This window comes from Onychomys torridus, chromosome X (genome assembly GCF_903995425.1).
Source record: "Onychomys torridus chromosome X, mOncTor1.1, whole genome shotgun sequence".
Taxonomy (NCBI): Eukaryota; Metazoa; Chordata; class Mammalia; order Rodentia; family Cricetidae; genus Onychomys; species Onychomys torridus.
The window spans coordinates 38441851-38563746 of NC_050466.1; the positions used below are offsets into that span (position 1 = coordinate 38441851).

A 121896-nucleotide genomic window follows, 5' to 3' on the forward strand; every position below is an offset into this window, starting at 1 on the left:
ATGTGACATTTGACTTGTAGAGCATGTTGCTTGGCATCATCTGGCACACAACAAGCCAGCACCATAGCACTTTATTCTTTGCAATCCTGCTGGGAAGAAGACAGGCTCCTGCGGCACTGGGAGACTGCAGGCTACTGCAGAAGCTGCTGGATAGCTCCAATAGGCCACAGGAACTAGGAGTCTAACAACGTGGCGCAGCAATGCAAGCTGGGAAAAACTACAGCTGCTGACAGGCCTGTCTGGGGAAAGCAATCAGAAATCTGGGTGCTTTTATCAAGGTGAGACTTAAGCCATCTAGAAATCTCACTTATGACCGCAAACATCAAGAGTGCTCTGAAAACCTTAGAGGCTGTTGAAGGATTTGTAGCAGGAAAAATATAAGACTGTGGGACACTGGGAACACATTCTTTCCAACCATTCTATATCCATAGATCTGTCTCCTCCTTTCCTCCCACAGTTTCAAGCAGATTGTTTTCAGCCTGTCCTTCAGATGTTTTAGTTAATCACAATTTCTAATGAAGGTAAGAATAGCAGATGCACAAAGAAACAAGTTACTGAATGGGATCAAGGTGTTTTCTCTACACCCCACAGAACATGGCAGAGCTCTTTTGATCTAGCCAGACCATCTCACTGTTTTCCAAGAGCAACCCTTTTGGATGAGTGGTAAGTGTACAAAACCAGGGAAATCCCTGATTCCAAAGACTTGCATTCAAAAAGCTGCTTCAGGGCTTCCAAGAAGGCTCAGTGGATAAAGGCAACTGCTACCCAGAACCAAGATGGTGGAAGGAGAGAACCAATCCCCACAATTTTGACCTCCACACACACCGTGGCATGAAGACACATGTACACAAATACATGCAATTTTCAAGAATTAAAGCTGCTTCCGTGCAATGTGAACTTGAAGTTCCCAATCTATAAACTCTTACCAATCTACTATCAATCTTAAGCTTTTAGAGTGATTGCAGCTCTGTACCTATGACATGGTTTGCTTGCTGAGATCATTAAGATTGAAAAAGACCCACTGGGCGGTGGCGGCGCACGCCTTTAATCCCAGCACTCGGGAGGCACAGCCAGGTGGATCTCTGTGAGTTCAAAGCCAGCCTGGTCGACAGAGTTCCAGGACAGCCAAGGCTGTTACACAAAGAAACCCTGTCTCAAAAAAAGCAAAACAAAAAACAAAAAAAAAACACACATAGTACAAGTTTTAATAAACATTCCTCTGTACATAAAAATATTTTCTTATTGAACTTTATTACAAAAATAAACATGCATTTTTATGAGGTTTGCTACTAAAATTCCTCCCAAGGTCCCAACAACAAGTAAGGTTGGAAACAAAAGTTCACTCAGAGGAACCAATGAGTTTGTGAGGCTTACTTACACAGTAGTGAGTGAGGGGCAGGGTATAAGCAGGAGCTTAGGTGATCTTAAACAGCCACACTGGGGGGGGTCTGCACCCCCAGGGATGATGGCTTCCCCAGGGCTGTGTAGATGGAACCCCTCCTCTCATCCTTCACCACCTAATATCTTCTAGCCCCTCCCCCTAAGATCTTCATACAAAGAATTAATAAAAATATTGCTTAAAAAATACTTGGGAGGCTACTAGACTAGGGTTTCTTCCTCAGTACACTAAAATCTAGTGTGAACAGGGGAAGGAACTAGAGACGTTACCAATCAGAACCATCCACTACCATTTAACTAAGGAAGGAGTTCTGCTGTGTTCCTTTGTTTCAGTTATCAAGGCTCACTGCTCACGCTGCTGCGGAGCTCTCAAATAAATCATGCTGGGACTGAGCAAGACCCCATTCTGCAGTTTGTTCCTTGCTCAAATAAATAGTGTTAAATTGGTTTTTGTCTAAAGTGTTCCTTTTTTAAAGTTCTTTATTTTGGTTTCTGTGTGAGTGTTTTGTCTGCACTGTGTATGTATGCCATATGTGTGCCTGGTGCCTGTGGAGGACAGAAGAGGGCATCAGATCCCCCATACCATAACACTGTCTGCTCCTCAAATTTTACATTTTATAAACCAAGGAAGTAGAGGTTCTAAAGATTTAACACTTTATTGAAGACTTAAAGAAGCCAGTTGTGGTGGCACATGCCAGTAGAATTTGTTGAAGGAGGCAGAGGCAGGAGAACCACAAGTTCGAGACCAGCTGAGCTAAAAAATTATTTGTATTTTATGTATATAGATGCTTTAATTGCATGTATGCTTATGTACCATGTGTATATAGTACATGGCAGACTTCTTTGAAGGCCATAAGAAGGTGTCAGATCTACTGGAACTAGAGTTAAATATGGCTGTGAGGCACTATGTGGTTCTGGGAACTGAATCCAGGTCCTCTAGAAGAACAACCATGCTCTTAACCACTGAGCCATCATTTCCAGCCCCAGGGGTTCTACTAATCTTTATCATCTAGGACTGAAAACAGAGAATACAGAAGAGAGCATAGACATGAAAAGATATAGGAGACCTGCTGGCTGAAATATCCTTGTGTCCAAGAACACAGCTTGTCTGAGATGCTAAATTTCATTATTAGCTCATTTGGGAACATATTCTAGGAAGAATAAAGTTGCAAAGAAAACTGAATCCATACGCATAAGATACAATAACAACAGAGCTGCCCAGTGAAGAGAGGAAGCACTGCTGAGAGATGTCTGTGTAGCTTGAAGATCAAGGAAGCAACGCATGGGCAGCGCCACACAAGAGGCGAGCGCTCTAGCCAGTCCTCTGCCTCTGACAGTTTGTTTCACACTTCTGAAGCATTAGTGATAATATAATCCTTAAGTCCTGTGAAGAGGGGGATAAAGAAAGTTAGCCCCCATATCTATGTCATTTTCTATGGTATAGTGGGGTTTTTTTTTTAATTTTTTAGATTTATTTTATTTTTTTATTTTTCTGGGTTTGTTTTTTTTTGTTTTTGTTTTTGTTTTTTTGGGTTTTTTTTTTTGAGACAGGCTTTGCATCTTTCCTGGAACTCACTTGGTAGCTCAGGCTGGCCTCGAACTCACAGAGATCCGCCTGGCTCTGCCTCCCCAGTGCTGGGATTAAAGGCATATGCCACCACCGCCCAGCAATTTATTTTATTTTATGTAGAGGCCTACATAGATATATTGTCTTGTTTAGGATTTGCTTATTTTATGTATATGAGTGTTTTGGCTTCATGTATGTATACTGTATTTTGCATTGTGCCATGGAGGCAAGAAGTGGACACCGATCCCCTATAATTGGGGTTATGCCCTGTTGTAAGCTGCCATGTGGGTACTGGGAACCAAGCCCAGGTCCTCTGAAAGAGTACCACTTTTCGGGGTTTTTTATTGAAAATAAATATTTTCATACAGTATAGTCTGATCTCAGCCTCCTCTCTTCTCCTCCCAAATGCTCCCCACCCACCAAACTCCATGCCTTTTTTCCCCTCTCTCTTTAGAAAACAAACAGGCAAATACAACACATACACAAACAACAACAACAACAACAAAACATAAAAACATAACATCAGAAGCCATAATATGCATACAAAAGACCAATAAAGTTTAAAAAAAAAAGCCTGATCAAAGCAAATATGAGGCAAAAAATCTACAAAAAAAATACTATTTTAGTTCACTTTGTGCTAGCCATCTACTGCTAGGCATGAGGCCTACACTTAAGTGTGGTTTATATACCCAGTAAGATTCCATTGGAGAAAACTAATTTTTCCTTTGTGAGTGGTTGGCAATTGGAGATAGCTTCTGGGTTATGGATGGGAGCCAGTCCACTTCCCCCTCTCAGCACTGGGGCCCATGTGCATCCAGTATTCTTAACCATCCATCAAGTCCCTGGCATATTTATTGTCTTTTGTGTTCAAGACAAATATATCATTCCTACTTTAGATAATTGGGAATTTTGCACAAGAGCATGGTTAGTAGCCTTGGTTTTCCTTTCCATTTCATATCTAACATTGGTTTATTTATCTAGCAACTGTACACTGAGTTTCTTGGAGTTACTGCATTCTTAGTTTGGACTCTTACTTTTATAGCTGTTTTAACTGTGTAGAGGACTAGCCCCTGAGCCAAACAGCCACCATCTTCAGAAGTTCTACTGGGCCCAGAAACTCAATTATTGCTGTGAATAAGCATTAAGTACATGTTGTAATTTATAATTTTAAAGTACTTCAAGAAGAAAAATGTGAGATCAGAAAGATGGCTCAGCAGTTCAAGCATTTGCTGCTCTTGTAGAGCACGGTTTGGTTCCCAGCACCTGAAAGGCAGTTCACGACCATCTGTGAGTCTAGTTCTGGATGGTTTTCTATGCTTTTCTGGCCTCAGCAGGTGCTGCACACACATCACATGTGATATATATGCTCACAATCAGGCACACACATACACATAAATAAAAATATTTAAAAGGAAGTAGGATGAACCAGGCATGGTAGAACATGCTTTAATCCCAGCACTAGGGAGGCAGAGGCAGGGAGATTTTTGTGAGTTTAAGGCCAGCCTGGGCTATGGAGTAAGATACAGTCAGTGCTGCTCAGTGAGATCATGTCTCAAAATGAAAAAAATTTTAAAAAAGGAGAATGTTCATGAGGTAAAAGTATTAAGTTATCATGGCTTTTAAGAGAGTCTCGGATGACAACTGTTCACACATTCTTTTTTGTTTGTTTGTTTGTTTGTTCGTTTGTTTTCAAGACAGGGTTTCTCTGTGTAGCTTTGGAGCCTGTCCTGGGACTCATTCTGCAGACCAGGCTGGCCTTGAACTCACAGAAATGTGCCTGCCTCTGCCTCCCAAGTGCTAGGATTAAAGGTGTGTGCCACCACCTGGCTCTGTTCACATATTCTTAAGTGAAAGTATTTCTTCCACACTACATAATCACTTATTATAAATCCATGAAGACTTATTTCATGGTAAGTTTCCACTGTTTAAATATATTTGTTCATAGTAATTTGTAGCTATTTATAAAAACTGTAAGAAAGTTCTTGTCTGATTTTCAGTCACATGTAAGATAATAACAACAAAAAAATAAAACCCACAGGGACATATGAAAGGTAAGATTGATGCCATTTCAATCATTAATCATCATGGGAGAAGACATTTTATTTCACTTTCCTTGTACAAAAAAAAAGCAGAATACTTTTCATATGAAAATATTACTGACATAAAAATGTATAGAGAATAACATGAACTCTAGGGTGCTAGTCTCTCTCTCTCTCTCTCTCTCTCTCTCTCTCTCTCTCTCTCTCTCTCTCTCTCTGTCTCTCTCTCTCCTATCCTTGACTTTCTTTTCACTATCTTGAATCATATTGGTTTACCCTAAGTTATGCATTACAAGCTATTAGACAAGGAAACTCAGCCCACCATGTTCTTCTCATGCTTGAAATTGTTCTCTTCTCTTCTTTGTGATTCTGCCCCATGCTGACTCTCCCATCTGCTCTGCAGACTGGCCTCTATTGGCTTATTTGGGGAGTAATGAAATTAGTGAGTTTCCCTCTCAAATATTTAGATAAAATTTATCATGGAAATGCTTTCCATTTTGTTTTGTTCTGCATTTCAGGCATGTTTCAGTTAGCTTAAGGAGCTTATCTTTATAAAGTCCAACCACTGACTGTTCTCAATACGCATCATTAGTCCTAGTCTGTGGAAACAAGCTAAAAATATTTCCTCAGAATTAAATGTGTTTATTTATACATGTGAAAAAAATCAAGTGATCAAGTAGCAGCAGGTAAGCCCTCACAAAATACCAAGGAAACAGGAGATTTGAATAGTCCATGAAATTTAATAAACAAAATGAATTTTGAATTATAAAGGAATAAATTGGGGTTAGAGAGATGGCTCAGTGGTTAAGAGAACTGGCTGTACCTCCAGAGGACCGGGTTCAATTCCCAGCACCCACATGGTAGCTCACAACCGTCTGTAAGTCCAGTTCCAGGGGAACCAACAACCCTCACACAGACACACATGCAGGTAAAACACTAATGCACATAAAAATAAAAAAAAAATCATTTAAAAAAGAAAGAAAGAAATTGTTTTCTTTTTATTTTCCCCCATTGATTTAGAGATTAAACCTAGGTCCTTGCACATGCTAGCTGCATGTCGTACTACTGAGCTACACTCTGAGACCTAAAATGAATTCACATTTTTAAAGAAAAATAAGCCATCAGGTTGTTGGTCAGGTCTATTAACTTACTTTTGGGTAATATAAATAAGTTAAGTTTTGTTCTTAATACTATTTGTTTTCTACATGTTTTATCCCATAAAACTCCTTCCAAGATGACTATCCCAAAACATTGTGCAGAGGGAGAAGCCAGTGGGACATAGTAAAAATAACATGTTTGCTGTGTGATTGCTCACTTGACTGCAGAGGCTGCTGCCCTGCAGAAAAGAGGTCCCTGTATTTTTGTACTTACCAGTAATAGGCACTTTTCTCAGAGGTCCGTGACTGATACTGGATTGATTTCTTCCTAACCCCTGACCAAAATCACAGACCTAATTTTGTTTCAAGTGGAGTATTTCTTCTCACTCACCTTTTCTAAAACACACTCTGAATGTCTTCTCTTCTTAACAGAATATTATAACCCAGATAGTGACTTCTCTAACATCTATATATTCTATACTGTGAGAACAATGCTTTGTTTTGGAAATCTCAACACAGAAATAAAAATTTGAATACACATTTTATTTCTCAGGTAATTATCTGGAGATGAATTAAATATTCATTAACTAGTTCACTGATGGTGCTTCCTTAAGAGCTCAAAATAAAGACAAAAAAAATACTTACCTTGTGATGGATGCACACTAAGTTAACCAAAACAAACCCAATGTTGCAAAAATGGAAAATTCAATCAAGTCCATCCCCCTCTACCTTAAGATATAAATTCTAGCTCCCAGGTGGAATATAACGAGATCATTAGGTCTAGCACTCCCAACTAAGAGACTTTGGGAAAAGCAAGTGATAATTCAAACAACTGTATGTAGCTAGGTGCTTTCCAAGGGCAGTATGGAAGTGAACTTTTTCATGGCTATCTAAGGCCTGAAACTGCTTTAATTGCAATGCAAAGACACTTTTGAGCAAAGCTCTACTTTATCAACTTTTTTTTTAAATTTGGTTCTGATTAGGCCTATTCCCACCCTCTCTGTCACATACATACAATCAGGAAGCAAAATTTAAGATAAAGCTAGGCAGTAGTGGCACACGCCTTTAATCCCAGCACTCATGAGGCAGAGGTAAGCAGATTTCTGTGAGTTTGCGGCCAGCCTGTCTATAGAGCGAGTTCCAGGACAGCCAAGGCACAGAGAAACCCTATCTCAGAAAACAAAACAAAACAAAACAAAAAACCTGAAGATAAACATTTAAGTGAAAATACTTGTAGTTCTGTCTTAGGGTTTCTACTGCTGTGATAGACCACCATAACCAAAGCAACTCGGAGAGGAAAGAGTTTCTTGTATCTTACCACTTCCAGGTCACGTTCCACCAGTGAAGGAAGTCAGTGAAGGAACTCAAGGCAGGAACTGATGCAGAGGCCATGAAAGACTGCTACTTGCTGGTTTGTTCCCTCCTAGCTTTCTTAGAATGCTTTCTTATAGTACCAAGGACCACCTGTTCAGAAGTAGTACCACCCACAATGGGATGTACCTCCCATATCAATCACTAATTAAGAAAGTGCACCACAGACTTGCCTACAGGCCAAGCTTATGGAGGCATTTTCTCAGTTGAGAGTCCCTCTTCCCAAATGACTGTAACTTCTTTCACGTTGACATAATTTAGACAGGACGGTTCCCCTCAGGGAGAAAAAAGGGATTTTTAACTATAAATGATATCATACTAACCTGAAAAAATATTCTAAGAAATTAAGGTTAGACATTTTAATGTAGAATTAATGCAACTACATTTGCATTGTAAGTACATTTACAATGTAATTAAATTTTGAAGACTTCAAGGGAAATTGCTGCTATGTTTTATAGTAACACACATTCATGGCCTAATAAAATTAATATACGGCAGTTACATTTATAAGCAAACTCAAATACAGCATTTTTTACAGTGATTACAACATTTAAGACCATAACTATCTTTGAATCTATAGAACTTGGTATTGTCTTAAATTATTAAAATCTCTACTTTAATACCACTGTATGATATTTTGTGCACAGGAACATATTATTTCAATATTTTAAAGACTTATTTATTTTTATTTTATGTGTATGAGCATTTTACCTAGATGTATGTATGTGTACCATGTGTGTGCCTGGTGCCCTTGGAGGCTACAGGAGAGCTTCGATCTCCTGGGACTGGAGTTGAGATAGTTGTAAGCTCCCCTGTGGTTGCTGGGAACCAAACCTGGGTCCCATGCAAGAGCAGCTGGTGCTCTTAGCCACTGAGCTCTCAACAAGTAATGGATATTTCAATTATGTCTGAAATTAAAAAACAAAACAAAACTGGGGAATGCAAACCAATGAGACCTTATCACCTTCTCTAAGCATGCAGCATTGGGGTAAAATAAATGCTTAGACAGTTTGACATGTAAATCAGTCGTACTGCAGCTCTCTCAAGAGCAGAGCAAAGACTGATGTGATGAAAATGAGCATAATTGTTCTTGGGGAAAAAAACAAAAGAAAAAGAAAAGAAACTAGAAAGTAACATTACTTCTACCCAAAACTTCTGCGTAAACACACATAGTTAGCTCTACGTGCTTCAAAATCAGCACAGGCTCAGAGCAGATGAAGTTGTTGTTTTGCCATCTAGTTGTCAAATGGTTTTAATAAGTCCCTAGTCCACTGGGGTTACAATAATGGAGTCATTTCCAATTAAAGCTAATCAAATATGTAATTTTATATGTCCTTCATTAGTTAGCTAAAAATTAAAGTAATTAATTTTGTCCTGAATTAAATAAGAGGGCAACTATATTTAAAACGATGGCTGTAAGTTATAAAAAAAAAAAAACCCACTATAATAAATCTTCTTAACACTGAATGCAAATATCAACAGTAAATAGAACTCAAGAAGATAAGCTTTGAGATTTTACTTTTGAATTTTGATGGCATGAGCATGGAAAAGTTACAATTTTGTAGCAAATACATTGCATTGCTATTTCTTGACTGCATTGGTTTTTCTAAATTGCTTCTAAAAATCTGATTTTTTTTTTTTACATTTGAAGAATTTCATTCACAAATACTGTACTTACATTTCTGAAACCTCAACTTCCCCTTAACTACACCCATGCTCCCCACACTTCCTCTCAGATTCATGACGTCTTCTTAACTATGATCACATACGCGCACACACACACACACACACACACACACACACACACACACACACACACGGATATATAAATACAAGCTGCTGAGTCCATTTAATGTTGCTCATGTCTGTATGTGTTTAAGGCTGAAAAAACTGATTTATATATTTTAAAAGATGTATTAAACAGCTCTTTAAGGGACTCATGGGTTTTTTCTTATTAACTATTTAAACAAACAAAAACAGCTCACAGCTTGATCAAATGTCTTGTTGCTTTTTCTTTCTTTCTTTCTCTTGAGGTAGTGTTCCGTTATATAGCCCAGACTAGCCTCCTGCCTCATCCTCAGTGCTAAGCTTACAGCAGTGCACTGTCATGCTTGGCTTGCATTTTCAAATTTAAGTCTTCAGTTATGTTAACATGGAATCAGCTACCTTGGGAAAAATGTTATTTGTTAGAAATAATAAATAGATAGATAGATAGATAGATAGATAGATAGATACCTTAGACTTATCCTATTGTAATGCTTAAAAATGGAGTCTATTCAATAGTACTCAATTTCTATGTAATATTTCATTTTGTCTTATAGTCTTTCTTGCCTTATATAAGACACTTATTGCCTTATATAAGAAATTGTTTACTACATAATGCCAAGAACACAGTACCTTGTGTTTACTTTTAGAAGCTTCATCATTCTGGGTTTTATGTTTAGATATATGCTTCAATTCAAATAAACCTGTATGAAATCAGGCATAAAGACGGAGGCTCATTTTTTTCCATGTGAATACCTAGTTGCTGAAGACCATTTGTCAAAATAGACTTCCTTTCACCATTCCATTGCCATGCCATGACACCATGACTAAAAACTTTTTTTGCAGATTCCATGTATGAGTTGATGTAATGTGGCATTGTGTTTCTGTGCCTAATCACCAATATCTGGAGCAGTTTGGATGGAGATGATGTTGGAATAAGTTCAAGAGGGCGGGCTATTATACAACGTGGGGACTATTATTAATAGAAATTGAGTGTATTCAGAGTAAAATACCAAGAAAGTATATGTTAGTGCCTTTCAGACACAATAGGGCTGACACACACATGAGCTCCCAGAGACTATGGCAGCATGCACAGGGCCTGCACAGCTTCAAGCCAGATGGGATCCTTGTGCTGAAAGCCCTATCCCTAAGCCAGAAGCTAGCTATCTCCAATTGATGACTGCTTGCAAAAGAAGACTTAGTTTTCTCTAATGGAGTCTCACTGGGGAAACAAACTACTCTTAATTGTAGGCCCAATGATACATGGTCAACAGAAAATGAACTCAATGATATTTTTGGAGGATTTGGGTTTGGTGTTTTGCTTTTTGTTATTGTTGTTTGTCTCATATTGCTTGGTTTGGGCACTTTCTACCTCACAAGTCTTTTTTGCTTATATACTATGGTTTCTGATTTTGTGTTTTTATTGTGTGTGTGTGTGTGTGTGTGTGTGTGTGTGTTTGAATGTGTTTCTCATGCTTTTTTATTTTTCTCCATGTCTGTAATGTTTTATTTTTTTATTTTTTTAATTTTCTCATTAAAGAGAAAGAAAGAAGGAATGAAGTTCAGTGGGTAAAGAGGTAGGAAGGATCTGAGAGATGACGGAGGGGAACTGTGATCAGAATATATTGTATGAAACAATTATTTTCAATAAAAATAATCTAAAAACAAAAAAAACAAGTGTATGTTAAATGCTCTCACCAAAAGGACACAATAATATGTTTATGCTAATTAGGTAGATTTAGTCATTCTGCAAATTTCAAATTGTGATCTATTTAATGTAATTTTATGTCCATTTAAAATCAAATGAGGTTTTACATTTATTGTATGAAGGATTTCTGAAATCTCTATAATTATGCCATCATTTGAGATGACTATAGTTTATACCATGTAGATGAGTCAGGTCCTCCAATTTTTTCAAAATTCTTCTGTTTTAAAGCTTTGTCTTTTCATACACATTTTAGAGTACAATTTGTCTTTTTTTTTTTCAAAAAATGCCTGATGAGATTTGGATCTTTAAGCTGCATGGAACTGACAGGTAAATTTATTCAAATTTATATGTAATATGGTAAATTAAGACTTCTTGACATTGAGAATGCCTATCTATAAACATGGTCTTCTTTCATTGTTTGAGTCATCTTAAATGTGTGTGAGCAAAGTTGTGTACGTTTCAATGTATAAGCTCACATCTCATTATATGCTTTCCTATTTAACACTTTAGGTTGTTAGAAATATTGCTGTTTCTAACTTTAGGGTTGTTTTTTTTTTTCAATTCTTTGTTGCTAGGAGATAGAATCACAATTTATTCTCGTACAATACTTTTGAGCACTACAGCCTTGTAAAAGTCACCCAGTATTTCTAGTGCATGAATCCCTATAGTCTTGTGCACATATATAATCCAGTAATCATGGCACTCTTACCCTTTATCTCTTCCTGAAGTTACAGCATTGGCTAAGAATTCTAGTATAATGCTTAATGGAAATTGTCAGAGGGGCTATCTGTGACTTGTTTCTAGTCTTGGAAGGAAAGCACCCAGTATTTCCTTGTTATGTATGTTAGCTGGTGGCTTTTCATCAGTGAGTTTTACCAGATTGAAAAAGGTCCTTTTCTTTCCAGTGTTTTATTGTGAATGACTATAGAGTTTTGTCAACTGCTTTTCTGCATCTATTGAACTGATTACATATAATTTTCTCCATTATGTTAACTTGGTGAGTCATATTGATTTTAAGTATGTAATGTAAGCATTTAAAATTGTACATTTCCTTCCTTCTTTAGCTACATCCATGAATTTTGATGTTACATTTTCTTGTTCATACAACTTGAAATCAACCTAATTTCCTCTGTGTTTCCATTTTGATCCTATATGTTGTTTACATGTATACACTTTAAAATTTAAATACTGGTCGCTAACATAATACCTTGAGACTATGTGCTGGCTAGTTTTTATGTCAACTTGACACAAGCTAAAGTCTTGTTGTTATAGGGAACCTCAATTAACATACTTCCCTCCATTTGCTCAGCTATGTTCATATCAGCACTGTTTGTAATAGCCAGAACCTAGAAACAACCTAGATGCCCTTCAACTGAAGAATGGATAAAGAAAATATGGTACATATACACAATGGAGTACTACTCAGCAGAGAAAAACAATGACATCATGAGGTTTGCAGGCAAATGGATGGATCTAGAAAAAAATCATCCTGAGTGAGGTAACCCAGACTCAGAAGGACAAACACGGTATGTACTCACTCATAGGAGGATACTAGATGTAAAACAAAGATGACTAGACTGCTACACAACTCCAGGGAGGCTACCTAGAAAACGGGACCCTAGGAAAGACCCTAGGATCACCCAATGACAGAGAAATGGATGAGATCTACATGAACAACCTGGATAACAGTGGGAGTAATGAAGGGCAAGATTTGAGGGAAAGAAAGCTTAGGGGAGCAGGAGATCCCAGCTGGATCAAGAACAGAAAGGGAGAATGAGGAATAACAGACCATGATAAATGAAGACCACATGAGACCAGGAATAGGCAGAGTGCTCGAGAGGTCCCCAGAAATCCGCAATGATATATCCTCTGTAGTCTGCTGGCAATGGTCGAGAGAAAGCCTGATCTGACCTGGTCTGGTGATCAGATGGCCAAACACCCTAACGGTCGTGATGGAACTCTCATCCAACAACTGATGGAAGTGGATGCAGAGATCCTCAGCCAGGCCCCAGGTGGAGCTCAGGTGTCCAACTGTTGAGAAAGAGGAGGGTCTGCAAGAGCGTGAATTGTTGAATCCAAGATTGCAAAAAGCACAGGGACAAATAGCCAAACGAATGGAAGCACATGAATTATGAACCAAAGGCTGTGGAGCTCCCAGCTGGATCAGGCCCTCTGGATAAGTGAGACCATTGAATAGCTTGATCTGTTTGGGAGGCACCCAGTCTGTGGGACCGGGATCTGTCCTTAGTGCATGAGATGGCTGTTTGGAACCTTGGGCTTACACAGGGACACTTTGCTCAGTCTGGAAGGAGGTGACAGGACCTGTCTGTACTGAATCCACCAGGTTTAAATGAATCCCCAGGGGAGTCTTGGCCCTGGAGGACATGGGAATGGAGGGGAGGGGCTGTGGAGAAGGCGGGGTGGGGGCGGGAGGGGGGAGGACAGGGGAACCCATGGCTGATGTGTAAAATTTCAACACATAATAATAAAGAAAAAAATTATTTATTAAAAAAAAAGGTAAATGCCTCTGCTGGTCCTACACTGCAAGGTTCTTTCAAGCCAAATAAATAAATATATTATTTGTTAAAAACAAAATAATGCCCTCATCAAACTGGCCTGTGTGCAATCCTGTAGGGTATTTTCTTAATTAGTGATTGATGTGGGAGGGCCCAGCTCACTGTGAGTTGTACCTCCCCTGAGGTGGTGGTCTTGGTGCTATAAGAAAGCAAGCTGAGTACACACTATGAAGAGTAAGCCAGTAAGGAGCCTCTGCATCAGCTCCTGCCCTGACTTCCCTGGATGGTGGACTACAGACTGTAAGATGAAATTAATCCTTTCCTCCCTGAGTTGCTTTTGGTCACAGCAACAAAAACCCTAAGACACACTAAACAATTCCAGTCTCTTTAAGATTTATCTCATAAAACAGCGTATTAGTGAATGTTCTTCATAGTCTGAAAAATAATTGTGTGTGGTACAATTGTTGAGAGTAGATTTTAAATATCTAATCATCAGTTCTGACTCTTGGTTTAACAAATTGCTTTGATTCCTAGCCATCTAAATAATTCAATAATTATCTAAGTAATCCAACCATTAGTGCAGCAAGCCTTTCAGAAGTGACACAGCTTGGAGTACTTGCCTTTCCGATGTGACCCAGTATTTCCACTGAGCGCTAGCATCCTCAGTCTTAGTTTCACTTTATACATGACACTTAGAAACCAATAAATTACTCCTAGTCTTTTAGATGTGTATAAAACACATCTAAATTCAATACAAGGTATACAAGGCATAATCCTGCATTCATAGGAATTATATGCGTATCAACATTGTTATCTGTGTGCTGTGTTTTTATAGATAAGTAAATGTCACTAAGGATAAAAATCTATGAGAATACTGTTGTATAAAGAAAATATTCCTTTTAAGGGTAGGGTTAATATAAACATTATGTTATTTCTCATTGCTTCATGCTTTATTCACATTGAAGTCTTGGGTGCAGACACAGGTGTGTGTGTGTGTGTGTGTGTGTGTGTGTGTGTGTGTGTGTGTGTCTGTGTGTGTGTGTGTCTGTGTGTGTGTAAATGTATGTATATGTGCATGCAGGAAGGGAAAGCCTTCAACACAGAAATAACATGTTCCTAAAATTAAATAAAAATATACATTGGTAAAGCATTCTTGGACAGTAGGACTAATATCATAAAAGCATTTGGAAGGATTATTTACTAGATATCACAGGATATGAAATCTCTTAAATCCAGCAACCTTGTAAGAAGGTTAACATGTTTAGAATTTTTGATTCACACACACCAATCTATTGAAGGAAACATTAAATGTTAACAAGCATAGTTTATTTGCAGCTTTATTTCTAATTACAGAAAGATTTTTCAAACCGGTGTAATACTAGGCAAATATTAGGGAATTTTGGCCTTCAAATATTGAACAGTTTAATCGTAATTATATCTGCAAACTCTGCATTCTGAAACCTATGGTTACCCAATGAAAATCTGTAAGCTATCTTCTCAAATAAGACCTTCTTTTCTTCTGTTTAGATTTTTCACCAACCTAACTAATAAATGGATTAGGATCAGAGGATCAAGAGCACATGGCTTACACTCCAGCAAGTTTTCATAGAGCTCTTGCATGGGTTAAAAGGCTTTGATGGCATATTATCAAGTCCTTCAAATAACCTATAGAGGACTTTGGGAAAAAACAGGTTATTACTTTAAAGACTCATAATTAATGACTTATTCATTTTTTTATGTACATGAGCGTTTTTCCTGCATATATATATGTGCATGCATCGCATGTATTCCTGGTGTCCAAAGAGGTCAGAAGAGGGCATTGAATCCCCTGGAACTGGAGTTATGGATGATTGTGAGTCACCATGTTGGTCCTAAGAGTGAACCTGGGTCCTCTGCAAGAATAATAAATTCTCTCAATTACTGAACCATATCTCCAGCTCCAAGCTTCATACATGTGCTCACTCACCTTCAGAGATAGAGTATACAATTAGTGTGGCTTTTAGTTCAAGTTAGTGACATTATGGAGACATAATTTTTTCATTTAATATTTTTTGAAATAATTATGGGGGATTTGTTCAATCTTCTTTCAAGCATTATCTTCCAGCTTTTAGTGCTCTCACAATTCAACAGCATGTGGGCAGAACCATGGTTGCCCAAATGTATAAGAACTGGATGGTAAAGCTCAAATGTCAATATTTAAACTGATAAAGAGAATTATGGCTCTCTTGTAAAGTGTCCAAGCAAAGACCCTGACACTTAGTGTGCATTAGATATGTGATTAATAAATGACTTAAACAACCAAATGGAATGTGGTCTGTCACATTACAAAAGCACAATGACCAACTAAATCACCTGAGCCCTAAGTAAATAGCAAGTCTGCATAGCCTAGAATTCTCTCACAGCGTCTTTCACTCAACAAAAGTTTGCCAGCCTTTTGGTGGGCTCTGTAAGCATGGCTGAAGCAATGAAAATGAAAAAGCATCCCTGTGATCTCTGCTGCTGAAGACTGTGTAACAAAGACACGGACACGGTGGACACTTTGACTCACTACCCATACACACCAGGCCACAGTCCCCATAGCCATTGCAAACACACCTACCTTTGATCCTGAGATTCCTCATGGAGAAGCTACGCCCTCAGAGGTCTTCTGACGCCTTCTTCCTCCAGTCTACTAGGGCCTTATTTCACTCAGACTATGAAGTTGTAATGAAAAATCATGAGTTACAAGCTTGACAACTTGCCTAACTGCTTGCTGACTGCCACAGAAAGAATTCACTTCCTGCTTCCATGACAACTGTAGCAGCGTCAGCCACTCTTCTCTGAAGGAACAAATAAATGGGATCAATTTGTGATGGGAAAAACAAACAAACAAACAAAAACCAGAGTGTGAATTTGTAGAACCCAAAGGTTTCATTTTTATTTAGAAAAGAATTACAGCATGAAATGTACAGAAGATAATAGAGCACAACTAATTTGCTACATGAATTATAAGCATAAATTCAGAAAAAAGAAACAAGCATGAAAATATTACATTTTAAATGCAATTCTTTGTAAACTACTATCAGGAAAAGTTCATCTTGGCACATAGAAAAGGCAATAGCCCTGAAGAGAATTTACTAATGCTCCCCCACCCCTCGGTACTTCTGAACTTTGCATCCTCTTGGCGCAGACTAAAAGGAGTGCTAGGTCTAAAAAGCGTAGTAACTCATAGTGTTGTGCTTCACTTGGCCTTAACTACTCTAGAGCCCTAGGTTTAACTTAATTAATAACAAGCTAAATAACTGAAGGCACGCTGATTGAATTTGGTTACAAAGTAGACAGAGAAGAAACAATTTTCAAGTCAAAAGTGTTCTGAGATGAGACTTTATCCGGCACAATGTCTTACACACTCACTACACAATTTTAGGAATAAAGAGTACTACAAGTAAAATGCTTTTAAGTGAAAGAAAAGAAAGAAGTATATGCTGTTGATTCTTTGCATGTTCCAATATATTAACCTGAAAAAAAATCCCCAACATTTGGGCTGAAAATCTTTTGAGTGGTGTTTTTTCCACATGGGCTGAGAAGCAGGCAGGCAGCAGCTACAGGAAACTCATCTCCGACACGACTCTCTGTAACAGAAATGGAACCTGTTACTTCTCAGGTGTGTGTGTGTGTGTGTGTGTGTGTGTGTGTGTGTGTGTGTGTGTGTGTGTGTTTAGTGTGTACCTTGGCGGGCTGGTCTAGAATTAACTATATAGCCAAGTTGTCCTCACTCCCAATCCTCTTGCTTTAGTCTTCTCAGTGCTGGGATTGCAAGCACATACCACCACAGCTGGCTTGCTTCTCAATTTCTGTCTTTGTAAAGTGAAACCAAATGAACAGCTGCTTTCAACTTCTGTTTTAATGCATGTATATGTGTGTTCATATTTTGTATATGTCCGTGTGTGGGGATTGCCAGTGTGTGGATGTGGGTGAACATGTATGTGTGTGTCATCCTTGAAAATATCATCCACCCCCTTTGAGACACGGTCTCTCAGAACTTCGGGGTGTGTGTGGGCTGTACTGCATTGTTCTTTCGTTTGTTTTCCTCGGTAGCAGGACTCAGGAGGAACTCTGATAGGTTTTCCTGCATCCTCAATCCCTGTGATTAAAGCATTAGTCAATTTTGCAGACTCGTTTTACTTTCTGACTCCAAAGCTGGATAAATGCTAGAAGACCTGGTTCTGACAGCATTATAGACCATATACAGGCAGTGTTCAAATACCAAATGGTTTCTTCTGACTGCTCACTACTGACCAACTGATCCAATCTAATTCGTCCTCTGATAATATAACAAAAGGAACTGTCACTAATTATTATAATTGGCATAAACCAGTAGGTTGCAAATTACAGGAAGGAGATCATTTAGTGTTTGTTTCTGAGAGCCATTCAGTAGACCTGGAAGGTCAGGTTTATATAACGACATTATTGAACTCTCATTCTCAAATGTGTGCAGGAGTTTTGTCCAGTTTATCTGATATATGATAGCAGAACAAATTGGATTCAGAACCACATGAGAATCAGGATGTGGTTTTTGTTGTTGTTTTGTTTTGTTGAAACAGGGTTTCTCTCTGTAGCCCTGGCTAGCCTGGGGCTAGCCTGGAATTCGCTTAGCATACCAGGCAGGCATTGAACTCAGAGATCCACCTGCCCCTCCCGCCTGAGTGCTAGAAGTAAAAGTATGTGCAACAGGCCCAGCTCAGGATGACTTTAAATAAGCCAGATGTTAAAGATATTTGAAAGAGTGGTTTATTTCTCACTATTTTTTTAACTTAAAAAAGAAAGTCATTTTAAAATAAAAATGATAATTACTCAAAATTATAGGTTCCCTAATTTAAATCTTTGTTATTTCTCATTTTTAATGTATAATAAAGTATATTTTCAATGGACATAACTCACATAGTAAACAAAAGTTCTTCTTTAAAACTTTTATGCCGGGCATTGGTGGCACACGCCTTTAATCCCAGCACTCAGGAGGCAGAGCCAGGCAGATCTCGGTGAGTTCGAGGCCAGCCTGGTCTACAGAGTGAGATCCAGGACAGGCACCAAAACTACACAGAGAAACCCTGTCTCGAAAAACAAAAACAAACAAACAAACAAAAAACCTTTTATGGGTATCATATATGCCTTGTGGCCCTTGGAGGCCAGAAGAGGGCATAAGATTCCCTAGAACTGGAGTAACAGACGGTTGAGACCTACCACATGAGTGTTAGACATCAAACCTAGACCCTCCAGAAGAGAAGCCAGTGCTATCAACTTCTAAGCCACCTCTCCAGCCACTTAAATATTGAAGGTCTCAATATTTCAAAATATGAGAACTGCTAATACAAACAATTAGAACAAATCTCTTACCAGCTCTTAATTTCTTCCTCTGTAAGTTATAGCTTAAAAGATTAGCCTTTCTTGCACTAATACTGTTAATATTAATTGAGAAATTATTGGATAAAGTATATTTGAAACTTCGTTACATCTGTGTCTATCCCATATACTTAAATAGAAAACACAGCTCTGAACAAAATTACACATAAATACCTATATACACATACAAAAGTACATGGAAAACTGGTGACATCTGAGTAAAGCCTGTTGCTGGCACTGATGTCAATTCCTCAGATTTGGTACTGTCCACTAACTATTGAAGATATTACCACTGGGATAACTAGGTGAAGGGAACACAAGACATTTCAGTAGTATTTTTGCAACTTCTTGTGAATTTATAATTTCAAATATTAAGCTTAAAGAAAAATTCCATATACACAGAGAGGTGTAATGAAATAAACACCATACTTACAAAAAAACTAAACCTGAGAGGGTCTTAAAATCACACATTTATAAGCTAGCACTTTACAAGCTAAGGCAGGAGGCTGGGCTACCATGGAGAAATCCAGACTAAAACAAATAAAAAATAACAACCATATTGATGTATTTGTAGGCATTTTGAAACTGAAAATTAGACTAACTTCGGTAGTGTTCTATGTATAATTGAGAAGTATTCTATATAACAAAAAGTGATTAGTGAATCCTTATAAGAGTCACTTCAAATCATTTCATTTGGATATAGAATATGGAGTATATTAATAACCCTCAAGAATCCTGACAAAAGGTTGTTCTTTATGTGCATTATCTGTTTCATCAGTAATACTGCCTCAGGAATTTTGATGTAGTATGTCATACTAACCATTTGTGGCCCATCTTCTCCATCGTCATTGTAAATAGGGAAGTAATAGTTATCTGAATGTTCTTCAGATGCTCCAGGACCTTCTGCAGATGGTGGCATCTGAGTCCAAGCTAGAAGAAAAAGGACAAGCGTAGCAGTTACTTAAAGGATCTGGTTCTCCACCACAGGAAAAGCAAACTCACTGTGGTAGTCAAAGCTATGACCTTCAGTGAACCAACACTATGGCCTATTTCCACGTAATAAAATTGCACTTAGGTTGCACTATTTTTGCATTTGACATTTCAGAAAGAACTTGGACTACAATATACCTCTTTGAAATTTCACAATGGTTGGAAGTTGGGGTTGATGGGCATTATTAAAAGTAATGTTAAGCCAGGTGGCACAGGCCTTTAATCCCAGCACTCGGGAGGCAGAGGCAAGTGGATCCCAGTTGAGTTTAAAGCCAGCCTGGTCTGCAGAGTGAGTTCCATGATAGCCAGAACTACACACACACACACAAAGTAATGTTAAACATTTTCAGAATATATTATCTTTCTTACCTCTACCCACAAAAAAATGGTTTTGAATGTTCTTTCTATAATATTTGTGTTTCTCCTATTCAAATAGTATTTGTTAGATTCTCCCTGGCATTGCTATTATTTTTGTCTTGGGCTGTCTTAGTAGGCAGAGATCATGCATTACATATCCCATGCCTTATAAGAGCCTGCATATAGCCAGGTGTGGTAGTGTACAACAGAAGGCAGAGGCTGGTAGATCTCTACAAGTCCAAGGCTAGCCTGGACAAAATATTAGGTTCCAGGCTAGCCAGTGCTACATAGTAAGACTATATATCCCCCTGCCACAATGAGGTCGGAGATATGAGGTTTCTTTTTTTTCTTTCATTCGTTCTTTTTTTTTTTAGAATCGAACTGATTTAAATGAAATTATCTGTGTTTAGTTTTAATTGTTGACTTGACACAACCTAGAATCACACTAGTCTCAGTGAGGGGTTGGCTAGACCATGTTGGCCTGTGGGCAAGTCTGTTGGGGATTACTTTGATGTGGTAAAAACTAGCCTGAAAATAGGCAACATCATTTCTTGGTTTGGAACCCTGGACTTTATAAGCATAAAGAAAGCTATCTAAGGAAACTATGCAAGCAAGCATAAATGAATGGATTTATTTCTCTTCACTTCCTGACTGTGGATGTGATGTGACTAGCTGCTTCAAACTCCTACAACTGTGACTTCCTTGCAATGATGCACTGTAACTGGAAATTGTAAACTGTAATAAACACCCCAAAATTGTCAGGGCATATCATCACAGCAACAGAAAAGAAAAGAAACCAGGAGAAAATCTAAGTCACAAACTTACAGACTCCCTTCTTGGTCATAGTAAACTGTTCATGTCAACCTTCTCTGATGTGGTTTCCCTACCTGTCAAATGAAGGAAGGCATTGATACTAGGCTCTCTCTTTGTTGCTGGGGTTGGGAGTCACAACATAAAGATCTGAAGGAACTAACCTCTAAATGGATAACTAAAAACTGAACGCTGTCATCATTACTTGTTCTTACTTAACTAGTAGGATTAAGGACTATTATTTTAAGTCCTGAGACTTTGGCATTACTCAGGAAGTCTATTCTATTGTTCCCAAAGTTATTTAGGAAACCTTGTATGCTTGTATAGCACCTTATACCTCCCTATTATGACACTTACCATATTCCACTTTAATTGCTTACTGAATTATCTACCATCCTAGCATTGTAAAGATGGCAGCTCTGCATATTTTAATTATACTTCAGATGCAACTCTCCAAAATTCCTGATGCACTGATCATGTTAACATTTGGTGAATCAAATGTATTGCGTTCAATCATTTCAAACAACACAAATCTCATAAGAAAATGAATTTCCAGCTCTAGTCACAAAACCAATGGCAAAGAAACAGTACACCCATTGAAGACAATATCTGTGCTGTATTCACTCCTGTGTCCTTTATTGCAAGAGTTCTCAAACTTGAGCATGGATCAGCATTATATAGAAAGTTGGCCAAAAGTCAAATAGCTATGTCTCATACCCAGTTTCTGCTTCAGAAGATCTGAGGCAGAGAGAGCCAAAAAAATTTGTCTTCTATAAAACAAGTTCCCAGGGGACATTAATGTTACTGGTCCAGGGCCTACACTTTGACAAATAGTGCTCTGTAGTGTCCACCAGAGTGGTTTTCATGTGCAAGAAATGAAAGCCTTCTAAAACAGGTTGACTTTCTTTTTTTTATACACAAATAACACATGGCTAGATTCTTTCCAAATTATAAACAGGTGTTAAAAGTCATATGGTTATGAATCTCTTCAACAGATAACCAAGACACATACCTGAGGAATTTGCTTCTGTCTGAACTGGCACAACTGCCTCCCTGACCACCACCACACCACTGGCTTGTTCCACCTCTGCTCCTGCCTCTGCTTCTGCTTCCACAGCATTTATAAGAGCTTCCTCTTGCTTTCTGAAAAAGCCACATATAAAACAGGTGAGCTTTTGCATAGTCTAAGAATAGTGAAAAATTAAAATTCTCTATCTTACGTGTTAACAGTAAGCTGAAAATCCATTCCAATAACTGATGTGCCCTTATTTAAGTCTGTAGAATAGTTGATAATATAAAACAGCTTCAAGAGCTTAAGTCCTAAAACTCAAGTCAGCACACTTCTTTTATGCAAAGATTATACTGTTCCCTTCTAGACCCAAGACAGGTATGTGTACAATCGGTGTTATTCTGAAGACTTTTCATCTTAATATGTCAGGTAATATATGTAGAAATATGTAGGTGAACTTTTAAGCTGATTCATGCTGTTAAGTTTGCACCAACCACTGTTTCAGAAACTACTGCATACAACAAAGTCTTCACTTCTCTGTTTGAATGTCATGAACCCTGCCAGAAAAAGACCTTCAAAGTAGCTTGGTTCTCCTAAAGATCCTGATGAAAATCATGTGCTATCTCAGATTTTAGAGACCTTTTGGAGATATGTGTGACAAAAGAAGAAAAACAATCTATCTAGTAGGTCCTTCTGTGTTCCCTGTACCATGCAGCTAGTGTAGCTCAGTGAACTCTGTGCCAGGGCTTTGGAAAATCTCTGTACATTCAGATGCAGACAGTGCAGCTTTTGAGCTCATTAGAGGCAGAACATCAAGATTAGCATCCTAAAACAGCAGTGCTGAGCTACCATGCCCAACTGCCACCATCCTGAAGGACCAGCCTCACTTCAATTCATAGATCCATGTCTTAACTATGCACACTTTGAGCAAGTCCTTCATCCTCTGGTCTCATACTGTTTGTCCAGACAGACTGAAGGTAAGCAAAAGCACCCCAAAGAGAAAGCCATGAATGAGAACTGTTGTGTTTACCCTCAGTCTGAGAGCAACTCTTCCCATGATCAAGTGCAAAGCACTTAAAAGTTTTGAAAACAGCCTTGCAATTTATAGGGACTGTTAGTCACTATGTAAATCCAACATATGGCTTAGACGTGAGAAAATAGTGTGTGTATGTTATCTGATGAGGTATTGCTATCACAGAAGGCTGGTTGTTGTCTGAGATGTTCTAATTGCATTGTTTGGTATTTCTAGGGGCTGAAGAGATTGCTTGTGGTTGGGAGCAATTGTGGCCCTTATAGAGGACCCAGGTTCAGTTCCCAGCACCCACACAGTGGCTAGGAACTGTCTATAATTCCAGTTATAGGGGATCTAACACCCTCTTTTGACCTCCATGAACCAGGCCAACATGTGGTACACATATGCACATGTAGGTAAAATATTCATACACATAAAGAGAAATAAATACATTTAAAATTTAAAGAATTATGTTTCTGAATGAAATGATCACTTACTCAGCTTTCTGTTGCTGAGGCGAAAGTTGATCCCATTCTCTTGGCTGATCCTGCTGTTTTTTAGCTGAACAATTAAACAAAGCTTATGAGTCATTTTGAAGATATATTTCTTGCTTCTTTGAAGGACAATACTTTCCAATACACCACAGAGGGTAGGGGAAAAGAGACAGATGGACATGGACACACACACACACACACACACACACACCCTTTTCTGGGATTTAAACTGACCAGGAAGGCCAGTCTAAAGTTAAAATCTGTAGAGTTTAAACTGTGTATTACTTTATTCAAAGAGTATAAGCTAGGGTCTGGGGTGCCATGGCACTCAATGGGCCAAGCAGTTTCTGCACAAGAATGGATACCTTCATTTGAATCTCTAAAACTGACACACGCAAAAAAAAACTGGGCTCAGTAGTGCATGTCTATAATCCCAGCACTCATGTGGTAAGATAGAAGGTAAAGGCAAGAGAATTCCTGGAAGCTCCAGGGCTAGCTATCCTGTCTTCTCCAGCAGTAGAACAATGACAAGAAGTCCTATCTCAAACAACGTACAACAAATTTGGTCCTCTGATTTCCATATGCTCACTGAATACTGGTTCTATAAGGTCTTACTCACCATCACCTCCCAGGAAGGACTAGAAATTGATACCTTGTTGATTCTCAGCTGGTTCTGAAGCACCAAGGCTCACCTTAGAGTTTAAATTAGCTGTTGGGTTTTTTTAAGCTCTCTGAATCTCAATGTTACTTTTTATTTTTAGTTTAATAATTCCCTTCATGATTATTAAATTATCAGCCCCATTCCCAGGAAGACTTTTCACAAAATCCAAGCCATTGTGCTTCTCCAGATAAAGCATGAATGCTTGAAATTACCAGTCCAAGAAAGGGTATGGATCTGGATGGGAGGGGAAGTGAGGGGAGGGGACTGGGAGGAACAGAGGGAGGGGAAACTGTAATTAGAATCTATTATGTGAAAAACTATTTTCAATAAAAGAAAAAAATGAAATTACCAGCCAAAAGTTCCTGCTGCTTTAACAAAATGTTTCTTATTTCTTTTAACCATAAGATCTTCACATCAATATTTGGAGCCTAAAAAATTAAAACAGAAGCAGAAAGTATGTTTCCTTTTGAAAAGAATGCTCTTAGAATAAAAAATGTAATCAAATGTGAGTCACTCTATGAAACACCAGATTCAAATTCTAGCCTTTTAATTCTTAAAGTGTTTAAGAGGCTGGTCATTAGCCATCTGATTAGATGAGATATTACAATCAAAATCATTCTAAAATTGCCTTAAAGAACAGACTAACAACTGGAGGAAATGCAGGGATCCTTTCACTTAGTTTTGCTTGCTGGAGAATTACACACACACACACACACACACACACACACACACACGCACACCAATTTGTTTCAATTTCGGTAAAACAACAACAATAAAGCATGCTCTAATATTTCTACAACTTAATAATCTTAAAAACTGATACTAACATGATGGAGTCCCTAAACACTCTCCCATTGCTTATAAGGTAAGTCTGTTATATGGTACCAACTATTATATCTTAAAGCAAACCAAGAAGGGTTTATGTACTGCTATCAGTACAAAATCAAATATTAAAAAAAAAACCCTGAACATCTGTAACAGATAAGAACTTATGGATCAGCCACAAGTCACGATGCAAGGACTCACTGGCAATGGCACAGCACTATCTTGAAGTGGCCTGAGTATTCTCCCCTCCCTGAAATAGCCTCAGAACAACTCGCCCAGGAAGGAATAAATCTGAACTGTCATATCTTCAAGTCTTTAATGCTGAAGACAAAGGGAACTCAACACTAACTCTAGAAACTTCATAGAAGCAAAAAAGTAGCAGCCAAACGTGAAAGTCATGAGCTTTTATAAAAGGTGACAAACATTTTTTTTACCAACTCAGATTTTTAAATCATTTTTTAAAAGATCTATTATTTACTTTTATTCAGTGTCTATGGGTGGTTTGTCTGCATGTATGTTAAGCATACCACATGCCCTCAGTGCCCATGGAAGCCAGAAGGAATCAAATTCCCCTAGACTTAGAGTTATAAATTGTTGCAAGCTACCTATTATGAGTGTTAGAAACTGAACCAGAGGTTTGTTTTTTTCCTCTGTTTGTTTTGTTTTTTGTTTGTTTGTTTGTTTGTTTGTTTGTGTTTTAATACTTCTCTTGCAGAAGACCATACTTTGATTCCCAGCACCCACATGGGATAACTCACAATGGACTTTAACTCCAGTTCTAGGGGTCTCTTGCCCTCTGCTGGCTTCCTAAAGCACTGCATACATTCATAATCTCACAGACATAAGCGTGAATGCGCGCGCGCGCGCGCACACACACACACACACACACACACACACACACACACACACACACACACAACTAAAATCCTTAGCATGGATGCTATGAAGGTAACCAACTGCTTTCAGATTAGATCCAAGGCCTACTCCACTACAGAAAACACAGGCCTGGTATTGCAAAGCTGCTTAAGATCCCATGGTTGCGGAGCTCATAAGCTCCAGGGGTGGAACCTCTATTTTATTAAATTGACATAGTATCAAACTGCCCTCTAAATTAATATCTACCTTAGTGCAACTCTCAGAGCTCATCAGAGAAGTTTATTTGTGCAATGTTTAAAGGTTAACAAAGAACCTTGCAACTGGTTAAAGTGTAGAGACTGAGTGTAGAATGCTCAGTCATAAATGGCCTTTTCTATCATACCCTTTTCCCAAGACTCAGAAACCATCACAGAAAAGGGGACAGAAAAATTGTAAGATCCAGAGGTTGGGGAGGAACAGAACAAAACAGTGCCTTCTGGGCATGACAGGACCACTGCACCCAAGAACTCAGAGCAGCTGTGGATGCCTGCACAAGATCTCACAAGACCAAGCCAATCAACATTCCAACATGCAGTGGGAAGGCATTCAAGGTCCCCACATCTAAGTGAGGAGCAATAGATGGTTACTGTCTTCTAGGGTAAAAAGAACCAGTTTTCTTTAAGAATGAGGCTCCTGGTAGGTTTGACATTCTCCAATGGATGCCCCCACACCCAGGAATATATGGATAATACAAACTGAAATTGATGGATCAATAAATAAATAAAATAAAAAATTTCAATTTTAATGATGGTTATAGTTTCCAGAAGAATAACCAACCTGAACAATATATATTTCTTCCTTCTCCCCATACCATATTTCAAACTTGCGGTTATCACCTTTCACATGTTCTGTAATTCCAGCTTCTTCCATCTACAACAAATCAAATTTTTCCTGAGCATTTGATTACAAATATAGAATTGAATTCATCATGTTCTATCATAATCTATGGGAACAGAATGTTTCACTTAAGCAAAATATACATTTATTTTCAATGAGTAGGAAATGGAAAGTATAGCCATAGGCATGAAGACTCAGAGTTCAGATGCCATGCTCCATTCCAGTGCTTGATATAAATGTCATACATCTGAACACTCAGGCCTCCTATCTAAGGTTGAATTCTGCTGGAAAATAACTATACAGTATTAAAACAAAAGTTTGTCAGAAATAAAAGTAATTAACCATCAATGGGAAAAGCCACCTGAAATTGATTTATTTCAATGGTTTTTTTAAAGTAATTATTGACCAGATCAATTTGATGTTACAAATTTATTCCCTACGACTTATAAGTAGCCAATTTATGGGTCAGGGAAGAACAAATTTATTCCCTATGACTTATAAGTAGCCAATTTATGGGTCAGGGAAGAACCAGCCTTGGTTCTCTTCTCACCAAGCTTCCCTCTACAGCAAACAAAATACCTAACCTCCTCAGAGCAGTAAAACATGTGTGGCATACAACATTTCTTCCTTCCCACCACGGTCTTCTCACCCGTGTTTAAGCTTAGCACAATTTGCTTTCACCATTTGCAGCTAACCTTGGCTAATTCCATGTGGGATGACTTCACTCCCTTGTGTAACATTTTCTTAAGTTCTTCTCTGCCTTTCCTCCTTTCTTTCAATTCCTTCCTAATTGTCTAAAGGAATATCACACTGTGTTCCACTGATGAACCCCCCAAATGACCCTAATAAACATTAAGGTTTAGTGCTCCTGAGATTCATGCATTAAGGTAAAGAAAAACAATTATACTTAGAAATGCAACTTGGCTATGTTAATTTAAAAGCCTCTGATATCTACTTTGAATGTAGTCTAAAGTTACTTTCAAATGTTCCCTAATCTATCTTTCACATACCACCCTGCTCAAATATTTAGATATAAGAATACTGACATTCTATCTTTTCAAAAAGTGTATTATGTTTCATCACATGACTGTCTCAATAGGATGATAGGTAGCAGACATACAAGACTTCGGAATCAAAGAAGGCCAGACTGGACCTCCATCCAACCATCACTAGCATTCATCAGCTATGTGTCTTAAGTGTTTCCTAAGAAAACTTAGGTGCTGAAGTTTTCTCAAATTCCATTTTTCAACCATGAAATTGGTAAACATGTAGAGCATAGAGCTGATATAGAGATATAAATATTAAACAGCATGTCCACATCATATAAGTTGTTGTGGGGGAGTGCATGTGGGTATGCATGTTCACATGTACATGGTACATGTGTGCATGTGTGGGGGCCAGAGGTTGATGTCAGGTATCTTCCACAATAGGTCTCAACTTTATTTATTGATGCAGGGTCTCTTGCTGAACCCAGAGCTCACCTGATCCAGCTGCTCTAACTAGCCAGTTTGCTTTGGGCTGAGATTATACCCACATAGCATTTTACATAAGTACTAGTGAACTGAACTCCAATCCTTACACTTGAATGACAAGCTCTTTACCCCAGTTCATAATGAGCTTTGAACCTATGGTTTTCCTTTCCATCCTTTCCTGTATTTCAATGGCAACTGTTTTTCTATTTCCCATTGCTGATATACATAGCACATCATTAATTAAATACATTTGGGGATTTCCTTGGCAATCAAACCATTTTTATCTGACACAAAGTTAGCACTACTATGCATTACATTAAAACAACAGTTGGTGACAATAAGCAAGCATACAATCTGATGGATCTGAAGAATCTACACCTCTATCTGACTGCCTGTGGCCTGACATAGGGTTTTTCTATGGATGTTAAGTACTTGCATTAGTGTACATAAGAAGGCTGTGTAAATCCAGTTTGGTGTGATGCAGCCAAGACAAAAAAAAAAAAAAAAACATTTCAGGGGAGAGAAGTTGTTCATCTTTGTTAAGGAGCATCCTGATCAGCAATGGTAGACTCTCGTGAGAAAAAAGAAGGAGGAAGCAAGCATAATGATACCTAAGAAACAGTCTAACTTCCATCTTTCTTAGTTTACAGCATCACCATTTTCCCAGGAATCTTTATCTAAAATTTTGCAAGCATCACTGACTAGTTCTTTTCTATTAAAGATACAATTGTAGCAGGAAACCAAAGAAAAACCAGACAGATTTTCCTCTTTTAAATGTCAAGTAGTATTTATTTTCTGTATCTGGTAAGTCACTAAGCCCTTATGTCTGCCTTCCATTGAAATGTTTCTTGCATCAGTTCCTCCTTCTGTTTCCATGGTAACTATTGTACTCCTTCTGGCTTCATTACCTCATTAGTCCTTCTTTAATGAACTTCAGAAACACTCTGTTGATATGCCTATCACTGTATCAAATTTAAAATAAAATAGAAAGTCAATGCAAATAAGAAATTCTGCATTAAGTAGTTACTAGATCACCCCACAAACAATGTGCATCAAATTGGTTTATGTCAAACATGCCTACAAAGGTGAAGTACATTTCAAGGAGTACATATGTAGATGGCAAGATCTAAAACCTCTCAGAAAGGAATTATAATGTCTTGGTTCTCAGTTGATGTTTATTAAAGTCATAACTCAGATATGTAGACTATATTAAAAGAGTAACTGAGTACTTGTGATAAAGATGGCGGGGTTTTTAAAGACTCTTTGGAGCTACCGTGCATTGACAATTGAATACAAAATGGACAATGGGAAGTGCTCAGGGATGTGAGCCTGGGTAGGAATTGTGCTAGAGGCAGCTACCAGTATGAGGAAAATCAAAAGCAGAGCCTGCTTATCAGGTGGCCTCCCTCTTTAGACTAAGTCCCCAAGCCTATGACAGGTCCATCAATACAAGCACTGCTACATTTTCATCAGCTCTCAACTATACTGGGGCAGCCAACTATGAAAGAAAACACTCACGAAAAATTACCAAAAGGGTAGTGACTAGAGAAGTAAAGATAAGAATTTTCTATCTTCCAATTAGTCTATAAACAAATATGGTGCATTTATAATTTAAATTCGAAAGATAAAATTCATTAGGTTTAAAATAACCAAATCTACCAATTACAGCCTCATGTGAATTGGAAGTACTATTGGGCTGCTAATGACTTTCACAAACAACTGTGTCCTAATTTTAACACAAGGCTAATGTCAGGACACAATGGTAGTTTGGGTTCTAGAGAAAATAAAGTAATTTCAAAGACTAGCACAGGATGTATATGAGAAAGATCCAGCTGTAGGTAGCTTTGGAGTCCCAGAAAGCATGGGGCTAAAGAATAGAGGAGGGACACAGAAAGGAGGATAGGGATATGCTAAGCACAAGAGTTCTCCATTTGCAAACTGCAGTGAGGAGGGGAAAACCCTTTCTTCCTTGTTTCTTTTATAACAAAAACTTCTTGATAACAAGACCAAGAATTTTATCCAGTAACATTGGAAGAATGCTCATCCATAGGTGAGCCAGGACACAAAGGGCACCTTGGAGAACGTCTGAGACTACAGTGATGGGGAAGTTGAATCAAAGCTCTGCACCTGAGCCACACCCCAGTCCTAATTTCAGACTCCCAAAACCCATGTAAATCTAGATGTGTTAGTACATGCTTATAATTCTAGTGTTCCCATCGCAAGATAGGAGGTGAAGACAGGAGAATCCCTGGAAGCTCTTGGGGGGGGGGGGGCGGCAATACTGGCGTGCATAGCAGCAAACAACAGGACACCTTGCTTCAAACAAGGTGGAATGGAAGGACAAAGACCTGAGCTGTCCTATAACCTCCAAAGTTGTGCTGTAGCATATATGTGCCTGTACTCACACATGAACACACACGCATTATTTTGTTTTGATTTTTGATTCTTTTAAACAGAGGGATGTGCAGTTAAAGTATAAAACCTATTTAAGGAAAAAAAGTATTCAAGATGGAATACATAGAAGGTAATATGTATCACACAATGTGAGATTTCTTACTTTTAGGCAGTGCTTAAAACTGTACGATGGGTATCTACCAGCACCTTCTCCAGATTCAATGCGCGTCTTACAAAACATAACAGCTTTTTCATACAAGAAAATGTGTCTCTGCATGGGTTTGAATCTTGCAAAATCCTTCATTTTTGTAGCACCTTTCCGGTGTCCTAGCCAAACACTGAAGGCACCTTGCAGAATCATCTTGCCCAGCTCGTTCAGATTTCCCTAGAATGAAAAATCGAAACCAATTCATAGAAGGCAGAGCTATATTCAGGTGTCAGACATTGACAGCTTGGTATTTAGCTTGACCTACTAATGCTCTGAAGTACATTTTACCTTCTTTATATTGTTTCAAATAATCACATAAGACTTTATTGCTGAGGACCCACTTTGGCCACAGGAAATGGATTAATCAATCTCATACTGCCCTGGATGATTTATCCCTTACAGGCTTTCATAGTACTAAAAGGTGCTATTCAGGCTGCTAGGTGGGTAGTCAATTGTCATTAACCATCTGTGAACCATGTGAGTTACAATAATGATCAGGATGACAGAATAGGCCAATTGATGCAATAAAGGCATGAATATTAAGGGCATAAACAATTTCCTTTTTTCCCCTTTCTTTTCTTTTATTGCAAATAGGTTTTTTCATACAATATATTCTGATTACAGTTACTACTCCCCAAACTCCTCTTAGATCCTCCCTACCTTCCCTCTCATCCAGATTCACACCCTTTCTGTTGCCCCTTAGAAGACAAACAGGCATCTGAGGAATAATAATAAAGTAAAATGAACTAAAATAGAATAAACAAAAACAAACAGGCTGGAATAGAATGAAACAAACACAAGAAAAATAACCAAAGGAAAAGCCAAAGAAACACATATAGATACACATGTTTGTACACACAGAAATCCCATAAAAACACAAAACCAGGAGCCATAACAAAGAATCCATGAGGTTAAAAAAAAATTTTTAAATGCCCTAACAAAACATTATGAGACAAAGAACCTCCAAAAGTGCTACTTGAGTTCTTTTTGTGTTGGCCATCTACCACTAGGCATGGGACTACACTTAAAAGTTTGCCATGTAATGGCATGGGTGAGGAAAAAATACCCTCCTCTCTCTGCTCCTTGCTACCTGTGGCAGGCAAGAGAGCTGACCCTGGGGGTCACAAGCATGAGAGAATCAGCCCTGTCCTATACCAGCTAGAGCACACAGGAGAGCAGGTCCTGCACCCCACCTGGGGAGCACACTAGAGCTGTCCCTATTGTTGGGAGGTCCAGGTGAGCTGGCCCTAAGGGTGTGAGAGCAGGAGCACTAACCCCAACCCTCCCTTATATGCCCCCTCCTACAGCAACTGGGAGAGAGGGCTCTGCACCACCCCTGGGCAAAGTAGAGCTGGCCTGGTGGTGTGAGTATGGGGGGCCTGGATTGATGGTCCAATAGCAAGAGAACTGGTCCCGCTTCTTGCTGTAGGCTGCATTGGGTGAGCTAGCCAAGGCAGTGCTGGAGAGCTTTCTCTGATAGTGACAATGAGGGAAAGCTAGCAGGCTGACCAATCCAGCTATCACCCAGGCCCAGAACCAGGGCTATGAGTTGGTCCACCCCAACATCCACTGAATCTATGAACTTTTGGAGCATGTGAAAGGGACAAACCAACAGATCCTATGGATCTCCATGACACAGGACAACAACAGGATATCCAAGAGGAGCCCCAGTAAAAGCTCATTACCAGTGATGTAGCAGAAACCAGAGGCCTTGAGCCAGACCAATAACTCACGGCAATAAACACTTGCAAGTAAAGATGAACGAACTAAAGAGTAAACTGTGTATCTCAACAGGCCACACTACAGTTTCCACAATACTATTCTTCTTTTTTGTTGTTGTTGTTATTTTTATTTTTGTTTTGTTTCTTTGATTTGTTTGGTTTTTGGTTTTTCTTTTTAAATTTGGTTTTGTTTTTGGGCAGAGGTTGCAAGGGCAGAGTAGGGACTCAAGGGGACAGGAGATAAGTGAGGATCAGAATGCATGATGTGAAATCCACAAAGAGTCAATAAAAGTGAAATTTTTAAGTTGTTTTTAAACAGTTCATTGTAGCATAATTTTTTTTACTTTGAAATTCACCATGTCTCACATACATTTAAAATTTCTGTGAGGTTGCCACATAAAAGAACCTTCCTTTCCCTTGGCCTCTTGGCATTTCTCATGTGGAGTTATTTCAGCTGGAGCAATGCTCGTATCTCTTCCTCATTCCTGATTGGTATGGTATATTACCACCCTCTGGACAGAGCTGTTCTGGGAAAAGGTGGCAAGCCCTAAAGACTTGACTCTTTATATTCATATCTACTCTAGACTAGAGAAAGTAGCAATTCTGGGACAGTGTGTCTGCTTAGCTGACCCAAGCTCAAGACTTGAAAGCAGGCTGCTACAGACCAGGAAAATGTCATCAAATTCCATTTGGCTGCTGATCTGCAGCCAACTCTCCACTTAGCATTATCAATAATAATGCTCGTATTTTTGTTTCAATTTGTCTGCCTCTTGTATGTTATTTCCCAATTGAATCCAAGTGATAAAAAAGGGATTCTGACAAGTTTACCCCCTAAAATTCTAACAATCACTAAACCTTACTTACAAGATAGCCATTGATTGCAATCTGATGCATGGAGTCATTCAGTGACTTTAGTAAGTCCAGCATTGTGTCAAGTGCCTCCTTTAACTGAGTGGTTCCTTCACCTTCTTTGCTGCACTTTAAGAGCTCCTATAATTGGAAGTCAAGAATTAAACAATATTAGTCACATATTAAAACTGCTGGAAAAATGAATAAATTGGAACTAATATGCTTTTGAGCAGTAACCCAAAGATACTGTCACTTTTTTTACTAATTTCTTTCATATTGTCTGTCACATTAACATTATATTTAATAACAATGTCAATATTGGGGAAGAAGTAGAATAATACTAAAGAGTATAAAACAAAGGGTATTCAATGCTTTTACAGCAAAAAACCAAGAGCTACAAAAAGACATCAGAGATTAGTTTTCAAAGCAATTACACGAGTTTTCCTCCTCTACATACAAAAATTTGTCACTCATTATGCATATAGCATCATGAAACACATTTTAAAAGAAACTGTGAATTTGTACATAACATCAATTCTACTAATCCTTTCCCATTAAACTAGGAGAGTGTCATTCACATTTTCATTTAAAAGCTAATAGGAAACATAATCTTAAAATTCATAAGTATATATTTAGATCTTAACAATATGAAAATTTATTTTATAAAATATTATGCTTAAATATAGATAGAGCTTATATGGAGGATCAAGAGCTAACACTTCATATACACACAGCTTAATAACCTTGAGTATGTCATTTATACACCAACTGTAAAAATCTTACACATAAATCTGGCCATTCCTCTCCTTCAACCTATTGCTAGTGCTTCCTAGTCATCCGCTTCCTTTGAAATGACTACTAGATCTGATTCCAAAAAAGAGTTAAATAGGGGCTGAACAGATTGCTAATTGATTCAGAGCACTGGCTACTCTTGCAGAGGACCTGGATTCTATAAATTTGATGTCCTCTTCTGACCTCCATGTATAGCAGGTAGATATATACTACATATTGTACACATTCATGCATATAAAATAATTTTTAAAGTAAAACAATAAGCAAATGCTTCATGTAATTACCTTTAAAAGCAACTGATACTTAGTGATTCGTTGCACTGGTTTGAGCAAATAGGAATCCAGACCAAGCCGATGTTTTAATTTTTTTTGACATTCCTGTCATTAAAAGATAATGATCAGTTGATCAGCTGTATACAGTGGCACATGCCTTTAATCCCAATACTCTGGAGGCAAAGGCAGGCAGATCTCTGTGAGTGTGAGGCCAGCCTGGTCTACATTGCAAGTTCCAGGACAGCCAAAGCTACATAATAGAGACACTATCTCCAAAAAAGATAATAATCAATAAATGTTAAATTAAGAGGTACAGGGAACAAACAAAATATGTATGAAAATTCCATATGGAATGCTTACTTTGTAAGTTTAATTAAAGGTAATTTATTTTTAAAAGACACATAGTAAGGCTATATGGGTCAGAAGTAAGGGTACTTGCTGCTCTTTCAGATGACTAAGGTTCAGTTCCCTACACCCACATAGTGACTCACAGTCACCCATAACTCTAGTTCCAAGGAATCCAATACCCTCTTTTGATTTCCATGGGCAACAAACTCATACATGGGTGTGTGTGTGTGTGTGTGTGTGTGTGTGTGTGTGTGTGTGTGTGTACTGGCAAAATACTCATATACAAAAATAAACCTTTAAACAATCTTAATAAATAAAAATACATGTACCTGTAAAATGTCAAGTACCAAGTGTTCATTGATTAGACCCCAGACATGAATCTTTCTTACATCTTAAGGAACATGTATCAGAAAAAGTACTGCTGCATACAGTACAAAATTTATGAGAAATAATACACCTAAAAACTGCTATGAATATCATTTTAAAATTTTGAGAGCACATGCCTGCAATCCCAGCACTCAAGAGGAAGATGGATCGCTATGATTTTAAGGCCAACTTGGTCTACATAATGAGTTTCAGACCAGTCAGAGACCATCTCAAAAATAAATGGAGGGAAGAGGAAGAAACAAAGGAGGGAAGGAGTGGAGGAAAAGGAGGGAAAGAGGGGAGGAAAAGGAGGGAAGGAGGTGAGGAAGGAAGGAGAGTGGGAGGGAGGGAGGGAAAGAAGGAAAGGAAGGAAGGAAGAAGGAAGGAAGGAAGGAAGGAAGGAAGGAAGGAAGGGAGGGAGGGAGGAAGGAAGGATAGATTTGGAAGGTAGAAAATTACACCATTTCAAAGCTTAAAAGGTTTTTATGTATAAATTCACATTGGTATAAACTGCATAAAATTTGAGAAAGCAGGAAATGACAATAGGTTAGAATGATTAAAATGTTCTTCAATCTGTCCAAGAAAATTAACAAAAGACCAGCTCTACAGGCGAAGGCCAAGAAAAGAAATAGGTTGTGCTAAATATAAATCTGACTGGGTATGAGAACAGAATATTTTTTAAGATTGCAAGAAAAATACAGACTTCATCAACTGGTGCTGTATTTCATTCAGTAATTGGCTTGCTGCCACTATAAACATAGGGGTCATGACATTAGGTCCTGGGAACAGTGTAGGGACCATAGTTAAGAAAAGATGGGAGTGGTTAAGATGAATGTACACAACACAAAAGGACTGAGAAGTGGATATACCTGAATAAGATAGAGGGCCTTCCACTAAATGTGAATAAAATTCTGCATATAATCTAATTCAAATAAGAATAAACAATCAACACTTAAATATGATAGACTGATATATGCATTTTGATCTCCTTTATGAAATCCAACTTGAATGATGAAATATATTTTTCTCAAGACAAAAAAATATAATTGAGAAGGGAGAAAGTATTTGCAAAACTTAAAAACTAAAAGTCAATTCACACATGGTATGTAATTACAAGTTGAGAGGGAAGGAAGTAAAAAACAGCTCAGTTTTTATGTTGAGAATGCCCCTTCCCCTTCTCAAGAAATACCTCTGAAAGAGAAAAGTTCAAAGTGTTTATGAAATAGATGCTAACAAATGCTGGTGAGGATGTAGAACACTCAGAACTCATATACTCTAGTAGTAATGGAAAACCACAGTCACTATGGAAAACAGTCCAACAGCTATCCATTAAACATAACCAAGAATGGAGGCTCACACATTTAATCCCAACACTCAGGAAACAGGAGCAGTTGTATCTCTGTGAGGTCAAAGCTGAGCTGGTCTATATAATGCATTCCAAGCTAGTCAGGGCTACACAGTAAGATCCTGTTCAACATTAAATATAGAGTTGCCTTATGAGACACTTTATTCCTAGGTGTATAGCCAAAAGAAAAAGAAAAATTTACCTATATTTTCTGTAACAGGGTTGGAGGTGGCTCAGTGGTTAAGAGAACTGGCTGTTCTTCCAGAAGACCTAGATAAGATTCCCAGCCCCTGGTGGTTTACAACCACTTGTAATTCCAATTCCAAAAAATATGAAACCCTCTTCTGGACTTTGGGGGAACTACAGGCATATGGTACACAAACATTGATACAGGAAAAACACACATACACTATAAAATAATAAAATTTCTAAAAGATTGTATAATAGCTATGTTAAACAAAAGATAGAAACAAGCCAAATGTCCATCAATTAATGATCATATGAGTCAAAATGATCTATCTACTCAGGAAATATTCAAACAGAAAAAGAAAAGTATTACTATATACAATGGCATGAAGCTCAAAAATATGTGAAATAAGTGGTTTTCAACCTATGGATCGTGACCCCTTTGGGTCCTGCATATCAGATATTTATATTACAATTCATAACAGTAGCAAAATTACAGTTATGAAGTAACAACAAAAATAATTTTCTGGTTGGTGGTCACCACACATGAGGAACTGTGACTAAGAGTCACAGCATTAGGAAAGCTGAGAACCATGCTATTAAGAAGCCACATTAAAATGCCATAAAGTGAGCCAGGTGGTGGTGACCCACGCCTTTAATCCCAGCACTTGGGTGGCAGAGATAGGTGGATCTCTGTGAGTTCAAGGCCAGCCTAGTCTACAGAATGAGTTCCAGAACAGGCTCCAAAGCTACAGAGAAACTCTAACTTGAAAAACCAAAAAGAAAAAAAAAATACCATAAAGTGTATGCTTTTGCTTATATGAAAGCTCAGAATAGGTAAATGTACAAAACAGAAATCAGATTAACAGCTAAGTGTTAATTGAATGGATTGGGGGAAATCAGTAAGTCAGTGAATAAGAGGTAACTATTAAAAGGTATAAAGTAGTGTGAATCCCTTTTTTCTTTTTCATTTCTTTTTCCTTTTTCCTTTTCCTTTTTCTTTTTTTGGCTTGGCCCATTAGTTGGTTGCTATTATTTATTTGTTTTCAAAGGGAGGATTTCATTATGTAGCCCAGGCATGACTCAAACTCAAGATCCTTCTTTCTCAGACCTGTCAATGCTAGAATAACAAGTGTGTGTCACCATGACTGACTTTAGAGTGGGAATTTTTAATAGTAAAAATGTTCTTAAATTGATTGGGTTGATAACCATACAACCTGATCCTGATGAATACAGTTAAACTACTGAATTCCATATTTTAAAGCAGTGGCTCTCAATCTGTGGGTCATGACCCCCTTGGCATCTGAATGAGCTTTACTCAAGGGTCAACTAAAACCTTTGGAAAACCCAGATATTTACATTATGATCCATAACGGTAGCAACATTACAGTTATGAAGTAGCAGTGAAATATGTTGGGAGTCACCACAACATGAGGAACCATATGCAAACCACTGCTTTAAAAGGATACATTTTGTAGTATCTTATTTGCATCTTAACAAATCCATTACCAAAACCAACACTGAATGGAAATTAAAATCTGAAATAAAAATTTTAAAAGCTGCAATAAGCACAACTGAAGTCACACACACACACACACAGCAGAAGAATGATTCTCTATAAAAAGTCAAACAGAAGGCCTCTGGACTAAGGGATACAAGATTTCAACTGATTTCAGATCATCATACTGAAGGTGAGGAGAAGAGCTGGATAGCTATCCCTAACAACTTCGAAACTCCCATCCTTTTCCTCAAGCATAATGGCAGCCAATTATGTTTGTATTGAACAGTAGTCTACAAGATCTACACAGCTGAAGAGAAAGTACCTAAAGATAGATGTATTAAGAAAGGCCCCCAGCTCTCACTAGCACAACAAAGGAAACAACCAGGGACAAACAATGCATGACAGGACCATTCTCAATAAACCCAGACATGCACAAGAAACTTGGAATCACACTTCATGTGCTTGTCCCTAATGTAACCAAACAATTAACAGACATTTCAAGACAGCATCCAAGATGATTGGTAGGTGCTAATGAAAAAAAAAAAAAGATTAGAAAAAAAACTGAATGCAGTCAGAACTATGCAGAGCAAAGAAAACTACTTTAAAAGGAAAATCTATTATCTTCATATAGATAAATGAAAAGAATTTCTGAAATAAAAATCAGGACTCCATTAAAAGTAACTCAGAGAGTACAGAAAAGTGTGAACTGGCAGACATGGCCACTGTAAAAACCAGTATGGAAGTTCTTCAAATAACTAAAACTAGGGCTAGAATGATAGCCCAGTTGATAACATATTTTTGTAAGCATGAAGACCTGAGTTAGACACCCCAGCACCTGCATTTAAAAAATTGAAAATCAGCCAGGCGGTGGTGGTGCATGCCTTTAATCCCAGCACTCTGGAGGCAAAGGCAGGCAGTTCTCTGAGTTCAAGGAAGGCCAGCCTGCTCTACAGAGTGAGTTCAGGAAAGGCACAAAGCTACACAGAGAAACCCTGTCTCAAAAAAAAAAATTAAAATCATTGTTTTTCTCTGCTGAGTAGTACTCCATTGTGTATATGTACCACATTTTCTTAAGCCATTCTTCAGTTGAGGGGCATCTAGGTTGTTTCCAGGTTCTGGCTATTAAGAAAAATGCTGCTATGAACATAATGGAGCATGTGTTCTTGTGGTACAATTGAGCATTCCTTGGGTATGTGCCCATGAAATTTGCAGGCAAATGGATGGAACTAGAAAATGTACTGAGTGAGGTAACCCAGACTCAGAAGGACAGACATGGTATGTACTCATTCATAAGTGGATACTAGATGTAAAGCAAAGGATAAACGGAATGCAACCCATAGCTCCAAGGAGGCTAGCTAGTAAGGAGAACCCTAGGAAGGATGCATGGATCACCGAGCAAAGGAGAAATAGATGAGATCTACATGAGCAAACTGGGGATGGGGAGCAGCTAATGAAGGGCAAGGGATGGGGGATGAGAACATAGGGGAATGGGAGGTTCGAGCTAGACCAGGGACAGAGCGGGAGAGCAAGGAAAGAGATACCATTATAAATGAAGACATTGTGGGAATAGGGAGAAACAGGATGCTAGAGAAGTTCCCAGGAATCCACAAAGATGATCCCCACCATATACTACTGGCAATAGTCGAGAGGGTGCCTGAAGTGGCCTACTCTGGTGATCAGATGGCTGAATACCCTAACTGCCATCATAGAGCCTTCATCCAGTGACTGATAAAGCAGATGCAGAGGTACATGGCTGAGTACAAGGATGAGCTCTAGGAGTTCAACTGATGAGAAGAGGGATTCTATGAGCAAGGGATATTGAGGTCATGATGGGAAAAAGTATAGAGACAACCAGCCAAACTAGTGGAAACACTTGATCTGTGGACCAATAGCTGAGGAGCCCCCATGGTACTGGACTAGGCTCTCTGTATAAGCAAGACATTATTTAGCTTGAACTGTTTAGGGGGCCCCCAGGCAGTGGAATTGGGACCCATCCTTAGTGCATGAACCAGCTTTTTGGAGCCTACTGCCTATGGTGGGACACTTTGTGCAGCCTTGGTGCAGGGAAGAGGGGCTTGGACCTGCCTCAACTGAATGTACTAGGCTCTGCTGACTCCCTATGGGAGACCTTGCTTTGGAGGAGGTAGGAATGGGGGATGGGTTGGGAGAAAAGGCTGGGTGGGGGACAGGAAGAAGGAAGAGAGGGGAATCTGTGGTTGGTATGTAAAATGAATAGAAAATCTATTAATGATAAATAAGATAATAATAAAAATAAATGATAAAAAAGAAAAATAAATACATAAAAATTTAAATTTAAAGAGGTGCATGGTGGCTTCCAGCATTTATGTACTTATAATCCCAACACTGAGGAGGAGATAGGCAGATCTCTGATGCTTGTTGGCCAGTTAGCCTATCCTACTCAGCTTGTTCCAAGCCAATAAGAAACTCTGTCTTAAAAAATCCAAGATGGATGGCACCTAAATAATGACAGTCACCCCAGGCATATGTGTATAAACATCTCTGCAAACATATGAACATACACATATATACATATTTTTAAAAATTAAAAGTAAAACCACCATATGACCCAGTTATACCACTCCTAGGACTCTAAATCAACATAGTAGTGTTGTGGAATAATGTTTTGTACACTGTGAAGATATGTCGTTCTAATTGGTTCAATAAAAAGCTAAGTGGCCAATAGCAAGGCAGGATTTCCAGGCAGAGAGGACACTGGGAAAAAGAAAAGCAATCATTAGCCAGACGCAGAGCAAGCAGGGTGGGTACTATGGAGATGAGGCAATAAAGCCACAAGGCAGAAAGTAAATTAATATAAATGGGTTAATTTAAGTTATAAGAGCTAGTTAAAAACAAGCCTAAGCTATCAGCTAAGCTTTCATAATTAATAAGAAGTCTTTTTGTCATTATTGGGGAGCTGACGGTCCCAACAAAAAAGTCAAACTACAAATGGTATCCAACAAGAGGGCACATATTTCCATATAAGACAGGAGAAAGATTTTTTTAAAAGGTTCCAAACACAAAAACAGAGCCAAATGCAGCTTCCTAGTCTCTCATACTGGCCACAGCACAGAGACCATCTCCCAGATGCTGCCTGTGGGCTTGAGCTGCCAGCATGACATGTGCTAAGCTGCATGGCAGTTTAATTTTTGCTCAAACAGACAAAAAAGGTTACAGATATGTAGTAAAACAGGTCCAGGTGGGGAAAACTTCTAAACAAGTTACAGTGTGTTTTTAAAAAGTATATAGGCTTAAAAGAAAAAAAGAAAAAAGATATAGACAGTCATAGAAAAAACAGTTTATAAATAATAAGATAAAGTCTTTAGAGAGGAAATGAAATAATATAAAAAAGATAAGCCATGTAGAGATGGGAAATACACAGGGAGGCTGGATCCTGTATTGTGTTGTATTGACTTTAAATTTTTTTGATTGCTGATGAGCAAGCAATAGCCACTGAGAGACATTGGATTATAAAAACTGCTAAATTAAACCAATCTATATATTTCAAAAATGTCCTAACTTCAAAATGGAAGCAAAAAAATAGGTTATGTTCAGGAAGAGGTTATCCTTTTGTTTCCACAGAAAACTAAAAGCTATGGATTCATCCAAAGTTGATAGAGATCAGATTTAATTGGGAGAGAATTCTGAAAATTCTGGCTACAGACATAAAGAAATATACCTAGAAAAACTACAAGACAGGAGACATATAATTTTTGTTAAATTTTTATATTTATTTTACATACCAACCACTGTTTCCCCTCCCTCCTCTCTTCCCATTCCCTCCCCTCACGTCCCACCTACCACCCCATCCATTCCTCCTCCTATGAGAAAGGATCAGGCTTCCATGGAAGTCAACAAAGCATGGCATTGCAAGTTGAGGCAGGACCAGACCAAACTCTTCCTCCTGCAACAATACTGGGCATGGTATCCCAACATGGGGAATAGGTTCCAAAAGGCCAGCTCATGTGTCAGGAACAGGTCCTAATCCTACCTCTAGGGGCACCACAAGGGAGACATGTATTTTACCTGCTCTAACATAAAACAAAAAATCTTTGACTGGATTATGTACAACACAAAGTCCATAGTTGTGTTAATGCAGATATGACTATTACCTTTGAAAGTTTATGTGTTTTCAGAGCAAGGGGACTAGACACCAATAAAAATGGGAGGCCCAGGTGATCCAGCCTCTCAGAATGCCTTTGTTGCAGTGTCCTCAGAGTTTTTCCTCCAGAACCAATTCATGGTTGCTGGCTGAGATGGTCCAGCCTTGTAGACTATTTTAGCTAGGACTTGACCACTATCCTAATTTTCTCAGGGTCCCTGAAAGGTGCCAGAGCCCCCAGACAACACGAAGCAATCTAGAGAACACAATGCCTACATTCCCAAGAGGTGGGTGGGTGGTTTTTGGTTATTTGATGGATGTTTATCATTGCTTAGGAGGGTGGTCACAAGTTGTTATTGGTCATGGTCAGGGAGGATACTTAGCAGAGGAAATTAGATTGATGGATCTTATTCTGAAAGGGGAATATAGAAATGATAGGATAAGAAGGTATATTATTGTATCTACTTACAAACTAAAAAAATAGTCTCAAATATTTTACATTGGTATGGATTTTTGTATATTGTTTCAAATTTATAGTTATTTTTGTTGTATATATGTTTCTACTCTTGTGTAAGATATTGAACTATATAGATACAAATTTAAGGTTCTTTTTGTTAGACTGTATAATATGTTTTTATTTCTTGTTTAATGTATTGTACCTATGCAATTCATTTATAAATGTAATAATAAGGTTCTAGTCCTTGAAAGCTATGTAGGACAATAAAAAAATACAGGTTAGTAGTCATTGATAACAAACTTATAGTCATGTTAGGTATATTTCTATGGTCAATCAGAGACATATTTTAAGCAGACAGATAATCTTCAAACACTTTGGAGACCCACAGAACATGGCATTTTATGTTTTAATAACGTAAGGTTTTTTCATGACAATGCGACACATCTGCTCCTGGCAGCACCAATCTACCTCAGAGAAGATGATGGGCATCAAAAAATCTCCATATGGAGTTTGATTTTGATATGGCAAAATCTAGCCATGTGGGCAAAGAAACTGCCCTTGCCTCATTTGCTGTCAGTATGCTGTCTAAACTGGACAAGCAGGATACAAAGGAAAGCATCTACTAAACTTTCCCAAGATAAGTTGGACAGTCCTTCAAAATTCTTGCTTCACAGAAAAGACTGTCAGATATTCTAGGCCTGTAGGCCAAAGATGGATGTCCCAACATTTCAGAGGAACCTTGAATGACTGTCCAGGCAGCTAGCTTCTGTACTTTCTATAGTTTTGGAAGTTGTTTGCTCTGAACTTCCCATTTACTCAAGTAATATTTTATCCTTCTTGGGTCTCTGATAGAGATTGAAGACTAGATAGTTATAGTTTTATAGTTTTCTTTGTTACCAAATTCAGAATAGAAACTTACAGAAGAGATGTAATGTTTATAAGGTTAAAAAAACATAAAAGCTTAAATTGTTTATCTCAAAAAATGTCTTGATGTATAAAAAGATAGTTTTAAGATGGTAATACAAATTATAACAGAAAATTATTTATGTATAAAACTTTAAATACATCAAAATAAGATAGATAATAGAGTATTTTCTCCAAATATGCCAAATACAAATGGACTGGACATTGTGAATGTAAATTCTTCCTTGATAATTGATTTTATTGTACATAGTTTCATTTGTTAAATTTAATCTATTTAGACAATACCTAATAATTGTTCTTATTGTATGTAGTTTTACTGTGTTAGAGTTAAAACCTTTCCTGTCTATTTAGATAAGAAGGGTGAAATGTTCTAGAATAATCTTTTTGTACACTGTGAAGATTCTCACTCTAATTGGTTTAATAAAAAGCTAAATGGCCAATAGCTAAGCAAGATTTTCAGGGCAAAGAGAATGCTGGGAAGAAGAAGGGTGGAATTGTCTGCCAGATGCAGAACAAGCAGGGCACTATGGAGATGAGGTAATAAAGCCACAAAGCAGAAAGTAAATTATTAGAAATGTGTTAATTTAAGTTATAAGAGCTACCTAGAAACCAGTCCAAGCTATCAGCCAAGATTTCATGATTAATAAGAAGTCTCTGTGTGGTTATTTGGTAGCTGGCAGGTGGGACAGAGAAAAGACTGACCACGTACTAGAGATACTTGCACATCTACATCTGCAGCACTATTCATAGCAGGCAAGATATGCAACCAGCCTAGATTGTCTTTAACAGAGAAACAGACAAAATGGTGGTGTTCAGTGCAATCTTGTTGAGCCATAATGAAGAATGAAATTACATAATTTGCAGGAAAAAAGAATGGAGCTGGAACCATCATGTTAAGTAAGATAAGCCAGACTCAAAAAGAAATATAGAACAAAGAATATATACATATATAGAGATATCATTTATATATAAATAAAGAGGGACTATTTGAGAAGAGAAAGTGGGACTAGGGCTATTTGTGCTGGAATGAGAAAAGGTAATAGGAGATGACTATGGTCAAAACACATGATATACTTAAATCAATGTTATAAAATCCATCACCTTGTACAAAGGGTATATGCCAATAAAATTTTAAGTTAAAAATTTGGTAGCAGAAATAAAACTTTCAGTTAGGAAGAATAGCAGAGCAGAAAGATAAAAGGCATAAAAAGCAGAGAAAACGTTAAGTATACAACTAGTCCAAGACTCCAATATCAGTACAACAGTTCCAGAAAAAGAAAAATAAGGAAAGTAAAGTGGAGGGGGAAAAAACAAGTAAATAAGGACTGCAGATTCCAGCTTCAGAGTTATCAGCAAGGGCCAGGATGCAGCTCAGTTTTAGAATGCTTTCCTAGTATATACAAGGCCGTAGGTTCTACATCTTTACCACAAAAATAAAAAGAAATTAAGCCAAAAATACTGAGATAATTAAGAGAATAAGGCAAATAAACAAACTCTAAATATTAGTTCCCATATCTTTCAGAGGAAGAAAACTAGGTCTCTGGAAAAGTTACAAAGTCAAACTGGAGTAATTTATTTCTTTTAAAAGTCAGAAAAGAGTGAAGCAGTCCATCATTTTTTAGAATTCTACACTTAGCCATCTTTACAATCAAAGCATTAGGGTAAAATAAAGACACTTGCTCATACAAGTTCCCCAAAACATGCAAATATATCACCTAACACGCACACTTTCTAAATAAACTATTAGATTTATTCTACCAAATACAAAGTAAAACAATAAGAATGACATAAGGCTAGAGAGATGGCTCAGCAGTTTACATCCATTGTTGCTTTTGTACAGGACATAGGTTCAATTCTCAGCATCCACAAAGTGGCTCACAGCCATCCAAATGCCAGTTTCATGGGGTCCATCACCCTATTCTGACTTCCATAGGCATCAGGTATGCACACAGTGTATATGCATATACACAGGCAAAACATGCATACATATAAAATAAAAATAAATCTTTTTTAAAAAATTTAGCACGTATACAGCAGGATAGGCTACTCAAGAAATCAGTGGCACATACCCCCAAATGATATGCACCAAGATCCTGAGATGAAAGCTGTAAGCATGTCAGAAAACTCTAGAAGATATTTCTTTAAGATGAAATTTAAAGACAATCACTGTATGCGAATATAAGGAGAACACATTTTTATGATTCTTAAAATTGGAAGAGGTTGGAGTAGGAAGAAAGCAAAACATGTAGAAAATTAAATCAGTAAAAAGAAAATGGTAATAAAAACACTAGAGAAGGAAAAGCAACCATATTTTACTATATGAGTCATCTGCCCAGAGAAATTCCAGTCTTAATAATTGAGTTAAATATAGCCAACCGATCTAACAAAAATATATTGTAAGCTTTAGAGAAAAAGAATTTCATTCAGATATGGTCATGGGACAAGGAGCAGTGAAGGAGACCTAAATCTTCATTTTATAAAGCAGGAAGGAGAAAGACAAGTTATTTGGAGATAGGGAAGCAAATACCAGAAGTAGCTAAAAGGGGTTGCCTCTGGGGAACAGCAAATATGTATTTATATGCATAAATGTACTTATGTGTGTACTTTGCTTGAAAGCAGAATTGCTGTTTCACATATACACATATATAATTTAGTCAAAGGAGAAAATGAATTCGTTAATGAGAAATATTCCAATATCTTCCAAAAAATATGTGTTCAATACTTAAATGATTAATACCTGGAAAAAGGCACATTCCGAATACTTCCTCCAAATTAACTCTGACCTGGGTTTATTCTGACAGTACTTGGCATACATCTGAAAATCATCCTTCTGTAATAAAGAACAAATGCAAATATGTTAACAATTTATAAAAAAACTAAGTGAAAGAGTGGCCCGCCCTGGTAGCAAGCATGACATAAAAGGGCCAGCTTTGTGTTCCAAGGACAGCAGGATACACAATTCTACAAGCACTTTCTAAACTCCTGCTTTCCCGATTTGACAAAGTAAGAAAAGGCTTATCTTTTTGAACTATGTATTTCCATGATCCAATAGTGCCAAAAAATGAGTTTCCTGTGCTACTAGTTTGCTAGCTGTCTAAATAAAGGAGCATGCAGCTAACTTCCATCATCATAAGCACACGACTGCACAGTTGGTTCTCCCTTGAATCATCTTCCACAATCTTCATCTATTGGTCTGTCTCCTACTCACACTTTAACTTTCATCTCATGAGTTTCTTCTATATAGCCACTGTTTATACCCTTAAGCTATGGATGATGCCCTTCTTTTGAATGCTGTAAGACCCTTTGTATATCTCTAATAGAGTATAATTCATCCTGTACATGATTTAGGGTTTCTGTTTCTCTGCCTAAATGCTCTTTAGCTTGGTATCCACATTGCCTAGCATGGTACTTGGTAGACAGCAAATATTAAATAGATGAGTACTGAATGGACATATCATCAAGAAGCATTTATCAAACCAGTACTAACACTACTAGTTGACAAGAACTCTGCCAACTTTCACAGGTACAAAGATACATAGGATATGAGACCTCATCAGATTGGGAAATAATTTATGTATAAATGTAAAAATACACAGTAAATATAAAATCTCCTTTGAGTAGCATGTTGGGTATTTTTAAGGATGGGATCTCACTAAGTAGTCCAGGATGGCCTGAGACTCACAATCTTCCTGATTCCACCTCCTGAGTGTACACACTATCACATCTTGCAAAGTAGCACAGTGTTTAAGAACTAAACTCCAAAGGGATGTTGGAACAACCACTATTTGAAAATGTTGGGGATGAATTTGTCCATAGTCCAGAGTTTTTTGGTTTAGAACATGTTGAGAAGGGTAGTGACACACATTCTTTCTTAGTCCTATCTCTTCTCATTTCTCATTTTTCTCAAGCATATTCTGTTCAACAATTTCTGAGATGAGACAGCTATATTCTAAATGTTTAACAATCTCTTTAATCCAATTGATTCTTAATCAGAAGAGGGTTGATCTTTTAGGAAGAGGAGAAACTGGACAACTAGATGAAGATTTTAAAAATTCTGTAGCCACATAGTGAGACTCTCTGTCATTTAAATTTTGGGTTTTTTTTTTAATGCATCTTTTATTCTAACTTTAACCAAGCTCAGGGTGATTTTATTAATATGCTCCCACCTCTTACATCTTCTTAGCTGGAGTGGTCCCTGGATTCTTGAGATTGCCATTGCTACTACCTGAGTAATTAAAATATTTAATACACAGAATAAAAGCATACCCTGATTAACCTTCATATCATTTTCTTTCAAACAAAATGGTTTTACATTAAGTATGTGCTTCTCCAAAAATATAAAGACATTAAAGGGAATGGGGTATCTTGTCTTTAAACCTGTTTTATACAAGAAATACTTTTGGTTGCCAATATTTATATAATTTCAAAACAAATAATCATACTAACCCTTTCTAAGAAGCAAGGTCCAACTTTTTCTGGAGCATTAAAGCAATCTTCTAGGCTGCTCATGAAAATGCTGTGAAATTTGCAGAGAAAAAAAAAGTTATTTATAACATATAATAAACCAGTAAGTAGCTCTTTTCTACTACTTTTTGAAATAGGGTCTCCCTATGCAGGTTGTCCTGGAACTCATGCTGTAGATCAGGATGGCCTCAAACTCACAGAGATTTACCACTTTCTGCCTCACAAATTTGGGAATTAAAGGTGTGCACCATCACACTCAACAATAACACTTTTTGGAAAAAAAAATCACTAAAAACTTCAGTTTGGTAATTACGTACTTGTTGTGGAATTCATATATTTCTGCCATATTTCCAAAGAGAACATCCTTTTTATTTCTCAGGAGAGGTGGCATGAGATCAAACATCTGTGGATTGTCCATCTCAGATCTGTAGCCCTATTAAAAATAAATAATTTTTGCATTTTAAATATTTATATTAATATTTGGTTGGGCCACTGATGGTATCAGTACAGCAGAATGAATAGAAGATTTGTGGGTACAGCTGTTGAAATTATAACATTTCGATCCCTTAGTTTTCAGAGTTGTTTGTGGATTTTTTTAGAATGCAGGATAAAGAAGTCAAAGCTTCACTACATGGTTAGAATAAAAAGGTAGTACTTTGGCCTTCCAGGCTTTTATTGTAGTGTTGGAAACCAAACAAGCCAACTATGAAAAATTATAGTATAGAATATAAAGTTCTCCTTAAATTGAAAGTAAGACAAAATTAGTATCATGGCATTTATGTCAAATGAGTATTTTTATCCCACCCTCAGTTTTTTCCATCTCAACCTCTAAGTAGCAGCCTGGGAATAATTACAGCAATGTACCATGTGCCTAAGAGAACAGCTTCCCTTTTCTATAAGAAACTCTGAATCACGTATCCCTGCTACTGAGAGGGAATGTAAACACAGTGTTAAAACAACATGTAGTCTGAAATAACAGCAAATACCCACACTGCTACCATGGGACAACCAAAGACAGAGACAGTTAACACAAAACTGCTTAAAACACCTTATAAATGCAAGTAGCCAGGAATCAGTCAAGAAAATGGAGGGAAAAACTCAATTTGCTACACTTACCAACAAAACAGTAAACAGCTCTCGAACATATGCCCTTTCTGTCTGTATCAGCTCATTCAGGACATGGCTACAATGAACAGACCATAGTTACCAGTTAATATCCTAGTCACATATCATAGTACAATGGTTCTATTACTATCATTAGAAATAATCTAAAGTAAATCCTAATCTAGTGGAACTACCTGAGGGTTTTGTTCCAGCATCAAATATGAAGCTTATTTTATGGTTGTTGGAAGAAGTACCACTCAGAAGGCTCTTAAATATATTTTAAAAGAAAAAAAGGCTGGCTGTGGTGGTTCACACCTTTAATCCCAGCACTGAGGAGGCAGAGACAGGCAGATCTCTGAGTTCAAAGGTAACCTGTATAGCCAGCCAGCGCTATAAACCAAGACTCTGTCTCATGGCGGGGAGAAAAGAAACAGATGTTCAAAGGCCATGTGTTAACATAAAAAATGATTTCTAATTCACTTAGATTATGAATAAATTTACTAAAATCTCACAAAACCTATTTGGAAATGAAAGCCAGGTTTTGATCTTTCTGGACAGCTTAATTTCCTAAGGTCTAAAATCATTATCTCCTATTCAAAAATAAACACTAGACGAGAATGTTCAACACTATCCCCAGTTCTCGGACATGTGGTAAACTCATTACACTCATCTTGTAAGACAAGATTCTACAGCAACATTGTCTGCCATCTGTATAAAATCAAATACATGTCCTTTCCATTTGATTTCCAAATAACATATTTAAATTTTGCTCTCCTCTGTAATACAAAAAAACCTCCTTAACATCTGCTTTTGTACATTTCTTCTTTTCTTTTTCATACTTGAAAGAATTTAGATCCTGTTTTTTTTCCAAATTTAGTCTCTTTAAATTATCTTTAATAATCTTGGGGTATACACACACACACACACACACACACACACACACACACACACACACAATTTGATGCAAACTACTGGCTATTTCTGACACCAAGATATGAAACTTTATTTCCTTTGGTTTTTTTGAGGCAGGTCCTACTAAGTAGGTCTGGCTGGCCTGGAACTATGTAGACCAAGCTAGCCTCAAATTCAGAGATTCACCTGCCTCTGCCCCCGCCCCCAAGGTCTTGGATTAAAGGAATGTGCCTCCAGGCCCAGCTAATGATATAAAACTTACAGGGAACTATTTTCAAGTTTTGAATATTAACATAAGAATATAGAAGCATATAAAGGGTCACTGTTAATATCTATGAAGTAGTATCTATAATCCTGTATAGCTTTTCACAAACCACTTCATTGATTTTTATTTCTCCTAAAATGAAAGAAACTGTGCCACAGCTTTAACTGTCAACTTGACACAAAGCTACAATAGCCTAGGAAAAGGAAACATCAACTGAATAATTGCCCACTCTGATTGGTGTATAGATAAGTCAGTGGGGCATTCTTTTGATTGATGTGTGAGGGTTCAGCCCACTCTGGGTGGTGTCACCTCTGGGCAGGGCATCCTAGAATGTATAAGAAAGCAAGTTTAGCAAGCTATGGGGAGCAAGCCAGTAAGCAGCATCCCTCCATTGCCTCTGCTTTAGTTCCTACCTCCAGGGGCCTGCCCTGGCTTCCTCTCATGAAAGACAAGGATCTAGAAATATAAGCCAAATAAACCATTTCCTTCCCAATTTGATTCTGGTCTTTATCACAGCAACAGAAAACAAACTAGAACAGATGGTACACCCCAAGGGTACAAACTTTCATTTATTAGTTGAATCATTTTGGGAATCTAATATACAGCATGGTTACTATCATTACTATCACTAATGAAGTGTCTTATACACAGAAAATACACTTACAAAGTAGAATTTACACATCGTGTACACATCTATATATTATATATATATACACATATATATCACATTGTATATCCTAAATGTGTCCATTTTTGTTTCCCAATTATATTTCAATAAAACTGGAAAATGCAGCAGTTGGAAAGATGGCTCAGTGGTTAAGAGTATATGCTGCTCTTGCAGAGGACCCAGGTATGGTTTTCAGGACCCATATAGAGGCTTACAACCATTTGTAACTGCAGGTCTAGAAGCTCTGAACCCCTCTTCTGCCTCCCTGGGCATCAAGCACACACATGGTACACAAACATGCAGGCAAAACACTCATACCCATTATAAAATATAAATAAATGTATGAATGAATGGATGGATGGATGGATGGATGGATGGATGGATGGATGGATGGATAGATGGATGAAAAATAAATAATTGATCTGAACTGGGAAGCACAAAAACAAACAAACCACATTCTTTCATTTTCCTTTTCAATCTGGAAATGAAAGCTACAAAAATTCTAAAAGGGGATTGAGATGCAGCTTGGTGGCAGAACACTTGCCTTACAATCCCCAGTACTACTAAATAAAAGTCCCCAATGCCTAAAACAGATCACAGCTGCTCAAACCTAACTCCAGAATGTGTGACACTTTGCTAGTACTCTTTTAATGTCCTTACTAGGACCCTATTTTGCAAACTGATAATTCTAAACACATGAGCCTTGGACACCGAAGCAGTGTCTCCTGTGGAGAGGAATATGTATGAATGCAGGTTAAAAAAAAGAAAGAAAGAATACTTCTTTAAAATATCCAAGCTATTGTCCAATCTGGGAGACTGATCAGAATTCCTCTTCTGTTGACTATCCTGAACGACTTCAATCTGAAATAATGAAAATAAAAGTTCAATCATGTCTATGTAGATACAGTACTTTTTCAAATACATCTAATATCAAATTAACTTCAATCCTATAGAAAACACTGTATTTTTCCAAAATTGACTTAGATGTATACTAGTAAAATAAATGCTTTGAGTTACCTAAGGGTGCAGATTTTTTTTTGTTTGTTTGTTTTTGTTTTTTTGTTTTTTTTTTTTTTGTTTGTTTTTTGTTTTTCGAGACAGGGTTTCTCTGTTTAGCTTTGCGCCTTTCCTGGAACTCACTTGGTAGCCCAGGCTGGCCTTGAACTCACAGAGATCCACCTGGCTCTGCCTTCTGAGTGCTGAGATTAAAGGCTTACGCCACCACTGCCCGGCCCAAGGGTGCAGATTTAAGGTGCTAACTGGAATTTATTTTGAATACTTCCATTTACATCAACAAAGGTCACTTGCAAATGTAATAATAACAGAAACAACTTCAAGCATCATTATATGCCACACATAGTGAACTAAGAGCTTCACAAATGATACTTCTTTTTTATACTAACTTCATGTGTCCTATTAATTAATAATTCTGAGATTAAGAAAATTTACCAAAGGTTGTACCATCAAAATTGAGGGTCCACCATTAAAAGCCATGCAGTCCAGTTACAGTTTTTTTTCTTTTTTTTCCCTTAGTTACAGTTTATACTGTAATACCGCCATGCCTCTTAGTGGTACATTCTTGGTACCACTTACTACCGACCGAGGATGCACAAGTAATACATACAGACCTGTAGCTATGAGGAGGATACTCTGCAGATATCAGCCTATCACAGATAACTGAGAAGAACGAAGTCTTAGACACATGCACTCCTTACTTATCCTCCAAGGATACATCCCAGGACCCTCAATGGATGCCTGAAACTATGGACAGTACTGAATCCTCTATGTACTACTACACTTTCCCATATATACATGTGTATGATTTTTAAAAAAATGTCATGTGTAAATTAGAACAGTAAGAGATTAACAATAATAATGCGCCAGGCGGTGGTGGAGCACGCCTTTAATCCCAGCACTTGGGAGGCAGAGGCAGGTGGATCTCTATGAGTTCCAGGCTAGCCTGGTCTACAGAGCAAGTTCCAGGAAAGGCGCAAAGCTACACAGAGAAACCCTGTCTCGAAAAGCCAAAATAATAATAATAATAATAATAATAATAATAATAATAATAAAGAATGATAAAATGTCTTATAATAAAGTGGTAGGTATTTATATTTTTTCTCTCTTTTTCTCTAGAATTTTCCATTTAATAATTTGAACCACCATTGACCACAGTTAACTAAGACTGTGGAAACTGAAATGGGGGAATACTGTACACATCAAGAAATCAATAGAAGTTGGGCATGGTGGTGCATGTCTTTAACCCCAGCACTCTGGAAGCAGAAGCAGGTAGATCTCTATAAGTCTGAAGCCAGCCTAGTCTATATATTGAGCTTCCGGACAGCTTAAAATAAGGAAAGAAGGAAGGAGGAAAAGGAGGGAGGGAGGGAGGGAGGGAGGAAGGAAGGAAGGAAGGAAAGAGAGGAAATAAAAAGGAAACAGATGTATTTCCTGCATCCTGAATAAGTCTGTGCATGGTCCCTAGTAAACTGGATTCCATCCTTCATACTTGCAGTGCTGAACTCATTCATGAAAGAAAATACCATCTCTAGAAGGAAAAGCATTGTTTAGGTGTGTGGAAGTGGGCAACATGAAGAAGAACTGGAACTGATATACAGTACTCTACAGAAATGATTCTGGACTTGAGGCAGAACTTTAAAAAAAAACTGCTCACATACTGGGATTATGCCAATACTGCAATTAAACATAAGGCAGCAGATTTTTCTTGTACGCATAGGTTTTCAAATGCACAAAGTCAGTATAATGAATGGAAAACATGGCTGAAACCCCAATACTAATTCTGCAATTACAGCAGCATAGCCAACTTTAAAATCATTAATCAATTATACTTACTTCCATGTTGCTCTGAGGTTGAATCTGTCTCCAAGACTTCTTCACTGGTAGAGAAATGTGAAATAATGTCAAACCAGAAATAAAGTCAACACTTTTAATGAAAACATATGCATGTTTATTAAAAAGAAAGCTAATACTTCAATATATTTGTTAATATTTTAAATCAAACTATAGAAGACAGCAATTGGTTAGATGACTATATAAAACCAACTTCTTATGGAGCATGATTTTGATATGTACTACCCATTTTCTCATTAACCACACAATCGCTTACTTGCCAAAAGAAAAGGGTGTGAGGTGTTCACAATTATGTTCATATTTAGTATGCATTCTGCCACATAAACATTCAATCAGATTGTAGTTCACTTACTAACTGGATCAAAGATTTCTTTGAATCTAGTCCTACACATATGAGACCAGGGAAGATAGGGGAGGGCAGTTGGGGAGGGTAAGGAAAAGAACAAATTATGGGACTGACAAGATAGTTCATCAAGTAAAAGTGCTTATTGATAACCCTGATGAGCTAACTTTGCTCCCCAAGACCCATATGGTGGAAGGTGAGAAGCAACCCCCACAAATTATCCCCTGACCTCCAGATGTGGACAGTTACACAAACACACAAATGCAAATAAGAACAAATTATGTATGAAAATGCCATAATGAAAGTCATTGCTTTATATAGTAACTTGAAAATTAATAACAAAAACCCCAAGTTTAATCTAGTAATTATAGCATTTATTTGGAACTTACCCCAACCAGGCCCTGTTCTAAGTCCAATGATTTGTTTTCTTTTTTCAGTCTCAAATCTCAAATAAGCAGTGGAGAACAGTATCTATCTCATCTTACAGATATCACTAAGGATAATACCTTGTTCCAGAATTAAAGGTCGTATTTAAACCCATATATGTTTCTAATCAATACAGAAACATTTCCAAAACAATTGGTAAAATGCTCATAAAAGACCCTTCATCGAAATTCAAAGTTTTAATCTTTATTTTTTAACAGTAAATTTTTAGCACTAGGGGGAAAAAACAGGGTAGAGGGTGAACTAGGAACACAGCCCAATGGTATAGCACTTGCCTAGCATGTATTCAGTTTCAGCACTGAAAAAAAGACGGTTTTTACAGAAACAAGCAAGTAAAGGGCACAGACAAATCAAAGAATATATTAAGTTCCCAATCATGAAGGCTGCTGCCTGTCCAAGGTACATTGCATACTGGCCTCAGCATGGAAGATATACACCTTTTATCCTTCTGTCCTTGGCAAAAGCTAGTGTCAAGCACACTCAGGAAGTGGGTGGTCTTTCATATTCTATAAAATGTATACTTCACTGCCATTTATTAAAAAGTATTGACATATGAAAGTTGCATATAACTATACAATTAGACTTCATGTGAGTTACCATGTAAAATCAGTTTCTTAATAAGTACTGGTGTGCTTCACTTTAAAGATACCTAACATATAAAGATCTAAACTTATTCCTAAGGGTAAATTATGGATTGTTTGCAAACACATAGAGAGGTACAAAAGGGTATGTGTGTGTTATCTCTGTAACACATCTTTTTCTGAAAAGCAAGGTAAATATATTTCATTCTTTCAACACTATAAAGACATACAAAATGGCCGAGCACCATGTGATATGACAAGCTACCTCTGTGTTGGGAAATATTCAAAAGTGACTTGCACACAGATCCTGTCCTTGCAGAGCATTGTCTAGCAAGAACAACAGCAAACAGGTAAGTAGGCTGCAGCTGAGAAAAAATAAGGAAGCTTGTTGTTACATGAGGTGAATAACTGACTGAACCAGGCTACAGAGGACCAGCAGAGGACAGAGAAAAGCTTGTCTAGAGGAGGTCGCCTAAGGATAGGAGCTAGCAATGAGGCAATGGAGCAATCAAGGGAAAGTGGTCCAGAGAAACAGCAGCCTATGCAAACTCCACAAGGTATGAGAGAAGGAGACAAGGAGAGTATGGCATTGGGAGCCAAAAAGACTATTGTCAGGGTCCCAAGTGATGTTACCTTAGACTCAGAGTGTAGCAATAAAGAAAATAATGATGGGAATAACTAGATGCATAGAAGGCGTATTTAGCAACAAAAGCAATTAATGGTATAAGAGTGAGCAGGAAGAACTAAATTTGGACAAATGGGGACATTATAGTACCAGTCAACAAGATGAAGGAGAAAAACTCTACAGGCTTTACAGAAGAGATATGTTCACGTAGGGTATGGTGAGACTGTTTCCAATGGGAAATTCCATATTGTAAATACCAGTCCGAAGTTTAGGTAACAAATCGAGACTATAAATAGAGCTTTCAGAGCCCAACCATACCTCATACTTTATTCCTCACTGGCACTGCCATTCCATAACTTTCCTCCATACTTAATGTGAATTTATCAAACATCTTACCACATACTGCTAGTTTCTAAGCACTATGCTAGGTGGAAGATTCAATTTGATGAAAAGGAAAAAAAAAAAACAAAGCTAAACAAGCAAAAAACAGAATAAAAAACCAGTTTGACATGTTTTGATGAAAAAATTAGCACACACTTTGATTTGGTCAAATACTTGGTTTACCAATTCCAAGTTTTGAAAACTTGTCTGAAATATGTTATAGCCTGTATTATCTGTAGATAAGTAGGGTGATGTGCAGAAGATTCATAGCTTAAATAATGATTTGGTTTCATTTACAAACCATAATGGATGATGGAAAAATTAAAGTGCATTCTTCCTCATAAATATACTAGGTAGTCTTAGACTGAAGCAAATCTAAGCTACTCCCAACAAATATTTGAATTATGAGTAGTGTGAGAGTCTTTAAATTGAAGAAAATCCTGATTTACATTAATTTCACTAACCTTTTTAAGATATATTTTTATTTATTTTGAATTATGTCTGTGAGTGTGGGTAGGCAGGTGGGTATATAGGTGCCCACAGAGGCCAGAAGAGAGCATTAGATTCCCTGGAGTTACAGGTTGTTGTGAGCTGCCATGTGGGTGCTGAAAAGTGAACTGGGGTCCTTTGGAAAAGCAGGGAGTGCTCTTAACCACTGAGCCATCTCTCCAGCCGCCTCTTCTTTTTTTCTTTTTTGTTAAATGGTTGTTTTATGAAAGAAAATTAACTCTAGAAGCATACTCTATTCTTTATACGGTCATTTTTTCAAGGTAAGTTCAATGTCGAGAGAGAATAATGGATGATTGATATAAAAAAATAAAGTTATTTGAAGGTAGAATTCATGAATGAACTGCTTCTGTTTTAGGTGCCAAACTGGTTTTTCATGTGTACAAACTCATAAACTGTATTGATGATAAGTAATATAATAAAGATGGGTACCTTTTGAAAAAAGTTTACATGCTTGAAAGAAAGAATATCCAACTCCCACTGCAGAAAGAAAGTGTAATGCCATTAAATAAGAATATGAGAAAGAAAGAAAAATGAAATAATACAAAGTTTTTTGAACGACTAATGACATGAATGGGTCTTGGACAGCCTAGTCACAAAGCAAAGTGCTCTCTTTATTAAGAAAGGGAAATTAATCAGAGGGAAGGGATGGTCCAATTCTGTTTCACTTTCTCTTTATATTCATTTTTGAAGTCAGAAGGTATTTGTCCCTACTTTACAGACAAGGAAACTAAAGTTATTAATGGGTAACTACCTATGGTCACACAGCTAAAGAATCTACAAATCGAACTGATGTCTGCTTTGTGCTTAGAAATAACTGTTGAGTTTAATCAGTTCATTTTGCTACTGTTATTCTTTTTACTTTTTTCAGTATCTTTGATAGTTCCAGTATGTTGGTATATTTTTTAATATAGTGAACATTATTCATTTACACCATTGCTCACACAGTCTTGTTTTGATTATATGTATATATTTTGGAATTACTAACCATATAACTTCCACTGCATTTGTAATTTGATCCATGCTGGAGATGAGTTGTATTTATTCATTACCTCTGGCCCAAGCCTACACTGCATTTTAAAGTAGTTTTGTACACTAGTAAAGGGACTGGTGCAATTTAGGTCAAAGAGACTGAATTTAGTCATATGTTCACCTCATCTACTAACCTAACTTGTACAAAAGACCAAACTGCTCTCTCCCCCAAAAGCTGCAGGAGGAGCTCCAGGAAGCCCTTGGGGAAACAATTTTTATTTTCAGACTAGTTCAATATATTACAAGAATTATTATTTTTCCTATAGAATTTAGAAAGGAATGAGATAGTACACAACTAAATAGACTTCAAAGAGTAAAACAAGAAAATGGAATATGTAACAAGAAATTGCTAACACAATTAGCATTTACCAGCATCTATTTAGAAAAGGCAATCCACTCTATTATATAAGACACTCATATACAAGCATCATATAAGAACCAAATAATAACTTACTGGAGTAACAATGAGTGTGTATGCTTATAACTACATATATGTACATATAAGTTTCATGTCCTTTTCTACCTGCTGAAGAAAAGATGAAATCTAATGCTGGAAAACTGTTACACTCATTTCTCAAGCTACTCCATGCTGAGATATCCATTATCTGATACAATTCAGTGTTATTACTGTGGCTTATGAACATAAAGGAATCTCATTACGACTTCTGTCTTATACAATAGCATTTAAACATACACAAAGAGGCTAAAAGGTTTTCAATGATGTATCAGGATTGAAAAAGAATTTAGTAGACATATCAAGTACATCAAAGGAAACACTAGCAAGACAAAAAAGAAATAGCAAATGTGAGAGCAAACTACTTTACCATGTTTAGGTGAAAAAAACATTGCTCTGGATCTCATCAAACTTTCAGGTACAGGTATCACAAACTGGACTGGCCTCTCAGGCCTACCTTTGGGGTTCTTGGAACCAGCCTGTTGGTTCTCAAATGTACTTCGAATGTTTTCAAGCTTGATTTGTACAGTCTGCATTTGAGCCTATGGATTACATAAGAATTCTATAAGCTGGGGCTGAAGAGATGGCTCAGCAATTAAAAGAACTGGTTGCTCTTGTTTTGACCCGGGGTTCAATTCTCAACACCCACATGACTACTCAGAATAATCTGTAATTCTCGTTTTTGGCTTATCCAACACCTTCTTCTGGTTTCTGTAGGCATCAGGCATTGCGCATAGTACACATATATACACACATGCAGTTAAAACACTTATATAGATAAAATATAATATAAAAACATATGAGCTTGTAGTAGAATATTATGTTAAGGTGTGTTACTTTTGTTTATGTTGCATTTGTTTAACTCTATGAAGCTGTTTTACTGTGCCTGTCTAAAATACCTGATGGTCTAATAAAGAACTGGCCAATAGCAAGGCAGGAGAAAGAATAGGTGGGGCTGGCAGGCAGAGAGTATATATAGAAGGAGAAAACTGGGAGGGGAGAGAAGTAGGAGCCAGAGAAGGAGGAGGACTCCAGGAGCCAGCTACCCATCTACACAGCATGCCATGGAGTAAGGGTATGATTTTCAGAAGTAAGAGAATGGGAAAAGCCCAGAAGCCATAGGTAGATGGGATAATTTAAAGTTAAGGGAAGCTGGCAAGAAACAAGCCAAGCTAAGGCTGGGCATTTATTTGGGAGCTGGGTGGTGTGTCCCCCCAAAAGAATAAAAAACAAACAACATGAGCTGCTGGGCATAGTGGAGCACATCTTAAATTCCAGCAATGAGGAGACAGAGGCAAGTGGATCTCTGTGAGTTCAAGGCCAGCCTAGTTTACATAGCTAGTTTCAAGTCACCAAAGGCTACATAGCCAGGCTTGTCTCAAAAACATCAAATGAATCATAACAACTACTATTAAATTCTTCAGATAACTTTTAAAAACTTAATTTCAGGACTGGTGAGATGGCTTAGTCAGTAAAGCGCCTGCTCTATAATCATGAAAACCTGAGTTCAGATCCCCAGCATCCATATAAAATCCAGGCATTGTAGGAATATAAATCACCTCAGTGCTGGGACAGCAGAGATAAGAGAGCCCCTGGAGGTCATTGGTTAGCCAATCTAACTGAATAAATGAGAGCACCAAGTTCACTGGAGACTGTTTCCAAATAAGGAGAGTGACTGAAAAAGACCTTGAAAGTCAACCTTTAGCTCCCACCAGTATGCACATACAAGCATGTAGACATACTACATACCAAAATACCAAAAAATGAATATGTAAGTATCAAAATGAAATAGCTTTAGATTATAATGTAGTAGAATCAGTTTATTAGTTGCTTTTGGGTAAAGTGCCCTCCACACAAATATGAGAACCTGACTTTGAATCTCTAGAACCCATGGCCAAAGTGGGGCATAGCACTTGAATCTCTGGCCGCTATGTCATGTGCTCATATACATGTATACACACACACATACAAACATATAACATAAACACAAAAACAACTTATTTTGAACTTAAAATATAACTAGAACAAAATTAGGGGAAAAAAACAGAACAGATTAGCATATTCTCTATGTAAATATAAAACCAAAGTCTGAATGTAAACAACCTGAGGGGGAAAAAAGTACCAATCACAAAACTGATAACATAACACTCTACTCCACTTAGGGGCCTTTCTCTGAGGATATAGAATAAAATGTATATGAAAGCTCACAGCATGTTTAAAGAACTTAAAAACAATAGTCAGACTGAGTGAAGTGGTACACGCCTTTAATATTAGCACTCAGGAGGCCAGCCTGGTCTACATAAGGAATTCCAGGCCAACCAAGGCTATACAGTCAAACCCTGTCTCAAACAAACAAGCTAAATAATAATAACAATGCTAGAGCTCATGGTGAAAGTTGGTCTTACTTACATAGCAAACACATGCCTTTGGACTCTTTGATACTTGATGGTGGCACTACGTCACTCTCAGTCCTCAAGAGGACACACTGATATAAAGCTGGCTTTGGAGTAGTAAAACTCTTACACCATGGTAATTTGTTTGTGTGTCTTTGAATAAAATATTCCTCACCTTGAGTTCAGGAGATAGGAGCACATCAAATTCATATTGCAGGTTTTCAATATCATAATTGATAAAGGGCACAGCCATTTGAAGGAAATTTTCCACATCCTGAATGGCTTTCTGAGCATCTTCTTTAGTCTGAAACTTAGTCATTCCCTGATTAGCCAGGAGGCATTCTCCTTGATCACAGCACTGACGTGCCTGATGAGGAAAATCATGAAAATCAAAGCAGCAAATGTAAGAATGGATAAAGAGGACATGGGCTTGCCATTAAAAGAGCTGTCTCACTGTTTTTATTATTACATCTTAGTGGAGAGGAGGGGAATGTGAGTGGGTGTACAAAGCACACTCAGGCCATAGCATACATGTAGAGGTTGGAGGACAACCTGATGGGAGACAGTTCTCTCCTTTCAGCCCTTTGGATTAAGCGCTGGTTAGAACGCTTGTCAGCAAGTGTCTTTACCCACGGAATCATCTTGTGGGCTAGAGCTGTCTCACTTCCATCAATAAGACTTGTTTTCAGAGGCCAGCCATGGGGGCATACAATTTTAATTCCAGCACTCAGGAAGCAGATGCAGGTGGATCTTTTTGAGTTTGAAGCCAGCCCGGTCTACACAGCAAGTTCCTAGCTAGCAAGAGCTACATAGTGACACTCTGTCACCATTTCAAAAGGAAAAGAAATAAAGAAAAAGAAAATTGCTTTCAGAGCTGTTAATAAATAATAGCTGGTGTTGCTCCCAGGAATTGCGATTTAGTAGCTCTGAGCTGCCAGCCAGTCATTTATACTCTTAAGGTGCTCCACAGGTATTGCTGATGTGCAGCCACAGTTGGGAAGCACTGCATTTATTTCATCACAAGTCATTCCTTCTGCAGCAGGTGTCTGACCATTTTCTCAACACTAATAGTTTAGTTGCATGTTAGTTTCTGCAAATCAACAACTGAAATATGAAACTTCTAGCAAAATATTAAGTGTAATAGCAATACTTAATGATTGCCAAGGACAAGAATAAGAACTAGGTTTTTTTAACCAGGAAAAGAAATGTGTAGATTAGCATGTTTATATTCAGATGTGATGTTGACAAATGGTACTCCTGTTTACATTCCGCTGCCGTGACCAGATCTGTAGGGCAGCCTTTCCATTCACTGCTTAATCATGAAATAGGTCTGACCTACAGGCATGGCAGAAGACTTTTCAGTGACCAGTTAATTTTTAGTGCTGTACAATGACTATGAAATGTGGAGGAATTTCAGGCTTCTGCAAAATGTCCCATATAGGCTTTTAAGTACTCTGACTGAAGAATATCATCAGGTTTCAGAGACAGAAATAGAAAGGAAGCTATGACCGCCAGTCTCCACATTGAAAACAGGGCAAAATTGGTACTATACTGAATCTGCTATGAATAGTACATGAAGAGATAGACTGAAAAACCACAAACAGGCTCAGTCCTTAAGACCTCTTAAAAATTTAAATCCAAAGCTATAGACCCTGACCCCTTGACCTCTAAGAGGAAGAAAGAGATACTTTGAGCCATATGGCCAAGTATATGAGAATATGAAAGGTGTAGCATAAGGCATATAGGCAAGAATATAAAGATTAGAGAACCCAAGAAGAAAAAATTATGATCTTTTTCAGAAATGGATCATTTCCCATATTACCTGCTGTAGGAGTTTGTGCATTTTGAAAATCCTGCTCAGCTGTATCCGCTTTGTTCTGATCTCATTAACCAAAATATCAGAAAGGTAGCGTAGCTCATTGCACCTCTGGCAAATTAAGTCAAGTGCATAGTGGTGATTTGATGCAAGCTTGTGGCCATGTAGTATCACAAGCCGGGCCTTGGCTAACAACTCCTGATTTGAAAAGGGAAAGAAAAATCATGACTGTATGATCTCTGCTCACATAGTGTGGGGGAAAAAGAAAAATATTAAAGAATACAGTTGGCAGGGGAAATAAATGGCCATAAAACATGATTTCATGCCATTTTTCTGCATTCAACAACAATAACAACACACACACACACACACACACACACACGACAGTGGGAGTAATGAAGGGCAAGGTTCAAGGGAAAGAGAGCTTAGGGGAGCAGGAGATCCCAGCTAGATCAAGAACAGAAAGGGAGAACAGGAATAACAGACCATTATAAATGAAGAACACATGAGAACAGGAAGAAGCAAAGTATTAGAGAGGTCCCCAGAAATCCACAATGATATATCCACGTAGACTACTGGCAATGGTTGAGAGAAAGCCTGATCTGACCTAGTCTGGTGATCAGGTGGCCAAACACTAACTGTCGTGCTGGAACTCTCATCCAATAACTGATGGAAATGGATGCAGAGATCCTCAGCCAGACCCCAGGTGGAGCTCCAGGAGTCCAATTGTCGAGAAAGAGGAGGGACTGTAAGAGTGCGAATTGTTGAGACCAAGATTGGAAAAGCACAGGGAAAAATAGCCAAACTAATGGAAACACATGAATTATGAACCAAAAGCTGTGGAGCCCCCAACTGGATCAGGCCCTCTGGATAAGTGAGACAATTGAATAGCTTGAACTGTTTGGGAGGCACCCAGGCTGTGGGACATGGACCTGTCCTTAGTGCATGAGCTGGCTGTTTGGAACCTTGGGCTTACACAGGGACACTTTGCTCAGCCTGGAAGGAGGGGACTGGACCTGCTTGTACTGAATCCACCAGGTTAAATTGAATTCCCAGGGGAGTCTTGGCCCTGGAGGAGATGGGAATGGAGGGGAGGGGCTGGGGGGAAGATGGGGTAGGGGCGGGAGGGAGGAGGACAGGGGAACCCACGGCTGATGTGTAAAATTGAAACACAAATATAATTTTAAAAAATTAAACATGAAAAAAAAAACCTTACAGTGATAATGATTAGCTACAGCAGGAACATCAACCATCAGAAGATCATGCATTTCTGGATGAAAACTGAAACTCAACTACCCCATTCCACTCAGGATATAAAGATTGCCTTCTAAGTATGCATATATGTAAACCTGAAACACATCTAGCACCCCACATGAAGTAAATACCAGCCAAATGAAAGCTAATCTATTTCACTCTTAAATCAAGGTGCCCTTTACCCGAGTGCTCTTGACATACCTAAAGTGAATAGCAGAAGGGACTCTCATGGCTTTACCTCCATTCTGTCAACTACTGACTCCCATAGCACAGTTACTGAAACACAGTAGGGATATAGATAATGCTTCCCAAGGAAAAATAAGGCAAACTGAAGCTCAGATGAGGCAGTGACTGACTTGCCTAGCTATTGGGAAATCCACACTTAAAATAGAGTTGCTTTTTAAATGGAATAGACATTCAAGCTCACATATGAAAATACTACTGTCCTAGTTAGCTTTTTTTTTTAAATTCCACATTCTATTTATTTTGATAAAAATTCTCCTAATGGGAAAACCCGAAGTATGATCTGAGCATCCAGCCAGCCACCTGCAACAAAGGTAACCTGGTTAGGCACATTTCTACATTTGAATTTGAATGGTAATTGTTAAACTGCCAACTTGACACAGCCCATAGAAGTGGTTCTCAACATATGGGTCATGACAATGGGTCAAACAATCCTTCCACAGACTTCGCTGAAGATAATTGGAAAGCATGCATATGTACATTATTATTCATAACCATTATGAAGTAGCACTGAAAATAATTTTATGGTTGGGGGGTGGTCACCAGAATATGAAGGGTATTCAAGGGTCACAGCACCACTGAAATAGAATGAGATGAAAGCTTCAACTGAGGACTTTCCCAGATCAGATTGGCCTCTGGGCATGTTTGCGAAGTACTGTCTTAATTACTAATTGATGTAGGAGGACCCAGCCCACTGTGGGTAGCACTATCCCTAGGCAGGTGGTCCTGAGCTATATAAAAAACTAGCTGACCGTAAGCCAGTGAGGAAGCTAGCAAGCAACATTCTTCCATAGTGTTTTCTTCAGGTTGCTGACCTGGCCTCCTTTAAAGATGGACTGTGACCTGGAACTTTAAGCCAAATACACATTTTTGTCTCCAAAGTTGCTTATGTTCAGAGTATTTTATCACAGTAATGAGAAGGAAAGTAGAACAACTGAACTGAATGCTTTAAAATGGCAAGTTCTGTTTGAAATCACATTGGAAAACAGCTTTAAAACCAACAAAGCCCCTGGCTTCCAAGTTAGTTGGCCTTCTCTTTCCACTACGTCTGTCATAGGGAGATGTAAAGTGCAGCACAATCACAGAGGTCTACAAGCCTCATTCCTTTACTAGTTACTGCAACTTCTGGCCCTCAGTTGTCATTTGTAGATGCTTGTGGTTCAATCCTAAATTTATTTTCTAAGACTATATCTGTAAAAGCATTGCTTTGCTGTTATATACAAGCCAGGAGAGCAAAGGCAGTTTACTAAGTAGTAAAGTCATAATGAGTCTAAGCTTTAGAATTAACAAGACTGCTGACAACTGCTTTTCCTCTGAGCACATACTATATATCCAAGAGCTATGCTAAGCGCTACCTATACATCTAAATTAATCCTCACCATCACTCTACAAAGTAGGTCATTTTACTCCCAAGTTCTAGAAAAGAACATTGAGGCTTAGAAATAAATTCACCCAAGGGCCAACAGCTGGCTAGTCAGATTAAGTAGAGTTGTCTGTACGGGTCTACAATTGATTCAACTGCATATATCATATAATGGACATTAGACAATTCATAGTCTTATATTATTTCATAATTTCTAGATACCGAATAACTTTTTTTCAGACAGGTCTCATGCAGAATAGGCAGCCCTAAAACTCACTGTGTATCTGAGGCCCCATTACATATCATTCTTGGTAGAATTTTTCCTAACATCTCCAAGATGATTTAGTCTCATTATAGATCCTATAAAATACAAAATTTCATATAACTATATGGCACACCTGCAGTGTTGTCTTCAGGCCACACTTAAAATAGACGTAGGCTAGTATTATTATGTCAATTATATAGTTATGACAGGTTAAGTATAATAAGCACTTACACGAAGCCCCAGTAAAACACAAACAGAGCAAATAGGAAAACATAATCTTACCTGAGATTTTTCATCCAGGTTCTCTATTTTTTTAAGTCTTTGTTTTACTTGAGCTAAGTTTCCTGCTGCATCCTCCAGTTCTCTTTGTTGATTTAATAAAAGTTCAATTTCAGTCACAACCTAGACTCAAGAAATAAAGGTTTTAAAAGCATATGACATTATGCTTAGTCTTACTGCAACTTGATATGCTATGTTCTATTGATCCTCATAGGAGACCTGCCCTTTGCTAGATGGAGATGGAAGAGGAGGGGATTGGAGGTGGAAGGGGAAATGGGGAAGAAGGACTGGGAGGGGAGAATAGGGGTGGAGGCTGCAGCCAGGTTGTAAAATTAATAGATGCATAAAAAAGAGGAAAAGAAGAATTCACCTTTAGTAATAACCACATAAGAAATGCTATTAAAGAATGCCAATATGAGAAAATTACACATACACAAAATATGTTTAGCTATTTTACCCACAGAAATAAATATAACAAATATAATCTGTTAAATGCAGCCTCTTAGATATCCACGTACATTAATGATTTATATAAGATCACTGTGTACATGTGCAGTCACATATATACAGACATACTTGCATAAATGTGTGTACATGCTAATATACACACATGTATACACATGTATATGTTTTCCTCAGCTATGTGGTAATTGGCCCTGGAAACAAAGAGCTTCCAATGAGCACATCTACATCTTGCACCTACATCTTCATCTTCATCTTTAATATTATTTCCCAGAAAAAGAAACCAAGGTTCCTCAGGAAAATGGCTAAGAGGAAGTTATTTTTTAAAATCTTAACAAATATCACAATAGAGTAGCTAGTTTGAAACATCAAAGTAGTTAAGAATAGCAATCGGAATACAGAGGCTAGAGAGATGGCTCAGAGGTTAACAGTGACCTCATGGACATCTGCACTGATGGACACATACCCACACAGACACATATGCAAATACACCTAATTTTAAAATAATAAAATCTTTTTAGTCTGGTGTGGTAACTCACACCTTTAATCCTAGCACTCAGGAGACAGAGATAGGGAGATATCTATGAGTTCTAGTCCAGCCTGGACTACATAGTAAGTTCTAGGCCAGCCAAGGATACATACTGATACTTTGCCTCAGAAAAAAACAAAACTCAAACAAACAAAAGTAAATAAATCCCTTTTTTTTTTAAACCCTTTATGGGACTGAAGAGATGGCTCAACAGTAAGAATGCTTATTGCTCTCACAGAGGAACAGGGTTTGGTTCAGAGCATCCATATCAGGTCATCCATTACCACCTACAACTCCAGTTCCAGGGGATCTAATATCCTCTGGTCTCCACAGACACATGCACAAATGTGCTTTAGATAAGCTCATGCAAACACACACACAAATAAAAATAATCTTTTAAAACAAAATCCTTTTTAAAAAACAGTACAGCAATGAGGGCTAGGACAACAGCTCAGTCAGTAAAAGTGCTCATTACATAGGCATGAGGAGCTAAGTTCAATACTTAGAACTCATATTCTGAAAAGTCTGGCGTGGTGGCATGTGCCTATAATCCCAGGGCAGGAGCGCTAGAGACAGGAAGATACAGAAGGCTCTCTGACAAGCCAGCCAATGAGAAACTCTGTCTCAAAAACCAAGATGAATGTTTTTATGACCTCTGACCTCCTCAAAACCTTACATACATACATACATACATACATACATACATACATACACACACACACACATGAGAGGAGAGAGAGAGAGAGAGAGAGAGAGAGAGAGAGAGAGAGAGAGAGAGAGAGAGAAAGAGAGAAAGAGAGAGAGAGAGGACATATAACACAGAGAGTCATGAAAATTCTAGAAATGTGTGATCAAATTAATGAAGGAGTAGGGAAAACTTGCTTTATCACAGTCCCTATGGTAGATAAGTAAATAAATACTAAAAGATTATTACTGAAGGCTGCTGGAATAAAGATTGACGCAGGAAAGAATCAACAGATGCAGTATGGATAATGCTGTATGCTCTATGGACAATTCTGATGAGGAAACTAGATCCTTTCCATCTTCTTCCCATGTATTTACTACTAGTTACAAGAAGAGAAAGAGCTCTGAAACAGTGAAGAAACAGAGCAATACTCACACTGCTTAATCCAAATCCACATCAGCAAAGTGGTATAAATGGATATTTCTTACCTCCAGATGTGACACACTGAAAAGAGCACATCATTTGTGCAGTGTTCTAGTTGTCAATATGTAGACAATCTAATTATGAAAACATGATAAACAAACTCAAAATGAATAAATTCTACTTCTAAATTGGACTGTATCTTTCAAAATATTAGCAGTGTAAAATTTCTTAAAAATCGAAAAATGTTCTGTATTTGAGGAGATGACATAGACCTAACATCTTAATGTATTAGTAGACCCGATACTAGGCCTTATATTGAAATAAAAGAGAAAAGGTATAAAGGAAAGTACTGAGAGCACAGTATGGCAGCACACACCTGTGATCCTAGAGATCTCTAGAGACAGAGGCAAGAGGATCGCAAGGTCAAGGCCAACCTAGGCTACATGATGTAGTAAGATCTTATTTCCCAAGAGAAGCACAAAAATAAACAACAAAGAAGTCTGATGAGACAGCTTACCAGGTAAAGGCGCTTACTGTCACACTCAGTGCCTAGAATCAAAAGTAAAATGAGAGCACCAACTCTAGCAAGTGGTCCTCTAACTTCCATCCACACCCATTATTAGGTTAACTGGCAGAATTAGAATAATGATGACAGATAATAGAAAGGTCTTGTACTGTCATTGAATGTCATTCTGATAACTGAACTATGACTCTGTAAGACAGTGTTCTTACTGGAAGAAAAAAGAAAATATTTAGAAATTGGCCATCCCTGTGGCATGTGGTATCTAAAGATCAAAGGGTATTGTTTCCTTGGGAAACTATTTTATAGCCTGAAACCACTTTGTATTGAAAATGTTTGAAGGACAAACATAAAAGTAGAGAAATACTCTATCTCTGTCATACTCGATGACATGTCAGTGTTTTGTCACAGTGGAAGAAGTGACAGCTTGGTTGTTGGCAGAGCTTTTTTTGTTCCAAGGCAAGGAATGTATGTCCTTTATTCTCCCCAGGATGAAAACTGGCATCTTGAAAGACTGTCCTTCTAACGCTCAAGAATAAGGGCCTCCATCACAAGGAAAGAACTGTTTCAACTGACCTCTTGAAAGTCTTGCTCAAACTTCCACAGTTGCAGATATTGCTCCATTTTTAGCTGGTGTTTTTCCCAAAATCCATCAAAAGCAGTTTCCATATCATGCACTTGAGCCAGCAACCTTAACAAACAAAAGCCAAATAATTATTTTAAAATAACCATTTTGGAGGCAAGTATATAGTTAAACCTGGTCTGCTCATTAAGATTTTTTTTTTTTTTGCCAGAGCTGAGGATCAAACCCAGGGCCTTGTGCTCGCTAGGCAAGCACTCGACCACTGAGCTAAATCCCCAACCTTAAGATTTTAAACACTCCCAACCAACATGATGTACTGTTTGGCCATGGGCTCAAAGTGACAGGGCCAAGTGAGCATAGACTGAAATCTCTGAAACTGCAAGCCAAAATAAATATTCCCTCCATAAGAACAATAAAGAAAGGACAGAAGAATGAATGAATTATAGCAAAGGCCCAGCGTGGTGACACACACCTTTAATTTAATACTTAGGAGCCAAAAAAATGCAGATCTCCATAAGTTTAAGTCCAGCCCAGTTTACATGGAATTCCAGGCCAGTCAGAGCTACATAGTGAGATCCTTTCTCAAAGAAAATAAGGAATTATAGGCAAAAATAGTCTGTGACACTATGACACTTGGCTCAGGCAAAGAAAAATCAATGTCTGGGGAACTTATTCCTCAAGCAAACTAATGTCTGCAGACCAGCCCAGAGAAGAAGTTCCCAGACTTCCAGAAGTCCAGAAATACTTTCATACCTAACAGCAACAAACAATGTAAAATTTCTAGTTTGAAAATATAAGTAAATTTTAAAAGAAGGACTGCTTACTTATTAATAGTTTGCCAGTCACCACTTATATGCTGAGGACATTCAAGACTTGAACTGACAGTTTCTTCAGTGTTAGGCACTTGCAGGTTCATTAGCAGAACTTTTCCTTCTTTGGTTACAGCTGTTAAGTCATTCTATATAAAGGTACAACAGGATATGTCAGCCAGTTAGAAATTAAACATGAGTGACTTGAAGAGAAGGGAATATACAGGTGCAGAAGGTATATGGTTCAGGAGATAGAAGCAATTCTAACACAGCCTTTGTTTTCATAGTATTTTAGCATCACAGAATCTGCAAATATGAGGCTCTGTGGCCAGGGAGATGGTCCAATTGGTAAAAGTGCTTACCCTTGAAACATGAAGGCCTGAATTAAATATCCAAAACATACATTAAAATAAAAACAGGTAGCATAGTGTAAATTTATAATACCTGTGCAAGGGAGGTTAATCTAAGCAGATCCCTGGGGCTCACTGGTCAGCCAACAGAGCCTACTTGGTTCTAGGCCACTGAAAGACCCTGTCTCAAAAAACAAGGTAGGAAGCTGGAAAGATGGTTCAGTGGTTAAGAGCACTGACTACTTTTCCAGAGGACCTGGGTTCGGTTCCCATCGCCCACATGGTGGCTCACAACTGTCTATAACTCCAGTTCCAGGGGATCTGACACACTCTTCTAGTCTCCATGGGCATTGAATGGTTATGGTGCACAGACAACAGGCAAGCAAAACATCCATATACATTAAAAAATAAAATAACAAGCAAAAACAAGGTGGATGTCAATGAGGAAGAATAATTTCCTCTGGCATTCACACACATGCACTTGCATACCTATGGCCTAAACACTCACACAAATGTGAGGCTCAAAGAAGCTCCTGCCTTATAGATGGGGAGTGGAGTCCTCTCAGTTGGTGAAACAGACGTTAGAGACAGAAGTACCAATAATGTTGTTTCTAGCTTCCTGTTACAGACAGCAAGTTCTAACCAACCTTGTTCTATTCTGCTACGGTTTTTAAAGTTTTCAGATAAAACCATATTAACACAGTAACAACTACAATATCAGAAATCAAAATTACAAAGCAAATTTAATGCAGATTCAGAAAGAATCACGTACTTTTCTTACTAATCACTAATTATTACCATTCACTTCTTGCCTTAAGTCTTATTTTAGTTCACATCTGGATTTAGTTAACATCATGAAGCACATGCTTGGGAAGTTTATAAACATAGACTTTCTTCTGATATCTAAATGATCCAAGATTTCTTTCTAAGGTCAAAAGGACTTACAAAGTTATGAGTAGATATTTGGCATAAAGAATAGGTAGTGTGGCAAAATGGAAGAGTATGTAATTAGCATGTATAAGGCCCTAAGTTTAATTCCCAGCACCAAGAAAATTAAAAATTAAAAAAAATCAGACTAATAGTAATAAAGCATAAACTATGTGCTAAAAATCTATTGCATGTATACTACATACTTAACTCATTACATCATCCCTAGAGCTGCATACAAATTAGTCACGCAAGCCAAGCCATGAGTGATGTCACATGCTTATAATTAGTGAAAGCATAAGAATCTGGTTTGGGCTGGAGAGATGGCTCAGAGGTTAAAAGCACCAACTGCTCTTCCAGAGGTCCTGAGTTCAATTCCCAGCAACCACATGGTGGCTCACAACCATCTGTAATGAGATCTGGTGCCCTCTTCTGTATACATAATAAATAAATAAGTCTTTAAAAAAAAAGAATCGACTGATTTAGGGATGATTACAGCTGTGAGTTTAAAAATCAGTCGAGGCTACAAGAAACTCTGCCTCCAACAACCACAATAGTCATGCATCATCATTACCATCATCATCATCACAACCATCACCTTATTGCATACAGGGTTTTGCTTTTACATTACAGTGCAAACATTTGGTTTCTCACATCTTAATTGAAACATAGCACCCTATGTAGAAGTTAAAACTGCCAGGGCACCCAACATGGTTATTATGGGTGAGGGAGATAAATAATATTCAGATGCTTGTTTTTCCTTGTGCAAATTTTCTTACAGTTTGAAGAAAGTGCCTCTAAAGGTCAAATTGTCAGTGTAGCACGAATCTTAAAAGGTCTTATTAATAAAAACAAACCCAGACCCAGGTATTGGGGTGAATGCTGGAAGATCAGAGAAGCAGAACAAGCCACCGCTTCCTCACCTCACCAATCCCTCAGCTGATCCTGTTTCCTCAGACTGGAAGCCTCTGAGTCCTCATCCAGAATGAATCTCAGCTCAAAATCTAAGCTCAAAATCCTGAAAGTTTAACCAGCTCTAGTACCTGGTCCTCATGCCTTATATACCTTTCTGCTCTCTTCCATCACTTCCTGGGATTAAAGGTGTGAGTCACCATGCCTTGCTGTTTCCAGTGTGGATTTGAACTCACAGAGATCCAGATGGATCTGTGCCTCTGGAATGCTAGGATTAGAGGCGTGTGTGCCACCATTTTCTGGCCTCTATATCTAGTGGCTGTTCTGTTCTATGACCCCAGGTAAGTTTATTTGGGTGCACAATACTTTGGGGAACACATTATCATCACAGTCAGAACTGTTCCTCTGCTACTCCAGACAGAACTGAGCAGAACAAAATCAATTCCCCAGGGGATTGGAAAGATGTCTCAAGAGATGCACTTGCTTTTCTTGCAGAGGACCCAGATTCAGTTCCCAGCACCCACATGCCAGCTGACAATCACTTATAACTCCAGTTCCAGGGGAACTGATGCCCTCTTATGGTCTCTGCAGGCACCAGTCACACTTGCGGGGTACAGACATACATAGAAGCAAAACACCCAAACATATAAAGTAAAAATAAGAGAAAAATGTTTTCAATGTATCTTGCATCTCCCTTATGTAAAAATCAGTGAAATGAACATGTCAAACACTTTCCTGGAACAATAAATGCCACGTGGCAGGGTGTGATGGTGCACACCTGTAACCCCAGAACTCAGGAGGTTGAGAGAAAATGATTCCAAGTTTGAGATCATCCTGGGCTACATAGTGATTTCCTAATCACTCTGGGCTATATGGTGAGAACCTAGTTCACAAGCCACTGAGAGCTTAGGATTGCAGTTTAGTGACAGAGTTTGCCTAACATTCGGAAGGATTCCATTCTTAATATGACACAAAAGACTACAAGCAGCAGGATGATCAGGTGAAATCTGGGTGCTCCTCTTCTAATCAGACATACCTTCAACACATGATATCTTTCAGCACGAACTGCCAGAATCTCTTCTATTGAAGGAATATCATCTGGTAGCTCTGTTTCAGCCAGTTCTGTTCCAAAGGATTGCAACATCTGAGCCATTTCTTTCACTGTAACAGCAAACTTTTCTATAGCCTGTAAAAAGCCAGAGGATCTTTGATGGAAACTCTGACAACATATCAAAATTTGGATCAGTGATTTGTATTGCTCTGTATATGGGTATAAACAAACATGTACACTATGAATTCTACTAAGAAAAATTGGCACTACCCCTGACAATTAAAGCTAACTCTGCATCTAAACCTCCAAGAGACTATTAAAAAGCAATGTTAAAATCCTTGAATGTGTATTGCTACATTCCTTGGACATTCGTAGAAACTCTTTCTAAAAGATGCCATGTGCTGAGGACTTCGCTGTATGGCCTTGGACATCAGTGTCTTCTTCCTTTATCAAACACAGCACTTAACAAAACTGCTTTATTTTAATAAGTTCATTTCTAAAGAGACATGAGAGCAACAATGTAAATGGATATTTACTAGTGTTTGTGATCAGCACTCCACAAAGCATGATGATCTAAGGAACTGGAGAGCAAGTTGTTACAACAATTCACTGCAGATACTGCCAAAGATCTGAAATTGTTATCCCAAAGGTGCTGTTGCCCTAAAACAGCAAGGAAGACTGCCCTATTTTGTTTCCAAAATCAGCCCCTCACAGGAAGACAAGGGAAATGCAGACACAACATAAACCATCTGTTAGGCAGGCATCTCAAGATATTTGCTCTTTCATTTAGGGCAAGGCACTGCTCACTCTAACAGTTAACCTTCATGTGAACACCTGAATTGCTGAATGAACCTGTCAAACACACAGTTTGAATGAGGACTAGGAAATGTGATCCTGGTTTAGTGGTCATCATTATTTTCTTCAGAAGAGTTCTCAGATCATGAAATTGGAAGTCAAGACACTTAACCCACAGGCTTTATTCTACCTGAGAGGCCACAGCCCTTACCTCTTTTAAAGGCTCCAAAATAGGACTCCGACAAATCTAATAACCTTGGGAGTGCCACTAGGCTGAAATGAAAATACTTGCATTTTCTGAGGATCTTCATGTACCAAGCAGTGAGTCAAACATTTTGTACTCATTATCTCATGTAATCTTCCCAAGATCCCTATGAGGTAATATACTATCAATCTCATTGTATAGATAAAGACTTGGAGAGCTGGTATATATTGTCCAAGATCGAAGTGCTAGGATTTGAACCCAAACCCTTTGTCTCTTTCTTACTACCTGATCACAGGAAGGGATGGGCAGAAAATTCTCTCCTTTTTCCCTAGGTCTTTCCTTCAATTGCCATCCTTAGTGACTCTTCATCATTTCTAGATATCTCTTATAGAAGAAAACCCAAATGTTGAGTGATGTATGTATTTGAAAAGTAGGAGACCCAATACTGCTTTTCCCAAGTAGGAAAAATGTCTAGATAGAATGAAGGATAGGCTCTACAATAAGGGCAGAAGCAACATACATTTCTGAAGATGATCCATTCACTGTGGCAGTACTGCAAGGTGCCGCCTAACTCAGGGGATAATTGCTTGTCATCAATGTATGTCAGCAAATCACTAACTGAGCTCAGCATAACAACCTATGTAAATAAGCAAGAAAGACACTGTTAACTGCCCTTCATGACAGCCCTCCATCAAACTGCAAATGAATTTCAGTAAAACTTAGCAGAGCATCATCCTGTATAAATGCTTCAAACAGTTCTTTCCTGTGCATGCCCCCCACACCTGGATGCATTAACCATCTTCAGATAACAACAGTTTTTATTTATAAAACATTTCTGTCAACCAAATTAGTTTCTACAGAAACCCAAACACCTTAATCTAATTCTTCTGTCTAAAAGGTTTCATTATTAATAAGCAATCTTGTACACATACACATACACATACATGCACATGTGCACGTATACACACACACACACACACACACACACACACACACACACACACAGAAATTCTGTGCTCAGAACAAAGCAAAAGAATTTTCTGTAGTAAGTTATGATTCAGATATCAAATTTTATGAGCACTGTATTTCAAACAATAAAAACTTACAAAGATATATTTTCAAAATAAAGACCATGGTACTCTAAGCTAGCTTAAGGTCATGGTATTTTGGATACATAAACCATAAAATGTTAACTGAAAATAAAAATTCTTAAGCATATACACACAAAGATATATGCACACATCTATAACATATAACATATATTTTTCAAAAGGTATTGCCTTGTTAAAAGTTGCCTGGACTAGTCCTTTTTAACAATAGAAGCAGATGGCTGTAGGACATTTCAGAATTAAATTTTTGAGAGATAAATATTAAGTGTTACATGGACACATGTAAAACAAACAGTATAGGATACAGAATACATAAGCATTCTAAGGACCAAAGATTCAAGCAATAATCTTACTGGTAACTTCAGCATAAAATCCTCCTGGCTAAATCGAAATCCAATGTCTGTGAAAGTCCGTTGAAGAAAACTGGTAGGACGTAAGACCAAGACTAAGTGTAAGTTCCCAGGGAAAGAGGCCTGTGGCAAGAAAGAACAAAAGAGTCAGCGGGTACACTGTTGACAAGACAGACTCCCAATTGACCACAAATCAGAAGCCATGTCATTGGTGGAAGCAAACTTTGAAGTCACAGAAGTCAGTAAAAGGCCAACATGCTTAAATGAATGATGATAATATCTAAAAAACATGGAAATGGAAATAAAAATAACATAGGGTTGTTGGGCCAGATCCTGTCAATGTTCCAGTATAAAATTTTCTCACAGGATACAAGCAGATCCTAAGCTGCAAAGAACTTGGCTCTGAAGCTGTATCTTGAAGTTAGTTTTGTTTTTAATGTTTTCTTTCTTTATAATTGATATATAAACAGTTGTTCTTATTCATATCCTACGCTACTATAATTTGATACATACACATAATGTGTGATGATCACATCATTAATTAGCATTTCTGTATTAGGAATTTTCAAACTCTTCTAGTTATTCTGTAATTACAAAATGTAATTAACCCTGCCCTACAGGACAACAGACCTACTTCCTCCTCTTTAACTGTGCACTGCTTCCTATTATCCAAGCTTAGTGTATGTCTCTTCCCCCTCTCCTTTCTCCTTCCTATACTAAGAGACTCCTAGTCTATGTTCCACTTCAAGGTGATCAACTTTTGTAGCTTCTACTAATGAGGGAAAATATGAAATTGGCTGTCTTTCTGTGCCTGGCTCGTTTTATTCAATAAAATTTCCATCTCCAGTTCCATCCATGTTACCAAAAACAACGGATGGTATGTCACAGTTTTACAGCATGTATGCAACGTTTTATCTTTTCATCCATGGATGGATATCTTGCATGGTGCCACACATTGCCTATTGATAGTGCTGCAAGCAACATTATATGCAGGTATCCCTTTACAATATTCATTTCAGTTTCTTTGGACTTATCTATAAGTGGGGTTGTTGGATTATATGTAAATTGTATTCTCAATTTTTTTTTAAGAATAACTGCACTGATTCAATTCCTACCATGTACAAGGGGTATCTCCTGTCTTTGTCTTTGTCAGCATGCTATTTTTGGTCTTTTGCATATTAGCCATTCTAGACCTTTTTTTTGGTTTTTTCGAGACAGGGTTTCTCTGTGTAGCTTTGTACCTTTCCTGGCAATCAATCTGTAGCACAGGCTGGCTTTGAACTCACAGAGATCCACCTGTCTCTGCCTCCTGAGTGCTGGGACTAAAGGCAAGCGCCGCAGCTGCTGCTGACGAAGCCACCCACCCCTATCCCCCCCACCCCACAGCCATTCTAGTCTTATTGTGATTTTGCTTTGCATGTCCCTGATTAGCGATGTTGATCATGTATATACACCTGTTTGATATTTGTATAACTTCTTTTAAGAAATGCTATTCATATCATTTGCCTGTTTTTAATTAAACTGGGCTTTTGGGGAGCGTTTTGTTTTATTTGATTTTATTTTGTTATTGAGGTTGGGTTTTTAATAGTGGACAAACAGGTTAAAATATTATTTCTGTTCTGTAGGCTATCCCTTCATTGTGTTCATTGTATCCTTTTTTATACAGAAGTTCTTTTCATTAATTTAATCCTGTTTGCCTTTTTATGCTTTGGGGCCAGTATTATATACCAATTCAAGAATGCTTCCTATATTTTTGGCTAGTGTTAATAGTTTCATAGTTTTGAGTTTTTGTATTTAGGTCCTTGATCCAATTTGGGTTTATTTTTTATGGCAAAAGATAGGAAACTAGTTTCTTTCATATATGTACGTCTCTGCTACCATTTATTATATATGCTCTTGGTTCTTTTTGTTGGAAATCAGTTGACAATAAATTTCTGGGTTCTGTTCCATTCCTTTGGTTTAAATACCCACTTTTATGCCATGAATTTGCTAAATTTGAAGTCAAATTGTATTTACTTCCTGTAAAAAGGAAAGCAGATAATGGAGCAGCCAAACGGCTCAACGGGTAAGGCACTTGCTATGCAATCCTGGAGACCTGAGTTCCATGCCCAGAGCCCACATGAAGTTTGAAGGAGAGAATTGACTCCACAGAGTTGTCAGTGCCCCACACAATACACATATTATGCACATACATACCATGATAATGATAAACTTTAAAAGAAATTTTAAAAACAGAATTAGGGGGCAAGTCCTTGGAATACCCAAAGAGCCAAAGGGAGCTGAAATACTGTCTGTCTATACTAAACAAATGATGGAAATTCTATCATAGAATCATATTTTTGTTTTCATCCAAGAAAGTCTTCTTTTCATCGCTATGTGCTCACTCCATGCATTTAAATGAATGATGACCAAGCACTTTTGGGCACTAAGGATACACAAATTAATTAAATACTGTCCCTTCCCAAGAAAATGACAGTATAATAACTGACTTTATTAGTAATCAGTACAGCAAGGTAAAATAAAACAAAAGAATTAGAATAATGTACACAGGAAGAAATATCACAAAAGCTGTGAAACCTGAGAGGGCCAAAATGGCCTTGAAGAAAAAAGAGGAATTAATTGAATCAAAATGCCATCTGAATTTTTCCGTATTTTGTGATATTTTATTTGTGCTCAGCTTCTGGAAAAAAAGGCTGGCACACAGACAGTTGTTCTAGCTTTTATTCCTATAGCTGTGATAAAATATTCTGACTATGAGTGATTTAGGGTTTAGAGTTTAGTTTATACTGCCAGGTTATAGTCCATCACGTGGTGAACTCAAAGCAGAAAGAACATGGTAGGGAACTGGTCACATGCACAGTCAACAGCAGAGAGAAAATGAATGAACCATGATGACCTGTTTACTCAGCTCACCTTCTCCTCTCTTACACAGTTCAAGATCAGCTGCCAAGGGGATAGTGGTATCTAAAGTGAGCATGGTCTTCCCCCATTAACAATCAAAACAATCTTCCATAAGTTAACTTGATCTTTATAATTCCTCATTAAGACCCTATTCCCAGAAGATTATAGATTGTGTCAAGTTGACAGTTTAGGCCAACCATCACAGCAGTGAAAAATAATTGCTACATAAAGAAATTCCAAAGTAAAAGAACAGGGATTACTATGCAAGATTGGCTATGGAAAGGAACAACATGGCCCAATATTAATATATCACCACATATTAAATGCCTACTCTATGCCAAATATTTAGCCAATGGTTATAGTTCTACTTCACCATAATTCAGTGAACGAGTTAAGTTGCCCTTTCTACAAATAAAGTGACGCTCAGAATGTTTAAGCATAACTCATGAAGCCTTGATTAATGGTAAGTCTGTGGCCTTAGTCATTGAACTATCCCACCTCTTGAAGATGCCCCATCAAGAAAGGTAGAGAAAAAGGACTCTGAAGGGAGAAGATGTTGGAAGGGCAGGCAAAAACCACAACAGGAGTTAGTCTGGTGTTTTCCCCCTTAGAAGTAAAGGAAGACTCTAGGACCTTTTGAGTATTAGAGCACCATGGTCAGATACGTATTTTATTTTATTTTAAATTTTTCTGTGGTGTGAGGAATTAAACCCAGAGCTCTATGAAAGTGCCATACCATGGAACTACATTCCTAGCCATGTCCTCTTAGAAAGATCTCATGAGCTTTTAGAAAGAACTGAATTCGTATACAATAAAACCAGACTTGAGAAGACCTTGAAGAATGGTACAGTAATCCAAGTCAGATCCTCAACCAGAGCAAAAGTAGCAGGAGTCATGGCAAAATCCAGGAAATGGCTTCATAAAATCATAATGATTAAGTGTACTTGACAAGAAAGAGGGACTCAGTGAAATACATTCCAAGATTTGAGATTTGAGTAACCCAGATGGGAACAAAAAAAGGAGCATGTTTTATGAAGGAAGGCAAGATTCTGGTTCCTTTCTATAGATATGTGTGTTGGAAGAGCCAATGAGGCATTCTCCCAAGATCTATAAGATAGCTCTCTCTAGGGAAGGAAGGAAGAAAGGTCTCATCTGGGAGTGCAGTCATCAACCTCAAGAGGGACTATTAAAGCATAACAAAGCAAACTATATAAAAAAAAAAGGTTTCAAGTATACTCATTTTAAGCATAATACAATACTAGCGATTGAATGCTATAAAACAAAATTAACAATGAGTTTATGTGAACTCCCTGCACCCATGTTCAATTTAGTTTTGCAGTTAAACTACTCTAAAAAAGTAAAGCCTAAAGAAAAGGAAATAACATTATTGAGATATAAAACCTAGATCTCAGGGCTGATTAAATAAGGCAGCAGTAAAGAGCACTGGTTGCTCTTCCAAAGGACCCAACTCTGGTTCCCACTGCCCAAGTCAGGCAGCTCACAACCATCTGTAAGTCCAGTCCGAAGGGATATGTCACCTTCTCCTGGCCTCTTTAAGTACCACATGTACTACATGCATGTGGTGCACAGAAGTACATTCTGTCAAACCCTCATAAATACAAAAACAAAATCTTCAAAAAAAATTTAAGGCCAGCTTAGTCTATATAGGAAGTTCCAGGTCACCCAGTGTTACATAGTGAGACCCTGTCTAAAAAGAGAGAGAGAAAGAAAGAGAGACAGAGAGACAGAGACAGAAAGACAGAGAGAGACACAGAGACACAGAGTCAGAGAGGGAGGAGGGGAGGGAAGGAAAGAGGAGGGGAAGGGAGGGGGAGAAGAAAAAGAAAACATGGCTCAGTGATTATACTGGCTGCTCTCTCAAAGGACCCAAGTTCACTTCTCACCATCTCTACACCAAATATCTTACAAGTGTCTATAACTCAAGTTCCAGGAAACCCAAAGCCCTCTTCTGGCCTCTGAGTACACTTGTACATGCAGATGCAGGTGCATGTATACACATACACACACACACACACACACACAAAAAAAAAAAAAAAAATTAAAATACATAAAATATTTGAATGGAATAAAATAAAAATACGTATATGATATAGAAGTTTGATTTCTTGTTTCTCTTGAGAAATCAAAGACTAGACAGTGCTTGGTTCCATTTCCCAACACGACAACCCTTGACAGGGACTGACTGGTTAGTACCTCATTTTTGGATGCTCTCTTGTTCACCACAGTGCTCACCACTTTGACTTCCTGTTGCTGCTCAACATAAAGGAAGTGTACTAGTGGACATTTGTTACCATTTAGGCTATATGTTAACTAAACCCTGATTACTTCACATTTACACTGTCTTCCTCACATCTGCTGTAGGCATTTAGATTTGTCACCTTTGCTTCCCGTTTCAGGCTTATGGACTGAACTGTAAACTGATTCTCCTACCACCCCCATTATGTTTCTCCAAATTTGTCTCGTTGATAGAGTCTGGTTTTGCAGTTGGGTAAACTATTGTTTTAAGTCTATTTGACACTTGATAAAGTCTCAGAGTACAGGTTTCTTATTGTTGCTGGAAGTGATTGCTAAAGCTTAGTGATTAAAACAACACAAATTACTAGTGTGCTTCTGGAGGTCTGAAGTCTAAGATTAGTATCACTGGACTAAATCAAGGGATGGATGCATTCCTTCTCAATGCTTTAGATAAGAATCTATTGCCTTGACATTTTCTGCTTCTAGGGACTGTCCGTCACTTCTTTGGTTTATGACCTCCGCTTCTATCATTATATCTTCTCTGATGCTTTCTCCACTTCCTTTCCTTTTTTATGATACTCAGGATGGAACCCAAGGCCTCACACATGCAAGATAAGATCTCTACTACTAAGCTAAATCTCAATTCCTCTCTCTTTTGATAATGAATATCCTTGTGATTATATAAGTCCTACCTTGGAAATTTGGGATAACCTCCCAATCTCAAGATTTTTTTTTATTATTATCAATGACAGGGTCTCACATATACCAAGTTGGCTTTGAATTTTCTGTATCAAACTTCTGATCCTCCTGCCTCTAACTCCCTAATATAGGCATGTGCTACCACATCTAGTTCATGCTGTACTTCTGGGTGTAACCAGGATGTTGTGCATGCTAGATAGGCAGTCTACCAATTGAGCTACAATCCTAGCTACTTCAAGATTCTTCATCACACTAGTAGTTCCTTTTAACATAGGCTATTCATAGGTTTGAGGGTTCGGGCCATAGCCATACAAAAATTGATTATTCTGCTCACTGTACTCAGTTTCTCCAGTTGCTAAATGAAGATGGAAATAGAACCTCTTCACATTAAGAAATTAGCAAAGTGTTTTAATAATGTTCACTGTGACTGTGAATCTCAGTATAAGCATTTAGTAAATACTAATACTTCTACCCTTACACCATTGAGGCTTAGAAGTCCTGAAAACAATCTTTTAACATAAATCTGCTTTATACGTAATTTTTGTTTGGTTGCTTGTATATTAAAGAGTATATGTGCTGGGAATTTATGGTGCTTTCCTAGCATGAGGTCTTGGGTTCATTCCCTAGCACCACAAAACAACAAAAACATAATCTGAAAAAAAGAAGGGCTGTGAAAAGTATTCTCATGTAAGGGTGTAGATTCACTTTTTACAGGGCAATTGGCCTGTTCAGAGCTGATTAAGACAGCAGGTATAGGATTGAAAACTCACTGTATTCGATTTGCATGTAAACATGGAAGATATAACTAATATGCATGATCTGAACTGTATGCTTCAATTTCATAAAACAAATAACTCATAAATCACATGAACTGTTTAATGCAACTCACTTGTTGAGTAGCTGTCTAGCTATTACCCTCAAATGCCTACTAAATTTGAGATTAGCTATTGAGTTAGCATAATATCTACAAAGATAATTTCAGAATTATTCTATAGTGAAAAACACTGCAAGTGTAACTCTACAGGAAATAAAGGAGCTACTCATGTTTTGATGGTACAATTTCCTTTAAAATGATGTCTTTGAGGTTTCTCTCTCTCAGTACTATATTGAAAAAATCCTAAGCAGAACTTCACGTTTCTAGTTCTCAGGAATTATTGGATACTAGAAATGCATTTGGAACCAGTGTTTAGAGCAGTAGCAGAGATAATGGTTTCTCAAATGAAAGGAGGGTTAACCGAAAAATGGCCCTGTAGGGGAATTAAGAGTTGGACAGCCATCCAATTTAGGTCTATTTATTTTATATTTTATTTGTGTGTGTGTGTGTGTGTGTGTGTGTGTGTGTGTGTGTGTGTGTGTGTTGATATATGTGCAGGAGCCCAAAGAGACCAAAAGAGGATATCAGATACCCTGGAACTGGAGTTATAGTGGGCTATAAGCCACCTGACATGGTTGCTGGGAACTGAACTCAGATCCTTTAGAAGAACAGCAAGTGCTTTTAACTACTGAGCCGTCTCTCTAGCCCCTAATTTATGGCTATTTATAATCATGGTTTAATACATTGATTTAATAATACATTCTTTGTTTACCTACCCATGAGTGTCACATTCAGTTCTCTTTCTGTGGTGTAGTATTCATTGTCACTTAAATGTTTGTGGATTTTCATAAGTATCTCAGATAGAATGTTAAGGCTCCCCAGTTGTGCTGGGAATGGTGGCTCATGCCTGTAATGCTAGCACTCAGGAGCATCCTGGGCTAACATTCTAGGCTAGCTTGAGCTGCTTACTAAGATGCTATGTCAAAAACAACTGGTTGTATCATTGGTCCAGGAGTCTAGGTTTTGTCGTGGCTTCTGTTGGTTGGTTGGTTGGTTGGTTGGTTGGTTGGTTGGTTGGTTGGTTTCTTTTTAGACAAGGTGTTACTATGTCACTGCTAGCTAACTTAGCTAGAACTTGCTATGTAGACCAAGCTGGCCTCAAATTCAGAGAGCTGGCTATATCTGCCTCCTGAGTGCTGGAATTAAAGGTGTGCACCACCTTGCTTGGCAAAAAAACATTTTTTTTTTTTTGGTTTTTCAAGACAGGGTTTCTCTGTGTAGTTTTGGTGCCTGTCCTGGATCTTGCTCTGTAGACCAGGCTGGCCTTGAACTCACAGAGATTGGCCTGGCTGTGCCTCCTGAGTGCCAGAATTAAAGGCATGCACCATCGCCACCCGGCTCAAGACCCATATTTTCAAAGAGGGGAAAACAAATGATAATTTTGTGAAAACACTGTAGAGTGTAAACAAAACACATCTGTGGACTACAATCACTGAATGAAAACATTCATATATCTGAACATGGGCCAATATGAATAATATATTTTCACTCTTTCTTTACTTGATATGAGAATCTAGATGGAATAGAGAAATCTGGAGAAAATTTAAACTAACAGGCCATGCAGATTAAGATTAATTTGTCCATGTTTATATATATATATATATATATATATATATATATATATATGACACAAAGGTAGACAAAGTATTTTATTCTCTGTATACAGAAATGCTTATTACCAAGAATTTCAAGATAATACATTTTAAACAAGCAATTTAATGAAAAAAATCAAACAGCATATCATAACAGACATGCAGAGCACAGCAATCACAAACCATGACTACTGAGCTGTGATGTTTCAGTTTATTAATACAGCATTTCTAAATGCTTTAAGAATATCTAATCTGTATGCTTATATAAACATTAAAAAGCACAATTTCTATTTTCTCCAAAATTAAACTCTACATTCTAAATCCATACATCATTTTTAAAAACAACTTATCAAAACAGCAAAGAATAGTAGTCATAGATCAGTCTTATTTTATTTGTTTCCTCTTTTAAAAAATAAAAACAAAAGAAAGAAAGACTGCTTGAGAAAAATCATTATGACTTGAGTTTCTTGCAGACATTTTTATCATTTGAAGTTCCAACACGCAGCTATTTAAAGGCACATATCTGTAACAGGAACATGCTGCCCACTGTTACAGGGCTTGGACTCATGTGCCCTATCACTCACTGCTCACAGCCCCAACTCAGCCATTAGCAGCAACTCTTCCTGGTTCATAAAAAAAAGACCCAAAACACATTCTCTATTATCTTTCCCTCCTAGAGAACAGATTTTTTCTTGCCCTTGACTCATCATACCAACCCCAGGACTACCCAGGTACACGTCTTCACTAAGGCACAAAATTGATATGCCATTTAACCATTAAAGCCCTGAAAGTAATTATTTGATATCCTTTTATGTGATACTTTCACTCATCCTATGGAGTTGCTAACTATCTCTTCTTCTTTAAAAAAATCACATGAGCATTTTGCCTGCATGTATGTCTGTGTACCATGTACATGCCTGTTGTCCGCAAAGGCTAGAAGAGGGCATAGGATTCCTCATGACTGGAATTACAAATGGTTGTGAGGTGCCCTGTATGTAGGTGCTGGAAACCAAACCCAGGTGTACTGTGGAAACGCAGCTAGTGCTCGTAACCATTGAGCCACCTCTCTAGCCTCTCTAGTTATATCTTAAGAAATGTTCAAAGTGTGTTACACAACATAGTGTTGCTTAATTACTATAAAAAAAAAACCGTTTCTATTCCTATAGCATTTCTTTTATAACCTTTTGGGCAAAGAATGACAAAAATATTAAGGACCCTTGACTGAAAGTCATTACCTACATCGCAAACTTGTCACACACACTATTCAATTTAGCCTTCCTACTATCGTATCACAGTAGGTATTATCCTTTCTTACAGATGTGAGAAGTGAAGCACAGTGGTGAGACAGTGGATCTAAGGCCTTACTCGATTATAAAGAGCTTTTTATAGATACCTAACCTTTCATATAAATACAGATTTACTCCTTGCAATTTAGAAATGAATTCATTTGACTCTTCTAAATGGGACCAGTAACAATTTTTGAAGTTATGGAAAACAAGCTAGCATCATGTAGCCCACAGAAAGGAAACTTATAATCTAATATCATGACAGTATATGATGTCATGGGAAAACCCCATGACCTGAAGCTATAGAGAGGACTTTTCTATGGCAACAGCCACTTTCATTGTCTCCCCTGACCCCTCCCCGCTCTTCAAGAGTACAGAACATATGAGTTACTTAAAAGTGTTGCCCAGCAACTTGCCAAGAGCCGTGGGGAGTAGGACAGTCGTCAGCAATGCCCCTTCCTTGTGGTTTGTCCCTTTTGTCACATGTATCTCTTCTAATCCCTCCTCATAGCTCAGCTAATCATTCAATTTCCACCAGGTAATCAGTTTAATCCTCTCTTGAGACTTTACATTCTACTCAACCATCTTGTTAGGCCTACCATACCCTCCAGAATCAGCCCAAATCCAAAAATCCTTCCCAATTAAGCCATTTCATCACTACTGGCAGGCCCCAATTTTTCACTCTAGTCAAGCAAAGTAAATTTTCCTACCGCTCTAGCTCTAGGCTTCAGAACCAATCCAATCAATTGCATTTTAAGATGCCTGTTCCTAGGGGGCCGCTTAAAGTAATTCAGTTGAGGGAAATAAAAATCAGGGGGAAAAATCAGAGAAAGGTAACAGATACACATGTAGTGACTTAAGGTGTAAACAAATGGCACCTGCTCTGGAAGGCCTTCCCCACTCCGAGCTTGAAGTTCTTTGTAAATAGATATTTACACTATACTTTACCTCTCTACTAGACTGAGAGCCCCTTTAGCCTGTAGCCATTACGTATTTACCACTGAAACTGGTGTCATAGGGAGCACAGCGAGATATGCCTATTCAATTACTCTCTGTGTGCTGTATTTGTGTGTATATTAAAGTGTGTATACGTAAAACTAAATTTAGCATTGAGAAAATATGTATGCACAGATAAGAATTAGGACCTTTCCAAAAGGTTAAGTCAAGGCACCCTTGATACTAAAACTGTTAATGTCAGCTCCATGCAATATTACAAACACACACACACACACACACACACACACACACACACACACACACACTTTACATGCATTATACATTGTTAAATGTCTGAAGTAATTATTCTCATAACATAAAATCATGTGTAGGACTGAATATAAAACTTTATCAAAATAAATGTAATTTTTAAAGAACATTCTATGCTAAAACTCTCATTAGAAAAATCATTCCCTCAACTATTGGCATTTGCTGTCAGTCAGCAACACTGCAATTCTTTACTTTCCTTGTCCTAGGTTGAATTTTAATTTAGTTGAGTTTTCCCATATGTAATTTTTAACTTTTTATTTTTGTGTATGTTACCGCAATACTTCAGCAGACAAGTTTGTCTCTTAAGCCATTACAACAATAACACAGTTTGTTGTTATTGTTTTTGAAGGTGACATTTAATGACTTGTGGATGACTGCTTTGTTGTTAAATCAGCCTAGGTTATTTCAGTGTTTCTCTAAAACAAATCTGAAGATCATGTTAGAAAATTTCTGGTTAATTTAGAATATTAATATATGAATGAATGAGTGAATGAATGAATGAATAAATACATGAATGAAATGTAGGTAGGAAAGTTTATGGAAAGTAACTGAAGGAGGGACTTGAAAATTTTAGCTTATGTTGGAAAACAAGCCACTTTCCTGTCTCTTAAAACAGTTGGCAATGGGTAGAATTTTGCCCCTTGAAAGAGTACATTTGTAAAAGAATTAAAAATACAAAATATTCCTATATTATAGATGTTTAAATGTTTCCACTTTTAAAGTGACAGCTTAAGCAGCATTGCCTTTTTAAGTGGTGATGAAATCACCTCCAGACCCATCCAGGATATCACACTCTACTTGACCGGTGTCCAAAAAGCATAAATCCTTTTGTTAGGTATTCCTTTAACTGGTGATTTAAAGCTCTGCAGGCAAACAATTCTAAATTGCTAATACACTCTTAAACAAATAGCATGACCAACAATGCTCTCTGATAAACTTGGTGACATTTAGATTTTGAAGCGATATTCTATGTCTTTTCCTTAAATTTCCCTAGGCCAATCTCACAGTAATCACATCAATGCAATTCACGAAAATACAAGACTACATTCTCCCCATTTGTCCTTAAAAGCCCCACTCAGCAGTTTGTGCTATAGCACCATGCTGCAGCATCCCTACACTTGAACTTGGGAATAGGCTTTCCAGGACTGCAGGCAGAGCCCTTACCGCATTCCTTCTGAACCTCATCTTGCCTCTCGGGGGATTTGCTTCTGCCATCTCGCCTATACACAATTACACTCTTCTTTTCCGATTGTCAACGCAACATTGATGAAATACGAGCTGCTTCTTGGGTGGTATTTAAAACCAGCAGCCAAAAATCTCTATCAAACAAAGCTACGGCTGCTTCCATTACCACCGCGGCAGAGCTGCAAAAAATCCACTATCCCTGATTAGTCAGCTGACAGATTCTTCCCTGCTGCTCATTGTAATTCAGAGTTGACACAGTCCCCCAACTACTTAGCCTGATTGAACCTTGTGGATTAGCTTGTGGTGGACTATTCAAGATCAGGCAAGTCCTAAGAGTGGGGGGAGAGAAAAAAAAAAAAAACACTCTCCTTAGGAACAGTCTGGATGGGACTGGCTTGCCTCTGCGTAGTTAGATTTTTTTTAAGGTGGAATGCTAAGATTCTTTGTGAAGGTAGTACTCACTGGTACCTTATCCTCTTGTCTTTCCCTGCTTGCTCTGAGACTTAAACTTCAATTCTATATTGTTTTACTACATTCTATTCTAGGTTTAAATGTTGAGAAACATTACAGTTTATGAAGTTGTATCCTGATAATCTTGAAAAAAGAGAAGATGTATACAAACTTTTTAAGATGGAGAAGATTTTCCCTTAAACTATCCTTCCCCCAAAATAGCTAAACACAACATTTTGAATGTTAAATGTTTAATGGGATAGACATGTCACTACACAATATATATATATGTGTGTGTGTGTAAAAGCAACACATTTTACCTATTGGTATATACAATTTTTTTCTTTTGTTTTTCAAGACAGGGTTTCTGTGTGTAGCCCTGTCTTTCCTGGAACTCACACTGTAGACCAGAACTCAGAGATGAACTCAGAGATCTGCCTGCCTCTGTCTCCCAAGTTCTGGGTGTAAAAGCTTGCACCATCCAGCTTGGCCACAATTTTTTAAATATTTATTTTATCTTATGCATATATGTGTGAGCATGAGTATATGTCTATGTACTACATGCAGGCAAGAGCACACAGAGGTTGGGAGAGAGGTCAAATCCCCTGGAACTGGAGTTACAGATATTGGTGAGCCACCATGTGGATGCTGAGAACTGAACCTGGGTCCTCTCTGCAAGAGCAGCAAGTATTCATAACTGCTGAGCCCTCTCTCCAGTCCCATATGTACAATTATTATATGTCAATCAGCAATAATTTCAAATTCTTCTCTCATTAATTATGAAGCCTAACCTGCCTACTTTCATTTATTTGGGAAGCTGTAAGTTAAGGTCTTCAAATTGAACTATATAGTTATCTTACTGAAAGTAATAGACCACATGAGGATGTAACTCAGTGGTAGCACATGTGTGGCCCTAAGTTCTGTCCACAGGACCAGGAGAAAATTGGCAAATGCTAAAGTAATAGACTACAAAAAGCCGTGTTACACAATGGTTACTTTCATGAGAATATCTTGCTGGGCGGTGGTGGCACATGCCTTTAATCCCAGCACTCCAGAGGCAGAGGCAGGTGAGTTCGAGACCAGCTTGGTCTCCAAGGGAGTTCCAGGAAAGGCACAAAGCTACACAGAGAAACCCTGTTTCGAAAAACCAAAAAAAACCAAAAAAAAAAAAAAAAAAAAAAAAAAAAAAAAAAAAAAACAACCTTATAAAATGTTAACTTTACCTCACGACATTATCTGGCATTCAAGTCATCTTTTTTTTGAAAATAGATTTAGATTTTTTTCATACACTATAGCCTGATCACAATTCAATACTCATCTTTATTTCATTAATAGTCATCTTTACTTCAAATGGTGTCTGGTAGCTATTGATAGTTGAGATATATCTAATGTGATCTTGAGTGTGAGTATATAAACTATATCAACAGCAGAAACATTTAAAATGCTAAAAAAAAAAAAGAGGGCTGAAAAGATGGCTCAGTAGTTAAGAGAATTAACTTCTCTTCTGAGGACCCAAGTATTACCAGCACCTATGCCAGGTGGTCCACAACCACTTATAACTCCAGTTCCAAGGGATCCAATATCTTCTTTTGGACTCTTTGGACACCAACACTCACACATTCATATACATACACAATTAAAAATGAAATAAATATTTAGAAAGAAATAAGATAATATATTAAAAAGAAAACATCTATCCAACTTCATCTCCAGAGCAATTTTGTTTTGTGTGAGTTCGGTAATTTGAATGAGAATGTCCCCCAATAAGCTCAGGTATTTGGACACTTAGTCCTCAGTTAGTGGAATTGTTGGGGGAAGATTTGGTAGGTGTGGCCTTGTTGGAGGAAGCATGTCACTTGGAGGTAGGCTTTGTCATTTCCTACTGCTCTCTCCTTTCCATGCTTGCAGTTCAAGATGTGAGTTCTCAGTATCCACTTCCTGCCCTCATGCCCTCCACATGCTGTCATGATTCCCTGCCATGATGGGCTCTTAGCCCTCAGGAACCACAAGCCCAAATAGACTCTTTCTTCTATAAGTTACTTTGGTTGAAGTGTCTTCTCACAGCAACAAAAAACAACTAATACAATGAGTGTGTGTGTGCCTGTGCGTGTGTGTATGTGTTTATACACCCATATGCATGCACAGAAACCAAAAGATGTTGAATGGCCTGTTCTATCACTCTCTGCCATTGAGACAAATTCTGTCACAAGACCCAGAGGTAGGCTACCAACCAGCAAGTCCCACTAATTCTCCTTTTTCCACAGCTTTTTACATTGGCTTTGGAGGCTTGAATGCAGGTGCTCATGCTTGCATGGCAAGTGCTCTTATATACTGAACCATCACCTCAGCCTTGTATTTTGTCTTTTAGTGACAGGGTCTCAATGTAGCCAGTTACATGACACAAAGTCCTGTACCCCTAACTTGCTTAATTTGCTAGTTTAAGAATAAAAAGACCACCTTGTCTCAAAAAACCAAAAAAAAAAAAAGAATAAAAAGACCCTGAGCTCCAAGCTGTTTGCTGAAAATAAAACCTACTTGCCCTCTGGGTAACATCCCTAGGACAACAAGAAACAAGACATTACCTCTACTGACCTCAAGTTCATAAGACAAGGGAAATAGTTTTTTTTTTTTTTATTTCATTGTATCCCATTAATACAACTCAATAGTATATTAAGGGCAAATATATTCACCCCAAAAGAATTTATCTTAAAAAAAACACTGAATTTAGTTGTGTATCTACAATCCATGCAAACAGTTATATAAAGCAGCAGATAAGTAGAATGCACAACTTTTAGAATTCATGAAATTTCAATTCTTACTCTGGCTTTTTAGTTAATACATCATATACCCTTTCAAAAGATATTATATCCATGGAGTCTAAGTATATATGAGACAAATTTTGAGGCCTGATGACAATTCTTAATCTAGAAAAAGGAGTATCCGTAATAATAAATATGAATACTTTTGAGTAGAAAAATGTACTCACAAAGGCTTTTCTGTAGTTGTGGTTGTTGAGACTGGTTTTAAATTTACTATGTAGCCAGTTATGACCTTGAACTGCCTGTCCTCCTGCTTTTGCCTCCTGAGTACAAGGATTACAAGCATGTACCACCATGCCTGATTTGTGTAGTGTTGGGGATGGCTTTGTAGGGAAGACTCTACCAACAGAGCTACAGTCAGTATTATTATTTTAGTTTAGCAACTTGTTTGACTTTTATGTTCTCTTCACTATGTGATGGTCAGTACTAAGTTTCAACTTGACAAAATCTAAAATCATCAGGGATATGGGCCTCTGGACATATATGTGGGGGACTATCTTAATTGTGTTAACTGAGGTGTGAAGACCTGCCCACCGTGGATTATGATGTGACAGTGGAGAAAGGGAGCTGTGCACTAACATGTATGCACTCATCTTTCTGTTCTTCTGGCTAAGGATAGAATGTGATCAGCTGCTTCAAGTTCCTGCCACTGTGAATTCTCTGCTATGATAGACTATAGCCTAGAATCATGAGTATTTGACCTTCTTCTGCTTTCATAGAGATTTATCACAGCAAAAGGAAAAGAAATTAACATGCACTATTTATTTTAGATATTTCATATATAGATTATAGATTAAATACCTGTTATAAACAAATAACAGAAAACCACTACTAAATGGCCCCCAAATAAGTAATAATTCATGATATGAAATGGATGAACTTATTCACTTTGCTAATATATCTGGCTCCAAGTGTTAGCATGTTTTCATGTCAACAAACAATATACTAAAAAAATGTACTGACTCAGAACTTCAACAACCTCAATATTTGTCATGGCTTTGCAACTAAATAAATTTCCTCTGGTGGGAGTGGCCCCTGAGTCAGTCAGGAGACAGAGAACTGCAGACCACAGGAGCAATAAGTTCTGGTGAGCTATTACACATGCGTTAACAAGAGATAACAAGAATATACTATCCCATTCAAAGAGTTAGAATGGATTTTCACCAGAAAGGAAAAATGAATGTTTGAAAAGGCATATGCCTTTCTTGATTTAAGCATTATACAATGTGTAGATGTATGAAACTTCACATGACAACCAATAAATATGAACAACCCATACTTTTGTATATATGCTTAAAATAAACAACTCCTAGTGTATCAAATATTGCATCATCTATTGCTGAGTTTTCTGATTTTGTAAAATAAAATAATAGAAACAAAAAAAATAAATGAAAAGAAAAAGAATTTATCATGGTTGATTATAGTGGAATCTTAAAGAAAAAAGTAACCTGAGTCCCAGCAACTTGGCTCTGATAGAGAATATGGGCCAAATGAAATTTTCACAGATATTGCCAGTCTTGTCAGCTCAGAAGTTATCTCCTTTGTCTTCTGTTAAAGGGAGGCTTTGAACAGCATCACTATCCTGGAAAGCCTAATCATGTAAAGCTATCTTAGCAGTGGGCAGAATTGTATTGTGCCTTCTAGGAAAACTGTTTCTTCTTTCTGGATCTTCAAAACTGAAAACTAGACTTTCAGTTGGGCTGATACAGAATTTGGGGATACTCACCTCTATATTTTATACTAGGAAAAAGAAGTCTAAAAAGATATACACAAAATGTTAAAAAAAAAAAAAAGTAGGCAGGGCTTATCTTTGGGTGCTTGGAATACCAACTACTGTTTGAAATTTTTTCTTTACTTTTCTCTATGTATATTGGGTATACAACACAGATATCTCCATTTTCTAAAAGGTCCTATAAAGTCTATGTCTTCCCCTGAAAGTCATCCAGAACCACAAGTCTTCACTCACTTATAACTTGAACTATCAATTACTCATTCTTTCCCACTAGGACTTATATCAGGATCTCAAGTTCTTTACTGAGACCTATCTGAGTTCTTTACTTCAGTCCACAAATCTTTCTACTTTCCCTTTTCATTTTATCAATATCAATATTTATTGTCTCCATCGATATCAAAATAACCCATACTTTCAAAAGGCTAGGAATATATATAAAAAAAGAAGTTACTGTAGAGTACATGGTACTTACTGAGATTTTCTGGAGGGAAATTTTGAGGGAAGACCATGTATCCAGTCTTCGATCCAAAATAATAGTAAATCGGGAGTCAGATCCACTTTGTCTACAAAAGAAAAATAAATAATAATTTTTGTCAGTAATAACTCTTAATTGTTATATGTGTCTTTATTTATGACTATTTACTTTACAGTTGATATTTAACTGAAGAAAATTTTAGATCTGAAAGTGCTATCTTAGCCAGAATTAGTGTTGCATGCCTTTAATCCCAGCACTCAGGGAGGCTGAGTCAGGTGAATCTCTGTAAGTTTGAGGCCAACCTGGTCTACATAGAAAGTTCCAGGACAGCCAGGGCTATATAATGACACCCTGTCTCAAAATAAACCAAAAAGGGTATACTTTAAAAATTACTTTAAATCTATAGTCCCCTTTTGACTATTTAAACTTTCTTTTTCAACACTAACTTCAATCTTGTAAATAGGAAAATCAAGGGGCTGGAGGGATGGCTCAGTGGTTAAGAGTTCTTGCTCCTCTTGCAGAGGTCCTGACTTTGATTCCCAGTACCTACAGAGTGGCTCAAAACCACCTGTAACTCCAGGTCTAAGGGATCCATTACCCGTTTCTGACTTCCACAGGCACACACACAGACATGGCATTCACTCACGTAAAAACACAGACATACACATAAAATAAAAATAAAAATATATAAAATAAAATAGGAAATAATTATATGACAAAGATGGATTAGGAAAATGGATTTGGAATCCTGAAATGTTGGTGGAAAACTCAACAACCTCTGCCTTTCATAATATCAAGCTTAACTTCACACAGCAATCTATCAATGATCTTTTCGTTTGCTTGAAGAAAAAAAAAAAAATATATATATATATAGTTAAATATATCGTTTTTCACTGCGGGCTACTCTTTGAGTTTGAGGGGAGGCAATTTAATGGATAATATAACTTTGATTTGCCCTAACAATACTTTTAAGCCTCAACAGGTACAATATAAATTTACTCTTCTAGAGCTCGACTTTTGTTCATAAGACTCTTCAAATAAATTATGTTCTCTATTCTTTAGGGTTAGTAAATGAAAACTGCTTCCTTTAAAATTTTATCTTGGCTGAGTTTGGTGGCACAGGCCTTTAATACAAGTGCTCTGGAAGCAGAAGTAGAAAGATCTCTGTAAATGTGAGACCAGTCTGGTCTACACAGGGAAGTGCATAGAGAAGTCCAGGCCAGCCAGCCAGCCAGCCGAGTCTACAAAGTATGGCCCTGTCTGGATGGATAGATAGATAGATAGATAGATAGATACATACATACATACATACATACATACATACATACATATATACATATGATAGATTATATTCAACAGAAATATAATCTCTAAAGGGTGTGTGTGTGTGTGTGTGTGTGTGTGTGTGTGTGTGTGTGTAGAAAGCATTGGGTATGCTCCTCTATCACTCTCCACCTATTCTTTTGAGGTGAATTCCTTTCCCTTAACATGGGGCTCACATTTTCTTGGCTAAGCTGAAAAACATAAAGCCCCAGAGATTCTTCTGTTCTGCCACCTCATAGCTGGTGCATGAGACACCTGGTTTGTTATTGTGCAGCAAGTACTCTTACTGTTGAGAAAACTCTCCAGCCCCTCTAAGGAGGCTTGTAAGTTTTTCATTTTAATATACACTAGTGCCAACTGATTTTATTATCAAATTATCCTGCATGGTAGCTCCCAGCACCACTGCTGTATGTAATCCTTGGACAAAGGGAAAACCAGCTTTCTTCACTCTTAGCTAGTAAAGTATTCTTTTATATAGACTGATATTCTTTGTGAGGGCCAGCACTTTTAGAGCACTACATCTCTTTACATAAGTCCTCAGCATATTTATATATTTTCTCTTCAGGATATAGTTTGCATCATCAGTCTATATTTTGCAGTATATTTTTAAATATATTTATAATTTGGGGATGGAGAGATGGCTCAGTGGTTAAAGAGCACTGGCTGTTCTTCCAGAGGTCCTGAGTTCAATTCCTAGCAACCACATGGTGGCTCAAACCATCTATAGAGGGATATGATGCCCTTTTCTGGCATAAGCTTATACATACAGATAGCACACTCCTAAATATTAAATATATATATATATATATATATATATATATATATATATATATATATATATATATATATATTTCTAATTTAGGCAGGTGGTAGTGGCACAGGCTTTCAAACCCAGCACTCAAAGAGGCAAAGGCAGGTAGATCTCTGTGAGTTTGAGGCCAGCCTGGTCTACAGAGGGATTTCCAAGACAACCAGGCCTACACAGAGAAACCCTGTCTCGATAAATAAAACAAAACAAATGAACAAACAAAAAAAGAGAATTTAAGTAGTTCTCAGCCTCCTCTTTTGTTATATTTATCTACTTTAGGTAAAGTTTACTTACTATTCACAATAACGATAATGAGAACTAGCAATCTTCCTTTTATAACCTTCAAGTTGGTATTAGATATAAAACAAAATTTTAGAATGTAGTGAAATACTATACCTTGCAATAGATGTCAAGTAATTGAGCACTTTTGCAATTACATCCTCTGGAATGCACCTAAAGTTACAGTTTTCTGGAAATGTAATGATCCAAGCATTGTCCCTTCCCCGGCCACCTAAAATAAACCAAATCAACCAAATTATCAATTGATGTGCCAAAACAAGAAGGAGGAGTTTCAGATTTAAAGAGGATGATTAGACTGGGTAGTGGCACACACCTTTAATTCCAGCACTTGAAGGCAGAGGCAGGTGGATCTCTGTGAGTTCGAGACCAGCCTGGGCTACCAAGTGAGTTCCAGGACAGCCAAAGCTACACAGAGAAACCCTGTCTCGAAAAACCAAATAACAATCATAATCATAATAAATAAAGAGCATGATTAAAAGATTGGGGTAATCAAGAGTTTTATGAGAATCACAATTTCTATACAAACCAAAACAACAATAAGTAAAATCTAGCAAAGTGGTTCCTAAAACAAAAGCAAAATAAGAAAGAAAAACAAAGAGGACAAAATGAATAAGCAAGTAAGAAGAGAATATGGCTAAAGAAACAGATGACCTGCCAAGTTGAACAACCAAGATTAAAAAACCATAATCCTAAATTCCAAATGAGAAATTGACAGTGCAAATTTTCATAAAACTGAGCACAGTGAGTCATGGTAAGCAGAAAAGAAAATGGTCTAAATGTTACAACTAAAGTTAAAAAATCAGGGCTGGAGTAATAGCTTAGTTGGCAAAGTGCTGTCCAAAAAAGCATGAAGTAGATCATCCAGAACCCAAATAAATATGGTAATGTGCTTCTTACTAGAACTGTGAATGTGAAGAGAGACAGCAATCTACCCAGTTATACCGTCTAATATTAAGCAAACTAGATTTCAGAACCAGTAATATTACTAGACATAAAAAAGTTCAGGAGAGCTGGGCACAGTGGTACATACCTTTAATCCCAGCACTCTGGAGGCAGAGGCAGACATCTGTGAGTTCAAGGTCAGCCTGGTCTACAGAGTAAGTTCCAGAATAGCCAGGGTTATGCAGAGAAATCTTGTCTCAAAAAAGAAAAAAAAATAAAGAGAGAAAGAAAGAAAGAGAGGGAGGGAGGGAGGGAAGGAGGGAAAGAAAGAAGAAAGACATTGACTTCAGGGGCTCAGGGGCTGGAGAAATGGCTCAGCAGTTAAAAGCATTTAATGCTCTTGCAAAGGATGTAGATTTAAATCTCAGCACCCACATGGTGGCTCACAATCATCTGTAACTCCAGTTTCAGGGGATTTAACACTCTCTTTTTCCCTCCACAGACACCAGGCATGCACATGATGCACATACATACATGCAGACAAAACATTCATACATAAAAATAATTCTAAAGTATGGGCATGGTAGCACATGCCTTTAATCCCAGTACTCAGGAGGCAGAGGCAGTTGTCAGATCTCTATGAGTTTGAAGCTAGCCTGGTCTACAGAGCAAGTTTCAGGACAGCCAGGGCTACAAAGAGAAACCCTAACTCAAAAAAAGGTGTCAAATAAATTTTCTAGCAAAGTTCGTTTAAGTGGCTGGAGAGATGGTTTCACAGTTAAGATGACATAGTGCTCTTGCACTAATCGATTTCAGTTCCCAGCACCCATGTCAGGTGGCTCACAAGCACCTGTTACTTTAGTTCCAAGGATTCCTATGCCCTCTTCTGGCCTCTGTAGGCACCTACACTCATGTGCACAAAAACATAATTTTTGAAAAGTAAAATAAGCATTTTTTTAAGTTCATTAGCTAATTTTTAAGTTGTCAACCTATCAGACGAACACAGCACTAAACACTTACATACTTTATAATAGAGCTACAAACAATATAAGTAAAACTGATAGAAATTTCACCATCCAGCCCTCAACATTCAACAGAACACAACCTCTCTCTCCCTCTCCCTCTGTGCATAAACAAGAGACACCTGGAAGAGGGGGACTCTCAATTGAGAACTGCCTCCATCAGATTGGCCTCTGGGCATGTCTGTGTGGCATTTTCCGATTAATAATCGATGTGGGAGGTTCCAAACCAATGTGGGCAGTGCCACCCCAGCCAAGTGGTCCAGGCTGTTAAAGAAAGTAATATGAGCAAGCCTTGAAGAAAAAGCTAGTAAACAGTTTGCCCCATGGTTACTGTCTCTTCTTTTGCATGAGTGACTGCCCTGATTTCTCTTAATGATGAACTTAAGATTAAGTCTTGTAAGCCAAATAAACCTCCTCTATCAGTCAGTGTTTCCCAGACAGTGATAGAATTTTTATGTCTCAAGTACTTTTGCTTCACGTAAGTGTTCTACCACTGAGCTACATTTCCAGCTCTCTTGTTTAAATTATATTCTGAATAGAAGCATCCTTAGTGCTTGTTGCCCCCATCTCACTTTTCAAACATTTTTGTGGTTGTTTAAAAAATGAACTCTGGTACTGTGTGCAATCCTGAAGCGCCCTAGGAGGGACACACACACACACACACACACACACACACACACACACACACACACACACACACACTGGATTTGGTAGTTTCTGGCTGGAGTGTATCACCAATGGATATAGGGAACTACTATTCTGTCATACATAGTAATTGAGCTGTGTGTTGTTTACAGAGTTCCAAGCTAAGCAATCCTACATAAAGAGCCTCTGTCTCTAGGTAGGTAGATAGACAGACAGACAGACACACAGACACACAGATAGATAGATTCAGACCCCCATTGTCGGTGTCTAAAGACTTGGTCTCAAAGTCAAATTTACAAGAGTGGTTAAGATTGGTCTTAACGACATTTAAAACTGTTGAAAAGTCCTTAATATTCTGAGTGTCCACTTGTTTAGTTAACAGATACCCAACATACAAATGATTATTAAAACAGTTTTCAATCTAATATATGTATGCTTATATATGCATATATATGGATATGGATAACAAGCTATGTATATGTCTCAAATGAACTCTGTTGACCAGTTCATACGTTTATCTGCCCTTAAGTAAATTATAAAGTTTGCTTACCAGACAGGAAGGCAATGTCTTGCATTAGGAAATGATTGATGTCCTTTAACTGGAAGAGGAACTCAGTTTCTATGACAAACAAGAAAAGAAACAATACCACTGTTAAAGTGTAGCTAGAAGTATACAGAAATCTTCACTGTGCCCCAAAGAACTCTGGGGCCCTTAGAGATGTGTGTATACAGATATATCTGCAGTTATCTCCTCTTTCCTCCCTCAGATATAGGGAAAGATAGCCATGCTCTTTATGACATCACACAGTATATAGAACCAATGACCTACTTTTCAGAATCTATGTCTGGAACAAAAACTACTCTCACCCATCAGAAGATGAAGAACAAGGTACAAAGAGCCCTGGCTTCTTTGAAGAGTAGTCATGCACACACTGCAGCATACTGTCTTCCACTTCTCATAGTGACTTTCATTCCGTAGAACTTTATCAGCAATTACAAAGCACACTTAAGTTTTTATACAAATCATTTTGGATCCTTAAAATATCCTAAGGAAGGTATTATTAACCCTAATTGAGGAAGATCAATGGTAGAGTGGTTAACAACATGTGTTTCTGAATGAGAAAGACCTGGATTCAAATCCCATTTACTGCACTTAGTAGCTATACAAACTTGGACGGGCCAGACACAGACTCATTGAGGCCCAGTTTCCTCAACTGTATCCTGGGCATCATAAGATCTACCTAACAAGGTGCTATGAACTATAATATGAAACAGTTAGCATAACAGTAGACACCTAATTAACAGTAGCATTTTTAAGTCACTGTCCCTGCATCAAGTCATACAATCATTTTAGGTGCCCTAGATCTTAAATGCTAGCTCACAATGTTCAAATCTACCAAACACTACAGGGATCAAAACTAAAAGTCCATTATCTGCCTCCAGTCCATGAACAAGGATAACTTTTTAAAAGAAAATAGGTCATTGAACTAGGGTATTTGGGATGGCTGATTTAATGCCTGTGGTTTGACATCTCTTACTGAAGCCATATTTTCCACTTGCTTTCTGATATAAAAGACCTTCAAAGTCCTCATATTTGGTGGTGTCAGGCTGATGACACACCCTTCCCAGTGCTCCTGAAACCATCACATATACATGTGCTTTATCAAGAACAAAACTCCTCAAAAGAATTGACAAAGCTGTAGAATAGCATATGTTACAGAATTACCTACCTAACTGGAAACATAGAGCAATTAGCTGATATATTTATGGCCATAAAATACAAGTCATTAAAAACATATGATTGAGGGTCTACAAAATGGCCTGGTGGGTAGGGTAGCCTGACAAGCTGAGTTGGTCCCTAGGATCCATATGGCAGAAGGAGAGAACTGACATTGCAAATTGTCTTCTGACCTCCGCACATGCACTGTGCAAAGTAAATACATAAACATGTACTAATCTTTTTTAAATAATTATTAAAATTGTCTTGTAATTAATGCTATGCATTTACACAATTAGATTTATATATATTTAGATTCCTGGTATATCCCAAACCAAACCATACACATTAGCATATGAAATAATTCTTTCAACACTATGGTGCCTCAAATAAAATAATGTTACACATCCACATTTTTAGACATGGAGATATAGTAGAAGGATCACAGAATAAAAGACTATATTTTCCTCTGTCCTCACATGCTTCCAAAAGTAATAATGGCCTAGGGCTTGAATAAAGGAGCACTAGAAGCAGGTGTGGTGGCACATGCCTATAATTCCAGCACTGGAAGGGTAGAGGCAGGTGAGTCTCTGAGTTCAAAGCCAACCTTGTCTATACAGTGAGTTCTAGACCAGCCAATGCTGCATAGGGAGACCCCTCTCTCAAAACAAACACACAACATTAGAACATAGAGGCATCCCTACAAAAGAAACCCAATTTCTCTCCTGATTTGAACAGCAAGAATGTCTATTAAAATAAATTGATTAATGTTATGTCAGATGGCAAACTGGAAATAATACGTATGCAGCCTGATTCTGCACCACTCAGAATCTTGAAGAGCTATAAAAGTTATTACTCCACAATTTAAACAGCTACATAAAAAAGTTGCCTTGAGCATAAAGCAAAAGGCTATGGGCTGACAATAGGAGCCACTGAGTTGCTCTGTAACCTTGAGCAAGTCACTCATGCACCCTTCCCTTCATTCCCTCCATTTTAGGGCCATTTAGCAGATATTTTCTAAGGTACCTACATTCTAGGATAGCCAACAATGTGGAAAATCATATGCATAAGGAAAATATACTCATATTTTGAGACCTAAAATGCCATCCTATTAAAATAGCATTTTTAATAATAATGAAAAGGGATGGGCTGACCACTACCTATGCACAGCCTTGGTGCAGGGAGGAGGGGCTTGGACCTGCCTCAACTGAATGTACCAGGCTCTGCTGACTCCACATGGGAGGCCTTACCTTCTTGTAGGAGGGAATGAGGGTTGGGATGGGGGGGAGGCTGGAGGGGCAGGAGGAGGGAAGACAGGGATCTGTGATTGGTATGTAAAACGAATAAAACAAAAGAAAAAAGAAAAAAGAGATGCTACCACTTTAAAAACAGTCTTGATTAACAATTGACTAAAGTGAGAGGAACTAACAATGGAAAGGTAAGAGAAGACAGATGGCTGACAGTGAGCATCCACAGAAGACAGGGTAAAATTGTTGCTGAAAACAAGGAAGTGGAAAACACTAGATTCTTAGATTAGGAGACAGTTGTGATGCTGAGTTGCACCCTGTTTTGACTCTGAGGCTCTTACATTTCCACACAGATTTCCTCCTGTAATACAAGAGTGAAAATGAGTATGATTCATAATGTTTCTCTCACAGACTCCTTAAATTCTTTCATTTCAAGGCATAGGAAATAAAAAGATTGGAGATGTAATTCAGTTGATAGCATGCTTGCCTAGTATGCATGAAGCCCTGAGATCTATTCCCAGCAACACATAAACCAGGCATCCTGGCACACATTTGTAATCCCATTGAGCACTCCCCCAGGAACAGGAGGCAGAAGTATAGAAAAATTGAGGTCACACTTGAGTACATCGAGTTTGAGGCCACCCTTGGCTGTATGAGACCTTATTTCAAAAACAAAAAACAAAAAACAAACTTTTTTTTAATCTTGATCACAGTGCTGGATCAAACTCACATTACAACATCTTCCATGCTGAGCAAAGACACCTTTGACAGGAAGCTGGCCAAGCTGCTCCATTACAGACAAATAAAAGTCATGCATTTTTCTTACTTGAACTATACGGCAAACAACAAATGAGCTGGTTGGGAGCTGAAGAGATGATTCAGTGGTTAAGAGCATGTACTGCTGGGGCAGATGACTCAAATTTGTTTCCCAGATCCTAACTGCCTGCAACTCCAGTTCAAAGGAATCTAAGGCCTCTGAATCCTTGTAGGTACTGCACTTGTATGCACATACTCACACAGAGATATACATATACAAATAATTAAAAATAATAAATCTTCTCTGCTAAAAAGAAAACTCTTGTTTGCATATAAACAAACAATCAGGCACAAACTGAAAACCAAAGATAAGAAACACTCTTGTAGTTCACTCACATATGATAAGAAGCATTAGGCTCTTGGTCTTTTTTTTTTTTTTAATATGCTTGAGTATTTTGCCTGCTTGTTTGTATGTGTACCATGTGCACATAGTACCTGCAGATGCCAGAAGAAGAGATCAGATCTCTTATAACTGGAGTTCTAGATGGTTATGAACCACCATGTGGGTACTAGGAGCAGACCCAAGTCCTCTGCAAGAGTAACAAGAGTTCTTAACCACTGGGTCATCTCTCCAGCCCCTTCTACCTTGATCATAAAGTTGTATACAACCACTAATTCTTTTATCTCAAATGAAGTAATATGGTTAGAATTCAAAGATTTTTTTCAAGTGCTACGAGGTACAGAAATGAATATATTTGGAATGTCATACAAGAGGGTATATCCATCTAATCAGATGCTCTATGTTCATTGAGTCATGTGCAGAAATTCAGAGCATGCATCAGCTCGTAACATGGTAGGTGCTGAAGCCCATAAAGATGTATTTTATATTCACTCTAATTTAAGACGGTATCTCATATAGCCCAGGCCTGCCGTGAGTGTCTTATCTTCCTGCCTCTACTTCCTAAATGTTGGAAGGACAGGTTTGTGCCAACATGTTGGGCTTTCTTTCTTTCTTTGTTCTTTGTTGTTATTGTTGTTTGAGACAGGGTTTCTCTTTGTATCCCTGGCTGTCCTAGAACTCATTCTGTAGACCAGGCTAGCATCAACCTGAGAGATCTGCCTGCCTCTACCTCCTGAAAGCTGGGATTGAAGGTGTGTACCACCATGCCTAACTACTATGGGCTGAATACCATCCTACGCCATTTTGGATAGATGTTCGAGGAAAAAGTAAAGAATCAAATACATTTATGAAACTTTGAAGATTAAACGTAGTGCCATATTTCCTAGCAAATACATATAACTCCTTGGTACAAGCCATATATGTTCTCCATAGTTATCTGATCAAGAATTCCTTTGGTTGTTTGGTTAAGTGGTTGGATTTTCCTCTTAACAGAAAGAATATTGTACAGAGGTACTTAGTTCAAAAATGTCAGAACAATCTACAGGCAAAAAGACTGCCTTGCAAGGTAGAGAAGACCATTCCTATGGTCTCGTTAGTTGCAGTTTTCAAAGACCAAATAGCTAGCTCTATGGTGAGTTGCTATAGAAGAGACTCAATGCTCTTGTGGGTCTTATTTCTGAATGTGTGCCTCAATGACAGGAGTTTAGATCACCATTCCAGAAATTTCAGTTCTACTGAGCTGAGTAGCGGTTCCTATAGAGCAAATTATCATTTAAATAGGTAAATAATTGGTATGTACAAACTTTCTCATTTTAGAGAAAGCGTTTTTATTTCAGATCCCAAAATATAATAGAAATAATTTTCAGCCCTGGGGATTTTATTTTACAGTGACACTCTTTTGTACCCATTTGTGTTCTGTCTGGGGTTCATATATGATAGACGAAAACAGGTTCTGAACCCACTGCACATACATGCCACTTAGCCCACTCTAAAGGGTCATGGTAAATAAACTGCTTTAAAGAGCAAATGCTTCCATAATAAACTGGAGGCAAAAGCAAAGCACATGTGAAAACAGAAAAGAAAAGAAATGTCAACCAACCCAACCTCCAACAAGAGGACAGAACTAGGAAGGAAATAAATGGAATAAATGCTTAATGATAGCTATTATCTTGATGCTCTTACCATTTACCAAGCATAAGACATTTAGGCACAATTTTCTGGACTTCAAAACAAGCCTCCAAAGTTGATATTAAAAGCCTCATCTTTTAAATATTGTTATTTATTTATTTTATATGTAAGGATATTTTTCTGCATATATGTCTATATACCTCAAGTGTGTCTGGTACACATAAAGTACAAAAGAGGGCATCAGATGATCTGGGACTAGAATTACAGATGTTTGTGGGGTGCCACATGAGGGCTGGAAATTGAATCCAGGACCTCTGGAAGAGCAGCAAGGGCTCTTAACTGCTGAGCCATCTCTCCAGCCCCAGAGTTTCATTTTAAGATAAAGCAAGGAAACTAGCAGGCATGTGTGTGTACATCCATTCAAGAATCTCCTATTAAATAACTACCAGTGCCAGTCACTGCCTCAGCCTGAAGCAGAATCTAGCATAGATTCAGGTAAATTTCAGGGCATCATCTATCTGGCCTGTGACACTTGCACTCAGAAAAACACACTCAAATAGCTCTCACACAATTATTAACTGGATACAGCTTGATAGTGTTGGTTCTTCCTAAACAACAGCAAGAATGTTTACAATCTTTTGAAAGAAAGTTCATTCTATTTAGTCTGAAATTCTTTTATTTAACATTTATTTTATATGTACTTGTGTGCCTGAGTGTATGTATATGCATCACATGCATGCAGGATCCTGCAGAGGCCAGAAGTGGTGTCATAGTCCCTTGGCCTAGAATTAAAAACAGTTGTGAGTCCTCTAATGTTGGTGCTAAGAACAAAACCCAGGTCATGTGCAAGATCAGCCAGGGCTCTTAATCACAGAGCCATTTATCTAGCCCCTACAGTATGAACTTAACAGCAGTGCTTTTTAGGAATCATCTTTTTGAAAGTCACCTATGGCTGATGTGTGGGACAGATAAAATTACATTTTATTTTTGTGAGTCCCAGAGTCTGCTACAAGATGGATGGGATTCTGAGTGTAATTTTTCCCTTTCAATCTGAACAACAGATATGCCACATCATCTGTAAATAGAAATGACATGTAAATGATTGATGTGCTCCCTTGAAAATGTTATGATTCAAAAGGTGGAACAAATAAAAGGCTAATTTTGAAATCATCAGATTAGACTACAATAGTACGATATAGTATACTGTTCTTCAATAAAGGTACAGTATGAAAAAAACCTTCTTTTGCTCACATGTATTGAAGCCTCTTTCCAATCCACTCCAATTAAGCAAACATAAAGTGAATTTCTATTTGGACCCTCTCTGCATGCAAACATATAGCTCCTAACCTTACAATTTAAAAAAAAAAAACCAATAACAGAAAAGCTGTATGTTCCTACAATCACAGCAAATGGAAGGCTAAGGCCAGGAGATCCCAAGTTCCAGGACAGCCTTAACTACACTTAGAGACCTGGCCTTTAAAAATCAAATAGGGCATACATGGTGGCACATACCTTTAGTTCCAGCACTTAAGAGACACTGGCAGGCCTATATGAATGTCTATATGAATGAAAGGCCAGCCTGGTCTACATATTGAGTTCGAAGCTACTCAGGACTACATAATGAAACTTTCTCAAGGAGAGAGAGAGAGAGAGAGAGAGAGAGAGAGAGAGAGAGAGAGAGAGAGAAAGAAAGAAAGAAAGAAAGAAAGAAAGAAAGAAAGAAAGAAAGAAAGAAAGAAAGAAAGAAAGAAGGGGGTGGGGAAGAGGAGAGAGGGAGCAAGACTATGGTTAATCAAAGAGGCAAGACTTACAAAAGGCCATATATTCTAAGTTTCCACTGATAAGAAATCTTCAAACTAGGCAGATTTAGTGGCAAAAAGTAGATGAGAGGTTGCTCAGGAGTAAATGATGTTTTCTGGAAGTGATAAAATTATTGTAAAATTGATTGCAGTGATGGGTTACAGAATTTGATAAACATAGGAAATGGACTGAATTTAAGTGGGTAAGTTGTATGGTGAATTACCTCTCAGTAAATTTATTATGAAAAATACAAAGAAAAGTGAGTATTTGTAAGAAAATAATTCTTTTTAACAATGAATGCATTTTGCCCACCTCTCCTTTCAAAAAAAGTGTCATAAAAATAGATTTTAGTAAAGGAAACAATGTCAAAAATACAAGAAGAAATTAGAGTTCATGGGTTATTAACTTTAAAAACAAAGCTAAACAGTGGCGGCACACCCCTTTAATCCCAGTACTCAGGAAGCAAAGGCAGGCCAGGGGGGATCCCTGAATTCAAGGCCAGACTGGTCTACAGAGAAAGTTCAGGACAGCCAGGGCTATACAAAAAAAAAAAAAATTAAAGACATTAAGTTGGGGGTCTAGGAAGTGGAAAGGTGGATCTGGGAGTACTTAAGGGAGGAGTTAGGAATAAATATGGCCAAAATGCCCTGAAAGAAATTCTCGAAGAACTAAGAAAAATATCTATTTTGAAAAAGCAACCTTTGTTCAGGCAGTGGTGGCACACACCTTTAATATCAGCACTCAGGAGGCAGAGACAGGTGGATCTCTGAGTTTGAGACCAGCATGGTCTACAGAGTAAGATCCAGAAAAGGCAACAAAACTACATGGAGAATCCCTGTCTTGAAAAACCAAAAGAAAGTTCCCCATGTTGTGGTGCTTTAATTAGTTGGAATGTAAATATCTGTGTTTTTGGATGGTCTACAAAGTGAGTTCCAGGACAGCCAGGGCTACAGAAAGAAACCCTGTCTTAAAAAAACAAAAACAAAAACAAAAACAAAAACAAAAACCACTTAGGAAATAGATGTAAAGTAAAAGTAATATATATAAATACATTTTGAACATATATGAAATCCATGTAAATATATATATTTTAATGACATCATAGGACCAGCATTACCACAGGATTGATTATGTATGTGTCTTACTGTCTTGGGTGATACATATAACATTACATTCTGAGGGTTTGTTTGTTCTGGTGCTGGGGAACAAACCCAGTGCCTTATGTATTCCAGAAGCACTGTACCACTGAGCTGTATGTCCAGACAAAATTTGGAATTTTTCAAACAAATAAGTATTTCTCACATAAGCTGTTCCACATGTACACTCTAGAAACAGATTGCAAGAGTTCAAATTCTAGCTCTACCCCTTGCTAGTGAGGTGACCTTCAACAAGCTGACTAACCTCACTCTGGGAATGAAGTTCAACGGTAGAGAACTTGCCTTGCATGCCTGAGGTCCTGGGTTCTACCTTCATTAGCCCTGCTAATAATTTTTTCAAGGGAATGGGGAGGCTATGAGATTTTGAAGTGTGAAACACATGAAGGAGCTCACCTTATTGCTTATGTGGAAGAATAACATCTTCCTGCTGCAAAACACAGGTTGAAAACAATAAAATCAAATCCTTTTTAATGTATATGCGAGTTGCTAGGAAACCTAAGAAAATCATTGGGGGCTAAAACTGCTATGAGCAAATATACTGTGTGAAGCCATTCGAGAACAGATAGTACTTGCCCCATGGCACATCTGTCAATTACCAGGTGACTAGGGGCTCATGTTGCTATTTGTGTTTACCGTGATGTAGCAAAAAACCAGGGGAGGCTCTGTACCACTGAGCCACACTTCCATCCCAAAAGCTTGGTTTTAATAACACACATTTAAATCCTTCAGCTTTGGGAACTAGAGTAGAGAAAATACAGATATCATCTGTATAATATATGGGAAATGTTTTTTTCTTATAAAATGTAAAACACACAACATATAAAAGAAATTCCTTTCACAAAAAGACCTGATTTTTAAAAAAAAATGATGAGTGCTTTGAGAGTGTAGCTCAGTGGCAGAGCACAGGATCCTGGGTTCAATCTCCAGCACCGATGTAAAGAAAGGTAATGAGGCAAGCCACAAACTGAGGGAAGACTGAAAACTAACAGAAAATTACAAGTATGTAAAGGCGTATAAATCACTAAGGAAAGAGATAAGTCCAATAAAGAGGAAAATTAGCAAAAAGCAGACATTAAACAAAAACATGGAATAACCAAATAAATACTTGAAAAGATGCTATACTGTATTTATAATGTAAATTTCAAAGGCAGTTCAATAACCATTTTATCATAACTTTTCCCGAGATAGGAGCTCTTACTTCAGGGCAGGTCCCATGCCCTAGCCAACACAATGAGATTTTTGGTCTCATTTTGTTTTGTTTGGGCTTTTTTTTTTTTTTTTTTGGACCTATTGGTTTTTTACTTGTTTATTTTGATTTCTGTTTTTGTGTTTTGTGGAGGGTTTTTTTGTTTTTTTGTTTTTTTTGTTTTGTTTTTTTGTACACGATTCCTGTGTTTTGTTTGTTTTTAGAGAGTGAAAGAAAGAACATCAAGTTAGATAGGTTAGGAGGTGGGGAGGATCTGGGAGAATTGGGAAAGGATAAATTACAGGATCAATATATATTATAAGAAAACATTTTTTTTTTCAAAAATAAAGTTTAATTAAAATCAAGACAGTGTCTCATGTAGCCCAGGTTTGCCTTGAACTTCCTATGTAGCTGAGGGTGGCCTTGAATATCTGATCATTCTGCCTCCACCTTTAGCTTATGTGCTGCTAAGGAGTGAATGGAGGACTTGGTGCTAGCACTCTACCAAGTGAGTCATATCATCAGCCTCAATTCAACAACCTTTCATGTGACGATTTAAGCAATGTTTTTTTTAAATAATTTATTTGTTTTTATTTTTATATGTTTTGGTGTTTTGCCTGTATGTGTGTCTGTGTCACGCGCACGCACGTGAATGTGTATCTCATGTGTGTGTGTCCCTGGAAGCCAAAGAGGGCATTAGATCCCCTTGAGGTTGAGTTACAGGTAGTTACAAGCTGCAGATGTGTGGGGGGCGGGGGTGAACTCAGGTCCTCTAGAAGAGCAGCAAGGGCTCTCAACCACTGAGCCATCACCCTAGCCCTAAACAGTACATATATTTTTAATCTGGCATTATCAAGTGCCATTATATGCAATATGATCATTACAGATGTATTTTAGGGCTGGGTTTGGCTCTTACCACAGGATTATTTTGCATTTTTCCGCAAACCATGTATTTTGAAAGATGAAATTATTTCAGCGATTACTATGAGAAAGTATGAAGTAAAGCTTAACAGTGATCAAAATTAGGAATCAATACAGCTTACATAATATAAACGGTATAAAACAGGGAAGAAATCATTAAATTTGACAACTAAAAGATCAAAGAAATTCTGAGATCGTCTTCAATCTAAGCATCCCCTACTTGAATACAGTGGTGCATCCCTTTAATTTCAGCAGTACTTGAGAGGAGGATTGTCTTCAGCAGGCTGAAGTAGGATTGTCACTAGTCTGATATCAGTCTGGGCTACTGCATTCCAGGCCAGCCTGAGATACTGAAAGCTTGTCTTTTCAAAAGCAAAGGAAAAAAGACATCCTATCAATACAAACACCTGGAAGTGCAGCCGGAGTACCTGCTTAGCAATCGTCATCACTGTACCACCACTGCAAGGCTTACACAGCATACAATAAGGAAGAACTTCCAAATTTGGGGAGGAGGGCTACAAGGCCTTCAGATGTTCAGTGTTGATTTGTGCTTTGAAGGAATGAATCAAGGGATTGAGAAAACTGAGGAAGGAATGAGTGAGAAGATAGAAGGAATAGGCTGCAAGGCAGTAATCCATCTTTCAACACAATTGTGTAGTTGTTTCTATCTATTAGCTACTCTAATAATTCAAAGCTGAACATTAATGTCAGGCTACAAAAGCCAGTTAGACATCAACCAAGATTGAGGCGCGGGGGTGGGGGGGGGTGGGGGTGGGGGGTGGGGGGGTGGGGGCGCACTCTTTATTTAGAAGCAAGAAGCAATTCGGGGCCCAGAGTGATGAATGTTAAAACTGTGCTGATTGTAGGGTACAGTGAGCTCACAGTAAGAGGACATCCAAAGCTAAGCTGATAAGACACCCCTGCAGAAGAAGTGAAAAGCAAACAGGTTTTCTAGCTTAGTCCTTGAGGAGGGATCCTTTCAGCAGCTCAGGACTTAAAGGATTTGAAGGTGGTCCAACCAGCTTTCATCTGTCCTGGGTCAGACACATTTGCATAGGCTGCAAGTGAAAAGGTAGTCTTGGTGTCACTGATATTCACATGTATATGTGTGTGCATATAGCACAATGACATGCAAAGTTGAAGCATTGTGATTCAAATGAAAGGTCTTTAAAACCTAGAAAAGGATAAAGCATGCACTGCCTCCAAGTGTTTTATACTCCTCCAGTTCTGAAGCTCTTTTGCAACTTGATCACATCTTTAAAATTAACAGATGATGAAAATCTTTGCTAAATACAAAATCTATGCTAAAAAAGCATGTTTTTTTTTTTCAGAAATGTGTTTGCATCATCTCCAAAATGATTGTCAGGGAAAGCTATTTTTATGAAAAAGAATTCACTTCCTTGGATAATTCTGAAAGCTCACCGGAAAAACAAACAAGTTAGACATGGTGGCTCCTATTCCAGCACTCTTGAAGGCTGAGGTGGAGGGATGTCTGTAAGATCAAGGATAGTCTGCCCTGTAAAGTGATTTCCAGGGCAGACTAGACTAGAGTGAGACCCTGCCCCAAAAAACAAAAGCAAAGCAAAACAAAAGCATGAGAGAAAGAAAGGAAGGAAGGAAAGAAGAAAGGAAGGAAACTATAGAAACAAAACCAAGAAAGCTATTTAATTTCATTTTGGTTTTGCTTGTTTGTTTGTTTAAGACAGGGTCTCTCTACGTAGCCCTGGTTATCTTGGAACTTACTATGGAGACCAGGCTGGCCTTGATCTCACAGAGATCCACCCACTTTTGCCTCTTTTGCATAAGCCACCACACCTGGCCAGCAGGCAATTTTAAATGTCACAGACTATTCCTTAGCAATATAAATTGAGACTGAAAAGAAAAGCCTTTTGGAGGTAGCAAGATGGTTCAGTGAGCAGACACTGTTGCCAGCAAGCCTGAAAACCTGACCTGAGTTTCTTCGCTGGTAACAGCAGAAAGGTAGTAGGAGAAATCTAGTCATGCCATAAAGCTGTCCTCTCATCCATCAGTATGTGCCACACACCCACACATACACACAGGAAAAATATTTTAAAGAGAAAATTTTCTTTATTTTTAATTACTTTATGTATATGAATATTTTCCCTGCATGTATGTCTGTGAACCATGTGCATGCTATGCCTAGTGTCTGTGAAAGCCAGAAGAGGTCATTAGATTCCCTAGAAATAACGTTATAGCCCATCATGAGCAATCATGTAGGGGCTGGGAATTAAACCTGGTTCCTCTGGAAGAACAAGTGCTCTTAACCATTGACCAATCTCTCAAGTACAGAAATTCCTTTTCTTTCTTTCTTTCTTTCTTTCTTTCTTTCTTTCTTTCTTTCTTTCTTTTTTTTTTTTGTTTTTCATGAGAATTTCTCTGTGTTACTCTGGCTGTCCTGGAACTCACTCTGTAGACCAGACTGGCCTCGAACTCACAGAGATCCACCTGCCTCTGTTGGGATTAAAGTTGTGCGCGACCACTACCTGGCTATGGAATTCCTTTCCTTATTCATCTGAATCATCATTGCTCAGTATCCACAGTGCAAATGAGTCTAGCCATGCTTGAACATGAGCTTGAAGATGTAATGATTATCTCAAACATAATGGTCACAGCCACAAAATAAACGTTTTAAACATATTAAGTATTTGCATTCACCTCTTTTAAAATTTTTATTATAACATCTGACCTTTTGAGGACAGCTATTTAAAATACAAGCTATAAAAGTATACAAGATGGCCCACTAAAGTCAGAACCCACAATATTCACGTAGACATATAACTAAATGCCAGCTCTCTTATTCCATGGCTATTCATCACTTCCTCAGTTTAGAAATCTAATTTTGAAATGCACAGCATCTGCAACAGTAAATCCAATTAAAATGGTTTACTTTGGTTTATAATGCGTGCAGGAGAATGCACAATATCTGTTAGTTGTCCTTCCAAGGTTACAACAAAACTGACCCTCTTTTGTAAACTAACAGTGCAAAATGATAGATCAAATGATGGGGCTTGCAAATGCAAATTCAAGAATGTTCCAGCATATGCATACTTCTTCTAAGTGCCATCAAGAAAGCTAAGAATAACTACACCTCATCACACCGGTTCATTTTTAATAGAGGAAATTTTTTATAAATAACTCTGTTTCCCTTGTCAACACACTGGATACTCAATAGCTAAGGTGTCAGCTAATTAACCAACAGGCACAAGACTGCAAACGAAGACCCTAAGGAGCAGAGAATTTGCAGTACCCCCTGAATGTAAATACAGGACCTGATGCTGACCTGACTGAAATATATTTTGAAGGGGCAGGCAGGTTAATGTCTATCAGACTCTCCAGTTCCCCAAAGATAGTCAAACTTCATATTCTAGCAGCATGTGAACTTTCTCTTTCATCTAGAAACTTTACAAAGAATCAGCAACAACTTATTAAAAATAAACTCTGAGTCAGGAAGAGGGTACAAATTGAAGACTGATAAGAGGATCATCAGTTAGAGGACAGCTGCTTTTTGAGACCCTTACTCAAAAAAAATGAGGAATGTATGACTTCATAATATATGAAGTCCATGTTACATATACAGCATAACTTTGTGGTAGACCACAAGACCCTGGGTTCTAATTCCACTCCCCAGCATGCAATAAGAGATATTGACGTCCATGAAGAAAATTACAGAAAAATATCCATTGCTTGGGCCACAAAAAAAGTTTCAGGACAGCCTAGGCTATAGTGTAAGAACTTATCCCAAATAAGTAAACAAACTCACAAAATTGACCTATAGATTCTAAGCAATACCTAGCATATCCTAACTAGATTTTTTTATATACAAATTGACAAATTAATAATAAAAAATACAGTTCTGAAGATTGGCAAAGGACCTAGAAGAGCCAAAATAATCGTTTTATTACTTTTGTTTTTATTTACTTTGAGTGGAGCTGGAGAGACGGCTCAACAGTTAAGAGTACCACCTGTGGCCAGGCATGGTGGTGGCCCCTTCAATCCCAGCAGAGGCAGAGGCAGAGGCAGAGGCAGAGGCAGGCAAATCTCAGGGAGTTCCAGGGCAGCCTGGTCTAGACTAGCTGAATCCATGGGCTCTGGGCTCAAGTGTTCAGTGAGAGACCCTGTCTCAAGAAATAAGATGGAGAGCTACTGGGAAAGATAGCCAGATCAACACCTGGCCTGCATCTGCACACACATTTGCATCCATACAAAAACACATAGTTCATATGTAGTAATGAAGGAAGATTTCCCAGACTCATTGTTTATTTAGAGTTTTCAGATAGTTCTGCAAATTTGGGTTATCATGTTCCTTAGCTTACAGCACATCAAAATGAGCAGTGGAGGATGGACTGGAGCCAGAGACAGTAAAAGACAGTAGGAAGAACTGACAGCAGTAAGAAATGACAGCTAACAGAGAAAGATTAGACAAAGCAGACATTATCAATTAAAAGGCAGAAAGATCTCTACCCATTTGCCATTGAGACAGAGAGCCTCCACTGGAACCCCTGAGCATTGTATACATCATATTAAAGTAACTGATGCTGTCCGAAGGACAGTCTTGAGTCATCAGGAAAGGATGCAATTATTTCCAGGTTCAGGAGTCTGGGAGGTAAGTAATCTCTTTGAAAACCTTTCCATCCAAAATGGTTACAATTCTGAGAAGAAAAATAAACCAGGCACTAAAGGTGCTGATGCTCAGTTTCCCAGAGAATGTTGGGATTCCCAGAGAAGTTTACCATGTAAAATAGTCAATATAATGTGATCTAGGGCTGGAGAAGTGGTTCCAGTGGTAAAGTGCTTGCCTAGAACCACATTAAAAAAAAAAAAAACTGGAATGGTGGCTTATACATGTAATCCCAGCACTGGGGAGGTAGAGGTAGAAGGATCATGAATTCAGGGTCATCCTAAACTACGTAGAGCTTTCCAAGATAGCCTGGGCTACATGAGACCTTGTTTCAAAAAAGAAAATGTTTAGCCTCATATAAGATCCATTACTGTTGAAATACATTTTACAACACTGTACAATGTACAGCAAATAATTGCTGTCATTTACACTCTATTTGAGCTAAAACTTAATGATGCCAAATTGTACTTGAAACCAAATTTATACATGAACAGGTTTTCACAGCACCTTAACTTCTCGGTTGGGTGAGGTTTTATTAGATGAATAGAGTTTACTTCCTTCATGGAGTGCAAAGTATTTTTCCCAATTCACCATTAGGTAAGATAGCATGTGACAAGGCAAAACTGCAAAAACAAGCTCAAAGAAATGATGCACTGAACATGTGATTGTACTCAGGCTGTGCTATCAATACTTCCATAGGGACGTCAGTTAAGAGAAGACAAGATGAAACAAGGTTTACCTCTCCCAATTTCTTCCCAGCTCTGGACTTCTTGGTCAGGTCAACCTGAATGCTCCACAAAGATCACATATTCAGTACTGAATCCTGGGGGTGGGGATGTTATCTCAGTGGTAGAGCATGTGCTTAGTATGTGTGAGGCTCTGGGCTCTACTCTGAACACTAAAATAAACTGATAAACTGAACCCAAGCTTGTCCTACCTCTTCCGTTCCCAGCCTTTTGTTTGTTTAGTTGGTTTTAGTTTTTCTCCTGAGACAGGCCCTCACTATGTAGCCCTGGCTAGCCTCAAACTCAGAGATAACCCCCTGAGAGAAATTCTTCTTTCCCAGCATTGAGATTAAAGGTGTGCACCATCACACCTGGCTTCCATTTGCAGTCTTTTTCCCCCTTGGCTTTTTTTTTTTTTTTAGATAGTGTTTCTCTGTGTAACCATGGCTGTCCTGGAACTAGCTCTGTAGACCAGACTGGCCTCAAACAGAGATTCCCCTGCCTCTGCATCCCATACCTACCTACTCTAATCATTTTTAAAATCATATACAATTCTGTAAACCAAATATGTTCTCCCTTTTCTGTTTTGTCTTGGCCCATATTATTTCCTATGTCTGAAATACCTTCTCTGCCTCTGCCACATCCATTCCAATCCCTTATCCACCTGGAAAAATTTTAATTCCTCATGTCTTGTGCATCCCTAGCCAGTTGAAGACCTTCCCTCTCCAGAAGCCAAACTCTATCAGTCATCTCTGGGCTGCCTCAGAAGAGAACCTGTGTACACACATATAACTATGTAACAAGTGATCTTTCAAAGGGTTCTTTGTGACAGTAAAAACTTTCTAAACACATTTGTAGATATATTAATATTTTAAGTATATGAAATCCAGCCAGCCATGGTGGTGCACACCTTTAATCCCAGCACTCGGGAGGCAGAACCAGGCAGATTTCTGTGAGCTTGAGGCCAGCCTGGTCTACAAAGTGAGTTCCAGAATAGGCTCCAAAGCTACAAAAAATCAAAAACAAAAACAAAATAAGCATATGAAATTGCTTTTTGCATTTAAAGTTATAAACTAGGAATGGTGGCACACACTTGGGAAGTGAAGGCAGTGGTATCCAGAAGCTGAGATCAGCCTTGAAACTGTCAAAAAGCCAAAAAACGGGCTGCTGAGATAGCTCAGCAAGGAAGAATGCATCCAAGCCTGGCTGCCACAAGGTGGAAGGAAAAAACAGATTCATTTTCAAGTTGTCCCTTGACCTCCGCATATATGCTAAAGCACATGCTCCCACACACATATACACAAAAAAGACAAAATAAAAAGTGTAATTTTGAGAAGAGCAAAATAAAGCTATAGAACAAGCTGTACATGGTGTTACAAACCTGGAGTTTCAGTTACTCTGGAGGATGAAGCAAGAGATCATTTTAGCCAGGCATTCAAAAGCAACCCAGGCAATTAAAATAAATGTCCATCTCAAAAACAAACAAAAACATGAAGTTATAATATCCCGTAGTGTGTGCCCTAGCCACAGGAATACTTCTCTTTGTGGGCAGATAGAGGTTAACTGCTGAAAATACTGAAAGACAAATAAGAGCTGCCAGCCAGCCCCTCCACCCCTACTGCACCCCTACCCCCAATCCCACTAAAGCACAGCACAGTGACTGGTATCATTTAAATGCTAGGATGTGTTGCCATGTCATAGTGACTGGGGAATGGCAGCATGCTAGAAACTTCCAAGGATCAAGAAAGTGAACCTAGAACGAAGAGAAATACTTGGCAACAGAAATGTCCACTTGTATTTCATTATTGGGATTGTAGCTTTAAGGTAGACCATTTGCCTAGCATCCATCTACTGGCCCTGGAGTTCAGTCCCCAGAACTTTCTCTCACATACTGTGTGTGTGTGTGTGTGTGTGTGTGTGTGTGAGAGAGAGAGAGAGAGAGAGAGAGAGAGAGAGAGAGAGAGAGAGAGAGAAAAGAAGAAGAAGAAGAAGAAGAAGAAGAAGAAGAAGAAGAAGAAGAAGAAGAAGAAGAGAGGTGGGAGTGTGTGTGTTATCAGTGGTACACACAGGGATGTACTAATCCCAGCACTGAAGATTATTTTGAAGCCATCCTGAGCTACATAGTGAGACTTTGTTTCATTTTAAGGTTTTTTATTTCCCTATGAAGTTGGTTTTTAGCTCTCACTGCACATGCACATAAAGCTTCTATTGGTTTCTTATATAGCCTCCCAAATTCATTTAAATTGCCCTTAAACCCTGAAGGAGTTTGTGCCCCATCACCACACTTCCCTTAATGATTTATTATTACATACAGAAAATAACATTGGCCACTTCCAAACAAAATACTCAAGACCAAAGGGTTCTTTGTTACTAAGAGGCTTTAGACAGAGCCCTGAGTTTCCTGTGGTTTAACTGAAGACATTGGTGTGACCTCCTTCCAATTCGTGGACAGCTTCGAACAAGAAGTGGAATTTGGAGCACATGCTGTGGCTACCTGATTTGAGAAAAGAAAAACTACACCAAGTCTGGTTTTTAGTTGCCAAGTTCCCATCACAGGAAACACTGACAGTGTAAGCACCACAGAGCCACAGAAGACATGGCCAGAAGCTGCAGCACCTGGTAGATATCCTTGGACTCCCAGTGTCCTATAGGAACTGTAAGTCTCTGGGCCTCCACATGCTCCATGGTACCTCAAGCCCAAAGCCCAGCAATTCTGACTTGCTCAACACGTGTACATCAACCCCCACTTTGCACCACTCTCAAGCCTTGACCAAAATACAGTAAGGGATTTATCCGCTTTGGTTTTCTCCCTCCAAGACAAGTAAGAAAGAGCTTCTGCCTTTGTAGTAAGAGCCCCAAGAGAGGCAGTTAGCTCGTGGGACCAAGCTGGAAAGATGTGGTGGTCCTGGCGGATAATCGCAAATACTTGGCAGCAGACTGCCTACAAACTCTTCCTCCAACTTCAGGCCGGCGGCTTTCAGAATCCGAGCGCCTTTTTGACTTGGACCTAGCACGTGTTAATGAAACAAACAGCAACCACCCACACACGTAAATAAACCTAGGTTTTTGTTTTTGTTTTTGTTTTTGTTTTTTTAACTAAAGGGAGTGTTACAAGGAAGTGTATCCTCAGGGAGGCTTGGCTCTAGGGTGTGGGATGCACAGTGGGAAGATCCCTTGGGTTCCTGACTCCACCAGGAGGCACCTAGATGGGTGGAAAGTGGGTAGGAGACATGGGACAGTCTCACCTTGCTTGGCGGGCTTCTGGAGGTCCGCCCGTGGGGCTTGAGCAGAGTTGAAAGCCACTTACACCCTCAGCGTGGCAGCTGGCCTGAGAAACTGAGGACCACAGCCCGGCTGGCTCCAAGCTAGAAGCACCACCGCAGTGGGGGGGGGGGCGCTCAGGGGGGAAGTTATAGAGTGAAGAGGAGAGAGAGAGAGAGAGAGAGAGAGAGAGAGAGAGAGAGAGAGAGAGAGAGAGAGAATGCCAAGAGCTTGGAGAAGACAAAGTACACCCATCTACCCCGCCCCAGCAGGCTGGGAGGGAGCTGGGAAAAGGGAACAGGGGAGAGCTCCGAGTCCCAGGCCGTTGGGTGGGAGTGCTCCGGGAAAGGTTACTCACCTGCCACGTAGACTGCTTGCAGCAAGCAGAGGTAGTTCTTCCCGTACTTCTCTTCGATCCTAATACGATGCAGGGCCATGGCCATGTCCACCTGCACGGGGACTGCCTGCGTGAACGGCAGGAAACTGCAGCCGTCCCGGTTCAGCAGGAGATTCCTAGTACTGGGCGTCTGAGCGACAGCCTTGGGCACTTGCCTGAACGCCATCCAAGGCGAGGTAGGAGCGGGAGCAGGAGGGGGCCCTACTGGAGGGGGCCCTGCTTCCGCCATCCTCAAGCCAGACTCACGGGGTCGGCGACCCCAACCCCAACCAACCGCTGCCGGACTCGGGCTGGCGAGCAGCCCGCCTGTGCAAGCAAGCACAGACACCGCCGGAAGGGTCGCAGCCTGAGCAGTTCTGAGGTTCAGAAGACTAGAGCCCCCTAGCTGGGACAGACAAGCCCCAGGACCGAGAGCCGGCTATGTGTCTGGAGCCCAGAAACTTGCAGAGACTTCAGGACTCTGGCAGCAGAGTGCTTCTGGCCTCAGCTACTGAGAGTTGAGAGTAACTCCACTCCCCGTGGGTGTGCACCCACATCCCCGCCTAGCTTCTAGCGGAATGAACAGGGGTGGGACACCAGGAACCGAAGGGGACAGCCTCCGCAGAGACGCCCACGGACAAATTGCGGAGGCTGGCGCTAGGCTGCAGCACGTGGTGGGAGGGGACAACCCGATCTCACACTCTGGGCAGTGGGAGCTGGAGCTGGAGGTTCCTTGCGTCCTGCTTCCCAGGGCGGGGCGGGAGTGGAGTAGAGATGCACAGTGTGGGCACCTGCAGATAACACTGTTAGAGCGCTTTACTGGTGCCAAGAGAGCAAGCAGCCTTGGATAGTCGGAAAAGGTGGGTGCTGAAGCCAAAATGTGCTTTCTCCCACCCTGCCCCTCACCGTCCTGCAAGGGCTCCTGCACACTCACTCAATCTCCACTCTTGCTTCTCAAGGGCTAGGGTCTTTTACGGGTTTGGAATCATGGTTTGTTTTAGAAATGACAAAACAGAAATGGGCCAGGGAGATGTCTCTGAGAGTAAAGACACTTGAGGGACAAACCTAGTGATCTGAGTTAATGGAACCCATGTAAATTAAGGCAAAAGAAGAGAACTGAATCCACAAAATTGTCCTCTGACCTCCACATGCGCTGTGGCACATACACTGTGCACAAAAAGAAGTAACAGAAGTAGGGGCTGGAGATATAGGTCAATTAGTAGAGTGCATTCCTAGTATGCAACAAGGCCCTGGGTTATATCTCTCAGGAGATGGACTTTGGAGGACCAAGGTTATCACCAACTACATAGCTCATTCCAGGCCAGCCTAGGCTAGAAAAAAAAAATCTCACACACACACACACACACACACACACACACACACACACACCAATAAATAGCAAAACAACAACAACAACAACAAACATGGGGGTGGGGCAGCAAGAGAAGGTAATCTCTTGAAAACTCAAGTGGGAAAGGATAGGAGGTCCTGAGCTTGGGAGTTTAGAGGGTGCTGTAGGAAGAGTGAGGAGAGGCAGGCTGCTCATCAAAAAGCTCTAGCACCATGAATTTGAAGGCCAGCAGAGAGGAGCGTATGAGAGGGTTTGGAGGGAGGAAAGGAAAGAGAGAAATGCTGTAATTAAATTATAATCTCAAAAATAGGAAGTAATAAGAGCTATAGCAACTGAGGAGAGGCCAGGAGTGTCAAGTTAGAAACTATGGAAGTGTAATCCAGTGTCCAAGTCCTAGGGATTTGCCCCAATTTTACTCTAATACTAGCAGCCTTTTGGGGAATTGCAAACATCCCTCTTTTCTTTAGCCATTATCCTTTTCAAAATGTTCTGACAAGAGTGTACTGTTACATAGGCCAACCAGTGTAAGTTGGTTTATTGTTTTTAAGTTCTTTATTATGGGTTACCACTGATTTGTACCTGAGGAGAGCCACTGCAGACAAGTATAAAATTTGGAATCAATAATTCCTGCCTTTTTCATGTTAGCCTAGAGTCATGGAGCGAGCATTTGGGTTTAAAAAGTGAAGTGAGAGTACAGTATTGATTGCTAAATTTCTGCCATAAGGGTTCACATCATTCACCCAAGTCTAAATATCACTTCTTTTAGGAAGGACAGAGGAAATTAGAATAAGAGAATATTATTGTTTTGGAGAAAATTAGATACAACTAATTAGGAGAAAACAGAACTCCAACATTCTGAACTTGTAGGTAGACAATAAAATGAAAAGCTATCCTTACTGCCTGGACTTTGGAGAGTTTCTATAGAATTCAGGAAGTTTCAAACCATGAGAGGAGTACCAAATGAAAACTCAAAGTCGAACAGAGATAAGGGAAACTTCAACATTTAGCTAACAAGGAGGACCCTAAGAGGGATGCATGGATCTCCCTGGGAAGAGGAAACAGATGAGATCTCCTGGTTAAACTGGGGGCAGGAGGAGTAGAGGGGAGGGAATGGGGGATGGGAACATGAGGAATCAGGATGGTTGGGTTGGGACAGAGAGGGAGAGTAACAGAAAGGAAAGATATATCGTGATAGAGTGGGCCATTATGGGGTTAGGGAGAAATCTTGTGCTAGGGAAACTCCCAGGAATCCACAAGGATGACCCCAGCTAAGACTCCTATCAATAGTGGAGAGGGTGCCAGAACTGAACTACCCGGTAATCAGATTGGTAACTACCCTAATTGTTATAGAACCTCCATCCAGTAACTGATGGAAGCAGATGCAGAGATCCACAGCCAAGCACTGGGCCGAGCTCCAGGAGTCCAGCTGAAGAGAGATTATATAAGTGGGAGTGGGGGTGGGGGTGTCAAGAACATGCTAGGGAAACCCACAGAGACAGCTAACCTGAGCTCATGGGAGCTCGAGGGGACTCTAGACCAATAGCTAAGGAGTATGCATGGGACTAACCTAGGTCCTCAGCATGTGGATGACAGTTGTGTAGCTTGGTCTGTTTGTGGGGCCCCTAGAAGTGGGACCAGGCTCTGTCCCTGGTGCATGAACTGGCTTTTTGGAGCCCATTCCCTATGGTGGCATGCCTCCTCAGCCTGATGCAGCGGGGAGGAGCTTGGTCCTACCCCAACTTGATATGCCATGCTTTGTTGACTCCCATGGGAGGACTTATCCTTTCTGAGGAGTGGCTTGGGGGGCGGGGTAGAAAGGAGGTAGAGAGAGGGAACAGGAGGAGAGGAGGGAGGGGAAACTGTGGTTGGTATATAAAAAAACCTAAAAATTAATGAAAAAAGACTTGTGGGGGTTGGGGATTTAGCTCAGCGGTAGAGTGCTTGCCTAGCAAGCGAAAGGCCCTGGGTTTGGTCCTCAGTTCTGAAAAAAAAAATTGTATAACTAAAATTGATTAATTCTTGGGCTGACTTTTCTGCTATAGATGTAAGGGCATCTTTGACTTTTGCTTATTTAGTTAGTATCTATATCCTTCAATATTCCTGAGAACGGATCCTTGTCATGCAGCCAGGAGTGCCAGCAAATCCTAGATTCAGGGTAGGACTGTGCTCATGGCTTACTAGATCATTGTAGTCTGTCTCCTCGGTCCTTGAATAGTTTTAAGCCAAACATACATAATCCCAGAACTTTCTGGAACTAATAGTAGAACTTTTTTTTAAATTATTATTTGTTATTGGATGGTTCTAAAGTAAGCCTGAGGCTGCAAAGGAATCCTACCTACAAATGAAACCTAAAGATGAAAGTAGAGCTGAGATGGAGAAATAAATTGATTCCTGATGAAATGATTTAAACATTTGGAGCCTAGGGCTGGAGAGATGGCTCAGGGGTTAAGAGCACTGGCTGCTCTTTCAGAGGTCCTGAGTTCAATTCCCAGCAACCACATGGTGGCTCACAACCATCTGCAATGAGATCTGGTGCCCTCAT

The 121896-nt window shown here is 38.4% G+C and overlaps 1 protein-coding gene across 7 annotated transcripts; it reads right to left on the bottom strand.

Annotated features, from left to right (window-relative positions):
* Positions 1–16347: 16347 nt before the first annotated feature.
* On the bottom strand, positions 16348–118144 carry Mcf2 (MCF.2 cell line derived transforming sequence). Of its 7 annotated transcripts, none has more exons than XM_036175180.1 (29): positions 117986–118144; positions 98740–98808; positions 95737–95851; positions 93207–93297; positions 75678–75797; positions 74736–74852; positions 73201–73350; positions 69991–70124; positions 69160–69274; positions 65968–66087; positions 62567–62758; positions 60920–61111; positions 58722–58893; positions 57298–57345; positions 53967–54010; positions 51895–51977; positions 49285–49351; positions 48486–48601; positions 48151–48220; positions 46442–46534; positions 34470–34562; positions 33409–33534; positions 30779–31000; positions 26690–26782; positions 24522–24600; positions 23515–23578; positions 22009–22139; positions 19660–19769; positions 16348–17071 (listed from the first exon to the last, which is right to left on the bottom strand). In XM_036175180.1, the coding sequence occupies exons 1-29, from the start codon at positions 118068–118070 to the stop codon at positions 17042–17044; spliced, it is 3141 nt and encodes a 1046-aa protein (XP_036031073.1). In that variant the 5' UTR covers positions 118071–118144; the 3' UTR covers positions 16348–17041. The 7 variants fall into 7 exon arrangements, with proteins under 7 accessions (XP_036031073.1, XP_036031067.1, XP_036031074.1 ...); XM_036175174.1 differs by having other exon boundaries at positions 58809–58893; positions 117986–118109; XM_036175181.1 differs by lacking the exon at positions 57298–57345.
* Positions 118145–121896: the final 3752 nt, after the last annotated feature.

Excerpts from the sequence above, each read along its gene's own strand:
- Mcf2 (XM_036175180.1), bottom strand. The coding sequence starts at position 118,070 with ATGGCCATGGCCCTGCATCGTATTAGGATCGAAGAGAAGTACGGGAAG. Across the intron at positions 95,852-98,739 it reads AGACATTGCCTTCCTGTCTG|GTGGCCGGGGAAGGGACAAT; the intron begins GTAAGCAAACTT and ends GGTTTATTTTAG. Across the intron at positions 46,535-48,150 it reads GACCTTGCTTCTTAGAAAGG|AAGGATGATTTTCAGATGTA; the intron begins GTTAGTATGATT and ends TCTTTATTACAG.